We start from the raw sequence: 126,130 nt of genomic DNA on the forward strand, positions 1-126,130 counted from the left end.
GACACAATGATTTAAGCTTTAGGCATAAAATATACCAGTGCTGTTTTTTCAACAAAAAGAGGCACTAATTTTAGTTGTTCTGATCGCGCATTTTTTAAATAAATACATTAAAAGTTATATTTTATTTATCAGTGATTCCCATTGGTGATCTCATGGAGCAGTTAAGAAGCGCCTGATTTATATAGAAGCATACGCCTGTTCATATAGTAGGATAGTGATAATATTAAGACTGGCGTATGAAACGCAGGTCTGATTAAATCTCCCCCTGAATGTTCAGTTACCAGTGTGTGAGTAGATCCATGAGAGAGCCTGGGCTGTGAACCTAAGGGAGGAGAAAGTATGTAATGGGGAGACAGAGGAGACATGGAGGAGCACGGAGTAATGACATTTTGCTTTGGCTGTTAGCAGATCATTAGAGAGTTTAGTTCAGGCAACTTCAGTAGAGCGGTGGGGTCAGAAGGACAGATTGTAGCCTGTCATGTTGGATGAGCGATGGGAGCACTGGCCATGGTGGACATGCGGTTTAAGGAGTTTCAAGCAGACTAGAGTAGTTACATGAGGCAATAGCTAGACAAAAGTCAAAGGATGGTTTCTGGACCATGGGTGTGATGCTTGCATGTTTAAGGGAAGCCGCTGATGAAGAGATGTTAGGGCTGGGAGAAGCACACTGTTGACGTTGGGCATGAGATTGAATGGGTTTGGGTCAAGGGCCCAAGGGGCAAGATGTGATTTGAAGAGTAGGGTGGAAAGGTTTTTTTTCTTTAGTTGAAAGGAAGCAGATTATGCTTATCTAGAGGAGTTGCAAACAATCTATGTTGAAGTTTTTCTGGTGGAGTTTCATCTCCTGTTAAAAATACGTGTCAAGGTCCTCAGCTGAGATGAGATGTGAGAGGGAGCATCACAGGACACAGAAGGCAGTTAAGTATTGAATAGTTCTTTGACGTTATGAGACAATGATGCTAGTCGGGAATTTAGTCCTGTTTTGCAGAAGTGAGTGCAGCCTTGAGGTTGGCAACTACTTTCTTGTAAATAGTCTTCATTGCAGCGCATTTTCTTCTGCCACCACTTCAGTTTCTTTAAATGATACATTAGTACAATAGGTTTTCCAGGCACTGGGATCTACAAATAATAGGAAATGTCCACTTCCCCACAATAAAATATATGAAAGAGTACTTGTGTGCTCCTCAGGTGCCTCAATGATAGTTGTACAGGTGGAATTGGAGTCTCCCAGGTTCAACAGAATGAACTGACAGAGCACAGATCACCCCTGTTCACACTCTCTACTTCCTGCAGTTTCTTAATATCCAAAGATAATGCAACTTCATGCAGTACAGCAAACACGTAGACCGGGGGCTGTAAAACCTCTTTTATTTTACGCACAAAGGTGATCAACAAACAGGTATGTAAAATTAAAAACCGCTGCTGTTCCACATGGCAAGCAGTGTCCGAAGAACCACCCTGCTCGAGGTTTACCTGTCGGCTACATCTGGGGCATAGTATACAAGTGCTACAGGTGCGTTTTATGAATGCTATGCCCCAGATGAAGCTGATGGGTGAAACTTGAGTTGGGTGCCTATTCTGACACTGCTTGCCACGTGGAACAGCAGCGTTTTTCATTTTTCATGCCTGTTTTTTGATCACCTTGGTCAGTATAAGAAAAAAAGTTTTACGGCCTCTGCTCTCCAGCTGTACTGCGCTATGTTCCATTATATTTGTGTATTAGGAAACTGCACGGAGTGGAGAGTGTGAACAGTGGTGATCTATGATCACTCAGCTTATTCCGTGGAACCTGGCAGAGACCACTGCCCCCTACGTGACTACTTTTTAAGGCGCCTCAGGTTTTTCTTCAGATTGGAGAGCCAGAGTTGCATATTGATTTGTCGAGTTCTGCTGTGTGAGAGGGACAGCTCGAGTCTCAAGCTGAAGTAATTTTAGTTCTATAATTAACAGTGATTAATTTAGCAGAGAGCAGTAACTAGCTTTAAAAGAAGGCTAGTGCACAAATCTGCCTGTAAGTGATCTCATTAATTCTTCCTTAACGTTGCCGCCTGTAGCTCCTACAGCATCTCCTGGATGATCGAAGATCAACTGTGGACATGATTCAAGCTGAAGGTGCAAGGATTGCAGAGGGCGCCGATCCTGCCGATGGGGAGAAAATAAATCGCCAATTGGAAACGCTGAAAGAGAGGTGGTCATCTCTGCTGCAGCAGGCACAGTCAAGGTGGGCTTTACTATCGGCACTGGTGAAACGTTTAGTTTTGTTGCTGGCAGGTATATAGATTAAGAAGGTTATAGATTAAAAGTACTAGTAGTAGTAAGCTCAGTTATGTACAAGGCAGGTTGTAATCATAGATGTTTTCTTTCATCTGGATACAGCATCTGAGTAGTGTTGGTAAAAAAAAAAACCAAAAAACTTTTTTTGTGTGTGCTGAAATTTGTGTCCGATGCAATGACAATCCATATCCCATGCATGTGAATGTGGTTTCAGCAACCCTGTTCACACACTATGGAAATTTTCTGCAGAAACTTTTGGCTACACAATGGAAAAAGATCTGCTGCAGAAATAAATAGTATGCTACTTATTTTTGCTAATTCTGCACAGACAAGTGGGCCCTTCAAACTGCACATCCACGACACAAACTCCGAGTAACTCGGATTTCTGCTAACAGATTGGAGTAAATCCAACATATGTGAACATTCCCTAAGAATTGGAGCTCCTTCACACAAAAAAAAAAAAAAATCACACTTTTTTTGAGCAATGTGAGAGTGAGTGAAAACACAGAATTATGAAACTCATGCTTTTCAATGCTCTCATTCACATCTGTGATGTTTTCTCTCATGCGATGTTGCGAGATTTGTGATTCGCAGCCTGTCCTATCTTTCTGCTTTTTGCAGCCCCCATGTTTCCCTATAGAGACTTCATTTTATCACATCTCAAAACAAGAACTTGCGATTTTCATGCGATGCGTTTTTAACATTAGAAATTTCTATTGTCTATCGCGAGAAAAACTCAAGTGGCTGCGATGTTTTTGCAAGAAAAAGCATCGCTGGCACTCAGACATCTCATGAGCAAAGTTGCACTGTTCTCATGCCGATATCACGCCAGTGTGAAGGAGCCCTTATACATAATTGACTACATTTAAGTATTGGATAAGGCCTAGTAATGTGTATATACACTCATTGCAAAAAATTAAAAATCAAGTACCTAGAAGGAGTTGTTGGAATCTAAAGAAACTTTCTCTGTGTGATTGTAACGTTGATATAAGGAAGTGATTACAATATCAGAACAAAAGGATCATTTATTGTGGAAGCTAAAGATTTGAAGGGAGGCTTTAGTACCCCTGTTGGGCTGCCTCTAGCTTGTATACAAGATGTGATACAGGTGAGCATGGAGGCTCTAGTACCCTGTTGTACCACCTCTAGCTTGGATGTAAGATGTGATAAGGGCGGGCATGAAGGCTCTAGTACCCTGTTGTACCACCTCTAGCTTGGATGTAAGATGTGATAAGGGCGGGCATGAAGGCTCTAGTACCCTGTTGTACCGCCTCTAGCTTGGATGTAAGATGTGATAAGGGCGGGCATGGAGGCTGTAGTACCCTGTTGTACCGCCTCTAGCTTGTATGTAAGATGTGATATGGGCGGGCATGGAGTCATACAGGTTCCATATGGTATCCTGCAGCATATGGGTCCATGTTCGCTGTAACTGAGCCTTTAGATCATGCAAAATCATAGGTTGTCCAAGTTGGCATCTCAGATGGTCCCAAACATGTTTTATCAATGATAAATCTGGGGAGGGGCAGGCCACGGATGTGTGACAATGTTATGGAGGTATTCCTGTGACCCCTTTGCTGTGCAGCTGAGCAGTATCCTGCTGGAAAATGCCTCTTGGAAGCCGCCATGAAATGAACACATGTGGCTGCAGGATGTCCTTAACATATCGCTGAGCTGTCATTGTCCCTCGTACCAGTACCAGGAGTGACCCAACTGTCGTATGCGATGGCCTCCCAGACCATCACACCAGCAGGGGGCAGTGTGTCGCTCCACAGCAAAGGCAGGATTGAGGTGCTCACCTGAGGTCTCCAGACACAAACATGGCTGTCGTTGGTGCCCAAACGAAATCTGGACCTGTCGCTAAAGACAACCCGTTTCCACTCCATAGTAGTCCAGTGTCGTTGTTCATGACACGACTGCAAATGGAGGCGACAGCGATTCTCAAAGGCAACACAAGGGTCTGTAACAATATTGCTACCTGTCTCTGGATGTCGGACAACTAAACTGTTGGAGCTACTTAGGCTTGTCAGACCATCAGACTACCTTCTCTACTGGTCGTCTGTCGGGGGTGACCAGAGCCCGTTTGCCATGCGTGCGCTCCCTCATGCATCTACTAGTCCCAACACCTGCTAACAGATTGGTCAGAACGGCCAAGGTGGCGGGCTATTCGTCGATACAACTATCCAACTTATCGCATTCAAATAATTCTGTTAACTGGGTGAAATCTCTTTGATTGTAACGTAGAGGCGTCTAGTGGTCAACAAGCTCTACACAAGCGGAAAAAGAGGTCCAATACACACAAGTAGCCCCTGAGAGCCTTTCTATAGGCCAAGGGTGGAACTAGTTTTAGGGCCTCAGGTGACAAGACCGTTCATCTAATCACACCGCAATCATTTGCATATCTGCCTGAGATGTAACGGCATGCCGAGTTTTAGAGCAGAACGATAGCTTCTTCTAAGTGCTTGATCTTAGTTTTTTATGACCGTGAGTGTATTTCCTATGTTGTACATTCTGAAAGCTTCACTCTGTAGATGAAACCTCTTTTTCACATATTATTACTGTTGTGCTATTTTTTTTATACAGGCAGAAACAACTTGATGACATATTAGTTTTAGCCAAGCAGTTTCATGAAACAACTGAGCCCATATTTGACTGGCTTTCAGCCACAGAAAAGAAGTTGGCGAATTCTGAGCCAATTGGCACTCAGACAGGAAAAATTCAGCAGCAGATTCTACGCCACAAGGTATGCCAGAGGTTAAGGGGCCAAATCATGGGAACTGGGCAGTTGCTACAGATACGTATGCAATGTTTTATTATATACAGACACAATTTTTATGTGTAACTGCATATACTTTCCATATTTTAGTTTTTTCATATTTTTATATAATTTATTACCATCTTAAATCATCTGACTTATTTTCTTTAATTTGTTTAATGTGTTATTTGTTCCCTTTTATTAATTTTGTTCATCATTTTTTTTTTTTATTTCTTTGCATGTTTTTCCTTTTTTGGTGTGTTCCTTCTAACGATTTCCAGAGTCTAGAGGATGATGTAACAGTCCATGCGACTGATGTGCATGAAGCGGGCAGGCTAGTGGACAGTCTCTCTGCCCTGTGCTGTGCCACTGAGCAAGATAGGCTGGCACATAAACTAGACTACTTGCATGTTCGCTACAGAGAGGTTCAGGATCTCTGCAGCAGAAAAGGTGCTTTGCTAGGGCAAGCTCTGAGCAATGCCAGGCTGTTTGGGGAGGATGAAGTGGAAGTCCTGAACTGGTTGGCAGAAGTAGAGGATAAATTAGGCTCTGTCGCTGTTAAGGACTACAAGCTGGAGATCCTGCAGAGTCAACACAAAAGTCAAATGGTACATCTATTTTATGTTCATCTTGTTTTTTTCTATCATTCTTAATTTTTTGTTTGTCATGTTTGTATATAATTTTCTGTTCTTCGTATATTCTTATATTACTGTTGTTTAAATGCCCCAAACCTTCTAGCTGTAATGACCATCCTCCTCTTCAAGTCTATGACATTTTCTGGCTAGTCTGGAGCAGTCCCATCTGACCTGAGGTGTCTCACAGCAGTGCGATTACATCATTCTTTAAGCTACTTGTCTTTTGACACATTTGTTAAATCATCTCAAAGAATCCTTTGGCGCCAGTGGTAACCCGTTTGTAAGGATAATTAGTCATAACGCTGTTGTACTAGAAGTGTCAGTAAGTTCCATTAACCAAACGGACAATTTTACTAGTAAACTGGCGCTCACCGGGCAATTCTGAAGCATCTAAGAGATCATAAAGCATTACTCAAAAAAGCATTTTGAAAGTTCCGCTAAATTATTGGTACAGTTATTCATTTTCAAAGCCTCTCTTAGTCTCTCTAAGGCACCTATTCTGCATTATAGACCAGCTTTCTTTCCAATATGTCTTTGGCCCATGAAAATCCTCTAGGTTCTCTTGGTTTTGCCAGATATTGGATGTGAAAGCAAGTTTGTTTTCTTTAGTTTTTTTTTTTTTTTCCTGCATCTCTTCAGCTACAAAAAAGTCTATTCAAGATACTACGTAGTCATATGGCTCTTACCTTAGTGTTACCTACCAGTGGTATGACTTTGAAACTAGTGTTGTGGTTCAGTTATACTATTGTCACTAAGGGCATATTCATACGAACGCATTTGCACACGTATTGTGCGTGCACAATTTGCGTATGTAATACGCAGTGAATAGAATTCCTTGATTTCAATGGATTCGGTCACGTATATCTTTTACGCGTGCATTTTGGTTGCTCAAAAAAAAACAAACTGTGCATATATAAGCCCATGTTAAACTTAATTGGCCATTAAAATCAGAAAAAGCATGCTTGCTTGTTTTCTTGTGCACAGAAATACACAGGGCATGCGCTTGCAAAAAAATATAGTAAAATGCGTGCAAATACACAGCGCAAAGTCGTGTGAGATCGGTCTAAGGCACAATTGCACTTATGACTGAAACAAGCTTGGGACTGGGAGCATTTAGTTGCAGGATCACTGCTCATGTCACTATTCAATGCCGCAGTCCCAACTGTACAACCTGTGTCCTTATGGTCTAGTAGGGCATGTGAATGTTAGGCTGCCTGTCCACGGGTGTTGCGATATCCCGCGGCAGATTTCCGCCGCTGGGGAGCAGGAGCCAGCTGACGGATCTCCGTGGTGAGCCTATCTGACAGATAGGCTCACTACGGAGAATTGAGGCAATTCGCATCATTTTGCGATTTGACAGCCGCGAGCGAAGAATCGCTATGATTCTCCGCTCGAGGACAGGGGTGGGTTTGCTGTGGAAAGTGGTCACTGCGTTCCTCGCTGCCAGATTATTGCCCCGGGGAACGCAGTGAAAATTCGCCCCTGGACAAAAGCCCTAACGGAGACACTTTAGACATACCTTTCTACCCTCTCAACACCTTTATACAGAAGCTGGCTTCATTTGGGAAGACACTGGTATCGCAGGGCTCATGAATACTTATTCAGGTCTTTCACACATGTCATGGTAGGAGCTTGGCATTGCCAACTAGTCACCATTGCCTTCCCAGAAAGCCTTGCCATCCATCACACAGCAAAGATTCTACAACATTCTGATCACAATTCAGCATTCCTATTCAAAGTCGGAAGCTTTCCCAGTATAACTTTCTTTGTCGTCTTGTTTACTGCCTGGCTCTATCTTTTTCACTGTAAGCTGCTTACCACTGTTGCTCTGCGTTATCAGTATTCCCACTACTCAAGAGTAATTAACATAGTGTGAAGATGCCATAGCCCACATCCAAATATAGCTCGAGCAACTCCATTTACTGATAACTTGTGTATTTTTAGTTAATGAAAACCATTCTAAGATAGATAGATATGACTTTTTCTTTTTAGTTGGCACTAAGGCTGAGGCCATCACAAGCCTTTTTCACCCATTTGTCTTTTTACCATATGCTTGTGGCACGCCACTTGAGTTGCAAGGAGATCGCATGTACATGCTAGTCTTGTAGGACTCCGGCTTCCCTTTGGACTGTCACATGTAACCCAGTCTTAACCCATAAGGGTGCCATGGTCAGATGCCACTGTAGTTCTTTCCCCGGTTTATTTAAACAATCAGTAGTTCTGTGTGTGACTAAACCGCACCTCTACTCATCTCTCTATCCATAGAAAGATAAGATTATATCTTAATTCAGTTTTGCTACATGGAAATTTTCTGCTCTGATTGCTTCCTTTTTCACAAAGGCCCTGAGTGAAGAAATAATCAATAGGAAAAGAAATGTGGATCAAGCTGTTAAAAACGGACAAGCTCTGTTGAAGCAGACAACAGGTATTGTGTTAAGAGCATGACTTGTATACACACATATTCTGCATGGTTCTGTGCTGCAGTCTAATTTTTACTGCCCATAATGAATCCGTAGGAGAAGAGGTACTGCTGATCCAGGAGAAGTTGGATGGCATCAAGACACGGTACTCCGAGATCACAGCATCCAGTGGGAAGGCGCTCAGAACATTGGAGCAGGCCTTGCAGCTAGCCAGCAAGTTCCAAACCACCCATGAGGAATTGACTAGCTGGCTAGGAAGGGTTGAACAGGAACTTGCTCACACAAGTGGTCAGTCACCTGCAGGAGATCAGATTCCACAGTTCCAACAGAGACAAAAGGTAAAATGTGGTACAAGTGAAATTATGTAATTTATTACTATAGATATTCCTTCAGTTTCACTTGTTTAGTCATTAAACCATGTGCTAATATATGGGACAGAGTTAAGAATTACTTGCACATACACTGTTTGATCTGGTTTTATGCAGGAATTAAAGAAGGAGGCCATGGAGTACCGTATAGTCCTTGATACCATTAACGAGGTGGGCAGTGCCCTGCTGGAACTCGTGCCTTGGAGAGCCCGTGAGGGTCTAGACAAACTTGTCTCGGATGCCAATGAGCAGTATAGATCAGTCAATGCTACTATTGGACACAGGGTTGATCAGATAGATGCTGCTATTCAAAGATCGCAGCAGGTAAGGTCATTTAATAGTAAATATGTGGATGTAATATCAAAGTTTTGCTTTGTCTTTCTGAACGTTAGAGACAGTTCAAAACCTTTCCTTAGCTCCTTGAAGGAGCTGTACCAAGTTATAAAGTTATCCCCTATCCACAGGGTGGGGGATAACTTGATGCTTGTGGGAGAGCTGACTGCTGGGACAAGTGGTAAGAAAGTGAGGCAGCGTTACTGCAGAGAAGCAAGACTGAGCATGTGTGACCACCTTAGAATATTAACTGAAATGGACCAGACATAGAAAGTCTCTTCAATACCAACAATAGTAGGCACTGTTTTAAGATTAGTTCTGAACTATTTGGGGATAGACATATTTCATAATAAGTGTAAATACTTAAATGTTTATAATTATGTGCTGGATTTAACGATTAACAGTATCTTTTGTTGGACAACCCCTTTATTTAAGCGTATTTTTTCAGCACCCCAGAGCCCCTTTTATGTGAGCACAAGGGCATCATCTGCCAATCCTACATTAAAGGGATTGTCCAGGTATTCAACAACATGGCCATCATCTGTGCAGTCTGTGTTCTAGGACTGGAGTATACATCTCTAGATGGGAGTGGGCGGAGCCGGACTCCACATTGTTTCTTCCAGGTTTATGCTCCTTTTAGACGAGACCATTCTATTGGAAAAAGTGAGGGACGTCACTGCTAACTCATTTGCACTTACTCAGCCTGTTTAGACAGGCAGATCATTGTTGAGAAGTTTGCACTTACGTTCACATTCCTATTTGTCACGCTAGCGGGAAGTTTTAAACGCAATGAGAAGAGAACGAGATAACAATTATTGTTTAGTCCTGCTGAAACTAAACGATCAACGAAAAGTGCATTATTCGAACGATTGACTTTGCCGTTCGGGTTGTTTGCTCATGTTTAGACTAAACGATTATCGTTCACTTTTGCTCATTTGAACGATAATCATTATTCTAAGCTCAGCATTACATTTTAGCCTAACAGTAATAAAAGTGTAACATTAGTTCCCACCCACCTTCCATCCTTTCTTCCACCTCCAATCTACAGATACAAATAACGTTTTTTGCTTCCATATTAACTGGCTTAATTCTAGTGTCTGGTGCTTTTGGTTAATTTACTTGTACTCAGCCAGAGGAGTTACTTAGTTTTGGACTTATTGCTTCCTGTGTAATTGCTTTCTGTTTTGCTAGTCCTTCAGGCTTCTGCAAATATCAGTGTCTGTAAATGTGATTTATGTTCATAGGACAAGTGCTTTGGAGCGGCTCGTTTTCTGTGCCTTGTCTTGGTAGCCTTTGTGGTCTGATTTGTGCATGTGAGTTTGTAAGGAAGTGATTTGGCTAGTGCGGTCATACAAATGGCAACTTGCACTGTGTTTGACTTACTTATTGCAGTAGGTTCACACACAATTGACAGCCAGCTGTGGAAAGCTATGGCTACAAGCCAACAAAGAACTAGTAAAACATTGGAGGAGATATACCAAAGCCAGTTCAATGAAAAATTGGAGCTATTGTCCATTGAAACCAATCAGGTTGCTGCTTTTACTTTCCAAAGCCCCTCCAAAAAATGAGAGCTGGTTGCTATGGACAACTGCTTCATTCCACTAGTTTTGATAAATCGTATCCAATGTGTTTATTAAAAGTTGCATAAGGGGCCTATACATGCCAGTAAATGAAAGGTGAACCGACCCTCTAGTCCTGGACCAACAAAGATGGCCGAACCGCTTGTTAACAGCTGATGCACACTGTGTGTTAGTATATTAGTCTAAGACACTACATGCTGCTTTGATTGGCCATTGCTGCAAACGTAAACAGTGCTGGTCAATGAAAGCAGGTATAGTGTCTTGGACTTATGACGCTGTGCATCAGCTAGTAAGAAGCAGTTCGGCCATTTTTGTTTGTCCAGGACTAGAGGGTCTCTTTAATATCTGCGGAGATGCTACTTTTAATTCAGTGTGCAGTGTGTCTGCAATGTCTGTGCTTCATTGTCTCCCTTCGTCTTTGCTCCTTTTCTGCCAGTACGAGCAAGCTGCTGACACAGAGTTAGCCTGGGTGGCTGAGACCAGGAGAAAACTTTTGGCACTCGGTCCAGTCTGTTTGGAGCAGGATCAGACTACGGCTCAGCTCCAGGTGCAAAAGGTACGACCACTGTTCCCTTATTGCCAGGCATGTGAATTCATGCAATAAAGTCGCTTTTTGCTTATTTGGCCTATATATCTAATTGTCTTAATTAATATAGTTGATGTCAGATATTAAGACTTACTTAAAGGGGTATTCTTGTTAGTTGACGAAATTTCAAGTTTTTACATCCACTGGATTCACCGGATACCTTGATGAGGGTCTGACCCCTGGAATTCCCACTGATCTCGAGAATGGGAGGTCCCGTTTCTCCATTATCCTCCCTTCCTGGTTTCTTTTACCACGTCAAAGAATGGAGGGCTAGCACACTGCCACTCCATTCAGTAACACTGGGAATGTTGGAGATAGCCGAGTACAGGTCTCCGCTATCTCCAGCAGTCCCACTGATACTGAATGGAGCAGCAGTGCCCTCCATTCATTGGCATGGGAAAAGAAACCAGGAAGTAAGGAGGTCAGAGAAACGGGACCTCCCATTCTTGGGATCAGTGGGAGTTCTAGCGGTCAGACTCCCACCATCCATTCAGTGGAGGGCTCAAAACATCAAATTTCATCCACTAATAGGAATGCCCCTTTAAGTTAAACATTTATGACTGGCATTTTAGAACGGTTACCAATTGTATTTTTGATTTTAAAAAATTGATGAAATATTGAGCTTTTCTGAATTTCTGATTACCTGTGAGATTAATCAGCTTATGTTGATATGCAGGCTTTCTCTGTAGACATCATTCGCCACAAAGACTCTATTGATGAACTGATTGGCACACAGGAAGATATTCTGAGTACATGTGGAGATGAACAAAAGGCCACTTTACAAGTAAGTGCAAAATTAGGGCTCGACGTGCTGCCTAATAGCAAGGAACACTATTTATTGGGTTTGGATCAGCACTTACACCTGTATTTGTTGTAGGAAAAAACAAAACTATTGTTGCAGCAGTATGAAGATGTCAGCCACATAAACTCAGAGCGGTCTGCCCGTCTGGAACGGGCGCAGGTTCTTGTGGGTCAGTTCTGGGAAACGTACGAGGAATTAAACCCTTGGATTGAAGAAATGAAGGCCACCATTTCCCAGCTGCCACCTCCTGCTGTCGATCATGATATGCTTAAACAGCAGCAAGAAGAAATAAGGGTAGGACATCTTGCATTTTCTTTTCCTCTCCGGTAGTCTGTAATATAAGCTATTTATAAAACCCTTGAAAGCTCTGTTTGATTTCCCAAGACAAAAGGCAGAAATTAGACTAGTAATATGTCTCACATCTAACTGTCTCAGATGACGTCCTCCGCTGACCCAGTATAACTTTCCTCACCATCAGCTTTATCATTTTGATTAAAAAGTCCCTGTGTCAGAACCAAAAGTTTAACGTTTCATTCTTCGTTGAAATTGTAGCAATTAAGAGAATCTGTTGCTGAACACAAACCTCACATTGACAAGCTACTGAAGATCGGTCCGCACTTATGTGACCTGAATCCGGAGGAAGGGGCTGCTGTGCAGGAAAAGTACAATAAAGCAGAAGAGCTCTATCTGGGAATTAAGGAAGATGTTCGCAACATGGCTATGGCATTGGATGATGCCCTGGCACAAGCTGCTCAGGTATGTCATCTCGTTGCCAGTTTGCATTTTCATTTTGGTTACTGTAGCATGGTTTTGGTTTTGCTTGATATATGATAATATAGCATAGGATAAAATGGCAGCAAAATAATGAAGAACACCGTACTAAACACCGAACTATTTACATACCCTTGTATTTATTAAACCTCAGTATTTTACTAGTGAACCTTTTTTACCTTTTGGCAACATCCACTGTACATGTACAGTGAATGTGCGTGGGGATTGTATGTAGCAGGCCCGAGAGCCAAGCCTATTCAGTAAGCGGCGGCCGACACCTAGCCACGGCATCTGTATTTAGATAACTGATCGTGGCTGTTAACCATTTAGATGCCACTTCTGACAAGTGACACATAAATGGCCTAACAGAGAAGAGAGCTCCTACTGTTAGTTATTGTACTCTATGATTAAGGCCGGTTTCACACGAATGAGTTGGATTCTGCATGCATCAGCCCACTGCGGAATCCGGCTTTGACCCCAGCTGGCAACCACGCGTACTTTCTTTTCTTGTACTGCGGATGACCGTGGATGCTTGCCAACGGTCATGCGGAGTACAGGTTTGTTTTGCGTGTTTTTTTTAAATTTGTATTTCCCGCACCGTCACTAGGCGATGACGCACATTCCTGCTACTTATCCACAATGTCAATTGTAGATGGCCTGCGGGTCAGATGGCCTCCATTGACTTTGATGGAAGCCGTCCACGCGGAGTCCGCATCAAAATAGAGCATGCTGCCAGTTTTTTTCACAATTTGTCTCAGAGTGTGAAAGAGAAAGCGGAAGTACATACCTTTCAACGCATGCTGTTTGCTGCAGACGCAGATTCCGCAATAGAAATACGGTCGTGTGAGACCGGCCTAATGGGTTGCATGTTTTCTGTGTACTTGATATGGAAGTGATTTGTGTCCTGCTTCCACTGTAGTCTCCATACCATCTCCTCCATAGTCCAGGCATAAGTGTGTTTTATGGTTTGCCCTTGTCTTATTGTGTTTGCATTGTTGAGTTGCTGTGGTTCATGCTCCACTAACCCCCCATCTCTCCTCTCATCTCACGTCACCTCCCTTTCCTTGTGGAATGTGTTAACTTTCTGTTGTGCTGCCATGGTAACATGTCCCTGTCGGTGGAATATTCTGCATTACAGAATGGGGAGGTAAGTCTCATCCTGCTTGATTGATAGTTGAACCTCAACCTTTACTTCCTTGTATGTCCTCCTTTTTTATGTGTGTTTTTTTTTGTTTTTGTTTTGGGTCTTTCATAAATGTAACCATATTTGTTTACTTTTTGCTCTACTAGTTCCATGACAAGGTGGGACCTTTGTTGGAGACAGTAGAAAACATGGCGTCTCGCCTACATATGCCTCCTTCAATACCTGCAGAGGTGGAAAAGATCCGTGATTGTATCAGTGACAACAAAAACACACTGATGGAACTTGAAAAACTACTGCCTTCCTTTGAGGCCTTGATACATCGTGGGGAGGAACTACTTAGTCGTTCTCAAGGAGCAGATGTAGACCCTGCAGCAAAAGGTGAGCAAGCTAGTTTAGATCTCTGACTTAAACCTATTTTGTTATGTCTTTGCATCTTTAGCATCGATCAAATCCTAAAGCTAGGTATCCATAGTAACAACAGGTTCTTGGTGATCCTCTCCGATTACTGTTGCTAAAACCAATTCCTTTATAAGTAAATGCATGTATTTTGCAAAAAAAATAAAAAATCTTTTTACATGACTTCTGTGTGTATCTTGCTTCAGCAATTCAGGATAAACTGGATCGGCTTAATTTCTTCTGGGAAGATATCAAAACCAAAGCAGACGAGCGTGAAATGAAATTGTTGGATGTTCTTGAGCTTGCTGAGAAATTTTGGTTGGACATGAATGCACTACTAACAACTATCAAAGACACACATGAGATTGTCCATGATCTGGAGAGTCCTGGAATTGACCCATCAATGATTAAACAACAGATCGAAGCTGCAGATGTAAGAAACCTATGCAAATGGTCTGTTTACCTGTATCTGCTCCAAATGTCATAGATTGTTGAAAATATACTATTTATATTCTTTAGTCCATTAAGGAGGAGACCGATGGACTTCACGAAGAACTAGAATTTATTAGGATCCTTGGAGCTGATCTCATATTTGCTTGTGGAGAGACTGAAAAACCAGAAGTAAAGAAAAGTATTGATGAGGTACTTCAAATGGAAAATGCGAATTCACGTGGATCTTTACCCACTGAAAATAACATCACCATGAGGTTAAACCTATAGCGGGGTGGTTTTATTCTGAGAAGGGGTTGTCCACACTAGACTTTAAAGGAAACCGGGTGCAAAACAAAATCATAGTTTTGTACTTGCCAAGCAATTTCGAATTTTGTTCTAATTCAGCTTACTGGGTGCATATATTTGGGATTTGTCCTATTTTTCTTCAAGGTTTATTAATCTAACCTGTTTTTTCTCTATTAGATGAATGTAGCCTGGGAAAATCTGAAGAAAACATGGACAGAACGCTTGGAGAAACTCAGAGATGCAATGTCCCATTCTGTGCAATATCAAGACACCTTGCAGGTAGATTGCTGCAGTAGGCATACTGATTACATTGAACTGAAATGGCAAGAAATGTAACAGAGCTGCTATTACTAGATAACTGCACATTATGACAATAGGGAAGCATGAACCCTGCACCACATTCTGTTTGTGACTCACTGCACAAGAACAGTTGGCTGCGACTTATCTGTAGGATGGTTAGAATAGTGCAGTTATACTCTCCCAAGCGTTTATTACATTTGGTGGCCATAGAAGTATTAATCATCTTAAACTACTACGGTTCTATATCTACAATGGATGGTGACAATAGCTCCTACCACTCAGCTTTGTTCTGCTGTGTAAATCCCACCCTTTAGAGATATATATTGAGTTCATTATGTATTTTTAATATTGGCATTGCTAATAGCTCAATAAACTGCCTCTCTTTATTCTAGGCAATGTTTGACTGGCTGGATAATACTGTTATTAAACTGTGCGATATGTCTCCAGTTGGGACAGATATCAATACAGTAAAGGAGCAGATCAATGAAATGAAGGTAAATGTAACAGATTTTACACAAGTAACATTTTTTATCTGGACAATCTGGAAGACTGTATCCAGTATTATATTATTGCTTTTGTACATATTCATTAGTTAATGTTATATTTCCTACGGTATTAGGAGTTCAAGGTTGAGGTTTACCAGCAGCAAATTGAAATGGAGAAATTAAATCATCAAGGGGAGCTGATGTTGAAGAAAGCCATTGATGACACAGATCGAGACATCATTCAGGGGCCGCTCACTGAACTCAAACACTTGTGGGAGAATCTTGGAGAGAAAATTACACACAGACAGGTGAGGAGTGCGAAGACAGATCTTTACTGACTAAATCAAACATGGAAACGGGCATATACAGATTTCATAGGACTACAATGCAAAACCCACAGAGTTCTGCCTAAAGTATTCTGCTTTGTGAAAATGAAAAGGGGTGGACCATTAGTTTAAAAAGAAAACCTATAGAGATTCAGTGCAGGTAGTGTGGCACATGACCACTGAGGCCACTGGCAGCCCATATGCAAAGACCAGAGATGGACCAGTGGAGTATCTGCATTGGGTTGGCTATGCTTTGAAAAGGTGGAGAACCTCATAATATTCACTATTCTGCAATCAGTCATTTAAGAATATGCAAATATATACTTGTGTATGGGATTTCCACTTGTATCAATTTTATATCCAACCATTATGTGATTCATGTCTCTTTTCTGTAGCACAAATTAGAGGGTGCCCTGCTGGCCCTTGGACAGTTTCAACATGCTTTAGCAGAAGTAATGTCATGGCTGACACACACCGAAGACTTATTGGATGCTCAAAAACCCATCAGTGGAGATCCAAAGTTTATTGAGGTGGAGCTTGCAAAACATCACGTAAGTGTTGAAGTTGTATACATTTCTGTTACTCTGTGACTGATGCCATAAGATATGATCAATAATACACCAGTTCTGGCTCTCCTTCATAGTTGTACTTTTGAAATGTGCACTTTTTTGATTTTTTTTTATTCACCTACACATAAAGCTAATATTTAAAGGCAGTGGACAACTTTGGAGACCTTTTCAGCTTAAATTCATATATTTTAGGCTGAAAATACTTTTTGCAATAGAGTTTAATTACAAATGTTCGATACAAACTTTATTTTGGTCATAAATTTGCTGTTAAGAACTTTCAGCAGAAGGGAGAAAAGGGGCTTGAAACCAAGTGCCCCTGCATTGAAAAATTATAGAGGCTGCAAAGCTTGCACAGGCCCCGTGGCCCTGGCAATCGGCTGATTAATGGGGGTCCTGTGTGTTGGACCCCCACTGATCAGATATGGATGCCCAATCCTGAGATTAAGCTATCAATTTTTTAAAGCCTGGATACCCCCTTTTATGTGTTCCCTTTTTCTGTTTGTTTGCAGGTGCTAAAAAATGATGTGCTAGCTCATGAGAGCACAGTGCAAACGGTCAAGAAGGCGGGGAATGAACTACTGGAGTCCAGTGCGGCAGATGATGCCAGTAGCCTCAGAAGTCGGCTGCAGATGCTTAACCAGTTGTGGGAGTCTGTACTGCAGAAAACCGAGGAAAGAGAACAGCAGCTGGACTTTGCTCTTCAGCAGGTTTGTAGTGTGAAGTATCAGTTAACGAGGTTATTACATCCCGGACATTGATGGCACATGAATAGCATATGCTGCCTATGTCTGGTCTCTGTGATTCCATTGTAAGGGGGCTGTGAAACAAATGCTATCCTGAATAGGTACTGTGTAGAGAACTGCTATACAGCACTGTTCAACGGCAACCCCTATAGGCATTGGTGAAGGTGCTCCCAAGAGTTTTTTTTTTTTCTTTTGATCTTATGTAGGTTGCAACACCTCTTTACATTGCTCACATCTAATTTACATAGTGTCACCGTTATACACATTTTTCTTGCAGAGATTGTGTTATTTTATATAAGTATCACATATTTGTTTTACCATGCAGGCTCAAGGCTTTACTGGTGAGATTGAAGATTTCATCCAGTGGCAGAGCAGAATAGAAAGTCAACTTTCAGCCGCAAAACCCACTGGTGGACTTCCAGAGACAGCACGGGAACAGCTTCAGGCTCATATGGTAAGAAAGTCTTCTCCAATGCAACTGGTGTAGCTTTCATAGGGAATGGGAAGGTGTAGTAAGGGATAAGTGTCTGATCAGTGGTTGTCCGACCGCTGGGACACTCACCAATCTTGAGCACGGGAGTCTGTGAGACTGCTGAGTTGGCCAGGTACAGTTTGTCACCCCCATAGAGATTAATGCAGTGGCCACACACATGCTTAACTGCTGCCTCATTCATGTGGGGGTACATTGGACACCTATTCTCAATGTCAGTGGTGGTCGCAGCAGGTGTACACATTAGTCAAACACTTATTTCCTAAGTTATTGATAGAGGATAAGCTTTGAAGCTTGGAAAAAAACTGACTCTGCCTGTAACAGAATTGCAACAGAGCAATGAGCTGTCTAGATCCTTACTTTACTGGTACTACCAGATTAGATGCCCCTAACGGTCCAGGTGCCACCCTCCCCTTCCCCAGAGCCCATATCTCCCATTATTCATTGATGTGGGTATGTAAATCTCAGGGTCCACATGAAACAGATTGTGCCAGTTAAATAAGGTTGCCAATAGTCCATTGAAAATTATTGACAAATAGAACAAATATCGTTGCTCAGTGAGGACTCCTTATTAGAGCCCCATATCAAAGTATCCTCTTGGTTAAAAATGTACACAGTTACATATAATCACTTTTTTCTCAACTGGTTTTAATGGGTAAAAACAAATGAGTGGCACGTTGCCTTTAAAGAGCATACATCATAACACAACTCTTATCTTTGAAGGAATTGTATGCCGAAGTCAAAGCAAACGAAGAGCTCTACAGGCAGCTGCTGGACAAGGGGCAGCTGATGCTCTTGAGCCGAGATGATTCCGCCGGCTCAGTCACAGAGCAGAACGCTGCTCTTCTGAAGAGGAAATGGCAAAACATTAACAACAAAGTAGATGAGAGGAAGGTAAGTCACAGGTTAGACCATGCTTGGGTGGTGCTCTTTATTTCATGATCATTCTTCTATTGTATTTTGCCAGTAGTTTCATGTCTGTGTGTTAAAATATATTTTGATTAAATCTGTGTGCAAAAACGGCACATTTTTTTCATTCCTTTACTTTCTAGGGAACATTTATTAGATCTGTAGTGGTGATGTTGAAAGTTGTTTATATGAACAACTCTTCTATGATTTTGTCTATATGAACAGATAAAATTGGAGGAAGCTCTCAGCCTAGCCACAGATTTCCAGAATTCGTTGCAAGACTTTATCAACTGGTTGACACAAGCTGAGCAGAGCCTGAACATCGCACCCCATCCTAGTCTCATCCTGGACACTGTTCTTTTTCAGATCGACGAGCATAAGGTTAGTTCCTGCCAAATAACATTGTGCTTCCTGTTTCTTATGACTTAGAATAACTTGCGGATTGTTATTTTCCCTTGCTCGATCTTAGGTTTTTGTAAATGAGGTTAATGTACATCGTGAGCAAATTATTGAGTTGGACAAAACCGGTAACCAACTAAAGTTCCTCAGTCAGAAGCAGGATGTTGTCCTGATAAAGAATCTGCTCCTAAGTGTCCAGTCTAGATGGGAAAAGGTGGTTCAGAGATCGGTAGAGAGGGGGCGCTACTTGGATGATGCACGGAAGAGAGCGAAGCAGGTCTGTACAAGAAGCAAGCAAAATTAAACAATGTATTGCATGAGCTGTTTAGCCTTCACCGGGTATTTTTATTTAAGGGTAAATAATGTCATGATTTTTGTAAATGTACTACGTTTACAGTATTGCATGCGATCAAGGTGTAAAATTGAAGTTGATCAGTCTTTTTTTTTTTCTTAGTGAGAATGATAGTTGTTTCTGTATTTTATTCTTTAGTTCCATGAAGCCTGGAAAAAATTGGTTGAATGGTTGGAGGAAGCAGAGAATCATCTGGATTCTGAAATGGAAATCTCCAATGATCCAGACAAGATTAAATTACAGCTCTCTAAGCACAAGGTTAGATTGTCTATGGTCTGCTATAAGCTTCCCCACATAAATGTTATAGCCTTCACTGGTTTCCTTTTTTTATTATTAACATAAACTTGGATATTGCTTGGATGTTACTATGGGGAAATGCATGTCTGCAGTTTGTTTGAATTTGTGTATCGATCTTTGCTTTGAAACCAAAAAATCCCCTTTTTATTTCTTACAATAGGAATTTCAGAAAACATTAGGAAGTAAACAGCCAGTTTATGACACGACTGTCAGGACAGGACGTGCATTAAAAGAAAAGGCCTCACTAAGTGATGATGTGCAGAAACTTGACCATCTTCTTGGAGAAGTGAGGGATAAATGGGATACAGTGTGTGGAAAATCTGTTGAAAGGTAATTTTCTTTTCTAAATCATAGAAAGATATTTATTTTTTTAACCAATTTTAAGATTGAAAAGTGGTTGAGTGGTTGCTTAGCTGTCATTGTAAATTTAGGATACTACCTGTGGCTGTCACCATTGAGCATTATCGTTTGTTCCCATTCATAGTTAATCTACCTAAAAAGTTGGCTTAATACTTAGAATGGCTAAAGCTTTGCTGGTTCTAAGTTACCACCTGTGTGGAGAGCTGCATTCTCACAGTTGTAGACACTATATAGCTATATTCTCTCAGTCAATTATCTGGTATATATGCATTGAAAAATATAGTGTTTGGGTTAAATGCCATATTTATGAAACTCTTGAGACACTTTTTCCAATGCATGGCAAAAAAGTAGATGAGGCTTCGTCTGCGTCATTGGGGGACACAGCAAGACCTTGGGTATAGCTGTTGCCACTAGGAGGCGACACTAAGCAAAAAAGAGTGGACAAACTTATAAAAATTTACAGACTATAAAATATTGGCCAAAAGCAAAGATATGATTAGGGTGATTTCACACCTGCGCTGGGAATCCCGCTTTCCTGCTCCGTTCAGAGAGCATAAAAGGGAGATCCCCGCGGCCAAACGGTTCCATCTGTGGACAGAGCTGAACAGCGCAGGGTGGACCGTATTGACTATAATGGGTTACCCCCAGCTGCCTGGTTTTGGGACCAAAGAAAAGTGCTCCATGCAGCTTTTTTTTTTTTTTCTTCTGGTATTTGTCGCCGCATCTGTGAGGGAACCCCCGGACACAGATGTTGCAACCACCCTAACTAGCTTTCAGGGCTTATTATCTTGCATGAATAAAGTATCCAGTATGTGATTAGAGGATTTGCTTGGGAAATCTATTAGTTGTTCTGTATTTCTCTTTACAGACAGCATAAACTAGAGGAAGCTTTGCTGTTCTCTGGCCAGTTTATGGATGCTTTACAGGCATTGGTTGATTGGTTATACAAGGTGGAACCCCAGTTGGCAGAAGATCAGCCCGTGCATGGAGATTTAGACCTTGTAATGAACTTGATGGATGCCCATAAAGTAAGGTTTTGAGTGTGTTTATCCATAAAATATTACACGTAATTAGCCCTTTATTTTCTGTGTACTCATATTATTTATTTATAAAGGTTTTCCAGAAAGAGCTTGGGAAGAGAACCAGCAGTGTTCAAGCTCTAAAACGTTCTGCCCGGGAACTCCTGGATAGCAGTAGAGAGGATACAGCTTGGGTAAAGGTTCAACTCCAGGAACTTAGCACCCGTTGGGACACTGTCTGTAAGATGTCTGTATCTAAACAGACCCGTCTAGAGCAAGCTCTGAAACAGGTGAATCTTATAGTGACTTGCACGAGAATATCACAAATGTAGGCAGAACATTTAGTAGAAAAGTTACTATATACTTGAATTTGCCTAGAAAAATGCACTTTCATTCTTTCTTTACTATTTAGGCTGAGGAATTCCGTAGTACTGTCCACATGCTCCTCGAGTGGCTGTCCGAGGCAGAACAAACACTGCGTTTTCGGGGTGCTCTTCCTGATGATGCCGAAGCTTTGCAGTCACTCATTGATGTTCACAAGGTAGGATGATGTTGCTGTTTGATTTTTGCTTTTAATTGTGTATATGGGACAATCGTGCATGTGCAATATGTTGGTTGCGGTTTTTAACGAATGTTCTCAATCCTTTATCTAGGAATTCATGAATAAAGTGGAAGAGAAGCAGGTAGATGTGAACACAGCCGTCAGTATGGGAGAAAGGATTCTAACTGTGTGCCATCCGGACTGTATCACAACAGTCAAGCACTGGATCACTATCATCCGAGCACGATTCGAGGAGGTATAACTAAGCGTTGTTCATAAAGTCATAGTCACCAACGCAAACCTTACTAAAAGCCATATACAAATATTCCTCTCTGTGTCCTAATGGATATGCACAGCTGCTGAGTATTCGGAAATCTTCCTGTGTCTGTTTTGTGGCAGTTTGATGCATTGATTATTAGAACTTTATTCGTATCTTTAAATTTAGTTACAATATAATTCTATTTAATCTTTTAAGGTTTTGACTTGGGGGAACCAACACCAACAGAGGTTGCAAGCAGCTCTAGCTGAACTTCTTGCCAATTCTAACCTGCTGGATGAATTGTTATCCTGGATCCAATGGGCAGAAACGACACTCATCCAAAGGGATCAAGAGCCCATGCCGCAGAATATTGAACAAGTCAAGGCCCTTATCTCTGAGCATCAGGTGAGAAACTCACTGGCTACCTTGTTTAGTTTTCGGGTACTTGCGCTACACAAAGGAATATATTATAATGCAAATTAAACATATTATCAGTATCACAATCCATAGCTGTTACCTCTAGAGGTGGACACTAAGCAATAAAAAGTGTTAGCTCCTCCAATCAGCTATTCTCCACCGTAGGAGCTGAGCTAAATCAGTTTTGGCTTATGGTCCTTTTGCACACAACGAGAAATGCACCATTCTTGTTTGCCCAAGAGAACAAGCTGGTGGCGTTATCACCAGCTCATTCATGCTTGTGCAGCCTGTTTAGACAGACAGATCACTGAGAATTGTTCAGTTCTCATTCATGTTTCATTCAGTGTTTCACATTCCTATGTGATATTCGAAGTGATGAGTGTTTAAAAGCTATGAGAATGAGCAATCGATGATTTTTCTGCTGACTATAACTGAACAACGATCGAGGCCAGTTGTTGGCTTGCATTTAGCCTCTCGCCCACCGCAGCATTCCTGTAAATCAGTGTCTGACTCGTTATACAGGTCTTTATAAAAATGATTGGGAACTGAAAACCAAGTTAGAATCCATACACAGACAGCTGTTTAAGCCTGAAGAAGGACTATAAGTAGGTTTGAAAGCTCGCTATAACATGATGTATTTTTGTTAGCCATTAAAGGTATCATATCTACAAGATTACTTGGTTTCTCTTGCCGAGAACAATCGCATTAATGGCTGGACCATCACCCAGACATGAACCCAATAGAGAACATTTGGTGCAACCTTAAAAACAAAGTGTAAACTATTTGAGAGACTTTTGAACGCATGTTTCCGCAATCCCGAAATAAAGGACATGATCATAAAATCCATGCGAGGATTCCCAGACAGAGTAAAAGCATTATTAAAAATCAAAGGGGGGCACACAAAGTATTAAAATAAGTTGATTGATGTTCCTTGTGTACAGTATTATGCTAATTAAATGGTTTCTCTTTTTGTATAATTTACTTTTGGCTACATTTTAAGAAAATTATTGAAAAAATGCACTTATGCTATTAATTTGGCCAGTAATGTAGATTTCTCTTTTAAAGAATGAATGTCTGCATATAACATGTGCTCTATACTCATTTTCCTTGAAGGCATTTATGGAGGAAATGACTCAGAAGCAACCAGATGTGGATAGAGTTACAAAGACATACAAGAGGAAAACCGACCCTAACCATGCATCTTCATTCAGTGACAAGACCCGCAGCAGTGAGTGGGCATTGCAGATTCTTCAAATCACAGTGTTACTGCTCAGTTGATGATTTTTGATTTAATCACTCCCCACCCCCTATTATGTATATGTACGTCATGGAAGGGTAGTGATTCCCATGAAATGCTATACGGGATGTAGATGGCACAGGCTCAATATTGATTGTGGCATGTTCAGAGTTAACAAAAGGAGGGAACTCCCGCTGTGACCTTATCGGCCCTCTGCCATGTAATTGCAGTATCATGGCAACCCGATGCCAGTCAGTTGCCTCAAGATCTGCCATGGCTTTCAATTTGAATGCACAGAGATAATATACTGCAGTATAGAAATACTACAGTGTATTATCTGAGCAATCTTAAGATCACAGGTTCAAGTCCCCTACAGGCATATGAAAATAGGTTGGGAGAAAAAATTCAGGTAAAAAAAAAACTTCTCTTTTCCGCCTTTTTTGTTAATTTTTCCCTCACAAAAAAATGCAATAAAAATATAATTTTATCCTAACCATACCAGCCCATAGAAAAGTTATGTCCTTTATAACATGATATAAATGCTTTTTAAAAATGGCAGAATTGATTTGTTCTTTCCCCCTGCCCCCATAAAAAGTTTTTTATAAACGTCAAAAAGAATAGATTTGTACCACAAAATAGTACCAATAAAAACTACAGCTTGAGAATAAGCTGCCATGTTACTATGTCAGAAAAAAACAAAAGTTTAGGGCTTTTGAAAAGCAGAGATGAAAATCCCCCCCAAAATCATTGTCTTCTTTTGTATCAAACTAGGCCCTTTTAAAGGGGTTGTCCCACTTCTAGCTGTTTTGCTGCAGGAAGCAGACGGCTCCTTACATTGCACATGGGCCAGGTTGCTACTGCAGGGTAAGTGCTGTTGAAGCAAATGTGCAATCCCCTGGGTTGGCACCAATATTTGGAGCTGTCTGCTTCCTACAGCAAAACAACTTGAAGCGGGACAACCCCTTTAAGCGATTAATATATCTTATAAGAAAAATATTTTACTATAGCTTCATAAAAGTGCCATCTATGTATCTACCAGTATCCTAATGACTGTAGTAATAATTTTTAATGCCAGTACAGACACGGACATATTTTTTAAAATATTTGACTGTATTATAAGCTTTATTGGGGGCTTCTGTGGGATATTTTTGTAAATCACTCTTTTTATGTATCTGCAGGGAAGCCTGCAGTGCAGTCCACCCCACCAGTCTTTCAGGTGCCCTCCCAGTCAGAGACTAAGAACCCAAGGGTCAATCAGCTCTCTGCCCGTTGGCAGCAGGTGTGGTTATTGGCATTGGAGAGACAGCGGAAGCTCAATGATGCACTAGACAGGTTGGAAGAGGTATGGCAACAAATATTCTTGTGACTAGTGAATTTCTCTCACATTTGCCACATCCCTTATTCATGTGTCTTGGTTACTGAGCTTTACCATTTTGTTTAGTTAAAAGAATTTGCCAACTTTGACTTTGACATCTGGAGGAAGAAATACATGCGGTGGATGAACCATAAGAAATCTCGAGTTATGGATTTCTTCCGGAGGATAGACAAAGACCAGGATGGGAAAATTACCAGACAAGAATTTATTGATGGAATATTGGCATCCAGTAAGTAGATGAGTCCTAGCGATCTATATATGATGGTTCAGCATCTTTAGGGCATGTTCACATGTTGCATGAATGCTGGGGGAGGGATTCTGCTGCAGATGTGCATGCAGCAAAGCTTACTAAAGTAGCATCAGAGTGGATGAGATTGGGCTGGGCAAAATCCACTGCAAATTTGTAGCAAAGCTGTATGTAAAACATGCAGATTTTGATGCGGAAAATACGGCCCATGTGGACGTACCTTTAAATTTATACAAATTGTTTCCTGTAGAATTTCCAACCACAAAACTTGAAATGACAGCTGTAGCGGATATCTTTGACCGGGATGGTGATGGATACATTGATTATTACGAGTTTGTAGCTGCTCTTCATCCCAATAAAGATGCTTATCGGCCAACTACCGATGCAGATAAGATTGAGGATGAGGTAAGTGATTAGCTATACCTTGTATGGACAAGGAGTGATGTCACTTTCTAGTAGCCTTTATATACTAATACTCATACCTTATCTTATAAAGGTCACCAGGCAAGTGGCACAGTGTAAATGTGCCAAGAGATTCCAGGTGGAACAGATTGGGGAGAATAAATACAGGGTGAGTAAACTGTTCAAGATGGTACCCTATTGTAGGTTTATTATGTACATGAGGGTATGTGTTAGAAGATCAATGTCTGGAATAGTCTCGCTTACACTGAAGACTTCCATTTGCCGTAATCACATGGTTTGAAGTCTAAGTGTACTGTAAGTAATTAATATTACCAAATGCCAATACCCTCTTTAATGTGACCTCAATTTTCTGTTAGATTTAGCAAAACATGACTATTTTAAAAATTAAAATATCTATTTCATGATGCTTGCGTGTCTAGATGTTGCTGATACATACTTGTTTTAGCGCCACTTATTCTCATTCCCTTTTAACAACAATGTACAACTAATATGTCCAATGCTGGGAACAAGAATCTGCTGCTGCGCCATTTCTTATTGGCACACTAGGAATTGGGAATCGTTCTGCTGCTGATTGGCCTGAGCTACTGCCCTTGTGTGTCTCCCAGCAACAGTAGGTAAAGTCCCCTGGTGCGAGCACCGAGTCATGACTGACCCCTCGGGTGACGTCACATGATGACCTTTTCTCGGCAGCCTGTTTTTGCTGGGTGGTTTACCATTGCCTCCCACAGTCCTCTTTTACCCCCCCCCCCAGCAGGCTGGGTACTCATCCAGCAACATTAAGTGGATCTTTTGAGAGGAAATCAAAAGAACACCGGGGGGGCGAAATCGCAATAATATAAAAGCATTACCTAGACACGGGCATTACTTTCCAATTGAAAACTTAGTTTATTTGTGACCTGAATTTTAACGTTAATTATGGAAACCCCCTTTAAGGCAAAATGTAGGTAAATTCCAATATTTAGCCTTTAGTGCGATTTGTCACTAAAATACAGGTGTGTTATTGCTGTGTATGTTTCACTAAACTGTTTTCTTTCTTTCTCCTTGTGCTTTTTCATGTAGTTCTTCCTAGGGAACCAGGTACAGTGTATTCTGATGCTGCCTCTTTTCTGCCCAAATAATCACATGCTTACATACTAAATGGATTTCTTTTTTCTTTTGTCTTGATGATCTTAAAATTCTGACCATCACCTTAGATTTATTTAAGCTATCTAGGTGATCTAAACAGCTCTGCCTTTCACGCAGATAAACCCACAATGCTTAATGTGGATGCCTCTTATAGTGTGAATGGGGCTGCATGTCAGACTGAACAGCTTTATAGGCCCTTCACAAGGGGCAGAAGTGCTGTGGAATATCCGGCGGAACATATGCAGCATTTACAGCACAAACGATGTGGGATTTAGAAAAAAACCTCTCTTCCATGTGGAGAGGAAGGATTCTTTGCAGTTTCTGCAGCATATTGAAAATTTATGCTGTGGTTTTCGACAGCTGATTTCAATCTTTGCAATTCAAAGGCTGAAATCTGCTACAAAATCCACACCGTTTAGGTGTATATTTGTTGCTGCATATTTGCTGCGGAAATACCACAGTAAATACGTCCCGTATGAAGGCAACTCTATTAGTTCTTGAGTTATTTATCTACTTGCCATTCATGATCTATATCACAGCTAACGGCCACTGGGAACTCGTTGTGAGATGTCCTGTACAGTTCTGATGGCGGGAACTTCTAAGTGCAATCATTGCTGATAAAGTCATAAGTTTCCTGCTTGTCTGTACCAAATGAAATCCTAGGACGTAGATCTTACAGGAGCCCATCAGCCAGACAGCTGTATATTCATGTAATCGGGACTCGCAATGGGACTGAATTATTTGTTCAGGACGTGTCAGTTTGGGTCAACTAACTCCATTTCCATAACTAATCTTACAAATCAAGGATTGACGGCTGTGGATGACTCAGTCACAATCTAGAAAATCACAGGAGGACAAGCTTCTTCTAACCTATCGCCAGATAGTCCTGGAAATGATTGGTGGCTAAATTGCTGCATGTAAAGCTCTAGGATTAAGGCTTGTCCTCCAGATCTGCAGCAAGATCCATTCTCTGTTAATGTGTCTGTACACACATAGATTCATTCCCGGCTATGAATTTATGAACGTGCACATGTTGACATATATATCCTCCTATATATGTCTCTACTGGTGTAGGGGTGACTTGACATGCATGCGTCCTGATCTTTTAAGAGATCTGCTGTAAATAACTGGCTATTTGGCTTTTGCAGTTTGGAGACTCTCAGCAGTTGCGCTTAGTACGTATACTCCGTAGCACAGTGATGGTCCGAGTTGGAGGAGGCTGGATGGCTCTAGATGAATTCTTGGTGAAAAACGATCCTTGCCGAGGTAAGAATTCCTGCTGCCAAACATATAACGGTATATTTATACATTTAATACACTTGTGTTTGGTTTTTTTTCATTTTCGTAAGAAATTAAAACTTTTAGAGAAAAGTAACTTTTTTTTAGAATGTTCATGTCATGTTGCTATTGAAGATTTTAACTTTTAAGTTTGTTTGTTTTTCAACATTGGTGTATAGCTGTGATTTTCAACCTGTGGTAGAGGAGCCACATATGGCTTTCAGCTTTCAAGCTGTTGGCAGTCTTAGCACATCAGACAGCATTCGAAAATCGCAGGGGTTGGTCAATGGTGGCGTTGTAACGGGGTTAGCGCAACGCTTGGGACACCACACTAATCGTGGTAAAAGCAGTGGATGTGAGAGCGGCCTGAGTATAGGACAACATATTTGAAAGTGTTTAACAGTCTACAAAAGGTTGGGGGGTCCTCTGATGTACAGAAACCCCACAAGACAAGCATTGCAACCAGCTTAAAGGGGTTGTCTCGCGAAAGCAAATGGGGTTCAGCACTTTTGTATGGCCATATTAATGCACTTTGTAATGTACATCATGCATTAAATATGAGCCATACAGAAGTTATTCACTTACCTTCCCTGCGCTGGTGTCCCCATCTCCATGGCTCCGTCTAACTTCAGCGTCTAATCGCCTCCTGATTGGCTGGAATCGGCACACGTGACGGGGCGGAGCTACGCGATGACGCGTAGAGGGGGCGGAGCCAGAACGCCGCTGCTGCCGAACCGAGCCGAAGGCAGAAGACCCTTCTGCGCAAGCGCGTCTAATCGGGCGATTAGACGCTGAAGTTAGACGGAGCCATGGAGACGGGGACGCTAGCAACGGAGCAGGTAAGTGAATAACTTCTGTATGGCTCATATTTAATGCACGATGTATATTACAAAGTGCATTAATATGGCCATACAGAAGTGTACAACCCCACTTGCTTTCGCGAGACAACCCCTTTAAGGAAAAATGCAAAACTGGATACAGGACTTACTAGTCCAAAAATGACTGATCATGGTTGGATTGAAAAAAAAAACTTGTCACAGTTTCCATATCTGTGATTCTGAGAAATATTGTATTTAATAGTATTTTCACAGTACCTTGGTAAGGGTATCTCTTCCATGTATTTGCATTGATCATTAGTGTCCCAAATTTACATGTCTACTGAATCTGGCCTGTTAAGGCTTTCTCGCTCCATATTTTTTTTTTTTTTTTCACTTTTGTTTTTTTTCTCGTTGCTTTCAAAAAATTATAGCTCTTTTTTGTCTATCAGTGTAGCTGTATGAGATCTTGTTTTTTGCAGAATGAGTTATATTTTTCAATGGTACTATTTATTGTATCATATATTATGTACCAAAAAAATTTAATAGTGGAGTGCACAGGGGAAAAAAAAGGTTATTTCACCATCTTTGGGGGTGTGGGCTTGTTTTTACGACATTCTGGGGCAAAAATAACATAACTTGATTTTAGGTGTTACTACGATACCAAATTTTTCTCTGTACTACTTTTAAAAGCATTTTATTTTCTGCTGCAATCTTCTGACAGCCATAACTATTTTCCTTTTCTGTTGATATAGTTGTGTGACAGCTCACTTTTTGAGGGACGACCTGTAATTTCTTTTGGTACTATTTTGGAGTACATATGCCTTTTTCATAGTTTTTTTTTATTACATTTTTTCTTAGAGACTGGGTGACTCCCCCAAAAAAGTGCATTTCTGGCGTGTTTTTTTTTTTTCTGATGACCTTGACCGTGCGGGATAAATAATGCGTTATTTAGATTGGACTTTTATGGATCCAGCAATATCAAATATGCTTGGGGTTTTTTTCATTTTAAACTTTTATTAGTAGAAATATGGGAAAGGTGTTTGTTTTTGGTTTTTTTACTTTTTAAAAATTTTTTCTAATAATTAATACTACTGTTCTTAAATCTTAATCTCTTTTTTACAATTTTCTTTTTTAATCCCCATGGGGAATTTAAATTTGCATTCATTTAATCGCTCATAGAGTATAATGAAATACTATTGTATCAGTCTAACAGGCATTCTATCAAGCCATGGCAGCCTTCAGTAGCGGGAGGTGGGAGCCTTTAGGACCAGTTGGGGCATTTATAGGATTAACAGACAGCAGGCGCACTGTGAAGCGGAGAAGCCGTTCTTTGCTGCAGAGAGCTTCTCCTTACAGAGCCTGCTTTTTGCCGGACCTGATGCACTGTCGAGGTTTCAGTATATCTAGTGGTTTAATATAGTACTGTATAACCAATGCACTGAGAGCCCAGATAGTGAATCTGGTTCAGCAGGAAACGAGAGAAGCCATCGCAACAGAATGGCTTCTCCACACGTAGTGCACTGCTGAGCAAGAACAATAGCCAAAAGGTAAATACCAGCCTTGGGAGATAGGTGTGGGGCACAGCAGGAATTATTATTGTATGTATACTCACTAAGCAGGTTTTATGTATTAAGTGTTCAATGTGAACACCTGTGTCTGCAGGTGTACTGTAGAGAACTGAGCAGACACAGCTGGAGCGCCCTCTACTGCCTCTTCTGCTGTGGATCACCCTAGCAACATATTCTACTAGCTACATAGCAGAATAGGGATTTTAAAAGAAAAATATACAGAATAGGCTAATAAAACATATTGCAAAAATGCTTAGAATTGCCTATTCTGTACTCCTGGAGATGGCACAGATTGTTTTTTTTTTTTGTTTTTTTTTTATCCAATCGTGTTCCACTAGAGAATTTCACAAGTAGCTTCTGCCAAATACTTAATTCCTTTCCTCTGTAAAAAAAAAAATAAAAAAATAATAATAATATTCCTATTCTACGCCAAATATGTATGTTTAACAGTCAATAAGATAGCTCTTCAGCTGTTTGGCTATTGCTTCCATCATCTATCCATGTCATTATTACTTATGTAACACCAATGAGAAGCTGGAAGACACAGTCCTGCAGGAGCGATCACTAGGTTACTTCTCCTGCCCTCTTCTAGTACTATGCCATTACGCGATCTTTACTTCATTCGGCACCATCAGGAGAGACAAGGTTGACAGTCGTCTTGTCTGGGTCTACAAGTGCACCTATTAACCCTTTCCAATCCACCGTCTGACATCTTCCAACATTCTGATTGAAGCCTGTGCAGCTCCGATGTCGGAAGACGTCCGGCAGGGTATTCTTACTGTATATTACTGGCCGCTCTGTTGTCAGGGGCCTCTCTGGCAACTCACATATTGCGGTACTGGCTCTAGCCAGCAGATGGCGTCATTATATAATGGCAGAAAAAGAAAGTCCCTTAGGAAACCTTGAATCCAAATTGGATTGCAAAGGGTTAATGTCTCTACTTTTAAGGATTCAGCGGATTCCACCCGGCCCGCCGACATGAAGCCAAAGCATACATTTTACTCACCTGTCCATACGCTGCAGGGCTCTCCTCCGTCACAGCCAGATCTTCTTTCTTCTGCACGGTGGATGCGCTTGGGACACCGGCAACGTCCTTCATGCATGAGCCATGCCTTCTTTTATTTATTTTTTTTAAACCCCCTGCTTTCCTGCGGCGCCAGCTGCAGACTTCCCGCAGATCCGGACGGCTTCCATTGATTTCAATGGACACCGTCCGTGCAAGAAAACCGCAGAAAATGAGCATGTTCCGTTTTTTTCCCCCGTGCAGATGCCCAATGCTAGTCTATGAGCATATTGAACAGCGGATCATCCGCGCTAGAGAATCGCGTGGATTCCACAATTCAATTATGCCTTAGAGGCCTTGGAGTTTGAGCATAAAGCTCCTGCTCAGATGTTTGTGCAAGCAGTGACATTATAATAAAAACACAACATAATGTTTAATCCTGCCAGCAGAGGACAGTGTGGCTTCATTTTGGACTAAGTCGGAGAAAGTTTAGTTTTGTATCTGTGGATTTGCAGGCTGCATGGAGCAAATCCATAAAAATCTATTGTGTTCTGTTTCTGTGGTAGTGCATGTAGTCATCGACCTGATCTAGGGTCTTCATAATCTATTTCTTTCTTTGAGATAATGGTCCGCACATTGAGCCCAGTGTGACTCTATATATTGATAGACTAACTTGTCATTGACTATATGTTTTGCATGCCTTACATTATGGCCGTTTCTCCCTTCTGCACCTCTTTATCCTTAGTTCACCATCCAGGGATTAAATTAAAGAGAACCAATTCCGTCGCATCCATTGGTTTGGGTAACTGCTATTGCTTTGTAGATGTGCTTATTGTAATAACAAGCAATGTGTTTAAGCAAACTTTTCTTCCTACGTAAGAAAAGAGCTATATATTATATTTACCTTGCTTAAAACAAATGGCAATGCCCACTCCATATCTCCCCTTGAAAATAGCTGTTTGGATTCAACATAGAGATGGTCTCTGCCTTAATTTGTTTTTTTATAAAAGCGTGGCAGGAAGAAATACGGAAAGGCACAGTTCAAGGAGAATCTGCCATAAAGGGTACAAGCTGCAGTAATCATGTATTTCAGTGACTCGGGAGCTCCTATTGCTGCTAAGGAGAAAAGCCTTAAGCTTTAAGCTCCAGGCACCTCTGCACCATCTCTACAAATGAAGGCATCATTGTAAAGGTGGCACTGCTTGAGCATGCAAGTACACGAATATTAACCCTTCTGTCAAGGACTCTGTTCTTGGCAAAAGCAAGAGTCATTAAGGTGCACACTGCGTCATTACTGCAGCTTTTTGCCTCCTTGACATTTTCTCTTGTGCTGCCAGTCTTTATACCCTTTCTCTGTCCTTAGTTCAGCAATAGTTCTGCCTTATGCTTAAGACTTGAGCAACCTGAGACTTCCTGCTTTCCACCGACTTGCACCACCACCACTGGCACTGAGCTACCAGAAAAGAAGGATAATGCAGAATGGCAGCAGTATTTAGATTTTGGCTGATACAACAGCCTTCTACCATTATCAGTCGTCTAGCATCTACAGTTGTATATCATCTTATTATAAAGCACATGTATAAATAGTATAGGCATGAAAGGTTCTCCTATATTAATATGGTTTAAAATCTAGATAATGCTCTTCAAAAAGCCACAGGCACCATAAATGTATACTTTAATTGCGTTATCATTATTTCATACAATATAAATACAGGGCCATCACTCCAGTGCTCATCGTGTCGCAGAAGAGTGGACATGAATACACATCGGCAGCAGTGCCGTCTCAGCAGGACCTCCCCATTCCTTAGCCATGCTGAAGCAAATATGGCAAGCCTGAGGAAAGGGGAGGTCCCCCTGAAACGGCACTGCTGCCGGCGTGCACTCAGGTCCGCTCTCCTGCCTTTGCCTGCGACGCGATGAGTCTGTGGACTATATAAGCACTGGGGGTATAGTCCTATATTGTATGAAAAAGCGATAAAGCAATTGAAGTATACATTCATGGCCCCGTGAAGAGTATGACACATGGTGAATGTTGGGGTTCACTGAATTTGCATCCTTTTGCTTGAATATTTCTGACTGTATGGACGTAAAATCTAGAGAACACATTTGCCCTGAACCAATGCAAGCATTCCCATCCATAGCAAAGTGTTTAATGTCTGAGATGGCTAACAACCCAGCTTTTAACCCATGTTTGCCGCCTATATATTAACTTATTTTGCAGAACTAAATATGTGTGTGCTGCTTACTATAACTACTCTGCATCTTGCTTGTGTGTCAGAAAGTTGCAGATGATATAACCCTCTACTACTTATTTTACTCAGCAAGGGGAAGGACTAATCTCGAGCTGCGAGAGAAGTTTATACTACCCGAGGGGGTTTCCCAGGGAATGACCCCCTTCAGGTCACGAGGGCGAAGGTCAAAACCGTCTTCCAGGACTGCCTCTCCTACTAGGTCCAGCTCCAGTGCCAGCCAGAGTAACCATAGCTGTACATCCGTCCCATCCTCACCCGCTACTCCGGCAAGTGGTTCAAAGGTGAGTCTCTTGCATGAGTAGTCTTCTGACATTATGATGTGTGGAAAAGAGTTTGTTTGTTTTTCTCTTTATTGCCTAATTTTATTTGTTGTTTTTTGAAGAGTGGGGGATAGGGGGGATTCTGATTTGTTTATATCTCGTTATGATTAACTGCGCTGAGTGGGGTAATATGTTTTATGTATATTATGCTTCTGCATTTAGGGCTCATGCCCACGGACGGAGCCAGGTTTTACAACAAAGGGATAAACAAAAAAGTCCCCGCCGGTGGAAAACGCAGTAAAATAGAACATGCCGCAAATTCAATAGAACCTTATAGCTGCGCTATCCCAGGGAACGCGGCGTAAATCCATCTGTGGGCATTAGACCTTAGAAGTGTGTAGAAATTAAAGGGTAATTGTGTTAAAAATATATAATATCAATAAGAGCAGCGTTTACTTTTCAGTGTTCTCCTATTTGAGTGTTTTGTATTCAGTACTTTTACGGTATGGGAATTACTTTGTATATGCTTTGTCTTTTCTGCATAGACTGGCAAATTCTTAAAAGGACATAAAGGCTATTGAACGTCAGAACATTTGTTCACCCCATGTAAAAAGGGCAACAGTTAGCTGACAAATGGGGAAACCTTCATTTGTCAGCTGATTGGGTCTTTTGTTCTACTGTATAAAGCCCCATTTACACAACGATTATCGCTCAAAATTCGTTCAAACGATGGCATATGGGTGATAATCGTTATGTGTAAATGCTACCATTGTTCACTCTTCGGCTGAACGATGATTTTAAGGTGAGCTTAAAATCTATAGTTCAGCAGGAAAGTAGATAACACTACAAGCTGTGTTCTCCACAGGAGCTGTTGATTACATTGTATTCAGCTGACAGCCCCTGTGAGAACAAAGGAACGGATTGCAGAGCTCAAACCACCTGCTGTGTTCTGCAAGCAGCTCCTGGAGGCTCATTTACATGCAAATAAAGGGCTAATGAACATTTGTGTCCATTAGCAGTTTATGCAAAATGATTGCTAGAACTGTCAATCTTTCAATCTTTTGAAAGATTGTCGTTGCATGTTAAAGAGCCTTAAGTCATTGTTATCAGAATTACATCTCCCTGTGTAAACAAGGGGATGTGCTGCCAACATAGATGAAAAGGTATGTTGGATGCACCATCATACAAACATATGTTCTTCCCCCATACAGTCTGACATGGCCTATGAGAAGGCTATTTAAACAAGTCAATCAGCAAACAAGCTAAAATTGCCATTTTTTAAAAGCTACGTATTTCTAGATAGTCTTTTTAGTTGTAGATTAAATTTCGTCTTGCCTTTATGATATGCGTGTCTGCTTTAGTCCTTTTTGTTCTTACTTTTGTTTATTTGGTTGTATTTTTGTTTGCATTTTTGTGCCAACTCATCACCCTTCATCTTCGTTCGCTTCCCTCATCCATCCTGTGTGCCCTTGCCCCTCTCGCAGACTCCACAGCAGCCATCTCGCTGTTACGAGAAGCCCTGGCTTGTAAACAGCAAGGCTGGCACGCCCTCTAGGGGCTCCGAATACTCAGACTTCCAGATCCCAGCGTATGAGGTAGAGTATGGTCCTCCAACAATAGAGCCCTCCACCTTTTCCAGGAGCCATTTTCCTACTAACACTCTTCCTCGTCCTGTTTTCCAGAATTGAACTAACAATTGTCTTTTTGAGTGAATAAGAAATACTTGTGTCATTATCCAAATAAATCAAAAATCCCATTTTGATTTCCTGTCGAAGGATTTAGGCATGTTGACACTGGTTGATAAGCTAAAATGGTCTGTCAGTACTAAAGTTACCATGCAGTGTTTTTCCTCAGCTATCATTGCATGCTTTTTAATTACACTAAGATTACGGCAAATCCTAAATCTTAATTCTCTCAGATTGGTGTTTTACGTAAAATGTAATAAAGATACATACAGATTATGTTACGATTGTATGCATGCTCTTTCAGTCATTTGAACATCACTTATATGCACTGTCTTCATTGTAACCAGAAAATTAGAATATTGTCATTTTTGGATTAATTATGAAAAATTGCATAATTGATAATATAGTATTTTTGCTTACAAACACCACTACAGAATTAAGATTTTCTATATGAGAAGTGCTTTGGGGTATCAATTTAATGCAAAACTGGCTAAAAATCTCTTTATCTTATCAGTAAAATGGACTGTCCTGTCTGATGTATATTCGACTTATCCCAAGCAGTGACAGGACCTACACTAGCCCTAAACCAGGCTTCATGGCAATAAACTGTGAGATTATCCAGCGGATTGACATATGCTACTGCAATGGGTTATTTCTCGGCAACAGAAATAACCCATTGCAGTTAATTTTGCAGTCCCAAGCTGGCTGTAGACAGAACTAGTCATTTACTATATGAATGCGCTTATTGCATTGCATACTATATGAATGAGCTGATGGGTAGAGATATTTTTGCCCAGCTTTACATGGCAGCTTCTAATCTATGGGTGCAGACATTCCTATGTTGTCTTTTTTGGTATAGTAATGTTTTTCGAGAATACCTCAAGCAATTTGAGCTACATACTAGGGGAAACTAGAACAATAACATTCTCTTGTATACTCTTATCTGGCTATCAATGGTGCCAGGTGATCTAAATTTCCACATAAATGTGTAAACGTTGCCTAAAGCACATTAATACATTCAGGGCCCCACTGTCGTCATATCAAACTTGGTCAAGCGATGATGCAATGAAAGATAGACCATTGTAGTTTCACAGTGAATAGAAAATGACTTAGATTGTATTGGTCTATTGCAGTATAGTAAAACAGGAATTTTTTTCCCTCTTCAAGCACACCAGAAAAAAAAAGTATAACTGGTGGCAAATCAGTTTGATTGCTTTTGGTCATTTTTAATTTTTGGACATTTTTCAGGTAACTGCAGCACAAAGCAGCAAAATGAAAAAAGCTGCTATCCATACAAGTCGATCTTCCCTCACAGGAGACCTGTCTGGAACAACCCCTTCTGGTGCCAAAATGAGTCGACCAGGTAAGTCACTTAAAAAACAACATTGCCAGGGCCTGTGCCTTCAATGTAGAATCCACTTCATTGGCAATGTCCACTTGGGGTATCATAAATGTTATAATTGTTTCATGGAAAAGTTTGTTACCTGCGTGTTAGGATTTGTTCTAACCTTTTGTAAATTTGTTTCATAAGTGGTAGCAAGTTGTTGGCACAGGCTAAGGGCTAATGTCCACGGGCGTATGCATAAAACGGCATGGGTCTTCTGTGTCGTTTTACACATAGGAAGCCCTTTCGCCCCGCCAGCAGAGACCACATATCGCTGGGTATGCACTGCGCATGTCCGTGAATCTGATGTCACGGACGTGTGCAGCGTGACTATTACAATTTTTTTTTAGTTTCCCGCTCTGTTTAGAGCGGGGACAGCGTTTCGATATGGAGCCCATAGGAGAGCTCTGTACCATACACAGAGAAATAGTGCATGCTGCCATTTACTTCTCTGCCGTATGAAAACTCTTATGTCCACATGCTGGTGTGCATTAAAGAATGAAAGTCCATTGACTTTCATTGCCTCCATTCACTGCTTAGCTTGTGTGGTTTGTGGTGAAAAAGCTCCAGCGGACATTAGCCCTAAACAGGCTGCACAAGTCGCTCAGTCAGACAAATGAGACTTGCGTGCAAAACAACCATAAGGCTGTGCTCACACACTTTGGTGTGTATGTCTGAGGTATATGCAATGACAATTTCCCGTCGTATACATGGTATATGCTCCTTTTTGCAGGATGCCCTTGTATTGAAGTGCAGTCAACTACTGTTTCCAATACAGTTGATTAAAGGCGTGTTAACACATACCAGCCAGAGGGATGTCAAAAGGACATTCTTTTGACCTACAATCCAGTCCATTGAGGTCCATAAAGAATTTTCCTAATGTATATGTAACTATATACCCTTTAACAAGCTGCTAGTTGCAGGAAACATAGTAACTGGATTGGGAGCAGTGTCCTATGGATGACTAGCTTAATACAACAGCAACAACACAGTTTGAAAATGAATAGTTTATGGTAAACCAAAAAACATAACAAGAGGTTTCTTCAAATTCAACACAAAATGCCACTCTTAATGCAGTCTAAGAATGATTCAACCCCCTGAATAGAATCCGTCACATGAGTTTACAAATCAGGTGTTGTCTCCAACACCCCTGATGCAACTAATCATTAGACGCTAGGGTTTCATTGATTGTGATGTTTGATGGCACGCTCGGAATATGAACAACTCAATAGAATGGTCCTGAAAGTTAAGAGAAGAGATCATTGCCTTGCACAAACAAGGAAAAGCATACGAAACATAGCATATGCACTGAATATTCCTAGAGATACAATCAGAAGCATAGTGCAAAGTTAAAGGAACACAGGTTACAGGTTTTTTTTTTCCTCCCCAATTAAATCTTTATTCATATCCTAAACCGACATGATACAGATATTTTATAAACTTGCATGGAAAGGATACAAATTTAGATAAGGTTGAGAGAGGATAATCATATCAGAGTAGAAATATTCAATGGTATGATATGATGCAAATTATCTAGCTGGTCAGGCTACACTATCTTGAATTAGCAGAAAGCGGGAGCCATCACCGGCTGTCACCAGATTGCTGAAGAGGCAGGTGGTCAAAAACCCATGAGGAACTGAAAAGACGTACAGCAAGATTTGGTGGCAACAGAAACTTTGCTTCCTCTGGCAATGGAAACCTGAAACTTGTGGAGGACAAGATGGATTCAATCAAGTATCAGGAAATCCTAGGAGAAGACGTCAGCCAGTCTTCTGTGAGGAAGCTAGCGTTTGGGCGGCATTCAATCTTCCAACAGGGCAATGATCCCAGACACGTACGACAAAGTGCACCAAGGCTTGGTTTCAGAAGATTCTGGAGTGGCCCGTCTTTGGGATTTGAAGAAGGCAACTGCAGCAAGCAAACCTGGAATATTAGTTAACTGGAGGGCATTGTCCTCGAGGAATGGGCTAAGGTTTCCAGAACTGCTGTCAGAAGCTGCTGTCTGGCTCCGCATCATGTTTGTAGTAGGCCACAACAAGAAAAGGGTGCGCTACTAAGTTTAAAAGATGCTTGTCCCTAAGGGGTTAAACAATTCTGAGACCGCAGTAGTCTGTGTGTGTGCGTATATAATATAAATATATATCTATATATGTGTGTGTGTATGTGTATATATATATATCTATATATATATATATATATATATCTAAGGTTATGAGCAGCATGAAATCTGATGCAATGATGGTGGTATACTGACTAATAATCCTCACCCTTCTCATTTTCTTATTGTAGATCCTAAGAAAAGCGGCAGCCGTGCTGGGAGCCGTACCGGTAGCCGTGCCAGCAGTCGCAGGGGAAGTGATGCCTCTGACTTTGACCTTCTAGAGACACAGTCTGCTTGTTCAGACACCTCAGAGAGTAGTGCTGCTGGGGGACCATCCCGCAGGGGACTGTCTAAACCTTCGAAAATCCCCACCATGTCCAAGAAAACTGCAAGCACTCCCAAAACTTCAGGCACCAAGAGATAGTCCTAAATGAATCAAATCTCTGGCACAAGAGCAAACCGCCTAGAAACGCAGCAGACCCGAATTTTTTCTACCATGCACTGTACATCTGGATGTACGCTGGTTCTCCGTGGAGAAGTTTCTATCGTCTGTACATGTATACAAGAACAATGTTTATAACTGCCTTATCTGTTTCTCTTGTTTTTGTATGTTACTACTTCCATGTGAATATTTCTGTAGATACAAAGCCTTGTGTGAATTCCTGGGAAGATTCAGGGACTCTAGTAGATCGAAGGAGTGTGAAACGGGAGAGTAGACGGCTAATGCGTTGATTTTGTGGGATATGAGACCCTTTTTGTTAGGGTCAATATCCTGAGGCAACACTACTAAACTTTAATATGGAAATCCTCTGTTTTGTATGAACTATTCTTTATTAAATCGCAGAGGGATCAGAGACTGACGTGAGATTTTACTAAGATTTAGTCTTTCTGAATTGACAGCACTTGCACATCCTGCTTTGACCATATATTAAGGATATCAAGTCTCTTGCAGCAACTGCCGCAGCCACATGTGACAGTAAATTCCAAATCCTGGTGCAGCATAGATTAGCGTATGCTTCTCCACCGCCATTTTGCACTCATGCCAGATTTCGCTGATTTTCTAATTGTAAACTACATTTGTTTTATTTATCTGCTTAGGATTTTTCTTATTTATTATTTAATGGTCATTCCACTTAGAATTTGTGTGACATGTTCATTTTTTGTAATAAACACTCACCGTTGTGCGTCCAATAAATGGGACTCACCAGCACAAATCCTTCCTCACGTTTGTATGCTGGCTTCTGCTGACAGAACGACCCTGGAGGGTAGACTTGTTAGAGCTTGGATGGATCCCTCCTGCTATCGGCCATTACATCCAGTTCTAACCAGGCTGCTGTGTGATTTTCTCAATTAGTTTGCTACAGAAATTGACGCTGTACCAATGAACTGTTAAACAACAACACTTTTGTATTAAAATTGCTTGCAGTAACAACTTATCGCTTAGCCTTTGTCATTTGTTTCAGGTTTGTTTGGTTTTTTGCATGTATTGATTACTGATGGGTAATAATTTCCTTTTAGCTGACTTCCTAACCTCGCTTGTGGATGACTGTATCATATGTGCTACACTATTAGTCTGCTTCTGTAATACTAGGTAGACTATTTTACAAAACACCGATTTCCATGATGTGCATGATCAGGTACAGGAACACCGGTGATAGAGATTGAAACAAAGACGTCCTGCAATCTAAAAACTCAGGTATAAAAGAACTGCTTTAAAGGGGTTTTCCAGGCAGCGGCTGCTCTCAGTGCCAGGATACACTGGGGTCAGAGTGAAAGCCGCTGCTCCGACCCCTGTGTGTAGTGGCTGGTGCTTGTAAGTGCATCTGCAGCTCTCATAGAATTCAGTGGGAGCCATGCCTGCAATTACAAGCATTGACCACCACACGGGTCGGAGCAGTGGATTCCACTCTGACCCTAGTGTATCCTGGCGCTGCCCGGTAAACCCATTTAGAGTAAAAGCATCTTACAAAACATGCTAACGCATTTCGAACAAGGTTCTTAATCATAGCTGTTTTTGCTACAAAATAACTACTCAAATATGCATAACCAATAAAGTCAGCATTTGTTATGCAGCACCCGTTCACATATAAAAATGTGATGTATTACTGAGAAATATTTTTCATGTAGTTTACATGTCATGGGACTACATAAACGATAAATAATATAACCTCTTATTTTTTAAGTGTCGCTTTTCTTGCAAAATGAAACGATATCCATTCTTTCCATATGATCCACAACCATAACAACCCTTTATAGACAGCCATGTTTTACTCCCTTTATTCTCACAGTTTAAACTCATAGATCCGACCTTGGAACAACGCAAATGAACAATTTTAGAAAAAACCTTGATGCAACCAAATTCCACACTAAATGCAGTTGAAAAGACCAAGGTGCATTCTGAATTAAGAGGGAGACCACCATTACTGAGACGACATCTCCTGCAAAAGATAAATCCAAAAATGCTATCTTTTCCTTCTGTACTTTCACCAAAAACCTCAAATTTTAAATTAATGTATGGCTACTACAAATCATAATGATGTAACGGCCATACTAGACTAAAGACCCAGAAAACCAGATGTCGGAAATGAAAGTGCAGTTCCCAGTAGCAAGAGAGGGTGTAAATTTCACTCATTGATGCTCCAAACAATTTAAGGAAAAAATGGCCATTGAATACAAAAAATTAGGGGTCAGCAAATAGTCCCCTGCAACCATTAAAAATTACTTCAGTGAGACCGAAAAGTTAGTACACCTATTCAAGAACCAGTCCAAAGTATGTTTAGCCAAATCATGGGTTATGGGCTTATTGGTATCCTTTTTATATCTGATAACAGGCAAAATACGTTTTGAATACCCGATGATGGGCATCTCTTTCAATGGTGACTGGAGCAGTTATCCACCCATGCTCCTAAGTTTTCATTATTTGCTTATTCCAGACACTGTTAGTCCCATGAAGGGGGGAGGGGGCTTGGGAAATAAATGAAATATTGAAGTTAAAGGAAACTCTTGTATCATTGATTGTCACTCAAAACCCTCATGTCTCTTCCCCTCTTCACATGCCCATTTGGAACATCCCTAAACGTCTGAGCAGGACTTCCTATTGATATATGATAAGTAGAACTGTCATTCAGTATTAATTCATTTTGTAGTTTATAATTGCGCTTGTTTAGAACTACTGCTCCACTGTCACCAGCTGATAATACCATTACATTGCAATGCCCCAAATACGCTACGGGACAGGAGTCATCTAAAGCAGTGTTCCCCAACTCCAGTCCTCAGGCCAACAGGTCATGTTTTCTGGATTTCATCAGTATTGCGCAGGTGATGTAATTATTGTCTGTGCCTCAGACATTGTCACAGTTGTACGCTATAGGATATCCTGAAAACATGATCTGTTGGTGGTCCCTGAGGACTGCAGTTGGGAAACACTGATCTAAATGACTGCATGAGTGCTGACGTCACCGCTAAGGTTGTTAGCGCTCCTGCAGAGCATTTAGACATGCTGAGTACACCGCTGGATCGCAGGCTTCTCGCTCACCGCTTCACCTTGTATGTGAAGTGCCGAGTGGAGAGCATTTACACAGAACGAGAATCCTGCAATCCAGCGATGTTTTTTATGCTGCCTGAAAGTCTGCGATAATCAGAAGTAAACGACTTTGTTCATTGGAGCGAATTGTGAGCGATAATTGTCCCGTATAAATGGCCCTAAACTCCTTGATAGCCTTATTCTGATTCTTAGATTATATTTGCATAAAGAATACTGAAGGGTTTCCCTAGATAGCTGTAAAATCCTACTCCAGTTAATCACGTACGGCACCCAGGATCTCAGCCCTAAACTGCAGCCGATAAAAATGAGTTTTTAATTTTAAAGCACTCTGATTTATTTACTCCCTGCAGCCCCTAGATAGGCAAGTCGCACCAAACCCTCTCATTCTGGAATAATAGGGATTAACAACACTTTAGCTCGACCCGTTTGTACATCCATATTATCCTTAAAGGGGTTATCCACGGCAGGAAGTGGGGTTATACACTTCTGTATGGCCAAATTAATGCACTTTGTAATATACATCGTGCATTAAATATGAGCCATACAGAAGTTATACACTTACCCCCCCGGTGCTGGCGTCCTCGTCTCCATGGCGCCGACTAACGCTGCCTTCTCCTTCCATTAGACGCACTTGCGCTGTGCGGTCCACTGTTCTGTTGAATGGGGCCGCTCCGGCGTGCTCGCGCAGCCGAGGTCTTCTGCGCATGCGCAGACCAGCTCTCCGGCGCGAGCACGCTGGAGCGGCCCCCATTCAACAGAGCAGAAGACCGCACAGCGCAAGTGCGTCTAATAGAAGGAGAAGGCAGCGTTAGTCGGCGCCATGGAGACGAGGACGCCAGCACCGGGGGGGTAAGTGTATAACTTCTGTATGGCTCATATTTAATGCACGATGTATATTACAAAGTGCATTAATATGGCCATACAGAAGTGCTGAACCCCACTTGCTGCCGCGGGACGACCCCTTTAAGGATGCCTCCACACGGGCGTTTGTGTTTTTGGGTGGACAAAACGCGCCGTGATAAGGCAAATGTGTGTCTGCTTTGTAAAGTGCGTCGTCGTGCCTTTTTTCACCCAAATCGAACAAATGATGGCTTCATATGGAAACATAGGTGCATAAAAAGGCAAAAAAAAGCTAAAACATAGCAAAAATTGCGGCATGTTCTATTGCAGCAGAGAACGCATCGCAGATGTAAATGACACCATTGAAAGACATTTGTTTCATAAATCTGCTTTTTTAAATCACTCTCACATAGAGCTAAAAATGCAGCGTCTTAGCGTCCGTGTGCAGGCACCCTAACATTTACACCATTCACGCTAAAGAAATCTCTCTTGACCATCAAAGAACGACACGTTTATGTCCAAATAGGAGTCTCAAAAACATCAAAATGTTTAGCAGGAGAAAAGTTCTTTTGACATTACCTGCACCTGTTCCTCTGTTAGTATGCAGGCTGCAGGCAGATAAATTGACCACCTTCACTTTCTACTATCTGTGCTTCACTATTCATTGATTAGTGTTTCCCAAACTCCAGTCCTCACGACCCCCCCAACAGGTCAGGATTTGCACAGTACTGCGCAGGTGATGCAATTGTCAGTGCCTTGGACATTGCCCCAGGTGTTTCTACTATAGGATATCCTCAAATCATGACCTGTTGGGGGTCGTGAGGACTGGAGTTTAGGAAGCACTGCTCTAATACTAGGTAGACTTTTTAGTAATTTTCCATGAATATACTGGTTTCCTTCAGGCAGAAATCTGCCAATTTACTCTAAAGCATACACGATCCAGCAGCCTCTAGTAATGCCTGCACACACCATACATACATAGTATTGGTGTGTCGTTTACAGAAGAGGAAGTCAAACTAGTTTCTTCCTCATTAAATAGCGGAAGCGTCCTCCCAGACAGAAGAGGTTGCCTTCGTCTCTGAGCTCTCTTCTCATACTGTATCTTACATACCACCTCGACACAGAAGTTTGTGCTGTCTTTCGTACTGCTTCTTCGGATCTTTCAATAATCTGCTGCCTTTCCGTTTGCCCGGTTGTCGCTGGTTGTCTTTATTTAAATCTGAATTCTCCATCCCACCTGTTTGGGCACGAGTGTGGATGATGGAGCTGTGGAGGCACTGTGCTCGCTGGCTTATTGACTGCCGTGTGCTCCCTCCAAATCATCGGGTAACTTTGGACACTGCACAAGTATGTGATCTTGCTCAAGCGCTTCGAGATGGAGTCCTCCTCTGCCAGCTGCTTAACAATCTGATGCCTCATAGTATTAACCTGAGCGAAATCAATGTCCGGCCACAGATGTCACAGGTATGAACTGTTATACTCTCACATTATGTAATCTCTGTATACATAGGATATACTTTAAAGAAATGCATTAGATGCCTGAATGTGCAACCTGCAGCATCCAGTTCTCCATGGCGGTCCTCTTCACTCAGCGTGTGCAGCCTGTAGCACAGTGATTAATGTTCTCCGCATTGGTCTACATGCCGATTGCATATACAGTCTTCCTTTTCCCATCACTCATTTTTCACACGCGTGAAAACTATCCTGTCCAGTCAATAAGAAACTGGAGCAAAGACATGTATAAGGATCTTAAAATGGGAAGTTATTTGTTTTACCATGACTAATTGAGTGGTTGGTATGTCAGTTCCTAATAGTGGGCGAGCGTGAGCTTCTTTCACTTCAGTAAGCAGAGGAAGATCTTTGTGCACCCACATGACAAAGATGGGCCATGACACGTGCGCAAAATCCTAATGCTTAGGCAGAATTCCAAATGAAAGTCTTACTATATGATTACCACCTATGCTTTACCTGATTTTAGAATATTACATCTTACGTCAAAACCCTTTAATGAGGTTCCATGAAAAATATTGTTTATAGTTAAATGCAGTCCATAATTATAAATATTTTTGCATTTACGCTTATTGACTCCTTTGGAGATATCCAAATTCCATGTACATTGGACATGTGCAAAGTTTGTATTGAGTGGGCTCGGGAGCCAAGTGCACTCCATACATAGCGGGTGTTGACCACCTTTGAGACATCTGGTTGCAAAAGCCACGATCTGAGTTAATTCTAATCGTGGCTGTTAACCATTTAAGTGCTGCTGTCAATTCTGAAAGATGTATTCAAATGGTTCGATCTGTGTCTAAAAGTCTCTAATAGGAGGCCCCTTGCAATTAAATCGTGGGGTGCTGTTCAGGTATTGTGGCATCCAAGGGCCATGTGAGGGCCCCTAGTGCTGCCATGAATGTTTACATATTAAGACATATCTGTGGCACATCTTAACTGGAAGCCTGCAGAATACACTATGACAGTGACGGCAAACCTTTTAGAGAAAGAGTGCTCAAACTGCAACCCAAAACCCACTTATTTGTTGCAAAATGCAAACACAGCAATTGGCCCTGAATACTAAGGCCTAGCCCGATATAGAGTTCTATGGCCACCAGGGCAAGTTTTGTGCATGGGGCCCAAATCACTGTGGTCTGGTCCTTTTTTTTATTGCATGTGACAGCTGCCATTTAGGACATGGTCATGCTTGCTAGGCCTATCTCCTATCTACTTGATAACCCGCTGTGCCGGATGTTTGGAGGGTTGTGCCAGAATTGCATGACATCTACCTTGCTGGCAGCCAGCCGAGCTTGCACATAGCCCCACCTTACAATGCATTAATGGATCTCTGTGACCCAGCAATGCAAATGCTTGAGCAACAGAGCAGTGTGTGGCAAGGAAGGCCTATGGGCTGACTTGGCTTAGGAGCTTTGTTGCAGTTTTGAATCCGGCAATCCCTATAGCTATGCCGCTGCTTATAAAATAGGATGCTTGTACATAATTTTCACCATGTCTACTAAGTTGTTATAGAATAAGCAAAAAGATACACCAGGTTGTACAAATCAAGGGCTGCAAATTGCATGTAGAAAACTGAAACTACTATTATTCCTATGCTCAGAAGAATTCCTCTGGCAATCTGCTGGTTCGGCCAGCTTAAGGCCTCATGTACAGTAGCAAAATTGAATAGCGGACTCCGCAGCGGATATCCGCTGCGGAATCCGCATGCAATTTTGCCGATAGGGAATCATTGGCCATCCGCGGTCAAATTTATTGCAATTTGCACCCGCTAATGGCATTTTAATGGATTTGCGTTTTATCACGTGCGGGAGAAAAAACGCAGCATGCTCCATTTTCTGCGGGTCTCCCGCAGGCTTCCATAGAAGCCTATGGAAGCAGTCCGGTCCCGCGGTACACCCGCAGCTGAATTTCTGCTCTCGGGCGGGAGAGCAGGAGTTAAAAAAAAGATGAGTGCACGGCGCATGCGCCGTGAAGAGGGAAAGAAGATCCGGCCGCGACGGACAGGAACCCGCAGCGTCCGGACAGGTAAGTTAAATCATTTTTCAGGCCTCATGTCCCCGGGAAACGAGGGACCCGCTGCGGGATTCTGCATGGAGAATCCGCGTGGGCCCGAATTTCCTAGTGGACATGAGGCCTGAGTCCTCCAGAGATTTGAAAGATTCCAAAGTAAATTTTTTTACAAAAATAAGACATATTTTTAGAAATTGTTAGTCATGTAATTCTTCTTCCTTTTTTTTTTTCAAATAAGTTCTGTTCCTTCTGGAGAATTAATTTGCATATAGTCAAGTAAATTGTCACGGTACACTGTCGTTGCTTCCCTGTTGGCTCACCTGTTGCTGCTGCCACGTTTGGTCACCGTTCATACTTCTCTCCTTCAGCGTTCTTCCCAGCTGCTAGGCTCAAGCCTCTGCCCTTAGGGTGCACACAGCAGCACCTAAAGGGCCTGTGAGCGTCCTGCTAATCTTTATCCAACCTATCCCCACACAGTCCTGGCTATATTAGGCATCCTTTCCCTAAGACCAGATTCACATGGCTGAGAAACGCATTGTGAGGTGTGCAAATCTCACTCGAATATGAATCCCATTCTTTTTAATGGAGTCATATACATGAGCGATACATGTTCTATCTTTTTGCGTTCCTTAGAACACATTGCCCATTGCTTTCAATGGGATAGTAAAACACATCGCACAACATGCGACGTGCACGCAAATGCGATGCAAGGTTTCTCATTGAAAACAATGGGGAATACTGCGCGATTCCCTAATGTGGCTGAAAGTCACGCCGGCGGATCACTACTTCACAGACGTGATAGGAGGCATTTTTGATAAAAAACGCCTTGCATCGGTGGGAAAACGCATATTGGTGAGCGCGTATTGAGACAAAGTTCTCTGCCTGAGATTGCGCTCAACTGTGCATGTCTAGCCTAAGGAGGAGGCCTAAGCAATTGTGATTCACCTGTTAAAACCTGATGAGTTGTTTGTGCGCTGTCCTGGTTTTAAGTGAAACAAAAGTTTGGTACCATATTAGCAATAGAGAAAATGCTATTGTTCTCCGTAAGAGGAAAAAAGTTTGTAATTATACCTTTTAATAGCTAACAACAAGAAATAATGTTAGTTAGCTTTCAAAACTACTTACCTTTCTTCATCAGGCTTACAGTAGGATACATCTGAAGAAGCATATATAGTATATACAAAAGGGAAAGACATAGTGTGATACATTTTATATTAATAACAGTACAGGATGAGGGGAAGAGTCTTCATTAGTCCACAGATAAGGATGCAGGAGTTTTATGGTCTCTTAAATGACCTGTTTCCCTCATTTTCCTTGAGGCAGAGGCAGCTCTCTCAGATGTTACAGCGCACCATAAAACCTTGAAAGATGTTCTAACCTGTGTTTAGAGTATCAAAGGTAGCAATAAGTTTATATTCCCAGATTTTTCTGTCTCCGTGGGATATGAAGCTGCCTTTTAATAACAAGCCTCGAGTGATCCACTTTGCGTCTCTGGCTGCAAAACTTCTTAGGGCACTGACAGGTCAGTCTTCTTTTTTTTGGCGATGAGACCTCATCCTAGCTTTACGTTTTTGTCCTGTTTCTCCAAGATAAAAGCCCAAAATCATAGGAGCAGGTACACAAGGTTGGACGTAGAGCAGGTGAATGTCTGAAGGATCTTATAGTCCTGCTCTGTGTTAGAGATCCGCATCCTGCCTGTGGTCAGTATGTTTGGAAAAAATCCCTTTGTGTGTGTTGGAGGGCAATGCACTTCTGATCATAAGGTCTCTTAAGTTTGGAGGTTGCCTGTAACATAGCAGCGCAAGGTCTGGGAATATAATTTTCGGGAGGTTATCTTTGTTTTGGAGTTTTCTTGCAGTTTTCTTTAGTACCTGTAGCTGTGGGTTGTAGGTACTACTAGGGGTACACAATAGTCTTTTTTTCTTCCTTTTTTCTCTATTGGAGCAATTGACTTTTGAGTATCCTGGTGGCTCTGGTGATTTGGTCATCAATTGAGGTGGGATAATTCAAAATTGTCATTTTGAGATAGTATAGATGTTTCTCTCTGTCTGTTGGGTTGGAGCAGATCGGTTGTACCTGTTCGCCTGGCTCTAGACTCTGGACTTTTTAAATGTGTTTGCAGTAGAAGCTATCCCATCTGAGGTATGCGAGCCGATCAATGGTTTTTGATACAGGGGTATCTGCATTGAGGAGTTTAGAATTTTTATGGTGTTTGTCAAAAAAGTTGATTTCTGCATCTGAGTAGCTCATTATCAGGATTATGGAGGCGTGAAGTTCATGGCATCTTTCATGGAATATTATTAGTTCTTGTTAAGAGTTGATCCAGATGATTACGATGTCATCAGTATAGTGGAAGTAGGTAAACCGATGGAACAGGATGCCAGGAAGTCACTTTCTGGGCGGGCTATAATATCTGACAGACTGGGCTCAGGAAAAGTGAAGGCAACAGTTCTCTGAACTAACATCAATTTAGAGACCATAAAATTCCCACATCCTTTGTAAGATGTACCATCTAAGTCAGGGTATAGAATGGTTATAATAATAATAATAATCTTTATTTGTATAGCGCCAACTTATTCCGCAGCGCTTTACAGGCTGCACTATTGCAGTTGGCCATAACAGGGAGTCCAAAGCTCATAAAAGAGCTAGCAATTTCTGTAACAGAGCTTTGATTGGCTGAGTGATCCCATGTAAAACCGTAGGGAAAGGCCAGTGGTCATATTGAGTAGAGCAGCAGCAGCAGCAGCAGCTTCTGTGTGCAGGGGCTCACTCAGATGAACATATTTAGCTTGCATATTGCGCACATGTAATATGCAGTACACCGCAAATATGCATGTAACATGCATATTTACTGCGTATTTTATGCACCAGACATTGATAATGGTGTGTATAAAGAATTTATACAAAAAAAAATACAGTAGGACATGCTCTGTTTTTTTTTCATGCCGTAATACATGCAGGTCTAAATGGCCCAATGTAAGTCAATAGGCTTTAGCACGGTATATTATGCACCCAAAAATGTATATAATACACAAGTTAAATACGCTTGTAGCCCTTAGCGTGACGCAGCTCGGAGAGGAGGCCAGCAAGAGAGACTAGTAAAGTGGTAGATGCAGGTGCTACACTATTCCCATGCAAATGTGGAGAAATAGTGAGCCTGCTGACCGTGGCCTCACCCAGACAGTGAGAAGACATGAAGGCACGTGACAAAAGGGCCCTGTTGACTGGGGGCAGAAGGAACGGCAAGCATCACTGTGGACCTGATGACAAAATGGTTGTGTGGACTTTTGTGAGTGGGCCAATAGTGGACCCCTTACATGCCATAAGGATATGTGAGTGAGGCTCAGCCTCAATAAATACCAGTATGCACACTATAATGGGACACCAGTGAGTAAGCTGGCCAACTAACAATTACTCCTGAATTATCGCAACATGAGGAGCAAGGTGTTACTTATAAGTGATGTTTAACCATTTTATAGCTGATATATAGGAACTATGGTTAACGATGCATGACAAATGTTTTGTTGCAGGAACATACTGAATGTGAAGAGAGAACTAAAAAACAGTTTGTGAGACTTCGAGTGGTAGTGTTAGGTCTATGATGATGTGCGTCCTAGCCCAAGGAAATGGCCCTGACGGGGCACAAGAGGTTGATATGTCATAAGAGGTTGGGTACCGGAAGTGATGAAGTATGGATGTCTTGCTACCACTGTAAGTGAAGGAATCACTGAATTGGCGCACGAATGGTTAAATGTATTATGAAGTATCTGATGTATGGGACGTATATGATTTACTAGCAGAATTGCCCAGATTCGCACAGGTCTATTTCGTGTAAAGTTTTGTTGTTTGTGTGTGTGGTTAAAAACTTTGTTTGCTACTGATACGAAGCCAACATCTTTCTAACATTAAATTAGCCACATACGCAAATCAAGAAGGTTTTTAACAAGACAGCTCTTATTTGCTTTTGTATTCTGCTTTTTTGCGAATATGTTGAGAACCGTAGATCCTAGAGAGCTGAGACCCAATCTAAAACTTTCTGAAGCACCTGATTTACCTATGTGGCAAATTTGGTGCAGATTGGTCCAGTCGTTTGGTCATGCATAAAGAACAGACAGCAGAAATTCACTTTCATATGTAAATATGTGAGGACCCAACAAGCACCTGGTGAGGAAGTGTACCTAGTGGCAAGAGGCCTGAGATAAGACTAATGTCAACTGGTGTTTTTTTCACCGTGTATTACGTATTTCTTGCACACCAGCGTGTGCGGTTGCGCACGGGCAGAGGTACATGAGCGGTTGTGTATAGGCGGAGGTGCGTGACTGGTTGAGCACAGGCGGGGGCGTGTTTGGAGTGTGATCTAGTCAATCCTTACTACTTCCACAAATAAATTGTAGATCCCCATTAGGATGAGCAATGCCGTCCAGTGTGATACTTGTGCAATGTATGCGGTCCTTGATCAGCCGAGGGCGCATACTGTTGCGCAAGCTGCGTGCTCATCGCACAATTGGAAGCCCAAATCCTGGATCTAAATAAGTGACTGGCAACATTGAGATTCATTGACAACATGGAAAGGAGTTTGCTGCTCACTGAGCAGGCTCTCGCTGGGGTAGAGGCGGGAGCGTACGGTAGTACAGAAGAGCAGGGGGAGCAGGCAGCTAGCTAGGTGACAGATAGAAGGAGGGGTAGAGGGAAGAGAACCAGGAAGGCTAGTCCTGAACTGGCACAACCCAGCAAGTCTGCAACATTGGCACATGAGAGGGATGCCATTACACACCGCTGAAGCGCGACATGCCCTCTGAAAGCCAGGAAGATGACTGCTCCAGTGAGGAGACGGGGAGCGCAGTGCAGGCTAGAAGGTCCTAGTGGTGGGGGACTCAATTATAAGGGTCATAAGATGGAGCAATCTGCCATAAAGACTGGGATCGTCGAACAGTGTGTTGTCTTCCTGACACTCGAGTTCGACACATCGCGGATCGAATTAACAGATTACTGGGAGGGGCTGGTGAGGATCCAGCAGTCATGGTGCACATTGGCATTATTAGAAGTCAATGGAGGGCCCTCAAAAATGATTTCAGGGACCTAGGATCCAAGCTTAGGGCGAGGACCTCTAGGGTAGTTTTCTCGGAAATACTACCTGCACATAAAGCCACACTAGAAAGGCAGCAGGATCTTAGGGAGGTAAACAAGTTGGCGTAAGAAGGAGGGGTTCGGGTTGCTGGAGAACTGGGCTGACTTTACTGTCGGCTACAGTCTCTACCGTAGGAACGGGCTGCATCTTAATAGGTAGGGTGCAGCTGTGCTGGGGGAGAAGATGGGTAGAAGGCTGGAGGAGTGTTTAAACAAGGGACTGGGGGAACAGGGCAAAAAGAAAAACGGGGGTAATCAGTGTAGTTAGCGACTTGGGGCCAAGTAATGGGAATGGGGGTCGAGCAGGGGGTAGGGTTAGTACAGTTAGAACTGACAGAACAGCCAGTAGTACCATTAGTAGCAAAATTAATTTAAGGAACAAAAATAACCGTATAAATTTGAGAAGGCATTCTCAAATTTCAGAGCATCTGTACTGCGCATGTGTGGCAGCGTGATGGCCAGACCATCTGCAGCACAGATAAAGAAGAAGAAATACAGGTACGCGGGGTCAATGACTACGGTCAGAAGAATTTGCAGGTTTGAAAGGCAGAGGTGGAAAAGGCTCGGGTTATGAATAAGATCCCGCTGAGAAATCTAGTCATTATGGGAATAGCTAAATTTTGATTACAGAAGAATGCAGATGGTGAGTGTGTTTTGCAAGAGTCTGGAGTCTCCTACGTTGGGGGCGGGCCCTGCATCATTCCATTTGGTCAGGAAGAAGCCACAAAAGAGATTTGGCAGTCTGGTCCACTTTCTTGGAAAAGTATAATGGGAGGTCAGTAGTGACGGAGGAGGTTGTGAGAATGGGATTTGGGAATTATTCACGGATGTGGCAGGGAGCACAGATTTTGGTGGCTTATTTCCAAGATCAGTGGTAAATGGCCCGAGATGTGAAAGGAGTCAGGTCCCGTTCGGGTCTTGGGGTTATTGAAGTTGTTTTCAATAGTTGTGGTGGTTGTGCTTTGGGATGGTAAGAAGTAAGAAGGTTTGTTTCCATTGAGACAACTTGGGGGTGGTTCAAGTCATCAACACACTGACGGCCTCATCACTGCCAGCGGTGAACTAATGCTTTGTTGATGCACTCTTTGACTTTATGACAGCATTCAGTATTGACTTGGCAATCTTTGCCCACTCTTGCTTGCAAAAGCACTCCAAATCTGTCAGATTGCAAGGGTATCTCGTGTGTAGTGCCCTCTTCAGGGCAACACACAGATCTTCAGTGGGATTCAGGTCTGGGCTCTGGCTAGGCCATTCCAAAACTGTGATCTTCTTCTGGCGAAGCCAGTCTTTTGTTGATTTGGAGCTTTGCTTTGGGTTGTTAAGTTGCTGAAAGGTGAAATTCTGCTTCATCTTCAGATTTTTAGCGGAGGCCTGAAGGTTTTGTGCCAAAATGGTCTGATATTTGGAACTGTTCATAATTCTCCCCACCTTTACTAGACCTCCAGTTCCAGCAGCAGAAAAACTGCCCCAGAGCATAATGCTGCCCAACCATCTTCACTGTGGGTATGGTGTTCTTTTGGTGATGCGCAGTATTGGCCTTTTACCAAACAAACCTTTTGGCCAAAAATTCAACCTTGGTCTCATCAGACCATAACATATTCTTCCACATACTTTTGGCAGACTTGATGTAGGTTTTGGTAAAACAGTGCTGGGCTTCCACTGGCCAGACATATGAATAATACGGAAGATGGTTTTCACATGCACTACACAACCAGTACTTGCCAGAAATTCCTGCAGCTCCTTTAATGTTGCTGTAGGCCTCTTGGCAGCCTCGTGGACCGATTTTCTTGTCTTTTCATCAATTTTTGAGGGATGTCCACTTCTTGGTAATGTGACAGTTGTGCCAAATTTAATCCACTTCTTGATGACCACATTCTCTATGCTCCATGGTATATGTAATGCCTTGGGAATTTTTTTCTCCCCTTCTCCTGACTGATACCTTTCAGCAATCAAATCCCTTTGATGTATTGTAAGCTCTTTATGGACCATTGCCTCGGCTGAAAAATGCAACTAAGAAAATATCAGGAAAATCCTACTAGAACAGCTAAACTTTACAAGGGTTAAACAAGAATCATTTAACATAATGGTAGCTGTGTACTGACTGATACCTAAACTGATGATTGGTTAATTCTGAACACAACCACATCCCCAAATATAAAGGGGTGTTCACACTTATGCAACCACATTATTTTAGTTTTTTAGTTTTTCTTTTCCTAAATGATTTCAGTTTGTTTTCAATGGAATTGTACAGAATTGGTCACACTGAAGGTGGAAATCTGAAATGTTTCATCTTTGTTGAATTTTTTAACATGACAAAACATGTAATTTTAACAAGGGTGTAGACTTTTTATATCCATTGTATATTATGGCTTGGGGTCCACTTTGACTGTCAAGACACAGGGGCGTAACTATAGGAGATGCAGAGGATGCAGTTGCACCCGGGCCCAGAAGCCTTAGGGGGCCCATAAGGCCCCTTCTCTCCATACTGAGAGCCCAGTACCATGAATAAAGCATTATAGTTGGGGGTCCTGTTACAGGTTTCATATTGGGGCCCAGGAGCTTCAAGTTATGCCTCAGACCCATAGATAAATACTGCGGTTACGCAACATTTGCAGTAATGATTTAATTGCGCAACTGAAAGTTGCTGTGCAGCCAAGTAACTGGTGCCATTTGTGATCTCTCATAGAGAAAGGAATAGCTGGTATTCTAGTGTCGTTGATTGTGGATCTTATAAATGGCCAATAAAACTGGAAAATGACTGCACAGGTAAAACGAGTGCAAAGTAAGAGAAATAGTATGCAAATGATGTAAATAAAGATGCCCTATGTAGTTAGGTGAGGTTCATGTAAATATGTTCTTTAAAAAAAGGAAGCTTCAAATAAAACAATTGGTATTGTGTATAATTAAAATAATATGCAAACATATTCACTGCTTTCAGTGTTTGCTTACAAATATTCACTATGCAGCTTGAATTATCTGTATAGATTTTTTGCCATTGGATAAAGGGCCAGCGCAAACAGTAAAAAAAAGTTTTTCCTTTCCTCATGCTTGTAGTCAGCACAACAATGGGACAGTGTAAATTTGTTTACCTGAAACTTCCATTTCCTGGAGCCTGTAGTCAGCACAAGCCCAAATGGGCTAATTGTCCTAGCTACAACCAAACAGACAGGTTAAAGCAGTAATTAACTAATCAGATAATCAATTATTCTACCCTATTAAGCAAAGCAGAGGACTTAAGGGACATTTACATAGAACGATTATCTCTTGAAATTCGCTCAAGTGGCTGCTTGGTAACATTTAATGCCATGCAGGGGCCCGGATGGCAGGAGCTAAGTTTTTTAGGGCTCTTGAGAAAGTTCTAACCATGTGATTGTTAGAAAACTTCCCCTGTAATTCTACATTGGTGGCTGTAAATTGTACTTTGAGTGGATTCAGCTCTTTGTTTTTGGTTTTATTAAGCCATTTTGTAAAGCCCTATTTACACGGGATGAATTTCGGGGAAACAATGCCCGGCACTCATCCCCACATGTACTCATTCCCATACAGGAGCGAGTATCGTTGACTCGCAGCCAGGCGTCTGGAGGAGATTTCTCTCCTTGCTCTCCCCTGCCCCTCTCTATTCACTTAACACAGCGGCTGTTCAGTACTGAACGGCTGCTGCTTACACTGAACGATCATCGTTCAGCTCATCTTTCATCATTCAGGCTGCAGAGAGACAGCGATACTCGCTCCTGTGCAGCAGCATGGGAGCAAGTGTGTACAGGGATGAGTGTCGGGCATCGTTTGCCCGACATTCGTCCCGTGTAAATGGGGCTTAAGACTTGCGTGATAGCTGTCAAAGAATCCAGAGAGGTCGTTCTGACCACACTATGTTCTGAAGTGATTCCAGACTATTACATATCTTGATGGTAGAAGGTCTATGGGCAGCCAATATAATAGTGATTACGTAGTTAGGAAAACGTAATTCTCTTAAATTTTTGCATTCAGCTTCCAGGCCGTCATATGCAGTGTGTGAAGATGTGAATGCAGAATACCCTTCTAGGAAAACAAATCCACTGTGGGTGGAAATCTTCAATAGTTGCCCTTAAAAGCTCCCATGCCAGATAGAACCATCTCCAAAGGGGCCAGGATGGAAAAATGCCAATCAATTCAGCTTGCTCCTCTAGCATCTTCCTCAATACTTTGGGTTTCAGAAGGAGACAAGTATACTAGTTTTCCTGCCTTGATAACTGAGAGTGGTACCGGCTGAGTGATCATACTGAAAGAGTGGTCATAAATGGCTACACATCCAAGTGGAAGAATGTCTCAAGTCGGGCACCACAAGGCTCTGTCCTAGGCCCAGTGGTGTTCCACATTTTTATAAATGATCTAGATAAGGAAATTGAGCGGAAACTGATCACATTTGCTGACGAGACAAAGTAAGGAGGGATAGCTAACACTACAGAAGAGAAAGAGGATTTAAAAAGATTTAGACAAGCTTGAACAGTGGGTAGCAACTAACAGAATGGTATTTAACAGGGAGAGGTTCAAAGTCCTACATCTGGGCAAGAAAGATTAAAAAAGCGCATACAAAATTGGAGGAATTGGGCTAAGCAGCACAATTGAAAATGACTTGGGTATACTAATAGATCATAGACTGAATATGAGTCAACAGTGTGATGCAGCAGCAAAAAGGCAAACAGACTTCTGGGATGTATTAAGAGAAGCATAGAGTGTAGATCACGTAAGGTGATTATCCCCTTCTATTCTTCCTTGGTTAGACCTTATCTGGCACCCCAATTTTAAAAAGACACAGACAAACCGGAGCAAGTTCAGAGAAGAGCTACCAGGATAATGAGCAGTCTGCTAACCATGTTCTATGGGGAATGGTTAAAGGATCTGGGAATGTTTAGCTTGCGAAAAAGAAGGCTGAGAGGAGACTTAATAGCTGTCTACAAATATCTGAAGGGCTGTCACAGTGCAGAGGGATCAGCCCTATTCTCATTTGCACAAGGAAAGACTAAAAGCAATGGGATGAAACTGAAAGGGAAGAGGTACAGATTAGATGGGAGGTGGTGAGGTGGTGAGTTCTAATTTTAATGGAAGTCTTCAAACTTAGGTTACACAGACATCTGTCTGAGATGATTTAGTGAATCCTGCATTGAGCAGGGGATTGGACCCAATGACCTTGGAGGTTCCTTCCAACTATACAATTCTATGATCTGTGCACTCCGAATGCCTCAAGTGAATAAAGCCACAGTCCACTCACCACTATAGTATGGAGGGTGACTGTTGAGCTCTGTCATTGACTGCAGCAGCCTGTTTACAGGATGGCACAGGCGCGCCGAGATTCAGAGCCGCTGGTGGGGGAATTACATAATAACATAACATAGTATATAAGGGTGAAAAAAGACACATGTCCATTTAGTACAGGCTATTACCCCCCCCCCCCCCCCCCCCAATGTTGATCCAGAGGAAGGCAAAAAAAAAATGAGGTAGAAGCCAATTTTTCCCATTTAAGGGAAAAAATTACCTTCCTGACTCCAATATGGCAATCGGAATAATCCCTGAATCAACAACCCTATTGAAGTTGATAATGATTATAACATTTAATATTGTATCACTCAGGGAAGGCATCCAGGTCCCTCTTGAACTTTTAGCGAATTTGCCATCACCACGTCCTCAGGCGCAAAGTTCCATAGTCTCACTGCCCCTACACTAAGGAACCCCATTATATGTTGGTGTAGAAAACCTTCTTTCCTCTAGACCTAGATGATGCCCCCTTGTTACAGTCACAGCCCTGGGTATAAACAGATCATGGTAGAAATCTCTATATTGACCCCCTAATATATATTTATATTGTTATTAGGTTGCCCCTCTGCTGTCTTTTTTCTAAACTAAATAATCCCAATTTTGATAACCTCTCTGGGTATTGTGGTCCATCCATTTAATTTATTACTTTAGTTGCCCGCCTTTGAACCTGTTCAAGCTATGATATGTCCTCCTTGAGTACCGCTGCTCAAAACTGTACACAATATTCCATGTGTGGTCTGACCAGTGACTTGTAAAGAGGAAGAACAATGTTGTTGTCATGTGCCCCTAGACCTCCTTTATGAGGAAAGGTGAGTATGAGCTCTTTGTAATGTTTTTCACACGGGAACCCATTTTTATAAGAAGCCGCTTTAAGTCATGTTAAACTTTCTGAACTCTTCTTCTGGGAGATTCTAGAGTGTGGTGCACAAAGCACACCCAGAAGACTTGTCAACTGTTCCGGAAAGCTATTGTATTGTTGAATGTGTGCAAAACCTGTAGTCACGTCTTAGGTCTGCAGATCATTTAGCCAGTGAAGTGTGTCGTACAGCTCTTCTTGAAGGGGAGGAGCTCATTTTATGATGAGGGGTGCTTTGCCTTCACCGGGGAGTTGGGCAAGTATCTGCTGGAAGTGTGGGACAGACATTGGGACAAGTGTAGGAGAGGGCTTATAATGAGGCTGTAGACAGAAGGACAGAGGCCATGATGCCCAGTTAGTTTTTATTCATCTGGTAGAAGTGATTGCTGGGATCCAGAGAAAGTTGATGAGTCAGGTGGGTTAGTCAGCAGTTGCAACTAGTGTTAGGCCGGTCTCACATGAACGGATTTAAATTGTAGCTTCCGTGATCGCTGTCCACACTTGGTGCGGTAATTCGCAGGCATTAAAATGCATTGACTTTCGATGCTTCACTCCCACTTACGGGTAAGAATTGCCGATTCCGCGAGTAGAAGAAAAATTGCAGCATGCTCTATCCAATTATCTCTGTGGATGTGTTAGTTATGCAGAGCATACACAATTTAATTGCGTATGGACACATATTCGTACTCAAGTTACTAGGAGACCAAATAACAAATGGTATGAAGAAAGCAGGAATTTGTGGACAGACTATGCAGGACGGAGTCTGGGGAGCAACACAACCATCCAGACTGCTCTTTGCAACCTCCACTTATTCTTTTGGGCTCTTCCTCCACAAGAATAAGGTTTGGTTTTTTTTAAATGGTTTATACTACTTCCAAAAAAGTAGTATAAACCAGCCGTGCCTAGAGAGCAGCATCCCGTTCCAGAGGCTCCCAGAACATCTCACCATGACAGCACAAGAGAATGTCGCCTAAGCAAGAGAAGAGTGTTTCCATGGGGTTGAGCAACTTTCTGATGTCATTCCCTGCTTGTGTTTGTACTTCTGTGCTATCCTTAAATGTACATCTGCCTTAAAAACCACACACGTACACGCCCATATGCAATTTGTTTCTGCAATCATTTGCAGGTCTTCTGCTGCGGATGTTCACACATAGAATCTGACTTCTTTGTGTGAGCCCAGCCTTAGTGGGCAAAGTGTAAATGTGCCTATCTACTTAAGGATACAATTTGTAAATCTGTACAGACTCATCAAAACAATGCTACCAATTCTGCAATTTAGTGGGAGATTCTTAAATGCATTTTGGGAGGTATATTTATATCTCGCAGGGCCAGTCTTAAAAAAAGGATAAATCTGTAAAACTAGTCAGACTTTTTGGAGAGTTGGCCTCTAAAGAGACACCCAACAATCTCCACCATTAGGCAACAGACCCTATACATTTTAGATTATTGGATCTGAGGGAGAGACTGCATAAGGCTTTTTTTTGTTTAGTAACAAATGTGGTAAGTTTTTGACAAGACCTTTCCAGTCTACACTCCCTTAAACCCATATTTTGTCTTTTAACTCCCCATGTAAGGGTCTGTGTGTTCAACTGAGGACATTCTGGAGGAATTCCCTTTGTAATGTTCCTAGCCATGATTTTTCACTTGACGCTATGCAGAGACTCTAGAATATAGAGGAATACCTTGCTTTACATTCAGTGGAAGTGTTCAAACAAATTCACCTTCAATGGAAGTGTTCACACAAAGGCTGGACAAATATCTGTCTGGGATGATTTAGTGAATCCTGTACTGAGCAGGGGGTGGAACCCGATGACCCTGGAGGTCCCTTCCAACTCTACCAATTTTATGATTCTACATAAACCACTTCTACTGTAAGAACATCACAGAAGGGGAAATATAAAAACATAAAAACAATCATAGAAAATGGCCATATACTTACTGACTAAGGAGTGCATATAGCTGCATCCTCTCACCATGCAGGTAGCAGACTACCAAATGAGAGAGCTAATTGCACCTGTGAGGGACACCGATGAGACAGACACTCACACTGCCTCTTGATATAGAGGGGGCTGGCTGCTTGGCGTATACTCCCACACAAAGTAGATACAAAGTGGCAGACCATTCTGATACATGTAGTTCACCATGCAGACCAGCAACCTATTAATGATGCCATAATAATTCAGCGTGTTGCCCTGCACTTCAAACAGTGAACCACATTGGTACTGCCAACCTGGGCTCACCCTGGAGTCTTAAAGCCACACTGCATGTGAATGATAGATAATAAATGCAAGGCACCTCATTTGGTAGTCTGCTACCTGCATGGTGAGAGGATGCATCTATATGCATTCCTTAGTCAGTAAGTATATGGCCTGTGATTCCTTCTATTGTAATAAGGGTACTGTTGTACTGCTATAGCCAATTATTTATTGATTTTAAGCAGACTGATAGTGTCTGTTACTTTAAGAGGGGCAGGGAGCGCAGCAAGATCGTCTCTGAGTAGACATAGGAAGTGAGGCAGAGTGTATGTGAGCAAGGAGGAGGAAGGACAGCAATGCTGTTAGTTCTCGAGCAGGGGATACTCCCTAGAGCAGTATTGTGCCAAATGTTATAGCCCTATGGGCATAGAGCTCTTGGAAAAGAAGGCTATTAGCCTTTTTACGTAGCACAACCTGTCGGGCGCAGATGCCTTATAGGTCGCTTTAGCGATGATCGTTCCTGTGCTTTTACATAGGAACGGTCATCGCTAGTGAATGGAAGTGGAGAGGACCAAGGATTGTTCCGCCCCACCTGTATCCATTCACAGTAAACAGGCAGTTCTTCATAGATGAACGACTGCCTGTTTACACAAATCAATCCATCAAGTTTTTGCATGCAGTAACTCAACGGTGAACGAGAAGTGAATGACTTCTCGTTCGGTGTTCAGTTGGGGCATGAATTTACGCTGAATAACAATCATTCAGATTCCTGCTTGTGTAAAAGGACCCCTAGCCGTCAGTGATCACAGTAGGAAGCGCAGAGGACAGTGAAACTATTCAGAGACCTGTTTTGCTGTGCTTCCCTCTCTCCATTAAGCCTATCAAGTATTAACCTCAACGGAGGAAGCAGCAGTAATACCGAGCCAAGAAATGAGTAGCAAGAGGGACTTACCAACGAAAACCCCCTGGCAAACGGGATATCGACAGACTTAATGTTTGCTCAGTGGGCTTAATTGCATCCTAGTAAATGTGAAGGACTTTGTTCTACACATTTCAGGACTCTAGTTGTTTGCTTGCTAATACCTGGGAACGTGGATTGTAAAACTCTTTTGAATCTCGAAATACAGAAGTTTGAAAGACATTTACGGGTGTGATTCGGCCTTGTTTGCACTGTTATCTGGTTATTAAAGTTATAAAAGCAATATGATGTCCTGTGATGAGAGTATCCTAGATGACTGTGCTGGGTACCTGCAATGTGCAGGAAAGTACCCCAGCCTTCACTTCGGTCCGTCCTTTCACTGCCTCCAGGGATGATTGTGTTGTCTTGGAAGAGGAGTTTGCAGACTCAGAGAGACTGTTATTAAGGATTTCAAAAATCGTTAAATTCCTTGTCTGGGTGGACTTTCTCTAAAGTTTTATAAATTACTGTGTAGTAGTGTACAACCGCTTTTACTCAGAACCTTTAAAGTGATCTCTGAGGGAGAATTCCTTTCGAAACAGACACTTCTATCTCATGTCTCATTCTTACCAAAGGAGGTTCAGAATCACACTCACTGTGGGAATTTTTGGACAATCTTTCTTTTAAACATTGATATCAAAATTTATACTTGCTCACAGTTTAATGAGCCTTAGGGCTCCTTCCCACGGCCGGAGCTTCATGTGACGCTGTGGGCGTGTCATGTGACATGGCTGGCGTGTCACGCCGAAGCGTCATGCGGGACGTAGGACGCCGGATCCGCAGGTAAGTATTGGGGTCTCTGGGGGGCGCCGTGACGGGCTCCGCCGCGGAATTCCGCGGCGGAGCCCGTCATGGCCGTAAGAAGCTGGCCTTATTCTCTGACTTGTCCACAGTGTACAAGTGGGTTTTGTCTTGGGCTATGAAGAACTACACAATTAAAACAGTGTCCTTGGTCTTTTGTGGTCGTGAGCCTATTGTGTCTGTTTTCAGTGGATGCAGAGAAAGCATTTTTTTAGGGTGAGTTGGGAGTTCCTGAGGGCAACCCTATGGAGTCTAGTTTTGGGCCCTATATATATAAGCTTTATACAGTCACCCAACACAGGTTCATGTCTGTCTGTCAACTCCCTTTCATAAAGGTGTTTCCATTATTCTCACTTCTGAACATTTTCACTATGGAGACCGTGGCTAATGCCTTAAGACCCAAGACATTCATGTGGGTTCTTTGTGACGTACGCTCTCACTATTCACTAACAATCTTTTAGTTTAGATTTCAAATCCTTAGATCGAGCCTCCAGCTCTTTTGTGAAAACATTAAATGTTACTACCGTGTTTCCCCGAAAATAAGACAGTGTCTTATATTAATTTTTGTTCAAAAAGGTTTAACTTTTTTACATGTATAGCTGCCTGGACACTATTTAAATTGACTTTTTTAATTAACTGTTAACAGGGCTTAATTTTGGAGTAGGGCTTATATTTCAAGCATCCTCAAAAAGCCTGAAAAATCATTTTCATCCTCAAAAATTCTGGAAAATCATGCTGTGTCTTATTTTCAGGGTATGTCTTATTTTCAGGGGAACAGGGTAGTGCCCTGGGAAGGTATCCCATTTATAAAATAGTCTTCCACAGATGGACTTCTGGAAAGACAACTAACACTGCTTCCCCTCCCTTTTATGGGAGGAAGACACACATTAAAGGGGTTGTCCCACGAAAGCAAGTGGGGTTAAGCACTTCTGTATGGCCATATTAATGCACTTTGTAATATACATCGTGCATTAAATATTGGCCATACAGAAGTTATACACTTACCCCCTCCGGTGCTGGCGTCCCCGTCTCCATGGCGACGATCAAACGTCTTCTCTGGTCGCGCTTGCTCACAGAGGAATCCTCTTCTTGATGGTTCGGGGCTCACGAGCTGTGTCCTGGCTCCTCCCTCTTCTCGCGGCATCGCGTAGCTCCGCCTCCGTCACGTGGTGCCGATCAGCCAATGAGGTGGCTGTAATCGGCAGTGGAACGCAGACTGGAGAAGAACATCCACGGTGCACCATGGGAGAAGACCCCGAGGTGCACCGTGGGAGAAGACCAGCGGCGCCATCTTTGAAAAAACAATCTTCAAAGCTGCAGAACGGGGATCCAGGTAAGCGAATTTAAAAAAAAAAAGATGTGCTTTTACTGTGTACTATGTGGGGGGTCTGTGCAAAAAAAAAAATTTTAGGTTTCGGCACGGGACAACCCCTTTAACTTTGGGGTTATAGCAGATCTGGCATTAGGGCTCCTTCCCACGGACGGATTTCCGCCGCATAACACGCGTCAGAAATCCGCTGCGTTGCCCGCAGCTATTAGGTTCTATTGAATAGCACAATGCTTACGGTGCGGAATTCCGCACCGTAAAATCACCAGTCCTCACCCGTGGCATGCTCTATTTGCCGCGGGTGTACGCGTGGACGGCTTCCATTGCAGTCACGCTATCTTCCGCTGTAGCACAGGCGCGTCATGTGACACTGTGGGCGAGTCATATGACACGGTCGGCGCGTCACATGACGTTGCGGCGCGTCACACGCTCTACTGCACATGCACGCTGAAGCGTCATGCTGGATGTAGGACGCTGGATCCGGAGGTAAGTATTGGGGGGCGCCATGACGGGCTTCGCCGCAGAATTCCGCGGCGGAGCCCATCACGGCCGTGTGAAGCCGGCCTTACTGTTTGTTTTACATGTTTTTTATTTTCTTACTGTTTTACTAAGACTGCATCTGGTATAAATTTGGGCTTGGGCAGCCTGTGGGCTCTATCAATTATTAAGTCCATAGGGGAAGCATCAGATAGCACGGTTTGTATTAATTGTTGGAGATACTTGATAATTCCCGTTGCAGGGATAGATTCAGATATTCCCCTGAACTTGATGTTGTTGCGGCAGTATCTGTCTTCAATGTCTGCTAATTTAGTTTTAAGCAGGTCTACTTCCTCTGAAAGAGCATAATGGGAGTCAATGAGTTCGTTATGTGAGTGAGTAATTTCTACCATTTTACTTTCGGTATCGGTGATCCTTTCATCAAACTCCACCAAATTAGTTTTCAGGGTGGCTGTCAAGGAATCAAAGTTGGATTGGAGAGAGTCTGTTAGGGCAACCACCATCCCTTTTATAAAAGCCCCCGTTGCTGGTTGTTCTGATGTAGGAATGAAGGAGATGGAGTCATTTGCAGGAGGAATGCATGTACTTTCTGCCTGCTCCTCTATTAGCTTAGGATGCTGCTTGAGCCGTCTGGCAGAGGGGGAGACATGAGGATGACCCTGGGATAGCAGAGCCGGCGCCATTTTGGTAGCCTGCTGTGCTTCTCTGCTGGGGTTTTTCCCTTCAGGAGCCATTTTAATCAGAGCTGATGGGGAGGCAGAACCTCTGGGGAACTCGTGTGATACGCTCACCTCAGAGTTTTCTTCTTGGAGGGGCGCCAGGGCTCGTAGTGATGAGCTGCCTGAGGACAGGGAGTCCTTTTCATCTCCCAGTAGGGAGGATGGTGATGTCGGGGCTTCGGCTGCAGAGTCACGCGGCCAGCTGTGCGCAGAGAACTCCTCCTCCAAGTGCCCAGTCTGGGCACGGGATAACCTGTGGCGAGACATTAGAGAGCTGCCGGGGCTGAGGCGCTGTCAGTGGGGTAAGTATTAGTTGCTGTAATAGCTTCTAGGTCGCTTTTAGGGAGCCTGGGGTCTTGGAGCTCTGGACAAAGTGGCCATTTTGGTGTTCAGCTAAGCCATGCCCCACTAAGACTGCATCTGAGCCTTAACCATATTACTGAAACAACTACAAGCATTTTTATTATATCATTGCTGATCTAACCAACAGCACAAATTGACAGCAAGCATGGATGAATGGATCCAATTTATTACCATAATCTTATAGAAGCAATTATCTTAACTTCATATGTTATATATTGATGTATGTCTTGGAAAGGTTTAATGAAAACATACAAAAAAACCTCAAAACTCTTTTGCTTAAGTGGCAATCCTGTGATATTTCATACTTGGGGGGTTAGGATCCTGGTGAATCCCTCTGATACTGTATGTATCTTTTACATTTTAAGCCCCTTATTTGAATACTTGAGAGGAACTTTTAAAAATCGACGATGTTGCCTTTTGGTGCGGAAGAGGTAATGTTAAAATGTATACTCTCCCTATAGTTCTTAATTATTATTGAACTCTCCCTATATCTAATAATAATTTCATTATAGTTCCTTAAAAACTTTTAAGGTTGTTTGTTTGAGGGGTTCTAAAATGAGGCACATCAATCTTTTCTGATGATGAGTTCACTGTTTTGGCTTAGGCCACTAGATAGAAGTGTCTATTCTTGTTTATACTCCCAACACTTATATGGTGTTGGAATCTTAATGCTTGGAAAATGGAACTTGTAGGTCACCCTGATGCACTTAATTCAATATTTGCGAACCCCATGTCTCCTCTTTGTCTGCTTTAGGGTTTTTCGGTGTCCACAGGGAACCCGATGTATGTTTGGGTAAGGTTCATGTCAATGGTACTTCGAAATCTCAAAAGGATATTTGGGGAGAGAGTCCCTCTTCCAAGGGTGCATGATTATGTCATTTTCAGCTTTGCAACTTCAAGAAAAAGGTGACTACTATGGAGGCATTATGCCGACCTGTTGTGGTTTTTGAGGCCTTATGTACGTAGTCCCAATGACTCAGCTATTATGCCTCCATGATAAACGGCTGTTCACTTGGGGTCCAAATGACATCTACACCTCCATTTGTTGCATCTTAGGAACAGGAGCTCTTCTACTTCTCAGCTTGGGATAAGTCTTTCTTAGTCTCACAGAAATTATAATTTTCTGGTTATACCATCTGGAGAATTCTTGGTTACCAACAGTATTTCCTTCCCAATATGACAGATACTGGACATGTAACAGACATAAAGGCTCGTTAGAACACACGGTGGAGTTGACCCAAAATTCAGTCTCTTTCGGTAAAAGTTCAACATATATATGAAAAAAATCACATTTCTACAAAGATATTTAACTCTTATTGGATATGGTTTTATTATCAATTTTGCAAAGCTTTCTGCAATCTGTAAAACACAACATATTTTACAATTTTCTCTCAGCAATTAATTGATTCCTATAACTTGGAAGTCAGATATCCTTCTATCTGGGGCTCAATGGGTTGCTGAACTTAATCACATTATGAGATTAGAGTATATGATCGCATCTTTGTGGCTCACCTGGCCCATCTTTTTGGAGTTCCCCTCATTTTAGACTTGATTTTACCCAATTAACATTACAATATGACTTTTTTTTGCCTTCGTACATGGTAATTTAGCTCTATATGGAATTAATTTATTTTATGGACCGAACCATCTTTCCCTCCTTCCCCAAATCCTTGAGCTTCCTAGTCTCAAGCTCATTGACTTTTTCCTTCTTCCTTTATAAAAACTTACGGCTCCTTAATTTTGTATTACTGATTCATATACTGTGATGGCCTATGTTTATAGAATTCAGTTACTGCATTTTACTGTAATACTGTGACCTAGGTCCACTTTTTGAGAGTCAAAAAAATTTGACTAAACGTAAATGTCCCTGTCCTGTTCTGAAAGCTGTATTGAGTATTGAGTAGGACCACTCTGAGAAGTGAGGTGAATCTGATTCCTACAAGTGAGTGTGTTCCATTCTGACAGTGCAACCTGTACCGATCGTACTATGGCAAGTAGAGTACCAGATAACCTGATTGTTCATGTGACTGGTGACGGTCTTCCTGCCAGCCTGCTAGACCCTGAACATCTGATGTGAGTTGCCCTCTGAGATTGTAACCATTAAACTGAGTGTGCCCATCAGAGACTATAAACACCAAGCTACATGCCCAATTGGGATTACAACTGTTCTGCTGTACACATTACAGAGACAGTTCTGGAATGCTGCTGTTAGCGATAACCACCATAAAATTGTGTTAGAACCATCATGCTGTGTACTTTCTGGAACTATTGCATGTATTGCTGTAACTGCCATATGGAGTGACTGTTCTGTAATTATAAGGCAGGGACTTGCTATGCGCATCGTCTCTGTGCTCACCAAGGACCAACCTGCTTCGATGAATAAAAATGCATGCCACTGTATACTTGGAAGAACAAGAACTGTGACTAGTGCCAAATTTTATTTATTTACAACCAAATACAATTGGGAAGTCCAATGCCAATCACGACACTGCAAATCCCATAACTGGGTAGGTCTCAGCCTGCCGCCCAGTCGTCTTGAGGCTAGTTGAGTGAGTACGTGGCCTGTTGCCTGACTCAGTATGCAGTGCCCCAGAAGGACTAACTACCCTAATCAGTTGGTAGCTGGTTAATCTCCGGGCTGCTGGGATCTGTCTGCATTCCAACCTAGTCCTTGTCAGATGGCCAGAGCTGTCCGTTGTTAAGCCCACTTCCTCCTGACCTAAACTGCAACCCTCCATAGCCGCACTGCTGCCTTGACACTGACTTAGCATCGACTCCTAAAGGCTTACCTAAACACATGCATAGCCTCCCATGCATGCAACAGACTCTGCTGCTGACAGCAGTACTCTCCTGCCTTGTTGGACCTTTTGGTTGCCTCAACCAGGGAGCAGTGCCACAATTCCGCCTCACAATAGAAAATGCATTACAACTGACATTTGCAAGAAAGACAACTTTTTCTTGGAACTGCTCTTTGCGCAGCACATCAGGAAGGGAAGGTTGATTTTTAGCTCTGATCTCAGCTACACTGTACTCCCCCATATGTACCTATACTTTTATCTGTCTTTGGAGGGCTCTGTCCCCATTCGCACCTTCTAACTTTTTTTTCCTGCTCCTACCAAGCCCACTGTTCCCAGACAAAGAGTCACCGTCCCCTGAGTTTGCCTCCTACACCATCTTGGCCATCTCTGTGTCCCTGCAAAAAGGGGGTGGGACAGCACAGTGGCGAAGGGGAATAGATAAATACGTTACCTGACTCCACTCTGCTACCTCATTCCTTGTGCCCACTTTCACCCTTGCTGATTGCTCTTTATGACTGTTGTCCTTTAGGGAATGTTATCCTTTAGGGAGCCAAATTACTTCAATTCTACTATCTTGTATCCACCTCCTTGATGCCATTATCCTTGATTCAAGTTCCAAGTTAAGGGTCATAGATCACATTCATATTCTGTTAAAAAAGAAACTGCTTACATAGAAGGGAGGAAGACCAAATCGCAACGATCAAAATGTTTTCTCACCTTATACCGAGCTAATTATTCTTCCTTGATTAAGAATTTAGAGCAAGACCTAACTACTTGGGCATCCTATAATTTATCCTTGCTAGGTAGAATCCATTCTATCAAAATGTCTTGGCTCCCAAAAATACTATACCTCTTCTTTGCTAATTGGGTTCCTAATATCATAAAATTTTATCATGCAGCCCAACTAGCACAATTAACCTCCATTTTCTCCCATCATGATAAACCTCACTGGGTATTGATTGAGGCACCGGCAGTTTCTCTTCAATCACTTGAAGATGTCTTTTGGCACAGATCGAAACATAAAAAAGCAATCATTAACTTGTCTTCCTCCCTGCCCCTTTGGGATAGACTTTCTAAAAGCTATAACTGTCATATCCTAGCTTTATTCCTCCTCCCCTCCCCACATTCCCTTATGTGTTCTTCCCACCTTCTTTTTCCTCCCCCATTCAGTACATCCATTTATGGTCTTCCTTTGTTTATACAAATTCATTTTAGTAGGGGTTAAAGTTTTTGAAGAAGTGGAAAATGAGTATTTTAATGTATTAACTATACAAGAAACCGTTTCAGACAATGTAACTCTTGATTTACTTCTTCAATTTTTGCTGCATTATGACTCTACACATGAATGTAATATTGTAAGTCTTGATTAATTTGCTATAACCATTATAAAATCAATAAACATTTTGTTAACCAAAATGGTCTCTCATTATGGTGCCAGGTTTTAAACCCAGTACAGCAAGGCTTGGTGTTTCCTTAATTCATGGTTCTTCATGAACTTTGGGCCAATTATACACCTCCTTTCTAGGTAAAAATGCAGTTCCTCTAGAGAGGGGAGTCCTGCATTGGTTTTCACCACACACTAACATAGCGGATAGGACAAACCAGGGCTGCGTCCACTTTAAGGGCCCCATAGCAGCCACATGGTCTACCTCTACAGTATGTATGTCTTTGGTTGAGACAGCAATAAAAGTGATAGTAATAAATTACATAATGTTTCTAATTTCCTACAGTTTCTCTGCTTGAAGAATATCCGGGCCTTCCTTTCAACCTGCACTGAAAAATTTGGGCTGCGCCGAGCTGACCTGTTTGAAGCATTCGACCTGTTTGATGTCAGAGATTTTGGAAAGGTATGCACTGTAATGAGGAAAGTTATTTAGCATTTTATGCCAATGTCCTGATATTAAAAAGTCACACACTTGTGTAAATATTTGTGACTTTCTGGCCTTTTTGCTCCACGCATTACACTCCTGTCTGTGTTTTACATGAGTGAATTTTGTTAAGAAGCCCTTCGGGTTATTGACAGTAATTCAGCCTGCATATAGGTAACGTCCGAATGTAGGTCAAACTATGTGTCAAAAAGTCCAGTGCGGTATGGTATGGCAACCAAAGTACCCTTTGCATACCCTACCACAGGACTTTTTGACACATAGTTTGACCTACATTCGGACATTACCTATATGCAGACTGAATTACTGTCAATAACCTTCATAAGTCTTCCATGTTTCTGTATATGGTTGAGAAAAGGCATTAGACCGAAACGATGCAACAGTGAACTTAATGTGAACATCTGGACTGCTTCAATAACCCTTATAAGCACGTGTGTCCAACTATTTACTGCTGATATTGATAGAGTCTGGGACGGAGGGACACTGCACCAAGTCTGATCTGTATGAGGGAGTGCTATCAAACGCAGTTCTAATGTGAGTTTGCAGACTTGTTAAGAGATAGTTGCCAGGGACAGGCTGCAGCTCCACTGTATTATATCATGGCAGACAAGGATATCCATTTCCTATTAGTAAGTTAGGATGGATGCACAATTGACTGAGCTTCAAAACAAATGAATGTAGGAGCGCGGCAAAGTTTTCATTTTTCACTGGAGGAATGATTTAAAAATGATCAAAGCAGCCAACATTAAAGATAATAGATATTTGATAAGCTTTACTGTATTTGAATGTTGTAATTTCACTTTAAAGTGAAATACAATTTTACAGGTTAAATTTACATAGCGTGTTTCCCTGAAAATAAGACACTGTCTTATATTAATTTTTGCCACAAAAGAGGCACAGTGTCTTATTTTCGGGAGGGGGGGGTGGCTTATACTCACCTGGTCCGTGGCATCCCGATGCCTCATGATGGTGTCCGGCGGCGCTGCAGCAAGCTGCAGTGTCCTTTGTGCTTGCGCTCAATGAGCCAATCACAGCTATTCAGTGCTGTAATTCACTGAATGGCTGTGAATGATTGATCGCCGTCTGTAATTGGCAGGAGCCTGATCCAATGACAGCTCTTGCTTTGCTGGAGGCGGGGTATTTAAAGCCTCATCACCAGAAAGAAGCTGAGGTGTCAGCACGGAAGACACTGCAGCTTGCCGCAGCGCTGCTGTAAACCATTGCGAAGCATTGGGATGCCGTGGACCAAGTGAGTATTGATTTTTTTTATTTTTTTATGTAGGTTAGCTAGGGCTTATTCTCGGGGGTGGGCTTATATTTCAAGCCTCCCCCAAAATGGGGTAGGGCTTCTTATCGGAGTAGGTCTTATTATCCCGGAAACACGTTATAATGATGCATTTACATGGGCATATTTCAGGCTGTGAATACGCAGATAATTTGCAGGCCGAAATACACTAGTGCCTTGCATTTTTCTGCTTGTCAACGTACTTTTTATTAGCTTAAATGTACTGTGGATTTACATGCGTGAAAAGGAACCCACAAAATCATACTGATTTTGTACGTAAATACGCAGCGACTGCACAGGTTACCTGCGTATTTTGTGTGGATTCTGCACAGCCATTGATTTCATTGGGCTTCTATGGTGCGTAATAAGTACCAGGTTAGGACATGTTGTTTATTTTTTCACGCAATTGCACATCACATCAATCAATGGGTTCTATGCACTGTGTACTATGCATGCAAACATTTTGTTACGGCATATGTTGATTACAACATAACCGCATTTAGTATTCCAACAATCCTACATCAAATCAATGACAGTGAGAAAACAAAGATCACGCAGGCAGACTTTTTATCTTTTCAATCCTCATTTCACCCAGAGATAAGCAGCGCCAGATGAGTTTGGTGGCCACTTCTCTCTCTACATATGTTATGGATACATTAAGTTTAAAATTATTTCTTTAGTGCAGTGACCGTGAACTTCTGCACATGTGAACAGGCTTCATTGGCTGTGTGAACACAGAGAGAAACAGGCTGTTGTTTCAGTTCCTGTGTGGGTTTCACTTACTTCCTGTTACAGCTTTACTATTTTAGCCACTGCTGGGAAACTCTAGTTTACAACATACTTTAATAGCAGAAGAGTAAAAAGGCCTAGTATAACTTGTCAAAGATGTATGAAACATGATTGCAAGCAAACACTATTCTGTGCTACCATTATATAGTGTAGGCATGTTGGTTGTGGGCTTGTATGTATGCAGTGCTGTCTTCTGTATGTTGTCTTTTGTACAATCAGTTGGCAATCTACTCTATGTACAGATCTATACTATTGCTAAGCGAGCTTTATAAAGCCCTCATTATCCAGTAACATGTCATAGTTTTTAAGGTTGAAAAAAAAGACATAAGTACATCAAATCCAGACCATTCTCCAACAATGCTGAAGGCATTGTCTATCATGAGGCTGTTGTGGGAACCAAATGGATTCCCTGACTTCGCTGTACTGCTCCAAATTTATTATAATGATAAAAGCGTGCATGCCAATATATAGCCAGGGACACACATCTGTGTCAAAGGCAATATGCTTCTGGTTTATTATTAACACATATAAATAAACTAGCTGATATACCCGGCTTCGCCCGAGTTAATTTGGTACTGGTGTTTATCTGGTGTTCACACGGAAAAGCTTATGAAGTCGTGGTTACTTTAGAGATACTGAGGAAAAAAAATATGTTCACCATTTTGCATAGTTCTCTGCGTTACCCAGGAAATACCACGGGGAGGCAACCATGCGACGTTTCCTTTATATAAAATGACATCAGGAAGTGAGAGAATTAGATTACATACGTAAAATGTGGACACTAATTCTTTTGCGCTTAGAATTGAATAATCGAGTTGGGACCCATAAGCTTTTCCTATTTATGACATAATCAATGCTCGTGCCAAATTTCCCGTTTCTATGACACCGGAAAGTGAAAAAATTACATTCCGCACGTAAAATTTTGACGCCAATTCTTTTGTGCTAGAATTGAATAATGGAGTTGGGACCCATTAGCGTTTCCTATTTATGACATAATCAATGCTTGTGCCAAATTTCACGTTTCTATGACACCGGAAAGTGAAAAAAATTACATTCCGTACGTAAAATTTGGACGCTAATTCTTTTGTGCATAGAATTGAATAATTGAGTTGGGACCCATTAGCTTTTCCTATTTATGAGATAATCAATGCTCGTGCCAAATTTCCTGTTTCTATGACACCGGAAAGTGAAAAAATTACATTCCGCACGTAAAATTTCGACACCAATTCTTTTGCGCTAGAATTTAATAATCGAGTTGGGACCCATTAGCTTTTCCTATGTATGACATAATCAATGCTCGTGCCAAATTTTCCGTTTCTATGACACCGGAAAGTGAAAAAATTACATTCCGTACGTAAAATTTCTATGCCAATTATTTTGCGCATAGAATTGAATAATCGAGTTGGAACCCATTAGCTTTTCCTATTTATGACATAATCAATGCTCGTGCCAAATTTCCCATTTCTATGACACCGGAAAGTGAAAAAATTACATTCCGCACGTAAAATTTGGACGCTAATTCTTTTGCGCATAGAATTGAATAATGGAGTTGGGACCCATTAGCTTTTCCTATTTATGACATAATCAATGCTCGTGCCAAATTTCCTGTTTCTATGACACCGGAAAGGGAAGAAATTACATTCCGTACGTAAAATTTGGACGCTAATTCTTTTGCGCATAGAATTGAATAATGGAGTTGGGAAGAATTAGCTTTTCCTATTTATGACATAATCAATGCTCGTGCCAAATTTCCCTTTTCTATGACACCGGAAAGTGAAAAAATTACATTCCGCACGTAAAATTTTGACGCCAATTCTTTTGCGCTAGAATTGAATAATCGAGTTGGGACCCATTCGCTTTTCCTATTTTGGAGATGATCTATGATCGTGCCAAAATTCATGTTTCTACGATATCGGGAACTTGGAGAACTTTTGGCGAGTCAGTCAGTGAGTCAGTGAGTCAGTCAGTGAGTCAGTCAGTCAGTGAGAAAGTCAGTGAGGGCTTTCAGCTTTATATATATAGATAAATACCCCATATACCCCAAATGACGCAGCAACAGAAATACATGCCCCCTAAAATCATAGGAACTTATGATTGGCTCTAGCTGCTAATAGTTTAACATATGTTAATGCCTTAAGGTGTGTGTTACTACTATATATGTGATTCCTTAGAAATAAAACTTAACAGGGAGAATAGACTTATTCTGTTCATTTTTCTAGTAGCTTCTCTCCAAATTGAGGGGGTCAGAACCCACTATCTCAGAACATTGCTAAGCCTGGGAAGATATGTAGGAGTATGTGCCAGCATCTAATACATATCAGTGTATCGCATGAACAAGTTTACCATTTAGATGCTAGCTATTCACTTAGGAGGAAGATATATCAATATATACGTGTTTGCAAAGGCTGATGTGAGAAACGTATGAAAAGATATATATATAATAGAATACATATATTATTACTGTTGTATTACTGCTGAACTGCTTTCAGAGCAAGACTGCTGTTTGCCAGCAAAAGTCAATTTTTCTCATTTTAGGGGAAAAAAATTCTTTCCTAACCCTCTTTATGACAATCTGAATAAATCACTTGATCAACAACTTATCTCCAGTAATCTATTGACCATAATCTATAACTCTTCCAAGGGACTGATTATGACAACTTCCTTTGATAAAGAGCTTCATTATCTCACAGCTCTTACTGTAAAGAATAATTATTATCTTGTAGAGGATGCCCCCTTATTATAGCTATAGTCTAGATATAATTAAATTATTAGACAGATCAAATTTTGATATTTTTAGGCTGCCTTTACACTGGCGAGAAAATCGTGCAAGATTTGTGCATTTCGAAATGCACAAATATTAAACCCATTCTTTTGAATGGGCTCATATATATTAGCAATGTTTTCCCACATGGCACCGTGATGCGATGCAGAAAACACGTCGTAGCACATTGTATCTTTCTGCAAGATCGCCCATTGTTTTTAACTGGCCTGGCGGAAGCAGCGCCGACCCCATTGAAAGCAATGGGAAAATTTTGCAATCCTCTGCCGTAGTTGTCACATTCCCTTCATCCCTGCAGTGATGCAAAGCTGTGTTCACATGAAAACCCCTTGCATCCACGGGGCTTTTACGTTGTGGCAAGTGCGATATCGAGCCGTGAATCACAGCCTGATATCACCCTTGCCAGTGTGAAGGAGGCTAACTAGTTCAAAAGGCCATTGAGGGCAGGTGTCTAGGTGGTCCAGAAGAAGAGAGGAACAGCACTTTACAGCTAAAATTAATATTACCTTATGTTTGTGCAATCTTTTGGCAGCTGACCTATAATACTGGCAAACAGCAGTTTTGCTGTGAAAGCAGTTCAGCAGTAATACAAATCAGCATGCAGACAGTACTAACAACATTCGCAGCCGCTATAAAGAGGTCACACCACAGAAGAGTTTCCCAGGGTTAAAGGGAGTTTGTCAACTTGAACATGTTGTCCAGGCATGATCCTATAGAGCAGGAGGAGCTGAGCAGATTGATATATCGTTTTACAGGGAAAGTTTCAGTACAACTTGTATTTTATTCATTTATACCCCTGAACAGTCCAATGTCAGCCGATAGAGACTGCGTATGGCAGCGAGTGCATTGACTGTGTATCTTATGCACACAGACATGCACAATGTGACTTTTTTAAAATTCTGGTCTACCCGAACAGCCATCGATAGGGCTATTGCCCAGAAAAGCAGTTGTCCCTTTATTCAGGAAACTCTGAGGAAATGTAACTTGCCTATTAAATGTATTCATGCAATTTTTACAATGTAGCACTTCCCCAGAGCAGAAATTATAGTTAATGGGAACCTGTCACGTCCCCAAAGCAAGTTATGGTGCTGTTAGCGGAGGTGACAGGGAGCCGGGTGAGACATTTTTCTACTTACCCCCTTCCTGGTTCCTGCAGTGCCCGCTGCTGAAAATCGCTCACGGCACTGAAAATACAAGTCTATGGAAGAGCGGGCATATGCTACTGTGAAAGGAGTTGGATTTTTGGTGCCGTGTCCAATCTACAGTGGTGGGCACGGCAGGAACCAGGGAGTAGGTGACTATAAAATAAATACGTTACCTGGCTCCCTGTCACCTTCCCTAGCAGCCCCTTAATTTAGTTTATAGAACTGTGGGGACGTGACAAGTTCCCTTTAATAATACTTTTTCCTCTCCATATTTTTATAAGTAAGGAAACAAAGCAGGGATGTCCCCAGTGCCCACTGCTAATAGTAGATACCATGGAGACACTCTTACAGAAAATCCGAGTGGATTCTAACATTAGAGGACTACACTGTGTAGGATAGAAATATAAAGTATCAGCTTTCGCTGATGACCTACTAATATTTATTACAGACCTATGATGAGCACTGACACACATACTGTCTCTATTTAGATTTTCTGGTTGCACAACTGGCTTTAAATTGAACATGTCAAAATTGTGGGGACTCATGCACACGGGAAATCCCGAACTGAATCCTGCTGTGCCCGCTGCCGGCGACCCTGCGTACTTGTCAGATGCTTTCTTCTTCTGTACTGCAGATGTTCCTCTGGCGCACATGTGCAGTACAGATTTCCCCGCGCCGTCGCCTATGTGATGACGCAAATTCACAATACTTCTGCAATGCTCATGGAAGCCGTCCCTACGTTTCCACTCTAAAAATAGAGCATGCTGCGTTTTATTTTCGGCACATAGCGAAAATCAGCTTGTACGCAGGGAGAGCGGAATCTCTACACACATCAATGGGCACATTGAGCAACAGATCACCCGCGTCTGCTGACAAGCGTGGAATCCGCTGCTCAATTTGCCCCGTATGCATGAGGCCTTAGTGTCACAGTTCTTACTAAAGTTTAAAGCTAACATCAAGAAACCCCTCCTTCTGGTTGACCTAGAAGTGTCTGTCCTTACAGATCTAGGATTTAACATCTCTGCCAATTTGGCTTCTCTATACCAATTCAATTATCTCCCTCTAATTCTGCAAATAACTCTATACTATGGATTCTTAACTGGTACCTTCTCTTCATGGATTGAACAAAAACATCTCATACTGAGTTTAGAAAATTATGTAACTTTTCCAAACTTTACCTATTCATCTGCCTCCATGTTTCTTTAGAATCATTAGAAAGCAGGGTTTTTTTTGCTTTTTTAAAAATAAATATATGTGCCGCGTATATCACCAAAGAATTGCCTATAGCATCTTAACTAGGTCTGATCTTAAAAAAAGGAGATGCTGGATATGTCTACCAGACTAATGCCCCTTTTAGACAAGCCGATTCTCGTTTGAACAAGCGAGTGACATCACTGCCAACTCGTTCTCACTTGTTCAGCCTGTTTAGATCAATTTTTTTTCAGTGTTTTCCTTCGTAAAGCACTGAGCAGGGAGCGTTTAAACATAACGTTAAATGAACGAGACACCGATAACTTTTAGTCCTGCTGAAACTGAACAACGAACAAAAAGTACATGATTCTTGTTCATCATTCAGTCGTTGGCTCACCTTTAAGCCAAATGATTATCGTTCACTTTCACTTGTTTGAACGATTTTTCGAATGATATAATAATTATATTATAATCATTATGTCTAAAAGCAAATTGTACATATTATTCGAGTTTTAGACTTATTAATACATCCAAAGCACAAATACTAGGGGAGCATAGAGGATCACATTTCCCCAGTCCCTTTAAGACAACTACCGTAGTTCTTGCCAAGAGCAAACATCAAAACTCAGCATCCCTTCCAAAATGAAGCCTATTTTCATGGCACAACTACCATTAGATTGAGTGATTTGCATGATAATTGTGCTGTGTGAAAGAACAATCAGTGATAAATTGCTGATCAGATCTTTCATGCAGACCTAAAAATCATTATTGGACTGCCGCTGCATTATTCCGTGTAAACAGGCAGTCATTCATCTATGAACTATGGCCTGTTTACTGTCATTGTGAGGCAAGCGGGCTGCAACGATCTCTGGCTCGCTCTGCCTCCATTCACTGAGCAATAATTGCTCCTATGTAAAAGCACAGTAGCAATCATCACTGGCAAGGTTGTTGGACACTGAAGTGCCCAACAGTTATCCCGTGGCAAACGGGCTTTATTCACACAAAAACTTTTGGGATTTGGTGCTTGACTACTGACATCTATAATCTTATCACCTTCCCATCACCAATCCAAGTCAGAGATCTGACATCCTCAACCATTCCAACTGCCAAGTCGATCAATCTGTAATCCCCCTGCACTTGCAAGACTATTCCACATTCTATTGGGACATTCTATTCAGTGGAGACTAATTAAATTCTAAATATTAAATTTTCTTACCTATGATGTGTTCAAACTCAATTGTAAAACTATCATTAAAGGGGTTTTATCATAAAACAAAAAATTCTACACTCGCCTATTCCCCCCCCCCCCCCCCCCCCCCCCCCCCCCCGTCAGTATCTTTAGCACATCTTCTCCTGGCTGAGCTTCTGCAGTGCCCCATCACATCACGCCAGCTGGCTTGTTATGAAGGCTGCATTCCTCACATTCCTTCCAGCCGGGTCAGTAAAGATCACGTCCTTGTGCTGTAGTGTTCACTGCCTATGAAGGAATTGTAATCTATTTCAGAGTCAGCTCACATAAACAATCTCTGAAGTAGATAGGAACTCTCCCTGCTGGCCTGTGAGCTGTGACGTAACATACATTGGTTGGAAAGAAGAAGACTGCCAACCAATGTACGTAACCTCACAGGAAGGAGAAGAATCAGGCGGCTGGAGGTGAATTGACCCCCCTGGAGACAGGAGAAGATGGGTGAGGTGAAGATCTGGTAAGAAGACTGATGGCGGAGGAATAGATAAGTATAGAATTATTTTTTTTTTTTAATCACAGAACCTCTTCAAGTATAATATTATAAGAGACTATAGCACTCGGCTATTTTTGTCATCCCGATTGAAATGCATAGAGCAGCACCGCGCATGCGCGGCCAGCCCTCCATTCAAAGTGATGTTACTCCAGCCGGAGCTGTGTGATCGGTGGGGTTCCCAGCAGTCAGACCCCGACCATTAGTTTTTAGAGTGGATGAGTAAAAGCTTTAAAAAAATGCCTCTTTACCATAATACTCCTTTAACAATCAATCACATTACATATTAGATGTTGTTCTATATATTTGTATTCACAAAAGGAAAATGAAAAGAGAAATGTCATTGGTTACTTCAGGAACTGCTCGAGTTTTAGACCATTTAACATTCCTTTCTATTCACTTTCTTTGGTTATAGGTGATCAACACACTGTCCATGTTATCTTGGACCCAGATCGCACAAAGTAAAAGTGTTTTGTAAGTAGTACATGTTTATTTCTTGCTATTTTTGGGGGGCAGGGGAGGTTAGAAATTGACATTCAGAAAAGATGACAATGAATTATGCAATGATGATGTGCTGCTTTGTTCTCAGGCCATTTCCTACTGAGGATTATGAAGCCGATGATGACAACTACAGTGGTCTGTCTGATCAAATTGAGTAAGTGAGAAAAACCCGGAACTCAAGTAATAACACTAAAGAAGCCGACACTTGATTTGCTACTTCTTAATAGTCACTTATTAGGGTGGATTCACATGTCGCGTAATTTTACAACACAGAAAAAATCCACAGCAAAATCTGCATGTCTTGCATCAATGTGCATGCTATAACGATTACAGCACATATTAATCCACCCTTGGACTCCACTGCGGAATTCTGTTTGCGGAGCCCATCACGGCCGTGGGCACTAAGCCTTAGGCCACAGACACATGTGCCTGCAATGGTAACAACAGCTCCAACTGATACAGTTTTTGTTTTGGATTTCAGTGCGGAAATGCTACAGATTTGTTGCAGATTTCACTCTACGCACTGCAAAGGTGGAAATCCATGCTGGAAATCTGCAGCATAAATTGAATTTGTGGATTTAAAATCTGCATTGTAGGCCCGTTTATGGATTTTTCCTGCAGCATGTAGAAGAGAGTTCTTGAATTCCATATTACTTGTACTATAAGGCGTTCACATGGGCATAAGCTGCAACGGGAAATCTGATGCTGATCTGCTTCAAAAGGCGTACATATCGTAGAAGCAGACCATACGACTGCTATAGGGCCATTGGTGAGAGGGGTACCCAGCTCTGATTGCACTACCCCTTTTGCTACTGGGTTTTGAGGACATATGCAGGACCATCCTCCAAAGAGTACCTGTCTTGTTAGGAACCTAGCAGGTCAAAAATTGGTCCAAGGGCCTGGAATGGTAAAGAAACACAACACCCTTCTTTCCTGGGTGGTAAATCCAGTCAAAATAATGGGGGCCCATTTAAGTTTTTGCTATGGGGCCCTATCTCTACTGACATAATTTACAGCAGAAATGTGAAGCTGAGCCATGGCTTTCCATTTAAAATGCAGTGGATCCACGTGTGTATTTAGACCCATTCAATTTTCACATGGAAAACCTTATCAAGAATTGACATGTGAATTCTCCTTTCTCTGTTATGCAGATTTCCAATTAGTATTAATAGTTCTCTGCACAAAAGATTCTTTGTTTCCTATAGCAATCAATCAGAATTCATGGTTTATTTTTCTAGTGCACCATAGAAAAGCAAAGCTTAACCAAGAAAGATGCTATTAAAGTTTTGCCTCGTGATGCCTTGTATGTAGGTTGATATTTCTTTATCTCCCTGTCTGATTCAAGTTTATCAAAAGCTCTTCATAAAAAAAAACATAACAGAATTTACATTGAATATACTGTTTCAATAAATGTATCACTTCTACCTGGTATCATTTATTATAGTGACACTGCAGAAGAAGATGAAGACCTTTATGATTGTGTTGATATGGATGAAGAAGAAGGCAATGAAATATATGAAGTACTTATGAAGGGTGATGAGCAACCAACACCTCCAAAAGATGGGGTAAAAGCATAGTGCTTGTTGTGTCTGCATGTGCAACCAGAAATCATAGAGAACGCTAATGTTTGGAAACCTATTTTCTGAGGGGGATACAATAAGTACAAATGTAACTAAATAAAGCTGCAAACAGATACAATTGTAGTGGCCCAGAACAACATCCTGGTCCCCTCCATAAATGTCATACATGTATTGTCTCATGTGGATGCACTGTGCAAAGCTGTCATGCCATTTTCTGTATGTGTGTTGCACAGCTGCTGCGCTGGAAGGGTTAACTGTAATAAAATCACTGCATGCCTGTAAATATATCAGTTTGTCTTGTCATGTGGTATAAGTGAGGTTATAAATGGGAGAGTTTGAGAGCGGGAAAGGAAACACATCTTGTCTACCTGAGAGTGCTACCACAGAGCCCGTAGGAAAGCACTTTTAGCTTCCATGTAGGTGAAGATGGAGGAGAAAGAGCAACATCCCGTAGCGTTTGGAGTGTGGATGTGAGAGGAGTGAGTTCCTGCAGCAGGGAGAGAGAGAGAGAGAGCACTACCCCAGTTTCTGAAAGAGGTGACCTGTTCACACCACAGGCTTTTCCTGTGTGGCTGTCCATCATTAGGATCACCGCACAGAGGTACTTGATTAAGACACCCACGCATCTGCTGTGTAGGGTGTATATTGGCTAAGCCTTCCTTAATAACTGTGTTTGCCAGTGTTTGCGGAGTGACCCCTACCCCCCTTCCTCCTCTGCAGTGCTCCCAATCCAGGACCGGTGACATACAGATAATGTGGATTGTAGGGCCGTATTAATCCTGTGTATCCTCCCTACCTCTGAGCTATAGCCTGTAACTACTTAAAGTAAATTGTACCTGCATTACCTATTATAGAAGTTTATTTCCAAGTAAAAGCTATACCGGGCCCTAAGCGTTCCTTACTGTACTGCACACAAGTCTCCGTGTTTATTAGTCCGCCACATAGAAAATCGGTGTGTGGGAACAGTGGGGTCATGAGTGATTGGTAATACTACTCTCCCCATCCCCTTTATTGGCGCTCCCTATCAGAGTGTCGAAGCTGGCCTGCGATCCTGCTCTGGCCTTGTAAGTGCTACCGTGATGAGATAGCACTTGTCCCTCCCAGCTCTTCATGTTAGCCAGGTGCCCAGAGTCACCCCAGTTGCACAATGACACACTTATTTTTATTGTATTACATTCTGTAGATATTTATCGTCTTTCCTTTAAAATATTCCACAGAAGATGACTACAGATGACATGAAAAGGTGCTGCCTCCAGGAGCTGTACCAGACAGAGGAGAAATACACAGACACCCTTGGATCCATTTGCCAGGTAATGATTTATGTACCTGCAGTGATAAATTTGCTATGTAAAACTAAAGTTCTCTTCCTGAAATACTAATGGAATTATTTCTCTTTTGCAGTATTTTATTAAGCCACTTCAGAATTTCCTTCGCAGAGATAAAATGAGTGACATATTCATCAATATTGAGGTGACTGCTGTATTTATGAATACAATTACTGACCTCTTTAATATCAGCCTTACATAATATCCACTGTTATCCTAAAGAAAGTTCACTGCAGCTGCCAGAGAGGAAGGGAGAGTCCACTGGATGTGCTTATAACCATTTGAACCAAACAGGGATTAGTTAGAGGAGATATTGGGTATATGCTCCATCACTTAATACATTTATTACCTAGGATAGGTGGTAACTGTATGATCTCTGCTGTCCAGCCACTGGGACCCCCAGCAATCACGAGAATGAGGTTCTCAATTCCCACAAATGAATGAAGAGGCATTGCATATCCGTGACCACTGCACAAATTAACTTCTGTGGGATTGACAGAAACAACTCAGTCCTGCGCTCAGCTATCTCCATAGACAATAAATGGAGTAGTGGTTATGCATATGCACTATCACTCAATTTACACAGGGGACTCGGGACTGTCCTTTGGATAGATAATATGTTAAGTGGGAAAAGCTATGTACATTCAGCAGTTCTGGTTTCAAAAGTTAAGCCCCATTTACACCAGCAGATGATCGCTCAAAGGACAGTTTAAGTGACAGCTTTGAGCGATCATTTTGCATAAACTATTAAGTAGCTACTCAGCTACTTAAGTACCAATTAAAGGGGTTGTCTTGCGTCGAAACAGGGGTTTTTTTTTGCATAGGCCCCCCGTTGGGCGCAGGACAAACCCAAGGGATGTGTTAAAATAAAAAAAAAAATATTACTTACCCGAATCCCCGCTCTGCGACTTCTTCCTTCTTCCTACTTCTTCCTTCTCCAAGATGGCCGCCGGGATCTTCACCCATAATGCAACGTGGGTCTTCTCCCATGGTGCACCGTGGGCTCTGTGCGGTCCATTGCCGATTCCAGCCTCCTGATTGGCTGGAATCGGCACACGTGATGGGGCGGAGCTACGCGATGACGTGTAGAAGGGGGCGGAGCCAGAACGCCGCTCGTGCCCGGACCGACCAGAAGGAGAAGACCCTTCTGCACAAGCGCGTCTAAAAAAGCAAGAAGACCCCGAAATTAGACGGAGCCATGGAGACGGGGACGCTAGCAACGGAGCAGGTAAGTGAATAACTTCTGTATGGCTCATATTTAATGCACGATGTACATTACAAAGTGCATTAATATGGCCATACAGAAGTGTATACCCCCACTTGCTGCCGCGGGACAACCCCTTTAAGTGTGCAAATGAAGCCTTCACTAAATGCAGTTAATAGCCAGAGGCTACTATCTGTGCTCAGATCCTTTGTTCTCCAAGGGGAAACAATGTGTTCAGCACTACATGCAGAGAACTGCTGATAAGAGTGAACAACAATTGTTAGGTTAGACTGAATTTAACGATCAGCTAGCAGTGCCCGAAAAGCGTATAATGGGCACGCGTTTAGACGCGCTGATGATCACCTGAACGATCGCAGATTAGCTGTTTTTTAGCGATCATTGGCTGGTGTAAATGGGCCTTTACTTGAGGGCTTCTTTTTGCAGATTGAGTTTAATTTTCCAATAGTATCATTTAACGTTTAAATGGAACAAAATGGAATTGCACTATTTTTTTGCGGGGGGCGGGTGGAGTTGTTTTTAAGGCATTCACATTGCAGTAAAAATGACATATTCTCTTTTAACCTCCATAATTTTTATTTTCTACATTCTGTTCTTTGGTTCTGTTTGAGGGCTCATTTTTTTGTAAGGTGACCTATACTACCGTGTTCCCTGAAAATAAGACCCTGTCTAATATTAATTTTTGTCCCAAAAGAGGCACTAGGTCTTATTTTCGCAGGATTTCTTATTATACTTACTTAGCAGGCTCAGTCCAGGTTCTTCCCACTGCTCTCAGGAGCTCTGATGTGCTTCTTGCAGTCCTCGGACGCCCACAGAAGATCACTTCCTGGTTACCGGATTCATAAATCCCGCCTCCAGGAAGTGATGGCTCTGACATGTTCATCGAGCGCTGCATTAACTGGCTAAGCAGCAGTCGAAGAACCAATCACAGCCAGCGCATTGTGGTGGTGGGATTTGAAGTCCCATTTAGACGGGACGACTGTCAGGCAAATGATGCCTGACACTTGTCCCCCGCATGTACAAGCTCACATGCTTTGCACAGGAGTGAGTATCTCTCCTCGCACTCCCTCGCCCCTCTCTATTCACTTAATACAACGGCTGTTCAGTAATGAGCGGCTGCTATTTGCACTGAACGTTTATCATTTAGAATTTTATGAAGCTTAAAATTCTGAACGATGATCATTCAGTGTAAATAGCAGCCGTTCAGTATTGAACCGCCGCTATGTTAAGGCAATGGAGAGGGGCGGGGGAGAGCCAGGAGAGAAATCTCTAGCCGCCCTGCTGTGAAGCAACGATACTAGCTGCTGTTCAAAAGCATGTGAGCTAGTACATGCAGGGACAAGTGTCGGGCATCGTTTGCCCGACAATCATCCCGTCTAAATGGGGTTTATGAATTGGCTGAGCTGTGGCATTACTGAGCCTGCTAGGTAAATTATTACTTTTTTTTAATGGAATGCATCTAGGGCTTAATTACGGGGTAGGATTTATATTTTAAGCCTCCCCAAAATCCTGAAAAATCACGGTAGGGCCTGTTTTCAGGGTAGGTCTTATTTTCAGGGAAATGTGGTAATAATGGGACCTTTTTGGGGTACATATGACTTTTTGATTGCTGTTTATTCAATTTTCTCTAGGAAATGGGGTAACTAAAAAAACCACAATTCTGGCATTGTTTTTTTTTTTCCTTGCAATGTTCGCCAAGTAGGATTAATAATCTGATATTTTTAAAAATTGGACCTTTACAGATGTAGATATAGCAATTTTTTTTGATGTGATGACTGGAAAAAGTTTTAAACTTGAATTTTTTTTGTAATAATTAAAAAGTCTTCATTTTACTTATTGCTGCTACTTTCAGTTTTCATAGGGGACTCGAATTTGTCATTGTTTGATCGCTTATACCGCATAATGCAATTAAGGCCCCAGGCCACCATGACACTCAGATGGCACTCCACAATCTCATCGAGGAGGTGGCTGTTGAGGACATTTAAATCCCAATTGATTGCAAATGCAGTCAGCCACTGATAGTGATGCTGACTTCACCATCACTTTCCCTCAGCCATCTATCTTACCAGCTGTACAGCAGACCACTGCAGCTGCTCCATCATCCAGGCACCAAACAGTTAGATGCGTACAGTGTGATTCAGGGGGATTTCCCCAGCTTAGTGGCCCAGTTGCAATAGTGATCCTTACCACCCCTATAACTACGCCACTGATTCAATTCAATTGGTTCGTGTGAGATGTAATGCAATTCTGATCCTGCATATAAAATCCAATAAAAATAAATAAACACATGCTTTAATGCAGCTGGAATTGAAAATTCCCTGCTCTAAAACCTCTTCTATTACCAAAACTGCTGCCACGTTCAAAAATCACAGTTTAAGTTTGGTTCTTAAGGTCTCGCTTAACAACCTGAAGTTTGCGAGTTCAATCCCTGTATGGTTCAGGTAGTCAGCTCAAGGTCAACTCAGCTTTCCATCCTTCCGAGGTCGGTAAAATGAGCACTCAGCTTGGTGGGGGGTAATAAATTGCTTGAAAGTGCTGCAGAAGAAGTTGGCACTATACAAATAACAAGATTTATTTTTTTATTTTAAATGCTAATCTCATGGTTTTTAGGTACCTAGGCAGACCAGAATATTTTGCTTAGCTCCATGTTCCCTTTATTTCAGGATCTGAGGAAACTCCATCAAAACTTCTTGCTAGAAACGAAGAGCTGTACCTCACCTAAGACCTGTCAGACCTTGCATCAAGTGTTTATTCAATACAAAGAGAAGTATGAACAAGATATACATGTAGAGAGAGCACATTCTAGTTAAAGGGAATCTGCCAACATCTTTTTGCTTTCGTCTTTGAGAACAGCACCAGGTGATGACCAGAGACACTGGTTACAGTTATATATCTGCTGTGTGTATCTGTGCAGTAGTTAGGGAGAAACCTGCAGTTTATTAGTAGCAGCCAGACTTATAGGACTAGTTCTCAATATTAATCAGCTACAGCTAGCTCCGTCCTCCAGTCACCGATTGGCAGTCATCTTACTATGGAGTCGTTCCATGTCAAGTGGTCTAAAACAAGAAAAGAAAGGTCCCCACCTTCATAACTCAGATTTGAAAAAATAAACTGGGGGGTCCAATTCAGGAACCATTAGATAGCTTAAACCTAAAACTTTGGGAAATTTCTTTTGATACCATAGGTGTGTAATGCCCAAATTGTGAACAAAATCTGAGATATGGTGGGGAGCATTAGACCACTTGACATTGAATGACTCAGTAATAGACAGGCAGCTGTCAATCAGTAGCTGGAAGGTGTGGGACTAGCTGCAGCTCATAAATATGGAGGACTACTTCTTGTAGTCCTTTGTGTCTGGCTGCTATTGATAAAATGCAAGTTTCTAACAAACTACTGCACATATACATACAGAAGACATATCACTTTAATTATCATACCTGTCCCTGCCTTGTGCCGATTTCAGAGAGGGCTGTGAAAAGGCAGCAACAGATTCTTTAAGAGGATAATGTATAAATCACACACCAATAAACAGATAATAATAAATACATAAGACCTTTATTTTCTTTTCGTTGTTTTTTTTATAAATTATACAGTTTGTTTTCTAGCTTAAGGCTGGTTCAGACACAACGCTTATCGCTCAAAAACCAAGCGGGGGATCTTGTCTTCTGCAACCAGTTGTTCACTGCTTGGAGAGCCCAGCTGTTATACAGCGCCCCGAGCGGGGTATGAAGAACACAGCTGGACCGCTCTGTTCTTCATACCCCGCCTGTCTTTAGGAAGCGGGATACAGCTGAAACAATAGTATCAGCTGTATCCCGCTATGAATTTCTGATAACTGATCGCTGATCTTTCAGCATGCTGATCAGCGTTCAGTGACGTCTTAACGAAAACTGCATGATGTCAGTGCACTAAGACACAATGATTATCTCTCAAAAGATGGTTTTGAGTGATTTTTGAGCGAAAATCGTTGTCTCTAAAAGGGCCTTTTGTGAGGATGACCACAAAAAGCATATTGTACTGGTTCTGCTCTGTAGACAAATAGAAACTCACAATATCTGAACATTCTTAAATTGCATTACTGCTATATTTAGTATACATAGGAGATCCTTAAGGCACATTATGAACTTGTGTAAGCCTATCTGCCACATCATTGTTTTCTACAATATGTGCGGTGAAAACCAATTCAATCAGTACAGGAAATTCATTTAGGTGAACTTGGATAGAATCTGTCAATTACACTTTCTCAGGGAAAATGCCAGACCATGAAGATTTTGTTGCAGCTTTATGCAATTGTGGGGTATGTTCAGACATGCAGAGTATTGCTGTTTTGGGCTAATCAAGTCATCCAGGAATGGAGGGGAAAACCAGTCTGTGAAGCTAGCTTTAGTGATGTTGTGACACTCATAGAAACTACTTTATATGTTGCTTCTTTTGTCTGAGTAAAGATTACGGAGTGAAGATACTTGTAACATGCCGTCGAGAGCCATTTCATAAAATGGATGAGTTTATTAAAGGTTTCATCTTAGGGCTACATACAGAGAGTTGGTCTTTGCATCATAATTTGGCAGAAACTCAACAAGATGCCGCAAGCATGGGTTGAATTTGGAGACGATGATCAGCAGAATGAAATGTGCATCATCGTAATTGCACTCGAGCACTGAGATGACCATCAGAAGGCATAGATCAACACATCCAGCTTCTTTTAGTAGTGGAGCTCCACAGTCCACAGCTGGTGACATTTTGCAGATTTGGATGCTCCAATATCAATTATGACATTTTCTTGAAGACTGGCTGAGACAACTTTGTAGGCAAGCTGCCAGTTTTGAGGACTGACTCTTGCAGCACCATCATTGTGCAGTTGCAGTGGTGTCACTCAAGGGCTATCTGGCATGATGAATGGTATGGTGCGGTGTTCAGTGATGAATCAAGATTCTGTTTCAGTAATGATAGTTGATGGGCGAGGGTCTGGAGGTGACGTGGCATTTAAGCTGATCCTTCCACCATTTTGTAGCGCCACAAAGCTCGTCAATATGGATTTATGGTTTCAGGTGCCATAAGCATCAGCAGCTCATCACCTCTAGTATGCATTAGAGGAACATTGATGGCATGCCATTATGTTGATACGGTGCTGCAGGCCATCACACTAACATATTCATGGTGTAACCAATGCCATTTTAAAGCTTGATAACTTACATCCCTTTACAGCGACCACCAGCAGGCATTCTTTGCAAGGTGTCCAGGTGATTCTTTGACCCAGATCTCTCTCCAATTAAGCATCTGTGGGGCATGATTGGATGTTGGGTGACTGCTCTCCCACAGCCTCATAATGAACTCTAGACTATAGTCTATATCACATGGTCAGCAATAGCCCAGGACAGAATCAATGCCATGTTGTGTTAACGTATGTATAACCCAACATGGGGGCCCCACTGCATACTGATCATCCTGCTTATTGCGCCACATGAGATGTGTAATTGCTTGAAATAAAAATCGATTTTTGCAGAGCTTCTCTATCTGTGTTCTGAATTTTACTTCGTTTTGAGCATTTCTTCATGGTATGGCATTTTCTTTGTGAGGCAGTGTATTTTTAAAAGACAATAAATATGTAAGCCAAAATAAAATGATTTAAAGCATAAATATACCGCTAGCTGCTATTTCTATTAATTAGAGAAGACTGCTTTGTAGATACTATCTGCTACTTTCAGGCAGGTTGTGTTTACTTAGTTCCAGCATCAAGGATTCTTTTGTGTTGTTTCAGGCACACTGTTTTTTTGGAAGAAAGATGTTGTTTTTGTGGCACTGTTTCATGCAGTTACTTGAGCTAAAGCCAGAAGTTGATTCAAGAGGAATGGGAAATATAAAGCAATACAGTACTTACTTCTCCTCTACTTACAATGGATTCACTTCTTGTGTTTACTCAAAAACTGCATCAAAAACTGCAGTGACGTTTTCCTAAAACTCTGTAAAACTACCCTTATTCTTTCTTTTTTTTCATATTACTTGCATTTTTTCGCAAATGTCTGTCAAGCCTTTTATCTCTTCCTTAAAAAGGTTCTCTGAGTTCTTTTTTCTAAGACATATCCATGGGTTTTACCTGGTATTGCAACTTGCCTACATTTAAAGGAACATTAAACATACCGCGTTTCCCCGAAAATAAGACAGGGTTATATTAATTTTTGCTCCAAAATATTTCCTTTTTACATGTATAGTTGCCTGGACACTTATTTTTGGGGAAACAGGGTAGAAAATGAAATAAAAAAATAAATCCCTGCACTTCTTCCCTACTTCTTCATCATCTTTTGACCCTATTTTAGCTCATATTCCAATTAAATTTGAAAAATATAATAAATCTTCCCTGTGTCCCAGGAGGTCAGCCATGTTCTCCTCTTCACTGTCCTGTGTATGTCTGTAAGGCAGCAGTAGGACACAAAAGGGAACATTTACAAAAGGCTGTATGCTGGAGTAATGGCTTAGAAATGTTACAAATTTTTGTGCGAGAGCTGCTTAAGCAAAAATTTTGCAGCTTTTTTCTTTTTCTAAAAGTGGCAGTTTTTTTTTGGGAAAGGTGCAAGGTCCAACAGATTTATGCATACTTCGAACTGTGAAATTGGGTTAAATTATGCCAAAAAATGTATGCTTGGTCGGGTGTACATTTTTCAGTAGATGCACATACCTGGTGAGAATGTGCGGAATACATGCAGAGGTGTGCGCCTCTTCATGTATTCAGCGCTCTGTGCACTGAGGGAAAGGTATACTAAGCCCGATGCTGGAGATGCTGGGCTTAGTGAATTTCCCCTAAAAATTATTAAGCTCCACCCCATTGGCTACAAGACTGTTTGTTTCACGTATATACAGAAAATCCTGAAGACTGACAAACAGGGTAGATGGCAGATTTATCTCCAGTTGATTTATTTCAGTGTTTAGCACTCCTTAAGTGAATGGGGTTGAGTTGTGACACCATTCACAGCTGCTGAAGAAAAGACAGCCCCTTTTTCTGATCATGGACAGCTCCTTTAAAACACACCAAAAAAGAAATACAACAAACCCAACCTCAATATATAATTTACACCCCCTCCTTAAAAATTGTCTTTTTAACATTATTGTACAGAGATAAAAATAAATCTACCATAGGAATGACATTTTTGTGATTTTCTCTGCATCAGGTTCCTTATCTATGGGACATACTGCAGTCACGTGGAATCTGCCACTAAAAGGTTGGAACAGATTTCCCAGGAACATGAAGGATTCAGAATGAAATTGGAGGTATGGGGGTTGTTGCTTATTAATATAAAATACTCTTTTTGATATCTAGACAACTTATTACATAGCTTTAAACAATATAATTCAGAAGTTCTACCAAAATTCTTCTTCTCCTCTATTTCCACTTCCTCTATTTTGGGAATTAGCATATCACATCAGCCTATTGTTAAAAGTGGCTTCAAATCTATGCAAAGTGAGAAGATACATGGTGACCAATATGTAAAATATGTTGTGTGTTATGCTTCTTTCTAGATAGCAATGTTTTTCTCAACTGATGTCTCATTCACCATTCTCATACCACAGTCTCATACACAGTAAAGGCATTGTTATAATAATAGAATGGAATACACTTACAGTATATAATACTTTTGCTATTGTAGTACCTCATGCTGTATCTCATCCTGCCAAAGCCAGTTACACAAAATACATGGGCTAGAATGTTTTACAACGCAAACAGATTTTTCTGTCTTTCCTAAGCATATTAGTGTTTTAATCAGCGCTCCTCATTTAGCTCCCTTTTTATCTTCCACTAATAATTCCTAATACATTCTCCTTATGAGTTGCATAATTGTAGTTTGCATATATACAAGCACTGCAGTATGTACGAGCACTGCAGTATGTACGAGCACTACAGTATATACGAGCATTACAGTGTATACGAGCACTGCAGTATATACCAGCTCTACAGTATGTACTAGCACTACAGTTTATACAAGCACTACAGTATGCACGAGCACTATAGTATGTACGAGCACTGCAGTATGTACGAGCACTGCAGTATATACCAGCTCTACAGTATGTACTAGCACTACAGCATTTACGAGCACTACAGTATGCACGAGTACTACAGTATATATGAGCAGTACAGTATGTATGAGCACTGCGGTATGTACGAGCACTGCAGTATATATGAGCACTACCGTATGTACTAGCACTACAGTGCTAGTACATACGGTATATACTGACGAGCACTGCAGTATGTACAAGTACTGCAGTATATACCCGCTCTACAGTATGTACTAGCACTACAGCATATACGAGCACTACAGTATGCACGAGTACTACAGTATGTATGAGCACTGCAGTATGTACGAGCACTGCAGTATATACGAGCTCTACAGTATGTACGGGCACTACAGTATGTACGGGCACTACAGTATATAAGAGCACTACAGTATATACCAGCTCTACAGTATGTACGAGCATTACAGTATATAAGAGCACTACAGTATATACCAGCTCTACAGTATGTACGAGCTCTACAGTATGTTCGAGCACTACAGTATGTACGAGCATTACAGTATATAAGAGCACTACAGTATGTATGAGCATTACAGTATGTACATGCACTACAGTATATACAAGCACTACAGTATATACAAGCACTGCAGTATATACGAGCACTTCAGTATGTACGAGCTCTACAGTATATACGAGCACTGCAGTATGTACGAGCTCTACAGTATATACGAGCACTGCAGTATGTACAAGCTCTACAGTATATACGAGCACTGCAGTATGTACAAGCTCTACAGTATGTACGAGCACTACAGTATATACAAGCACTACAGTATGTACGAGCACTACAGTATGTACGAGCACTGCAGTATGTACTACAGGAAGTCTTGCTATGGATGCATCTGTAGCTTTAGGACTACAGAAGCTATCAATGTTCCTGTTGGTTCCACACATAACATATTGGGGACATAATACCATCTCGCTTAAATATCCATAAATGTATCACACAACTACCCATAAGGGTGAATACCAACTTGCGTTTTTCTTGCGCCTTTTTTTCACGCGATATCACTGCGTTTTTTTCATTTGATTGTCAATGGGACTTTCTAATGTTAAAAATGCATCGCACAGAAATTGCAAAGCACAAACTTGCGATGCAGTTTTAACATTAGAAAGTCCCATTGACAATCGCGTGAAAAAACACAGTGATATCGCGTGAAAAAATGTGCAAGAAAAACGCAAGTGTGCAGGAGCCCTAAGTGTGACTGTTAAAGTGTGGTTAAGAGGCTTGTGTAGTATGCAATGTCAAGTTCTAATGACACTATATTCCAGTACATGAATAATGGCATTTATGTAGCCCCTGCATTGATGCTTCTGTTTTATAATACAACTCCTGTAAAAGTTTCAACTGTCCACCTTTTCCCGAAACAAATCTGATTTCATTGCACTGACTGCCATAGGCTTTTATCCAAGTCTTAAAAGAAGTGATTTAACTGGGTTCTGTCATTAGAAAAAATAAATCAATACTTACCTATTTCTCCCGTCAGTCTTTTTACCGCAACTTCTCCTCGCCGATCTTCTCCTGGCTCCTCCAGTCCCCCAGTTCACCTCACCGCAAGCCGGATTCTCTTCTTCTTGTTATGGAGCCTTCATTCTCGGCATTCTTCCTCTATCACTTCTTAGACTTTTTTGGATTACTCCGTCAATTGTAATCTAGTAATCTATAATCTAGTTGCAATCCTACAGGATATTAAAGACTTTTTGTACATGCCACCACAAAATATAAGAACAGTAAGATCAGTTGGTTTACCAAAATCTAATATATTCTAACTGCTCTTTTATTTTTAATGTGACCATAATTTCTGTACTGACTCTAGTGCTGAGATACTTTGTAGTGCTGTACATCTATAGCAGCTTTTGTCACAGTGGAGATCACAATGTAATTAATAATCCAATCTAAAGGCCCATTTAGACACAACGATTATCACTCAAAAGATGTCACTTAATCAACTTTTGAGCGGTAATCGTTCTGTCATTTACAGTGTAAGATCGCTCAAGATGAGCGATCACCTTGCACTGCCAGCGGAAGATGCAGAAGACAAGCGGAGGATGCCGTAGACAAGTGGGGTGTCCCAGCTTGTCTTCTGCATCCAGCTGTTCCCTGCTCCGGGCGCCCGGCTGTCGTATAGCCAAGCGCTTGGAGCGGAGGATACAGAAGACAAGCAGGGTGTCCCCGCTTGTCTTCTGCATACAGATGTTTTCTGCACAGAGCACACGGCTGTCATACAGCCGAGTTCTCCGTGCCGGGTATGGAGAACAAAGCTGGACCGCTCTGTTCTTCATACTCAGCCTGTGATTAGGGAGCAGGATACAGCTGAAATAATAGTATGAGCTGTATCCTGCTGTGAATCCCTGATAAGGCGCATCGTCGTCTTTCACAACGATGAGCAACGGGATAACAAAAACTGCACAATGTAAGTGCAGTTACACACAATGATTATAGCTCAAAAGACGGATTTTGAGCTAAATTTGAGCGATAATCGTTGTGTCTAAATGGGCCGCTAGAAACAGAAAGCAGATCTGTTTCATTGAAAGACAATGAACCTGATAGCAATATTTGCAAACTCTTGTGATATTGGATTTAGAATGGATTGCATTTTTTTATCTCCCTTAGACCTCATGTCCGCGGCCATATCAGTAAACCGTTATGGGTTTCCCGCGTATGGCGAGGAGTGTACTGTGCATGCCTGTGTATCACACACATGCAGTCAAGTGCAGAGTGACTCTTTTTTTTAATTCCCCGCTCTATTTCATAGCGGGGACTGTGTATGAAAACAATGCCCATACGTAATATATACAAATGGATAGGGTTCACGCTGCGTGGTAAGCCGAGAAATAGAGCATGCTGCGATTTATTTCTCATGTGTATCTACACAGTGTCTACATGCTTATGTGCATAAATCGATAAAAGTCCATTGACTTTCTTTGACTCTATTCACCGCATATCACGCGGCCGTGCATCGCATACGTTATATGTAGTGAAATAACACCTGTGGATATGAGCTCTTGGGGCGCATTTACACGGGTGATTTTCGCATGCCATTTCTGTGCCAGATGCAGTTTTGTCAAAAGGATATTGCACCCACCCCTGTGAATGCAGCCTTACTGATAACATGGCCGGTAACAGACGCTGTCTCACTATAACAACTTCAATATCCGAATTGATTTATCCTTTTCTGTTGATACAATAAGTTGTAATTAGAGCTCCTTCATGCAAGTGTATGCGCAAAGGCGCATGCTTCAGGAGATCATTTGCGCTATGAATGAGGTTGATTTGCATACGTATCGGTGTATTGTAATGGACTTCTTGCGCATGCAGGGTATCTTCATTTGCACTTAGCAAATGAACACACCCTGATTTAAATGGCTATTTAGCCTAATGAGGTCTAGATGTTGAATTAGCACATAGACTTCTACGGACACCTCTGCTGCTAAATGCGCATTGAAATGTGCATGTTCTATTTTTTTGTATGCTTAAAATTGGCAAATGAGAATGAACCCATTCAGCTTCAGCTTTCCATTTCTGTCTCCATGTCTTCTCCATCCCATTCTCTTCTCCTTGCATGTTGTCCTCTTGTAGAGTCTAATCCTTTCCCTGTTTTCATCCTCCCATTCTAGAATGTTTGCCCTTTTTTCCCCTTCTTTTGCCCAGAATCTCTTCCTTGCTGTTTGCTGCCATGTCTTCTCCTTCCTTTCATCCTCTAGTATCTTTTTTCTCCTATCCTCTTTTCCACCAAATGAAGTAATGCAAATTCCTAAAAGTTAGAATAAAGTAATCATGATCAGAGGAGATATAAGTTGTTTAGTTGCTTGTTAGACTTTTATTTGAAAGAAATAAAAAAAAAACCTATAGGAAAATCAGTGAGTGAGCAGATGGGGCCTTCATGGCTGCGAAGCAAGTTCACTGTGTTCCAGAGAGATTAGAGAACATAAAAACAGTTACATTTTTTATTTGCACAGAAAACACAAAGTGAAAAAATACTGAACTTCCAGACAATTTGATTAGATGAATATGATTTGCTCTGCGTTGCTTGCAGTGTGAAGGACATAAGTGACCAGTAATGAGCAGTAAAAGAACACAATGATTGATAATAACTCTGCTTTGCAGGAATGTTCCCAGAGAGCTAATAACGGTCGCTTCTCCCTGCGTGATCTACTGATGGTGCCGATGCAGCGAGTTTTGAAATATCACCTATTGTTACAGGTAATTTTGTCTTACAAAGATGCTTAATTGCACACTTATATCTGACTTCTCATACCCTTCTTTTATGTCTGTCAAGGAGCTGGTAAAACACACTATGGAAACAACAGAGAAAGAGAATCTGAAGCAAGCTCTAGATGCAATGAGGGTGAGTGTGACAGGCAAGGTGATCCCATTGAATACTCATATACAAAGATAAAAGTACAGCCATGACTAGCTTTGCCGCGTTTTACACGTTGAGGATTCTGGGTGTTAGGAATGTCCCATGAAGACAACCCCTTTCACATTTCGTATTGGCTGCTCTATGAGCCAGTCCAAAAAAGAGCAGCTCTCAGGCAGATCCAGCCTGTCGTTATGGTATGTATTACACCGTTGGCTATTCATTTGATTGGCTGGCTACTGCAAGGAAATCTATGATTGTTTGCAGCTTGGAAATAACCTTAAATTAAAAAATGGGTTTCGTTTAGCAGAGCTTAGAATAAACTTCTGAACAACAAGAACAAACTTTGGTGTAAACAATAGCTTTTATCATCCTGGTTATATACTCACAGACAGCTACTCATATACTGTATATAAGAATAACTAACTACTGTGCAGGGACATATAACTGTCCTGCATGTCTGTAACATTTATAACAGCCTTCTTTATTTCTGCATACATAACAGTCATTGGACACGGTCTTTGCAATAGAGTCAGCAGAAGTACCACATCCTATATGATCCACAAATAAAGTGTTTAGCATCTCACATTTAAAGTTCAGTTAATTAAAGGGCCACTCCATCGAAACCCTATTTTTCCATCTCTGTGTCCCTTACCTGTTTGCCTATCACACAGTGAAAGTCTCCTATGTGTATTGCAGCCACTTCCTGCAGTGCAGCCCGTTATCAGCCACCATGTTGATACTGGAAGATTTTGCTTTTACTTGCACATCTATCCCATGATCCATCAGCATAGCTATAGCTATACCATTTCTGGTTGCAAGGGGAGACAGTTTAATTATCACTAGCCCCCTTAGTCTTCTGAATAAGCTACAGCCTATTAGTATGCAGTCAGGAGGATGAGCTGTGATTTCCTCTAGCATAGCTGTGTGTTCATCATCACTAACTGTGACAGGAATGACTGCGCCCCTCTGCAGCAAGGTCCTGTCCAACAGCATCAGACCGGCTAAGAAATTGATTAGAAAATAAATATATAACCCCCCAAGTAGATCTGAGCTGGTGAAAACTGAGATCACATGACCAGGTAAAAGAGGCCAAGAGTTTTGGACGTAAAAAACCAAGGTAACACTAGCTCACTTACATATACTAGGAGGATAGCTACATAATGAATGAATTAAAAAATTAGTGGCCCTTTAAAAAGTTCTTAAAATGATAATGTTCCCCAAAATGAAAATAAAATGTCATTTATTATGTCATTTGTCATTAAAAAACTACCTATTGTTTAAATTACATTTTCATGCTTAACATATATTTAAGAATTTTTGGTAATTTTATTTATATATATATATATATATATATATATATATATATATATATATATATATATAATTTTTTAAAATTTTATTTTACTGAAGTCCTGTAGTTTTCGCCCCTTGGCCACATAGGATGACTCTTGCTGTTCTACAGAGAGAACTTTTCAGTAGTTGTTAGCACAAGCAGGGTTACAATAAAAGGTCACGCTTATATATTACAACCCTTCCTGGGCTGGAGCTTATTCAGAAGACTAAAGGCACTAGTGATAATTAAACTGTCTCCCCCTGCAGAAATGGGATTATATATATATATATATATATATATATATATATATATATATATACACACACTCATACAGGATTCATTGTTCACATTAGGTGATGGTCACAGCTTATCTTCTATGTTTCCCTTCACAAAGACCTCTGCATATGTCACAGAATATGCCTAGAACAGTCCTCCTACAGAAGTCAATGAGAATCTTGTTCCTATGATCAGTGGCTGCTGTAAAGCTTATATCTAAATGCTGTTAATTGCAGTTTGGGCAAGATGGCCGCCCCATAATCATGTACAGAAAATAACGTAAAAAGTCTACAATCAGAAAATAATAACGGATTGGAAAATCAGAACACATGTCAGTATCTGGTTTAAATTAGTTAAAATATAGATTGATAACTTCCCTTTCAACCATTTATATGACTACATGTACTGTTCCTTCTTATCCCAATTTAAATTGTATGCTGCTAATTGGATCATTTGCTCATGTATTTCAGATCTACATATAATAATATAAGAGCGATTTTAACGAGTTAACTGCTTTGGCAGTGATTGTCGTGTTCTAAGGACACAAAATAAATATAAATTGATAATAAATAAAGTAAATGCATTTTTGTTGTTCCACAGGATTTGGCACAATGTGTAAATGAAGTAAAGAGGGATAATGAGACAATTAAGCAAATCACCAACTTCCAGTGTTCCATTGAAAATCTGGTATATTCTTATTATGATTACATTGTATTAGGGGAACTGGCAATGTGTAGTTGAAAAATAAGGACATAATATTACAAGAAGGAGATAACAAACATTTTCTAAACTTTGTACAAATATAGTGATCACACTTTTACACTATTTGATGAAGTTTATTAGTTTAAATCAAAGTGAAACCCTTATGTGTGAGTGTGACCTGAGACGTAACGGGGTTGTGCCAAGAAGCACAACCCCTGTGAGAATGTGGGGCTCAGGGTGATTAGCTGATCTCCCTTATAAGTCCTGCTCTCAGCACTCCCGGCAAATAGCTGAGTATGCCAGGAGAAGCTGCGGGCAGCCTGACATTTCTGATGCAGAGAAATGTAGAATTACAGGATAGTCATTTACATGAATGGCTGAGCTGTAATAACAGCAGCAGAAGGTCAGCCAGGATGGCACTGTTCTTACTGGGCAACATTTAAGTTTTGGGTCATAAAAAGAGGTCAGGAGCGATGGAACCTGCTCTATGACATTCTTGGCACAACCCCTTTAATTCACACTTGTAAATTTTAGTCAGTATTTTGCATCAGTAGTATTCAACAAAAGTCAGAAGTGGTTCCATAACATGGAAGATGTACAAATCTTTTCATAAAACCTTATACAGGTAGTCATAATACTGGCAGATTTTAGCATCCATATCCCATCCAGAAGTTGTTGGTTTTGGTTTACAGATACTGATACAAATATCCAAATGTAGATAAGACCTAAGAATATTCCTGAGACTTGTATGTCCGTCGAGAAATCAGGGATAATCCATTAATGTGTATGTAGCTATATCTGTACTTGCAGCCCTAAGGCCGCGTCTGCTTTAAAGGACTTTTAAATACATTATAAACATGTATAGTCATGAAATAGTAAAGCTGTCACTTTGTACTATGAATCTCACCTCCATTGTGTAGTGCTCGCTGAATGCTACCTGCAACCGTACAATGAATGTTTTCATTCTCGTTGCCATGGCTATGTTCAGGGTTATTTCTATTTTTCTGCTGTGTGTTAAAAAGAAAAAATGCTTCTCTGGTTGGATGCTGCTGCTAGTTTGTTCCGGAGGAAAAGCACAAACTCTTGATTAAAAAAAAAACTGGCAAAAATATATAATAAACTGCGTTTAAATTGAAAGAATAGATGTTACACGTTTCACATCCCACTGTATATCATCGTGTCTTATACAGTTATACGTAACTCTCTTCTGCATTTGTAGTTACTTTTATTGACTTTTTTGTATATGAACAACTTCTGCAAGCTTTCTAAATGTGTATTTGCATGTGTAGATATACATATATGACCCTGGATGTAGCTAACTGGACATCATGACCTTAAATGTATTTGATTCCAAGTGTCGTCTTATGTGCTCTCATATGACATATTCATATAGATTGTTCCTTAATCTGACCTCGTTAATGCCTTTAGAATGAGTCTCTTGCTCAGTATGGAAGACCAAAAACCGATGGGGAGCTGAAAATCATTACTGCAGAGAAGAAGTCAAAACTGGACAGGTAAAATAAAAACCTTCCTGTGACAGGTTCAAAAAGGCCAATGGCCTACATTATCTTCTTAGGGCTCATTTACACAAGAGTATATACGCTATGTATTACACGTGACATGTCCTATCTTTGTGTGTATTATGCACTGTAAGAGCCCAATGTAATCAATACGTAAATACACATTTTTTTCACATGTGTAAATACACTGTATATTTGCGCATTAAAAAAAAGACTTCCTACAGGCAGGAGGACGCAGAACTACAGTGTATTCCGGTCTGTGAGCACGCTGCGTATCATGCTGTGTGAATGCACCATTTTGCTGTATGTAAAATAAATTGTAGCATATTATACCACGTTTTGAATTTATCATCCTGATAGGTATGTTTTCTTCTGCATTTTTTTTTTACACAAAATAAAATGTAGCAGGCAAAGCTGATCATTAGATTCCAGTAACATTAGTATGAGCTTGCCGTTGTGTTTGAGATACCTTTTATATAAGTGGACATATAAAGGAACCTATGCGATCATTTGCCACACATTGGTTCAGGAGTTCATAATGCAGGCCAGGCTCACATGACTGTATGCTAATTGCATATTACCCATAAGGTTTTTGTGCACATAATATACAGTAGCAATCTCCCATACACTCCTGTGTTGCCGCTCACATGAGCCGTGCAGAAAACAATTGCAGCATATTCTATCTTGGTGCATATACATGCCAAGAAAGTGCATTGGGATTGGTGGCACGCAGCAAGTATGCATGTCATTACGTACTTGCAGTGTGCTTGTGCGTGTCTCCGTCGCGCAGCTAATTACGACTGTGTGAATCCAGCTAAAGACATAATAAATAAATTAAAACACAATGTTTGCAAAATAATGATTTCTCCAAGTGAGCATTCACATATCATTTGTCACTATATTGTGGGATTCTGTCAGGAGGTTCCATCACAAGAACTGAAAACAGTATTGTGACGGAACCCCCGAAAGGACACAAACTGTCATTAGTAAAACGGACAACACTTGTGTGTCAATTTTGACAAGGGTTCTGCTTGTTTCTATTATCTATGTATATAAAGGTGAAAGCCCTCACTGACTGACAGTGAGTGACAGCAGGGTGGCCCCAGGCCTAGGCGGGGTTTGGGGTCATCAAGTCTTTCCATGAGGTTAACAAGGAAGGATTCATGATTAGAGATGAGCGAGTATACTCGCTAAGGCTAACTACTCGAGCGAGTAGTGCCTTAGCCGAGTATCCTCCCGCTCGTCTGTAAAGATTCGGCTGCCGGCACGGGTGACAGGTGAGTTGTGGTGGTGAGCAGGGGTGAGCGGGGGGGAAGAGAGGGAGAGAAAGATCTCCCCTCCATTCCTCCCTGCTCTCCCCTGCCGCTCCCCGCCCCCTGCCGGCCCTCGAATCTTTAGAGACGAGTGGGAGGATACTCGGCTAAGGCACTACTCTCTCGAGTCGTTAGCCTTAGCGAGTATACTCGCTCATCTCTATTCATGATGTATCTGTGGGAATACATTTTCTCCAGGTGGAATGTTTGATTGACTGAGTTTATGACCTCTGAAGTGGAAGGAGCCCCAGTCAATTTCCATTGTCTAGCAATCATTAACCAGGATGCTAAAATAGTGAGGACTGAGTAAAGAGGGGACAGCCTACTAGTGTTTAGAAAACAAAGAGCCAGTGCCGGATCCAGGGACACAAATTGGCGTGTTACAGAATAAATGAGATCGAAGACCGCATTCCAGAAGAAAAGGATAACTGGGCATGACCACCACATGTTTAAATATGTACCCTTCACCCCACACCCTCTCCTACACATCTCAGAAACATCTCTAATTCTATATTCATTCTAGCAAGCCACATCACCACATCGGCGTCCGGTACCAACGTAGGAATATTTTCTGTGAGGATTCCCAATGAGTTATACCCGTAGAATAACGTACTTAACTATACTGTACTGCAAATATAACAGAAGTGAACAGAATCCCTGTCAGACAGATACCAAGGCAATGTCCATTTGACTAATGACAGTGAATGATACCATTCGTTTCCATTGACAGGTTCCATCATAATACTATTTTAAGCACCTGTGATGGAATGCACAGACGGAATCCCACAAACTAATGGAAAATGCTGTGGAAATGCTCCCTAAATGTTGGAAAAAAAAGTGACTAATGTTTCTTTAATCAGTAGTGTTGTTCACTTAGGCTCATATCTTTCCTTGCCCGATGCATTCTATGTGCTTTACAGGTATGCTTTCCTCCTGGACCAGGCATTGCTTATCTGTAAAAGGAAGGGAGACACATATGACCTGAAAGAATTCATTAGGCTTCGAAATTATCAAATCCGGGATGATTCTTCTGGAGAACGAGATAATAAAAAGGTATTCTCAGTTACATCCTCCAATAAATTCAGAATTACTGAGCTACCGGATGCAACAGACTAAAAAGCTGCTGAAAGAGAAATAAATGCGAAGTGATATTTTTATGAGTCCGCATTAATGTATAGCTATAAGGAGGCACTGGGAATTCCTCAACTAAAATCAGATAAGCCGCGAGACATTCTCAGGCTGGCAGAAGTGTGTCGGTCATTTGGAGTCCCCATCAGAGTTGCCAACCTGATATTGTATTTTGTTGCTGAAAAACATAAAGAAGCAGAATTTTAGTGTGTGCAAATTAGAAAACCATAATAAATCATAAAGATTACATAAGTGATACATGTCTACAATACAAGTGGCGTTATGGATTATGCAGGAATTTATGGACAGTTGGCAACCCTGGGCGCGATGAAGTCACAACCGCATCTAATATAATTGACTACGCAGATCAGAATAGTGTTAATGGGTTTGAGCATCTATTCATTCATCATACAAGCTTTGTTTGAATATCAGTTCTAGCCTTTACCTTTACCGTCCATCTATACCATACATTCATTCATATCCCTTCTTATCACCCTATCTGGCAGTGGTCACACATGTTCTTTCTGATTGATACCCGTGGATCTCATGGATATGAACTTTTCTTTAAGACTCGGGAACTTAAGAAGAAATGGATGGAACAATTTGAAATGGCTTTGTGAGTGATTGAAATATAAATTTCTATATTACTCAGAATGGATGGGTTTTACATAGTAAATAAAATAAATCTTGTTATTTGTATAGCGCCAACCTATTTTCAGCGCTTTCAGGTCATTTATTTATCACCCCACACCCCAGCAAGCTAGGTACTCCTTTTACTGACCTTGGAAGGATGGAAGGCTGAGTCAACCTTGAGCCGGTTACCTGAACTGGCAACCTTCCGGTCGTGAGTGAGAGCTTAGGACTGTATTTCTACTGCCTTAACACATAGTAAATGCTTCACTTCATTAATTCTCATACATGTTCTCAATTGTATGGATGGCCTGCAGAGTACACTAAACAATATCACTAGTATACAATATCATATATGCAGAGCTGATACTTTTATATTGCATTATTTTTCACAGATCCAATATTTACCCAGAAGATGCACGTGCAAATGGACATGATTTCCAAATGTATTCATTTGAGAACACAGCTACCTGCAAAGCCTGTGAAATGCTGCTAAGGTAGGAATACTTTTATGTCTCATAGTAAACAGTTTGTTATATTAGCATAGTGCTCAGAATCTAATCTTGTATTTGCATATCTGGCCCCATAGGGGCTTGTTCTTTCAGGGATACAGATGTGTCAACTGTCGAGTTCCAGCTCATAAGGAATGCTTGGGAAGAGTGCCATGCTGTGGGAGGCAAGGTAAGGCACTAATTATGGAATATGAAGACTCCTATAACACAAGCAGGAAAGGGAACTGAGATTTTAGGAGTCTGCCAAGAGTTTACAAAGATTTAAGGAGGACATGTCAACTTGTGAACAAAGTAAGCTGGCATCATGCCTTTACTGCTTTTCGTACCCTGTACAATGTACAGTGTATCAGAAGTCTCTCTTATAACATGCTATGCACCTCTCTGTGTTGAGGACAGATGTTACGCTTGTTTCCATTTACCTAGCAGGAAGCAGAGACTTTGAAAAAAAATAATGCATTGAAGCAAAGCATGGGAAAAGTTTTAATTATACAAATTTTTCATTATACAACAATTAAGCTTTGCATAAAACTGGAAAATCCATTTACGCTAGAAACTACTCTGTCTATTTTCATCAATGTGGAAGTGTTACTCTTAAACAGGAAATATCAAATGTGCAAAATATTATGTCGAAATGCAGAATATACAAATAATTGTAAAGTTAAGCTGTAAAACTGTAATTCAGCTAAATCTATAAATGTGCATATTTCTGATATTGCTGTTGATAACAGGCAATTGAGTGATTTAGGAAATATTTTGATTGCACAATTGTCATAAAGATATGGTTCAATTCTATTTTTTAACTAGTATGATTAACAATAACGCATGTTCTGAACATTTTTTTTCAGATGCTGTCTCTGCCCAGAAAAAGGTACAGTATATCCAGTAGGCTGTAACAAGCAATCCATCCTATGCATTCTGCGTCAATTCTTGCTAAATCCAGGATCAGTTTTACGGAAAATAGAAAATGGTCTGTACCATATAGTTGAAAGTAGAAGTTAAAGATATTTACACTGTCCTCCCAGCAGTCAGGGATGGTACTTGCTGTAGCTGGTCATATGACGTTGTGCTGATGCATCATGAGATTGACAGCATAGCATAGAGGATGAGAAAGCAAGGATAAATCTAACAATCATGGTGGTATCCGATAAGTATCAGACAGGAGGCTGCACTGCATGGATGTAAGTGTAATATACAGTACATAGAAGATTTACAGAATGGTTAGGGGGAAGTAATGGAAAAATGTGTTTTCGCTGGAGTGGCTCTTAAGGTGAATATAACTGCATTGCAAATGGTTCTAGGCTAACTGGTCTTGGGTGAGTGGTAATAAATATATATTAGGAGTAAATTAGAAGAAGTGAGGAAAGAGAAGGAAGAAAGAAATGGGATTGCTTAAAATTACAATAGCTAAAGTGCTGTAATACTCATCTATATATAGAATAGTGTATTGAAGGAATGCCAATACTTATATCTGGTAATGTCATTTTCAGCAGAAACCTGGTCGTGGGACATCAAATAAAAGGACAGAGACAGGTATGTGCACTCCACAGACAGAATTTATACAAATTTAGGATACGTGGCATAAGCACCATAGAAGGTGGATTCATTACTAAAGATGAGCGAGCATACTCGATAAGGCAAACTACTTGAGCGAGTAGTGCCTTATTCGAGTACCTGCCGCTCGTCTTTAAAGATTCGGCTGGAGGGGGGGGGGGAGAGGGAGAGAGATCTCCCCTCTGTTCCTCCCCGCTCTCCCCCGCCACTCCCCGCCCCCGGCCGGCACCCGAATCTTTAGAGACGAGCGGGCAGGTACTCGAATAAGGCACTACTCGCTCGAGTAGTTTGCCTTATCGAGTATGCTTGCTCATCTCTATTCATTACTCTATTATAAGCTTGCTCTGATGAGCTGATGAACCAACCTAAATTCCACTTAGACCTCTAAACCTGATAATATATGTCTTTTTTTTGTCAGGCCTTACAAAAATGGAAACTTGTCACGACTATGTGGGAATTCCTCCACCACCTATTGCTTTTGGTCCACCACTGCAAATGCACAAGGGAGATGTCATAGAACTGACAAAGGCAGAAGCTGAGCAAAACTGGTGGGAGGTAAATGGTCTTATGTTTATACTTCATCTTGTGTCATCCTTGTGATTTTACATCACATGTATTTTACTTTATAACCATGTGTGTCTATACTGTCCGAGGCAAGACAGCTTTTTATTGGCAGGACTTTACCTGCATCATTTAAATGCTTTCCAGTTCATGGTATTATTGCTGTGTGTTACATAGGAAAATGTGGTCTTTCTAACTTTAGCCTCATCTACACTAATTTTTATTGCTCCATAACATCTTTCCATATAATGCGGGGTTTACTAGTACAGATAATTATAATTAGTATGATTTCACCAGGAATTTAGCACTATTCACTAAATTTGAAGACTTATAGGGATGTTATAAGAAAAATAGAAAAGATCAGATAAGGCTATGTTCATATCTGCGTTGGAGACTCTTTTGAAGATTCCATCAAATTATTTTTGAATCAAACAGTTTTTCTTGAGTTTTTTTTTTGCAATAAAATACAAAATACCACACAACAAACTTCATAACGAAGCATGACCAACACCCTCCTTCCCTGGACAGCCAACACACATTATAATATAAATCCACAATTCCGCAGTTAGTAAAGGTATCGTACTGTGAGAAACCCACCCATTACTATGGTGCATGAAATGAAATAGATACAGAGGATTCTGATATATATGTATAAAGCCAGATAAATAATAACTAACAAGAAAACAAAAGATATCTACTGAAGCCATGGTGAAATGTTATTTCTATACTGTCAGGTCCAATTACCATCCCATTACCCAATATCTGGTGAGCACTGGGAAAGCTAAACCTGTATAATCTATCCACTGAGCCCATTGTTTGTCAAACCTCTCTTCATTGCCATAGTCCATCAAATTTGATGGAAAGTAATCCTGCTTGTAGTGATCTTTTTTTCTCCAGTCAAAACACTGGACACATCTGGGAACTTAAAGGGCCCTGTTGTAAGTCAATGGGATTCGTTGGGTATGAATTTAGCACTGCATTGTGGTTTCCAGTAAAACTTATGTGAACAGAGCCAATGCAGTACACACAGTAACTGCCTAAACCTATCTCAGTTGGACTGTTTTTTTTCCCCATTGATAGGCAATACTACTCATAGTGGCCTACTGAGCTTTGCGTGTCATGTCCATGCAAGCTATTCCCACTGTTCTTATACTAGTTACTGGTCATGCTGTAATTCCTTCGGTCACAAGCACTGTATAAAACATTCTTTACTTCCACTTTCCTACACAATTTTCTTTCTACTCATTAGAAAAGTGCTTAGAAGGTAAATAAACGCACCAACTTGAGGCACATACCTTTACATGGGGCAAATATCACCCGAATAATCGCTGGAAACAGCGAAGTAGGGCAATAGTGACCCCAGGTACATGCTGTCAACCACAAGGCACTGAGCAGCAAATCGCTGATTTGGCAGAGTTGCTTGATTTTTAGCTTACCTAAAAACCATGCGACTGTTGGGTCGTGTAAGCAGGAGTCACTCAATCTTTAAGCGATTGCCTTTTTACTGTGAACGGAGGTGGGTGGCCGGAAGAGATCCCCTGAGCACTCCATCTCCTTACGCAGAACGACTAATGCGCATGTGTAAAAGCACAGGAGTGACAGCTGATGGGATGGCTGCAGGGCGTATAAGCAGTCATCCCATGTAAAGGAACCTTTTATATATTATTCCACTTTCCAAATTAGAAAGGGCGCATAATGTCAAAAAACTCTAGTGCAGCCTCAGGCTTTGGACATGTAAGCTCAAGAAAAGAGCTTAGAAATGGTGATTAAAAGGTAAACCTTTCTTTATGAGAAAAAGCCGGGTTCTATCTTGCTACAATGTGCAGCTGTAGTTGACATGTGGCATCTAACGTATTCATTTTTTTGTTAGGGACGAAATACATCAACAAATGAAATTGGTTTCTTCCCTTGCAGCCTGGTGAAGCCTTATATATATGTAAGTGGTATAGTTATGTATAATGTGACTCTTCATATTGTGAATGTGCCATGTATAATTGCTGATAACATTGGGCTTACTATGAATATATCTTCATCTAAACCCTGGTCGGACCCTACACTGCATAATAAATGCAGAAACAAATAGTAATAGAAATGGGATAAATTGGCTTTGTTCATCTGGAAAGTTGGCTAATTTAGGTAACTTTAATACATTTCTTACGTTTTCTCTCTTTTTTTCCCCCACACAGCTTCTTTTCGTATTTATTTATTATCTGTAATTTAATACTCAATTTCAACTCTTTATTCACAGAATCCGGTAACTGATCTTTCATCTTCTATCTGGTAAGTGCAGTGATTTTTAATCATTTAACCCTCTGGTAACAAAATACAAATATAGAAATGCAGCCATAGCGCTATAATGCAAGCTAAAGGTACCTTTACACGGTACGACTGTTGGGTACATAAGCGCTCAACAGCTGTACCAGCAAGTTTCCCTCCCGTGTTTTACATATGAGCAATATTTGTTCAAGCGAATGGAGGCAGAGTGGCCGGGATTGTTCTAGCCCACCGCCTTCGTTCACTTTACACAGGCAGTCGCTCATATACTGAGTGACTCCTGTTTACACTTAGTGAGATGCTGCTCAGTAGTCATTCTCCTTCAGTGACTGGCAATAACTGAGCGACTTCTTGCTCAATGCCCATATGTTCACGGGTCAACAGTTGCCCAAAATCGCTAATTTGAATGATTATTCAGAAGACTATCGGTCCATGTAAAGGTACCTTAATACTGCCCTGTTGACCTTGCAATCTCTTTTGGTGGTCAAATAAGCACTCACAAAGATTCTGTGAGAACATTAAAGGCTCTAAACTTTTTTGACTGTTTTGTTGTTCAAAAGGTTTTTATTGGAACAGAGGGTAAACAATACACATTTCAAGATGCTTTTCATATTTTGATGCATTACAGATATATATGAACTTTAAGGTGCATCCGCTTTCCGGCTCCCCCTCTCTCCTCCATGGAGCCTACCAGTGATCTCTCTCTGTCTCTTTTTTTCTTTTAAAGTGAAAACTCCGTCCCCCTTCGTGTTAGGGGTCCAGGAGGAGGTGGGAGACAAACAAACAAACAAAACAGAAAAATATATAACCAAAAATAGTGCTCCGAGGAGCGAGATAGTGGGTTGGAAGGGGTTGGGCGGGAGGGGAAGGGGGGGAAGGGGGTGTGGGCTGCTAGAAGCTAAGGTTATAACATCGCCGTTTCATATTTCAGTTGTCGTGCTATGTGCTTCCTGACCGGGGATCGGGTTTCTAATGAGACGCGTCTCCTCCCTTCTGTTCCAGGAGCTGGCCATCTCACCCCACATCCTGTGGTTCAATATTTGTGTGTTGTCTACCCGTAACCACCCGTGATCGGGTAATCCACTCCCCCATTCCGGGGGAAGACCTAAAGTCCAGCCATGGCCGCCAGGTTGCATAGAACCTCTCCACCAGGGCCTCCTCCTCCGCCCTCATTTCCTCATACCTGGCCAACGTGTTCATTGCCTCCACCCAATGGATTTTTGCCGGTCCCGTGGTGGCTCTCCAGAACCTTGGGATAATTTGCCTGACTGCCAGAATAAAGAATCCCAATAGACCTTTTCTTACATGCGCTATGGGTCCCTGGTACATAGATAACAGGGCCATCTCGGGCGTGAACACTTCATCTGCCCTACACAAATTGTTGTACAGCGACTCCATGTCTCTCCACAGTGTCGCGACCGGGGGGCAATCCCACCATATGTGTACCATGTTGCCTCTACCCCTGGAGCATCTCCAGCAAGAGGTGGAGGATTGAGGAAACATTTTGTGTACCTTTTCCGGCGTCGTGTACCAGTGTGACAGGACCTTGTAGTTTAATTCTTGTAGCCTAGAATAAACTGTACCTTTATGAGTTAGTACAAAGGACTTCTGCCAGAGGTCTGCAGGGAAACCCTTCCCCAGCTCATTCTCCCATGTTCTTACATACCCCGGGGGTTCGTCCCCCATCTCACCGTCCAGCAGTATCTTGTATAGTAGGGAAATTATGTGCTCAGGGGATTCTGGTGACATGCATAATTTCTCAAAAGGAGTGAGGGCTTTAGCTAGGTTCGACCCGGGTGTCAGGGAGTCCAGTGAGCCCCTCAGTTGCAAGTACACCATCCATGCTCCTGAAGGTGTCCGTGTCTCTGTGAAGAACTCTGTCAGGGGTTTGAGCCCCGATTGATTTGAAATGTCTCTCACTCGTGGCACTCTCGTCTCAGGGGTTAATATTAGGGATCTGTTTTGTTCTAAGGCTTTAAATTGGGGGTTGGCCAGAATTGGGGTAAGAGGCCCTGGAACCGTGACCATCCCGTTCCGCCTATTTTTTGACTGTTTTAATGTAATTGTGTAGTATGAAAGTAACAGTGTCCTGCAAGTCAAAAAAGAAATGAGGCTAAGTAATAAAGCATGTGTCTTCAAATATATTGTTAGCATAGATTTGCATGTGCCAACCTGTAGTAAGCTGGTAAGAACTACAGATTATTACTACTAAAGGCAATATGGTCAGATCCAGAGGGCACAACCTGTTCAGTTCCATGATCTCACCATAATTAGGGTGTAAAGTGTAAATTGCTACTAAAAGTAAGCTTAAGAATAAAGCTCAAAATGTAGGGCACAATTAGAAATGGTACTTCTAGTTCTTTTACTTTATTCGTCTCTCTCATCAAATGACCCAAGCAATGCGAACCTATTGAAAGATTATGAAGTGTAACATTAGAAAACTGAATCATGCCCCTTTCTGTTCAGGTATGCCGGTCCAATGGAAAGGAAAGAAGCTGAACTCCTATTGGCTAATCGATCTGATGGCACTTTTCTGGTCAGACAGAGATTAAAAGACTCTGGAGAGTTTGCAATTAGCTTAAAGTAAGGAATTAGTTCTGCAACTAATGCTTCCTATTGCTTGCTTTGTTGTGGTTGACATACTCTGACTCTTTGCTGCACATTTGTATTCTTAGGTTTAACCAGGAAATCAAACATATGAGGGTGACGGTTCAGGAGGGACTCTGGAGGCTCACTGAGAAAAAAGGCTTCAAGGGACTTTCTGTAAGAAAACTTTCCTACTCTGGTACACATATGCAGAAGGAATATGAGATTCATAGGGAATTTCATTTAGAGTGGGGGAAAATAATACTTTAAGGGTCCTGATCACCAACATTTAAAACTGTTTCCTGGGACTAAACTATTGATGACCTCTCCCTGCCACTCAGCTGACCGAAGTGGAAACAGAGGTACAGTGAGAGCCACAGCATCTTCTCAGGCACGTGTCACGTACATCGGTCACATAGCCTGAGAGCAACCCCTTCAAGTGAATGGGACCAAGCTGCAATATCAGGCACAGCTGCTGTACAATGTACTGCACTGCCCCTGGTATGGACTGACATGATAGCAGCACTCACTGAAGCACCAGTGTGATTTCAACCAGGTGATCGGCTGGCATTTGGGATGGCGGACTTTACTTTTCGGCTATTAATGATTTATCCTGAGGATGGGTTATCAATAGTATAGTGCTAGATAACCTATTTAACTATGTAAACCACAGTCACCCTTATGTTCTGGTTCCTCTAAGTATTGTAAACACTTATCCTTATTCGCCTTATAATTTAATTTAGATGCAGTTCGTCATCATGCCGGATCTATCGACTTGATAGCCCTTTCTCTTGACTCTTCATTCACCTCAGCGTCTGGCTACACATCCTTCTAGTCGCACACCTGTGCATTGAATGCAGTGTCTAGCACAGGCAAATAATACAGCCCTTTAATGCTCATTGGCTCACATGCGCAGTTGGCAGGTGAGGCCGAACAACACTAAAGGGTTGGATTCTGGGCCAGATACTGCATTAAATGCTCAGGTGTGAGGTTTTTTTTGTGTAGGAAGGGGATTGGGTTTGTCTGTTAATCAAGCAATATTACAGCGGTTTGTTGAGAAGCTCATGGTTAGGTCAGACTATTAATTACAGAAGAATGACCAGAGGACTATTCTTACCTCATTTACATACAGCACAGGAAATCTTTGGTTAGAGTGTGGAGTTAAATGTGATGGGTTAGAAATGCATATTAGATTACATGTTGTTTCATACACTGCTGTACTGCATACACTATTTTGGAGGTCAAGTGTTGGGGACAGGTTCCAAATATTGAGGGCCCTCTGGGAGATAGCACATGAAACAGTTCACATTTTAAATGAGCTCCGGCTCCAATACCTGACCCCGCTGTTATATCACCAAAATGTAATTTTATTAATTAAAACCAGATAGAAAAATGGAAAATGTTTCTCTAATGTGGTTTTATTTTCTAATTGTATAATTTTCTCTCCCACTGCCTATTCTTGACTATGGGGGGCGGCCAACTTGCCTGAGCTGCATTTAACAGCCTTTAGAAGATACAGCAGCTTCATGGGCCGTTCACACAATGCACAAGAGTTGACCCATTGACTTGTATGGGAGACTGTTCTAAGCATGTTCTGTGATCTGTGCGGAGGTCATTGTGCAGAGAGGGGAGTAGACGGGCACTGCTGATCACCTATCATAAAGGGTGGATCCTGTGATATCTACATAGAGGTGTTAGCTCTCAGTGTAATCCTGCCTGTGATGTTAGTGAGAGGACTGCTGCAAAGTCTTCCTTACAGATCAGGAAGTGACAGAATATTAGGTTCTGTGGTTAGTGTGAAAAATGCAGGATTTTAGCACTTTCAGATTGTGAACAAAATTACAAAAAAAAAAAAATCACCAAATATTTTTAAGAAATATGTTAAACACAAAAATGTGATTTATATAATAGGTCATTTTCTGATGACACTTTACCTTAAAAGAGCCACTCCAGTTATTTTTTCCCCACTCATTATGTAGCTATCTCCCTCCCAGTATATTAAAATCAGCTGGCATTATCTTGGTTAGTTATTCTTTTCTATCTGAAACTCCTGACCTCATTCTCCTCAGATGGTGATGTGCTCCTATTTGGATATACTTGGATTTATGTATTCTCAAACAGCATAATTCCTGTGTAATGATATTACATGGAGTGCACCACATATGTTTTTCAGAGGGGACACACAGACACTCTTATCAGAGTTACTGCTGATGATTAAAGGCTCCTGTCACACTGTTATAATAGAGGAGATCACAGCTCATCCTCCTGCCTGTATACTCATGGGCTGTAACTTATTTAGGTGAATGGAGACAATAATGGGAGTGTTTTCCCTGCAGCAGAGATGGTACGGTTTCTAGCTGTTCATGTAATGCAGTGCTGATGCATCATGGGATTCTTGGCACAGAATAGTGAAAGCAGAAATCTCAGCATCAAGAAGGTACCTGATAAGTATCAGACAGGAGAATCCACTGCATAGAAGTGACTGCAATATCCAGCTATTTCCAAGACCTTCAGAGTGTGACAGGCAAGGGGTGCAGAGATGGAAAAAACGTGTTTCACTAGAGCGGCCCTTTAAACAAGCCCATGGCAGCTAAAATCCCCAACACATCATGCAGGATAAGGAGTGGGCAAGGTCCAACAACCACTGGACTGTTTCTCCATTTATCCAGAGTTCAAAACCCAACTCAGGAAGCCATAAGGATGCCTGCAGCAGTCAGTGGGATGACATGAAGGACGCACAATTCTGATAGGCAGTTTCTACAGGTGGCGGACAAAAGGAAAGCCTTCAATCAAATATGCAAAGGTTTTCATGAAAGGGACATTTGTGGCATCTTACCATATTTGGAAAAACGTAAAGTGACAGAGTGGCAAGATCATCTTTTTTGATGATCAGATGAGACACACAGGAAATAAGTGGCTTCATCTCCACAAAGTTGACTAAAATGCTAGAAACCTAAACTTTTTATTACAAGTCCTTAATGTGTCCTCTTTATGGACATGCAACTGTCTACTTACTTTCAGTAGAGGTCACTTTTTACAAGCTTATGTTTGCACTCTTATTATGTCACTCTAAGGCTGGGTTCATATGGGACGGAATTGCCGTGTGGCAATTCCACCCACGGCTCCTAATTTCGTTCCCATGTGAACCCAGCCTAATGGCACAGGTAGCAAATTTTCATAATGGGACTTTATTTATTTCTACCAGGAATTAGTTGGTTTTTATCAACAAAACTCTTTAAAAGATTGCTTCAAGCTTTTGGATACAATGCTACAGTTTCCTTACAAGGAGCCAGAGAAGAAAGAAAACCTCAGGATGGGTAAAAATGATGATAGTATGTTCTGATATAATTGACACTGAAAGGGGAATTTTTTGTGTAAGGCTATGTTCACATGCTGGATTTGACAGGGCTGAAAAATCAAACTCCACCTAAAGAAACCACACCAAGCATTCTGTTTTTACGGGTGGGTTTTGCATTGGACACGTAATTTAAATACATGTCAAGAAAAAAAATCACATCCTCAAGACATGGACACTGTCTTCCATTACAAATCAATGAGACATATTGTAAGTGCGTTTTGCTGCGTAGTACACACCAAAATACACCATGTGAACATACCCTAAGGTATTATTAGAAGTGACCATGTTGCAAGATAGGCTAAAAAGTCCTGCGGAGATCTGTCTTGGTCTCACAGATCATCAATGAAGAACCGGATGGGAGTGCTCACTCTGAGAGATTCTATAAATCCCATTTATTTGAATATATAGTGCCCACACATGCAAGGCCACTTCTCCTACCATGGTCAACAGCGTAACCAACCTACATATGTTGCCCACAGTTCAGACATTCATGACAGGGGAGTAACTATAGGGGATGCAGAGGATGCGGTTGCATTCGGGCCCAGGAACCTTAGGCAGCCCATAAGGTCTCTCCTCTCCATATAGGGAGCCCAGTACTATGAATAAAGCATTATAGTTGGGGGCCCTATTACAGATTATGTGATGGGGCCCAGAAGCATTCATGACATACCTTATTAACATTCCAGAGCAAATATTGCAGACAATTTAGCCACATGAATATGTCAGAGATGCATAGTCAAAAATCCAAGAATCCTATCCCAGATAGGCCACAGCATATACAGCAAGAAATAGAGCAAACATCAATTGCAAACCTTATTTGTTGATTTCAAAAGACAGAAACCCACCGATCATTAAGATGCTTTGGATTAAATTATGCACTGTGCTATGGATCTCTCAGTCTATGTTGATTAACATGTCATAAAAGTGATTTGGAGTCATATAGTTCCCTGGCAAAAGTTCAAAAGTGAATTGATAAGGTGAAAGAAATGAACCTCTCTCTAGTGCTGGAGCAGAGGTGCCTGTTGACACATATCTAACTCGATAGTAGGGCCAAAAGATTATTAATTTGAGTCTGAACAGTTCCCTAATAAATTAATCCAAATGGGACACACAGTGGTCTAAGACGCTGGTATTCAGAATGTAGAGGAGTTTGGCAGGATCCCCCCCCCCCCCCCCCATATATGTAATATACATATGCAGAAGAGAACTCCAATGATGGACCTCTCTTCTGCATAGTGTAAGACAGATGTGACAGACCTCGACCAACGTGGGAGCTAGGCAGGGAAATCTTAGGCGTGGTTCACACGGGGTGGATTTCACGTGGTTTTTCCATTGCGGTTTTGACGCAGAAGTACTGCTTCAGTGGCAAAACCACTTCAAAGGTTCTTTTTCGCTTGTGGATTTTGGCTGCTTTTTCAGCTTAGAAAAACTGCAAGCTTTTTTACTTTGGCAGCGTATTTAGTGCGGATTTTGCTGCATTGATGGAGGCTATAGGCAAAAAAACGCTGCTGAAAATCCAAAAAAATAGACATGCTGCATATTCTAAAACAGAGCCGCAGCTACATTGCCGCAGTGCGGAAAACTCCGCCCTGTGAGAACAGCTTTTTTGGACAAACCCTTTTGCACTGCATATGCAACAGTTTTGCCACAGTGACGATATGCAACGGCAAACTGCAGCAAATCCACATAGTATGAACCCAGCCTTAATGTTGGCCGAGGTCCGATACTGGATTCGAAAGGGATAAGTTGCCCTTTCTGAGGACAGCTCAATAGTAACAGGCAATCTCTGTGTGTGGTTGCTGCTCATAAAATGTAAGTTTCTAACAAACTATTGTTCAGATACATATCACTGCAATCTGTGTGCGGGTCCCTACCTTATGCTGCCCACAGACAGCATAATAAAAGAGACAGATCCCCTTTAAAGGGTTTGTCCTGGGTTATAAAAACATGACCGTTTTCTTCCAAACACAGTGCCACCCTTGTCAATAGGTTGTGTCTGATACTGCAGCTCAGCTACCATTCATTTTAATAGAGCTGAGCTACAATTCCACACAACTTATGGAGAGAAGTGGTGCTGTTTTGGGGAGATAGCAGCCATGTTTTTATAATCCTGGACAAGCCCTTTAATTATATTCCAGTTTCCCCTTACATTATATCATATATACTTGTATCGTACATTAAGATGTGCTTCTATTATAACCTTCAACAGAACCCAGGATGAAGTATTTGGGATCAGCTCGAGCGCGTTATGACTTCTGTGCCCGGGACAGAACAGAATTGAGTCTAAAGGAAGGAGATGTTATCAGGATTCTAAATAAGAAAGGACATCAAGGATGGTGGAAAGGGGAAGTTTATGGCAAGGTAAGAAAGAAAAGTTGTTAAATAGGACCTGTCATGTGTCTACCCCCACGTAAAAATGACAGTATACAGGTATTGCTTGTGGTCCCATGACTGCTGACATTAGTTTTTAATTTCTCTATTAGTCCCTGTTATTGGCACCTGATATTGTAATTTATGAGGAAATAGACTACTGGCATCTGAATAGACCAATTGAGAAGTGGAAATTAAATAGAGCATAATCTCGGAGATGGCATACTCTAAAGCCCCATTTACACAGGACGAAAGTCCCGCAAACGATGCCTTACACTCGTCCCCATGCTACTGCACAGGATCAAGTATTGCTGGCTCGCTCACAACGCAGCCAGCAGGGGGCTGAGGCACCTGGAGGAGATTTCAGTCCTCATGCTTTGATTGCTCCTGCAGTATGACGTAATGCTATAGCATTACGTCATACTGCAATTTAACAGGCAGTCTATCAAGCCACCCCACGGGGATGGCTTGATAGGCAGTCTGGTAAGGGAGCCCTGGGGCCTTTCATTAGGCCCCCGGCTGCCATGACACCTGCACAGCTCCCCTGATCTCACCGCGGGGGGGGGGGGGGGGGGGGCGTGCAAGACCCCCGAACATCGTGCGGGGCATTTAAATGGTTAATAGCCGTGATCGGCCGAACGGCTGATAGCGGCTATTGCCCCCGGGTGTCAGCTGTTAAACAGCTGATGCCCGCACTGTATGAAGAGAGGTTGCCACGCAACCTCTCTTCATACATACCCCGCCGCTCCATGACGTACCGGTATGTCATGGAGCGGGAAGGGGTTAAAATACAGGCAGAATGCTAACTGCTAAAGTATAAAAAGCACACCAAATTCTGTATCGCTTTGTCAGAATTTTTTATTTTTTATTTTTTTTACAGATTGGTTGGTTTCCCTCAAATTATGTTGAAGATGACTTTTCTGAGTACTGTTGAGTGATGAAGACTCTGAAGAATATTCAGTTTGGACACGGACAATTCCTTATTTTTAAAACTAGTAACTTATCATAAAGACTTGTACCACTACTGGCCTCAAGCTTTTGCACAAAGTGGTTTTGAAGGCACCGCGATGTTGGTTCTCTAACAGATTTCTTAATTGTGTCCCTTAGCTAAAGTCTTACTGAGACTTCCAAGGACATTTTCAAAAGAACATATTTCAAACTAAGGTATCACCTTCATAGACTATATTGTCACATTTTGGAAATAAACTAAAGCCACAAATATGAAAACTCAACAAGGACATCCATCCTCATCTAACAATTACTCTGATAACTTAATTTATTTACCATCTGGCCTTTGTTCCTCACCGACCATCTTTTACTTGACATGAATATGTGATTGGGTATGCATTAACAAACCTTCAGTAAAATCAAAAGTCAAAAGTTTCCTTAAAGATTTTCCTGATCATGGATCTAAATAAATGCACAAAGCTGTAAATAAAGCTGCCATATTCTTCTCATAATTTACCGTCATGCTAGCATTTAGTGACTCATCGTCCACTAGAACATCATCACAATTCATTAACCCCTTACTGACCAAAACACATTTTGGAAATCTGACGTGTCACTTTAACAGAATAACCCCGTAAGGGTTTTGCATATCCAAGTGATTCTGACATTGTTTTTTTTCACCACATATTGTACTTCGTTTAGGTAGTAAAAATAGAATTTGTGTATATTTATTAAAAGTGCCAAAGTTGGAAAAATTTTGAAAAAAATGTTTTCTCATTTTCAACTGCAATATCTCAAATATGTGCAAACATACTGGACAATTTTTGGTGAGATATAAATTTCCATTTGTTTACTCTATTCTGGGCGCACATTTGAAAAAAACTTTAGTTTTTATTTTAACCATTTAGGAGACGTACAAATTTAACATTATCAACATTTTGAGGAACACTTTGTTTTGAGGAACTCCAAGCCAAGATTGCAAAGGCTCATAGGTGTAAGAATGATAGATAGCCCCGCAAATGTCGTCATTTAAAAAAAATACACATCTTAATGTAATATTAGTACTGTAGTACACATGAAAATGAGGCTTCACACCCCAAAACGGACACCTCCGTTTGTCCTGTGTTCAGAAACATACCCATTGTGGCCCTAATCTTATGTCTGTATGCACAAGGGGGCCCAAACCAATAAGGAGCAGCCAGTGCCTTTCAGAACAGACATTTTGCTTGAAAGTGATTTAGGCCCCTTTGCACACTTGTAGAGCCCTTGAGCGGCCAAAACGCGGACCCCCACAAATGACCCCATTTTGTAAACTAGACCCCTTAAACAAATTCATCTAGGGATGTACTGCGTATTTTGACCCCACAGTTTTTGAATAATTTAAGTAAAGCAGAAGGAAAAAATTATGATTTTCGTTTTTGGCAATTGTGCCATTTTAAAAACTGTTTTTTAGTACAGATGCATGCAACCCATGAATAGCAGCAACATTTCGACCCAAAGTACAGCTTGACAAAGACCCGCATTCATATGTGTGTTGTACAAAAAAAAAAAATGTTAAAAGAAGACTTGCACCCCAAAATGGATCCCCCTGTTTGTCGTGTGTTCAGCGATAAACCCACTGTGGCCCTAATTATATGTCCGTATGCACAACGGGGCCCAAACCGACAGGAGCTATTAAACTTCAACTATCTTAACGTTTATGTGATTGCCCTCATCCATTGGATAACAGTAATCACATGACCGTGAACCACTCACCGCAGCTTTTAGTCATTGCTCTGTCTAGGCCCGTGATGGCAAACCTATGACACGCGTGTCAGCACTGACATGCGTGGCCATAGTCGCTGACACGCGGCCGCTGTCGGCCGTTCACCCCGTTGGTGAATACCAGCAGGAGCTGCCGCGGCTCCCCTGCTGGTATTCACTAACCAGTGCTGATCCCGGCGCACACTGTGATGTCAGTGTGCAGCCAGGATCCTCCTCCCCCCGTCCCCCACCTGTTGGTTCCGCGGGAGCGTCCGGGGGAGAAGGCATCCTGCAACACACTGACGTCACAGTGTGCGCCGGAGATCATCGCTGCTGGAGGGCGCGGAGGCCAGCGGAGGAGCGGAGATTTCAGGACATGGATGGGGTGAGTATGCGGGTCTCGGAGGCCACTGTCGCTGCTGGGGGAGTCCGCCGTGGGGTCTGCTGTCGCTGCTGGGGGGGGGGGGGGGGGGTCCGCTGTCGCTGCTGTGGGGGGGGGGGGCGCTGCTGGTGGGTCCACTGTCGCTGCTGTGGGGGCCGCTGTTGCTGCTGGGAGAGCCGCTGTGGGGGGCCACTGTCGCTGCTGGGGGGTCCACTGCTGGGGGGCACTGTCACCGCTGGGGGTCATCATTACTAAGATGAGTGAGGGGGAGGCTGGGAGAGGTGAGGACCTGTGCTATGGGTGTTTTAGGTTTACTAAATACAGTTATATATTACAATTATACATCTTTTGTTATTTAACCCCTTAACGACCAGCCCATAGTGTTTTTACGTCCTCCCGAAGTGGGCCTTATTCTCTGAGGACGTAAAAACATGCTTCCTGCAGAGAATAATGCCCCTCGGGCTGTGGACGTGACAGCTCCATGCTGTTGGTGTCCGCAGGTAGCTGACAGCATGGAGCTGTCATCCCGGGCTGTTCGGAGCCCCCCCCCCGGCATTGCGATCGGCGCTATGCAATGGCTAGCGCCGATCGCAAAAAAGTAAATAAAAGTGCAATAAAAGTTAAAGATTCAGCTGCTCTGATGGATCGGATCCATCGGAGCAGCTGAAATTACTCACCGATGTCCATCGCACGACTCCCAGCTGTCCCGATGCTCCGGGCGCCGTAGCCGTCCTTCTGCGCATGCCCGGCCGTAGCCGTCCTTCTGCGCATGCCCGGCGGCGCGCGAGACTTAAAATCTCCTGGCTCCCGGCTCCTGTAGGTAGCCGGGAGGCAGAAGATGTCAGCGGGGACTGCGGTGAGCGGTCCCCGGTACCGCGATCGCCGTTATCCAATGGATAGCGGCGATCGCAAAAAAGTTAAAAAAAAGTGTAAAAAAAGAAAAGTTTCACCTCCCCTCATGGATCGGATCCATGAGGGGAGGTGAAAATACTCACCTCAGGTCTGCCGATGTCCTCCGGCCGGTGTCTGGACCCCCCGCTGGCTTCTGCGATGTGCCGATGCGGCGCGCATGCGCAGAAGCCGGCGAGCCTGGCAAATTCAAAATCTCCCTGCACCCGGCTGTCACAGATAGCCGAGTGCAGGGAGATATGACTGGGGACCGCTGTATGCGGTTTCCAGTCATATGATCACCGTTATCCATCAGATAACGGTGATCATATAAAGTTAAAAAGTAAAAAAAAAAAAAAAAAAAAAGTTAAAAGTAAAAAAAAGTTTAAAAAGTTAAAGTTTCATCTCCCCTTATGGATCGTATCCGTAAGGGGGGATGAAATTACGTACCCAAGGTCCCGGATTTGTTCCCTGGTGGGATGTTGATCCGCGGATGTTACCCCAGCTTCGGCGCATGCGCCCGTCAGCATGATGGCGGACGCATGCGCAAAAGTGAAAGATTGCCCAAGAAATATAAAATCTCCCTGCTGCTGGCTACAAAAGGTCGCCAAGAGCCTGGAGATGTCACGGGGAGCCGCGGTATGCGGTTACTGGTCACGTGATCGCCGTTATCCAATGCATAATGGCGATCACGTAAAAGTTCTTTAAAAAGTGGCAGTTTCATTTCCCCTCACCGATGCGATCGGTGGGGGGAGATGAAACATCTTCTCGGAGGCTTCCGCATTTGAATCCAGATGCGATTATCCTCCATGGACCCTTCCGGCTGCTGTGCATGCGCCCGCCGGCAAAATGCCGGACACATTCGCAGGAGCCGGGAAGCCCAGGAAATGTTAAATCTCCTTGCTCCCAGCGACCAACGGTTGCTGAGTGCTTGGAGCAGTGACCGGTGGCCTCGCTGGGCGGTCCCCGGTCACATGATAAAGTAGCGAACTAACATTAGGCCGGTCACGCGTGACCGGAGAGGAATTACAGGTTCTGCATGCGCTTGATCAGCGGTAATCCACGGATCAATCGCATGCATTGGATTACACAATTCCCCCCAATTAGCGGGTCGGAATTACGTAATCCACTCGCAGAAACAGAACACAGCATGCTATATTTTACCACGAATATCTGCGACCTAGAGCCCTTTGTGCTATACTCGCCCTTTGTGATATACTCGCACCCCATATGCAAACACATTGTGTACGGGCTGCGGGTACCCGAGTCATCTCTAAGCGACGGCGCGGGAAATGCAAACAAAAAACCGCCTGTGTGAGTAGGCAGTTATGTGCAGTACATTACGCAACCGTACGCAGGGTCACAGCCGGGCTCACAGCTGGAATCCGCTGCGGGCCTCCGCAAGCAGATTCCGCCTACGGCTACGTGAGCCCGGCGTTATTCAGACCGCTACCTGTAATCCGTAATTTACAAGAAGCCCCGGGAACGCTCACCTTCCTGCAGTTCCAGGAGCAGCTTGTTGAGCGCCTTCTCTGTGAGACCGCTGCACCGCAGCAAGATTACAAAGCCTCACAGCGCCACTTTCTACACCCCATCCCCGCTGCTGAGGTTACGAAATACCCCCCAAAATACATGAGAGGAGGGGGGGGGGGGGGGGATACCCGGTTTTCTTGCCCCATGTGCCCAGCCCAACCAGCCTCCGTAATTACCCCTGTCTTCGGACATAAAACGCATTTATATTATTACCTTTATCTAATATTTAGGGAATGCCAAAAAATGGGGATGGCGGGGGGGGGGGGGGGGGGGGATTATTTTTAGGAAGTCAATTTTTTTTCCGTATAAGTGGGCAATGCGGCCTTGAATTTATTCAGTTCTGCCCTGAAATCCAGCGGGCATTCCCTCCATTATGGGCCTAGCCATGTGTCCTGTAAGTAGATTAGGGCCACAATGGGTATGTTTCTGAACAGGGGACAAACAGGGGTATCCATTTTGGGGTGAAAGTCTTCATTCCTATGTACACTGTACAAAAAAAACAGTTTTTAAATTGACAAAATTGCCAAACAAATGAAAATCGTAATTTTTTCCTTTTGCTTTGCTTAGATTCATTCAAATACTTTGGGGTCAAAATATGCAGTACACCCCTAGATGAATTTGTTAAGGGGTCTAGTTTTTAAAATGGGTCATTTGTGGGGGTTCTCTATCGTTTTGGACGCTCAATGGCTCTACATGTGGACAATGGGGACTGGAATTTATTCCGTTGTACCCTGAAATCCAACGGGTGCTCCTTCCATTATAGGCCTAGCTATGTTTCCTTTAAGTAGATTAGGGCCACAATGGGTATGTTTCTGAACACGGGACAAATGGGGGTATCCATTTTGGGGCGAAAGTCTTCATTCCTATGTACACTTTCCAAAAAAAACCAGTTTTTAAATTGACACAATTGCCAAAAAAATGAAAATCGTAATTTTTTCCTTCTGCTTGGCTTAGATTCATTCAAAAACTGTGAAGTCAAAAAAGTCATTATACCCCTAGATAAATTCGTTAGGGGGTCTACTTTTCAAAATGGGGTCACTTGTGGGGGTTCTCCATCGTTTTGGTCACTCAATGGCTCTACAAGTGGGCAATAGGGCCTAAATCTCCTTCAAGCAAAATTTCTGTTCCGAAAGCCACCGGTTGCTCCTTTCATTTTGGGCCCCATTGTGCATATAGACGTAATACTAGGGCCACAATGGGTATGTTTCTGTGCACAGGACAAACAGGGGTATCCATTTTGGGGTGCAAGTCTTCATTCATATATGTGTGGTACAAAAAAAACTGCTTTTGAAATGACAGAATTACCAAAAAATGAAAATCGTATTTTTTTTCCTTCGGCTTGGCTTAGATTCATTCAAAAACTGTGAAGTCAAAAAAGTCATCCTACCCCTAGATAAATTCGTTAAGGGGTCTACTTTTCAAAATGGGGTCACTTGTGGGCGTTCTCCATCGTTTTGGTCACTCAATGGCTCTACAAGTGGGCAATGGGGACTAAATCTCCTTCAAGCAAAATTTCTGTTCCGAAAGCCACCGGTTGCTCCTTTCATTTTGGGCCCCATTGTGCATCCAGACATATGATTAGGGCCACAATGGGTATGTTTCTGAGCACGGGAGAAACAGGGGTATCCATTTTGGGGTGCAAGTCTTCATTCATATATGTGCTGTACAAAAAAAACTGCTTTTAAAATGACAGAATTACCAAAAAAATGAAAATTGTAATTTTTTTCCTTCGGCTTGGCTTAGATTCATTCAAAAACTGTGAAGTCAAAAAAGTCATTATACCCCTAGATAAATTCGTTAAGGGGTCTACTTTTCAAAATGGGGTCACTTGTGGGGGTTCTCCATAGTTTTGGTCACTCAATGGCTCTACAAGTGGGCAATGGGGCCTAAATCTCCTTCAAGCAAAATTTCTGTTCCGAAAGCCACCGATTGCTCCTTTCATTTTGGGCCCCATTGTGCATCCAAACGTAAGATTAGGGCCACAATGGGTATGTTTCTGAGCACGGGACAAACAGGGGTATCCATTCTGGGGTGCAAATCCTAATTTTCATGTGTACTATAGAAAAAAGTCCTGTCTTTAAAATGACATATTTGCAAAAATATGAAATTTTTGTTTTTCTCTTCTAAATTGCATTGACTCCTGAAAAAAAACTGTGGGGTTAAAATACTCATGACACCCCTCAGTGAATACGTTAAAGGGTGTAGTTTTTAAAATGGGGTCACTTGTGGGGGTATCTATCATTTTGACTCCTATGAGCCTTTCCAATCTTGGATTGGTGTAGGAAAACAAAGTGTTCCTCAAAATGCTGAAAAGTAATGTTACATTTGTACGTCTCCTAAATTGTTAAAAAAAACGAAAGTTTTTCCAATGTGCGCCCAAAATAAAGTAAACGGATGGAAATATAAATCTTAGCAAAAATTTCTATATTATGTTTGCACATATTTGAGATATTGCAGTTGGAAATGTGAAAAAATGACGATTTTTTCAAAATTTTCCCAATTTTGGCGCTTTTAATAAATAAACACAAATTCTATCGGTCTTTTTTTTTCACCTAAATGAAGTACAACATGTGGCGATAAAACAATGTCAGAATCGCTTGGATATGCAAAACCTTTCTGGTCTTTTTCCATGCTAAAGTGACACGTGTCAGATTTGCAAAATTTGGCCTGGTCATTAAGGCGTAAACAGGCTTGGTCACTAAGGGGTTAAACTATAAATATCGCGAATTTATGGATTTGTTTTCAAAGTGACACACCACCCGAGTGATGCTCGGGTTTTTGCCCATCACTTGTCTAGGCTCTCTGCTAGCTTTAGTAGCCAGGAGCAAGGACATTTAAAAATCCCCCCCCCCCCCCCAAAGCTGGGAAAATGTCAGCAGATAAAGATCCCATCGAGGGACTCTGCCAGAGGCCTTAGGTAAGCAATTTCACCTTCCCTCATGGATTGGGTCCGTGATAGGAGGTGAAACTTAAATTTTTTTGGAACTTATGTGATCGCCGTTATCCATTTGATGACAGCGATCACGTGACCAAGGATTGCGTAACGTTGCCCCACCATGAAATATCTAGGCTCTTGGCTACGTGTGGTAGCCAGGAGCAGGGAGATTTTAAGTTACCCTAGGAATCTTTGGCTTTTGCACATGAGTCTGCCATTTTGGCGAAGGGCGAGTACGCAGAAGCCAGGTTAGTGTCCGTGAATAAATCCGGGAGGGGGGCCTTAGGTACATAATTTCATCTTCCCGCAGGGATCTGATCTGTGAGGGGAGATGAAACTAACTTTTTCTTCTTTACTTTACAGGATTGCTGTTATACATTGGATAACGGCAATCATGTGATCAGGAACCGCATATAGCAGTCCCCAGTGACAGCTCTCTGCTCCCAGCTAGTATGAGTAGCCGAAAGTAAAGAGTTTTCAAAATTTTCAGGACTCCCGCCCTTGTGTACATGAAGTATGACGTCTGGCACACATGCGCAGACGCTGGTGTCAGGTCCTGGAAGACCAGAACACCACGGGACATCATGGAGGATGGGATGAGTACTCTCATCTCCCCTCATGGATCTAATCTGTGTGGGGAGCTGAAACTAATGGAATCACCGTTTTCTATTGGATCCTGATCGCATGACCGGGAGTCGTTCCCTGTGGCCCCCATGACAGCGCCAGGTTGTCGGCCACCTCCGGTAGCCAACAGCATGGAGCGATCAGGTCCACAGCCTGCAGGGCTTTAATCCCCAGAGCGAGCATGTTTTTATGGCCCAGGGGATTAAAGCCAAGCCAGCCAGGATGTAAACCCACTATTGGGTGGTCACTCAGGGGTTAAAGGGCATCTGTGTTAAAACCTTCCCCCAGCTATAAAAAAAAAACAAAAAAACATCACACTTTGTGAATACACACATCTTGCTGTATCTGCCCACCAAACATTATAGTATACCAGCAATCAGTTTCTCTTGCTTCATCCACACAATGCTGGAGCAGATATCTCATTTGTATAACCCTTCATGAGCACTACTGCAGGTAGATTGAAGTAAAAGATCTCATGTTCTAATGACACTTTTACAGGGGATGACAGTCGGATAAACAAGTGCTGAAATCACCGCTAAGGTTGTTAGCGCACGTGCAGAGTGTTCACACAGCCAGACTTCGCCGCTGGGTTCTCACTCGGCTCTTCACCTATGTGAAGCAGGAGTGCTTACACGAAATGAGAAGACAGCGAAAACTACTTGTGAGCGATTTCTTTACATTTACACTGCACAATTATCGCTTAAGTTCATTTGAATGAATTGAGCGATAGTCATCCCGTGTAAATGGTCCATAAAGAATGAGAGCTAAACCGTACTTGGCAAACAAGAATTTACAGCAATTTATCTTGATGCAAATGCCTTCTGCAACAAACCCACAGGAAACAGTGTTATCAGGAGGTGTTGAGAAACTTTTCAAAGTGTCAAAGTGAACATTATCTAGGTACATGATGCCACACACTACGAATGAAAAAAAGGTCCCATTTTGTTAATTTTCTGTTTAAGGTTTCTGTGGGAAAAAGCATTGTGCTATTTACAACTTACAGTATTGCAGCCCAATATTACAATTCCGCATCAGTAAAAGCATGATACTTCAAATATTATGGGTGAGGATGATGTGGCAAGTGTAAAATAAAGGCCCTATATTGTAAAGAAAAAGCCCTATTAGGTTGAGTTCACATGTCACTTGCCACAGATTTTGATGCAGATCTGTAGCAAATCAGCGACATGTGAATGCACCTACAAAAAAACAAAAACAAAAAAAAACAACCTCAAAGTAGATTGACCATC

At 41.8% G+C, this 126,130-nt stretch overlaps 2 protein-coding genes across 19 annotated transcripts in view; both read left to right on the plus strand.

Annotated features, from left to right (window-relative positions):
* The window catches only part of MACF1 (microtubule actin crosslinking factor 1), a 184,512-nt gene extending 144,055 nt beyond the window's left edge, over positions 1 to 40,457 (plus strand). For 5 of the 15 annotated variants that reach the window (XM_066573920.1, XM_066573961.1, XM_066573995.1 and 2 more), the window contains 41 exons: positions 2,055 to 2,221; positions 4,855 to 5,014; positions 5,308 to 5,634; positions 8,002 to 8,086; positions 8,178 to 8,419; positions 8,567 to 8,773; positions 10,799 to 10,918; positions 11,625 to 11,732; positions 11,826 to 12,044; positions 12,303 to 12,506; positions 13,812 to 14,043; positions 14,268 to 14,494; positions 14,581 to 14,703; positions 14,977 to 15,078; positions 15,492 to 15,593; positions 15,719 to 15,892; positions 16,306 to 16,461; positions 16,989 to 17,186; positions 17,548 to 17,676; positions 18,436 to 18,606; positions 18,847 to 19,002; positions 19,091 to 19,297; positions 19,511 to 19,630; positions 19,830 to 19,999; positions 20,898 to 21,057; positions 21,144 to 21,338; positions 21,461 to 21,589; positions 21,702 to 21,845; positions 22,065 to 22,253; positions 23,379 to 23,493; positions 24,681 to 24,844; positions 24,944 to 25,106; positions 25,375 to 25,529; positions 25,621 to 25,695; positions 26,607 to 26,624; positions 27,821 to 27,938; positions 32,085 to 32,141; positions 33,661 to 33,872; positions 35,336 to 35,446; positions 36,785 to 36,899; positions 39,210 to 40,457. In XM_066573920.1, coding sequence (XP_066430017.1) covers positions 2,055 to 2,221; positions 4,855 to 5,014; positions 5,308 to 5,634; positions 8,002 to 8,086; positions 8,178 to 8,419; positions 8,567 to 8,773; positions 10,799 to 10,918; positions 11,625 to 11,732; positions 11,826 to 12,044; positions 12,303 to 12,506; positions 13,812 to 14,043; positions 14,268 to 14,494; positions 14,581 to 14,703; positions 14,977 to 15,078; positions 15,492 to 15,593; positions 15,719 to 15,892; positions 16,306 to 16,461; positions 16,989 to 17,186; positions 17,548 to 17,676; positions 18,436 to 18,606; positions 18,847 to 19,002; positions 19,091 to 19,297; positions 19,511 to 19,630; positions 19,830 to 19,999; positions 20,898 to 21,057; positions 21,144 to 21,338; positions 21,461 to 21,589; positions 21,702 to 21,845; positions 22,065 to 22,253; positions 23,379 to 23,493; positions 24,681 to 24,844; positions 24,944 to 25,106; positions 25,375 to 25,529; positions 25,621 to 25,695; positions 26,607 to 26,624; positions 27,821 to 27,938; positions 32,085 to 32,141; positions 33,661 to 33,872; positions 35,336 to 35,446; positions 36,785 to 36,899; positions 39,210 to 39,445 — 6,462 coding nt within the window. In that variant the 3' untranslated portion in view covers positions 39,446 to 40,457. The remainder of the gene's footprint in view (positions 1 to 2,054; positions 2,222 to 4,854; positions 5,015 to 5,307; positions 5,635 to 8,001; positions 8,087 to 8,177; positions 8,420 to 8,566; positions 8,774 to 10,798; positions 10,919 to 11,624; positions 11,733 to 11,825; positions 12,045 to 12,302; positions 12,507 to 13,811; positions 14,044 to 14,267; positions 14,495 to 14,580; positions 14,704 to 14,976; positions 15,079 to 15,491; positions 15,594 to 15,718; positions 15,893 to 16,305; positions 16,462 to 16,988; positions 17,187 to 17,547; positions 17,677 to 18,435; positions 18,607 to 18,846; positions 19,003 to 19,090; positions 19,298 to 19,510; positions 19,631 to 19,829; positions 20,000 to 20,897; positions 21,058 to 21,143; positions 21,339 to 21,460; positions 21,590 to 21,701; positions 21,846 to 22,064; positions 22,254 to 23,378; positions 23,494 to 24,680; positions 24,845 to 24,943; positions 25,107 to 25,374; positions 25,530 to 25,620; positions 25,696 to 26,606; positions 26,625 to 27,820; positions 27,939 to 32,084; positions 32,142 to 33,660; positions 33,873 to 35,335; positions 35,447 to 36,784; positions 36,900 to 39,209) is intronic. The other 10 variants (XM_066573979.1, XM_066574015.1, XM_066574031.1 and 7 more) reach the window with 6 other exon arrangements.
* Positions 40,458 to 44,456: 3,999 nt separating this feature from the next.
* On the plus strand, positions 44,457 to 117,279 carry VAV1 (vav guanine nucleotide exchange factor 1). Of its 4 annotated transcripts, none has more exons than XM_066574043.1 (27): positions 44,457 to 44,869; positions 69,586 to 69,702; positions 79,082 to 79,140; positions 79,256 to 79,321; positions 80,612 to 80,732; positions 81,965 to 82,057; positions 82,149 to 82,217; positions 85,958 to 86,061; positions 90,458 to 90,557; positions 95,461 to 95,556; positions 95,633 to 95,701; positions 97,926 to 98,012; positions 99,456 to 99,541; positions 101,781 to 101,913; positions 102,495 to 102,604; positions 103,014 to 103,115; positions 103,208 to 103,299; positions 103,976 to 103,998; positions 104,618 to 104,660; positions 105,100 to 105,236; positions 107,113 to 107,178; positions 107,491 to 107,522; positions 109,983 to 110,099; positions 110,192 to 110,279; positions 113,308 to 113,434; positions 115,670 to 115,821; positions 116,711 to 117,279. In XM_066574043.1, exons 1-27 carry the CDS (start codon positions 44,663 to 44,665, stop codon positions 116,762 to 116,764), a joined length of 2,550 nt encoding a protein of 849 aa, XP_066430140.1. In that variant the 5' UTR covers positions 44,457 to 44,662; the 3' UTR covers positions 116,765 to 117,279. The 4 variants fall into 4 exon arrangements, with proteins under 4 accessions (XP_066430140.1, XP_066430147.1, XP_066430158.1 ...); XM_066574050.1 differs by having other exon boundaries at positions 113,308 to 113,419; positions 116,711 to 117,278; XM_066574061.1 differs by lacking the exon at positions 44,457 to 44,869 and adding an exon at positions 64,736 to 64,996 and having other exon boundaries at positions 116,711 to 117,278.
* The last annotated feature ends 8,851 nt before the right edge of the window (positions 117,280 to 126,130 follow it).

The sequence above is a fragment of the Eleutherodactylus coqui genome, chromosome 1, assembly GCF_035609145.1.
Source record: "Eleutherodactylus coqui strain aEleCoq1 chromosome 1, aEleCoq1.hap1, whole genome shotgun sequence".
In the NCBI taxonomy this organism is placed as follows: domain Eukaryota; kingdom Metazoa; phylum Chordata; class Amphibia; order Anura; family Eleutherodactylidae; genus Eleutherodactylus; species Eleutherodactylus coqui.

Coding starts and splice junctions, on each gene's coding strand:
- VAV1 (XM_066574043.1), top strand. CDS start 44,663: ATGATGGAGCTGTGGAGGCACTGTGCTCGCTGGCTTATTGACTGCCGT. Junction 101,914..102,494: donor GAGAACGAGATAATAAAAAG/GTATTCTCAGTT, acceptor CCTATCTGGCAG/TGGTCACACATGTTCTTTCT. Junction 115,822..116,710: donor AAGGGGAAGTTTATGGCAAG/GTAAGAAAGAAA, acceptor TTTTTTTTACAG/ATTGGTTGGTTTCCCTCAAA.